This window comes from Leguminivora glycinivorella, chromosome 27 (assembly GCF_023078275.1).
Source record: "Leguminivora glycinivorella isolate SPB_JAAS2020 chromosome 27, LegGlyc_1.1, whole genome shotgun sequence".
Lineage (NCBI taxonomy): Eukaryota > Metazoa > Arthropoda > Insecta > Lepidoptera > Tortricidae > Leguminivora > Leguminivora glycinivorella.
The window spans coordinates 5,538,385-5,643,918 of NC_062997.1; the positions used below are offsets into that span (position 1 = coordinate 5,538,385).

At 39.8% G+C, this 105,534-nt stretch overlaps 2 protein-coding genes across 7 annotated transcripts; one reads left to right on the top strand and one right to left on the bottom strand.

Moving 5' to 3' along the window:
- Positions 1–710: 710 nt before the first annotated feature.
- LOC125240263 (multidrug resistance protein homolog 49-like) lies at positions 711–87,407 on the top strand. 4 transcript variants are annotated; one of them, XM_048148112.1, is made up of 27 exons: positions 711–999; positions 48,597–48,787; positions 49,881–50,025; positions 51,511–51,611; positions 53,065–53,236; positions 53,815–53,939; positions 55,324–55,519; positions 56,600–56,824; positions 58,878–59,064; positions 60,591–60,733; positions 61,552–61,701; positions 63,722–63,780; positions 65,329–65,463; positions 66,292–66,395; positions 67,533–67,633; positions 68,660–68,830; positions 69,828–70,010; positions 70,966–71,056; positions 71,623–71,735; positions 74,389–74,518; positions 74,836–75,031; positions 75,996–76,158; positions 78,291–78,485; positions 83,880–84,089; positions 84,871–85,017; positions 85,947–86,055; positions 87,090–87,407. In XM_048148112.1, the coding sequence occupies exons 1-27, from the start codon at positions 886–888 to the stop codon at positions 87,176–87,178; spliced, it is 3,945 nt and encodes a 1,314-aa protein (XP_048004069.1). In that variant the 5' UTR covers positions 711–885; the 3' UTR covers positions 87,179–87,407. The 4 variants fall into 4 exon arrangements, with proteins under 4 accessions (XP_048004069.1, XP_048004071.1, XP_048004072.1 ...); XM_048148114.1 differs by lacking the exons at positions 711–999; positions 48,597–48,787; positions 49,881–50,025 and adding an exon at positions 50,320–50,379; XM_048148115.1 differs by lacking the exons at positions 711–999; positions 48,597–48,787; positions 49,881–50,025 and adding an exon at positions 50,895–50,954.
- A 6,322-nt stretch (positions 87,408–93,729) lies between these two features.
- On the bottom strand, positions 93,730–104,571 carry LOC125240334. Of its 3 annotated transcripts, none has more exons than XM_048148228.1 (5): positions 104,113–104,571; positions 101,753–101,969; positions 97,495–97,608; positions 96,468–96,609; positions 93,730–94,173 (listed from the first exon to the last, which is right to left on the bottom strand). In XM_048148228.1, exons 2-4 carry the CDS (start codon positions 101,874–101,876, stop codon positions 96,473–96,475), a joined length of 375 nt encoding a protein of 124 aa, XP_048004185.1. In that variant the 5' UTR covers positions 101,877–101,969; positions 104,113–104,571; the 3' UTR covers positions 93,730–94,173; positions 96,468–96,472. The 3 variants fall into 3 exon arrangements, with proteins under 3 accessions (XP_048004185.1, XP_048004183.1, XP_048004184.1); XM_048148226.1 differs by having other exon boundaries at positions 103,969–104,571; XM_048148227.1 differs by lacking the exon at positions 93,730–94,173 and having other exon boundaries at positions 96,356–96,609; positions 103,969–104,571.
- Positions 104,572–105,534: the final 963 nt, after the last annotated feature.

The following is a 105,534-nucleotide window of genomic DNA, read 5'->3' on the forward strand; positions in this document are numbered from 1 at the left end:
ACATTTAGAAACTTTATACATCTCTAATTATATCAGACCTACTTTGATTTGAATAATATCTTCAGTGTTAATATTTCTATGTAATGACGTTTAAAAATGCCCCTGTGGCCTATTTGCTGAATAAATGATTTTGTATTTTTTCCCCTCACTAGCTCGGAAACACGTGTTTTGTCCTTTAATCCCAGCGGGTAAAAACGCATTTTATCCACTAGTGGGTAAAGTAATTTGACCTTGAATAAAGTCAAATTAACTGCTTTAAAATTGATAAAAGTAGGTGAATCTAGTAATAAAGATGATTTACCACCTGTGGAACTACTGGAAGCAGTGATAAACGCATTTTTTGCGTTGTAGTTTCCTCGCTATAGTGAGGGGAAAAGTTTTGTGTTACACACGGGTGCAAATGTATTTTACTTCTCGTGTGTTAAAAAACTCGCAAGTTCAGGATTCTATTCTCGAACCACTCGCTTCGCTCGTGGTTCAACTATAGAATCCTTTCACTTGCTCGTTTTTCAATTCTACACTCGGCGTTAAAATACAACTTTGCCCCCTTATAACAAATAACTATTTTGTATGCTTTCCAACCGCCAAGTGTATGCAAAGTTAGCGTCAAAGTCTTCTATTTTTTGCACCACACTTAGCCCATTCACGTTAGTCCACAATATTTACCCTAACCGAATCCACTCAAGCTTCAGTAGATGAAACGCCGCGGTCGAGAGCGCACGCCGCGATACTATAACGCGGTAAACTTTAACAAAGTTTAATCAAACTAAAACAGTTCTTCGGTAGTTTTGTTTTGTGCGGAGTGTTTTTTTGAATAACAGCACGTGTTTTAATTTAAACTGATTTTTTAGTGCGACTTTTTTTTAAGTGTTTTGAAGTTTAATAATGAAGGGCCAAGCAAAAAGATTCGTGGACCATAAGGGACAGGCGCACGAAATAGACATCAAGAAAGAGAAAAAAAAAGAAAGGGAGACTCATGAAGTGGGATTCTTACAGCTGGTAAGCTATTTTTAAATGAACTTGGCAGTATTTTTAGGTTTTAGTATTTCGGTAAAAAACGTTCGCGGAGTACGTAATACTCAAAAACTGAACTAACGTCATTGGTATAAATTTATCTGCGTACTGAGTTTTTACATTATTTCGCAAATTAGTGTTAAGTATACAGGATATCAGAAAATAGATGAATAGAATGAAACAGTTCTTTAGTTTATAAATTGACTGGTAGAGAATGCCGTTTAGTAATAAGCCCCCATTTGTATGTGTTTGTTTGTGTTAAATATTTAACTTCACGGTAGCGTCGAAAGCCATAAAAAGTAAATGATTTACAACCACAGTATTTTTTTGAATGTTTTAAAGCAAAGCGTATCTCGTATGTTTTTAAGTTCCAAATTAATGATGTATTACAAAAAATATACGTACGATTTCCGTTGACATAATTAACCGTATATTTTAGTCATACACAGTGCATTGAAAATATGATGGACAATAGGTATATTTAGACTTCATTAAACAACAATTACTTATTTTAAAAAAATAATAATAAACATTTTTTAGAGCTGGTTTTTCTTTCCTACTAGAAGGGCAAAGTGAAAGTTTTTTAAGTGGACATAGCTGAAGGGATGGAGGCTACTTTTTGTCTCTTTCAAACCCCCCACTTCCCTAAAAGGGTTGGGGGGGGGGGGGGGGTTGTATGGAGCCTTTATTTTCGAATCCGCGGACAAAAGCTAATCAGAAATAATTCGGTTAATGAGATGAAACAAGACTATTTATCATATTTAGTTTTTAATAATATCTTCGAGAAGGAATGTCGTTCATTTTATTTTTATTGTATTTTAATAGGTTTTGATACTGCTAATTGATCAGAAATCGTGCTAATTATCAACTGATATACGTCATAAATTTACAATTTCTTAACTTTTACAATACAGTAGTAAACTGAAATAAATGTCACATACAAAGAAAAAATGAAAAAGGCCCCAAGGGGATCGATGTTTGAATTTCGAACGCACGTATTCGCCGTTCGAGAGTTTGTGCAAAACGACGTAATGCTATTTTTGAAAAAGGACGGCTAGCCATTTTAAAACTAGTGGTAAACAAAAAAAACTAAATCTAAATCGGTTCATCCGTTCGGGAGCTACGATGCCACAGACAGACACACACACAGACAGACAAACAGACAGACAGACAGACGGACAGACAGACAGACAGACACGTCAAACTTATAACACCCCTTCGTTTTTGCGTCGGGGTTTAAAAACCACTTGTTTTCGATTCTGTTAGTGGAATTTAGATCGCTAGTAGTGGAGATAATGTAGAAGAATGTTCAGAAATATTCACATTTTCTTATGTTACTCCGACCATAGTTATTAAAACGTTCAGATCTTTAAATTTAAAGAAAACTGAAGATCTATGGGGCTTGTCAGTTAAAGTATTACACTCAATAGTAGAATCAATCGCACCCTATTTAGCTGAGATTTTCAACAGATGTATTGAAACTGGCATTTTTCCTGATATTATGAAACACAGCAAAATTATCCCGCTGTTTAAATCAGGAACGAAATCAGACCCGACCAACTTTAGACCTATTTCAATATTACCAGCGCTAAGTAAGGTCTTTGAGAAGCTTATTCTTAATCAACTGTTGTCTCACTTTAACAGAAATAAATTGCTTGACAATAATCAATTTGGTTTTACCAGAGGTCGTTCAACTACTGATGCCGGTGTGGTACTTCTAAAACACATCTTTGACGCCTGGGAAAGAGCTCAAGATGCTGTTGGAATTTTCTGTGATCTATCAAAGGCCTTTGATTGCGTTGATCACGAGAATTTAAAGAGAAAATTGAGCCACTATGGGGTTAAAGCTGCTGCCCTTGACCTTGTTTCATCGTACCTTTCCGACAGAACTCAGCGAGTTGTTATCAATGGGACTCAATCAGCAGGTTCACCGGTAGCACTTGGAGTGCCTCAAGGTTCAATTCTCGGTCCCTTCCTGTTCTTAGTATACATTAATGATCTACCGAAACTAGTGCAAGATAAACATGATATAGTGTTATTTGCTGACGACACTTCTCTTATATTCAAAGTTGACAGAAAGGAAAGCAGCTTCGATAACATCAACGATGCACTGTCTAGCATAACAGACTGGTTTACGGCGAATAACTTACTTCTAAACGCCAAGAAAACCAAGTGCATCAGATTTGCGCTTCCGAACGTTAAGCAGGTAAATAACAGTAAGATCCAAATGAAAGGTGAAACGCTGGAATTTGAAGATCGAACGGTTTTCCTTGGAGTCACTTTGGATTCAAAACTGCAATGGCATGCACATATAGCCACTTTAGCTGGCAAACTTAGTTCTGCAGCTTACGCAGTAAGGCGAATCAGACAACTAACAAACGTAGAGACGGCCAGGCTGGTATACTTTAGCTACTTCCACAGTGTTATGTCATATGGGATCCTGTTATGGGGAAAAGCTGCAGACATTCAGGCTATTTTTGTGCTGCAAAAACGAGCAGTCCGTTCAATCTACGGATTGGGCGGTCGAGCATCTTTAAGAGAAAAATTCAAAGAGGTGAACATTCTTACCGTTGCCTCTCAATACATATACGAAAATATTATGTATGTTCGGAAAAATATCCACGAATTCAAGCTTAACAGTGACATCCATAACTATAACACAAGGAACAAACATAAACTTGCTGTGACCGCCCACCGTCTCCGTAAGGTTGGTACTGTAAGAGGTTTCGCATTCAGAATGAAACCTTTTACAGCAGTCATGGTCGCTGACTGGCAGTCCCTGATTTAAAATTGGAACAGTATAAGAACGTCAAGGAAAACAGACACTTCAATGGGGCATTCATATAGAAGCAGCGATTGAGAGTGAACGGTTGTACTTAGCTCCTAAAATATAAAAAAATATTGATTCAAAGCGTTGTTTAAATGTTTGGATGCTCTCCACTGATAGGCCGACTCTCTTACATGGTGGAGGCACTAACGTCTGAAAGTTTCCCCTAGTTTCGGTTTCAGAGTTTTCAGACGACGAACCCCGACCTCACAGCGCGAGGAAGCGCATGCCAAGCGATAAGCTTAAGACGCTGTAAAGAGAAGGAATACATATTGACCATCATCTCCAGTACAACGAGATATTCCGGGTGATATACTTCTTATATTATGTAATACTCATTATCACCCATTCCGTAGTTAAAATATAGCTGTGCAGAATTGACGTAAAAATGGAATGCGAGACATTCAACAGAGCAACGGGCGATCAAGATTGTGTTGTTCAAGAAACTCTACGACTCCTCTTCGGTGACCATGGGCGTCGACGCAAATTGCGTGAACATCAGCTCCATCATACCTATATACTTAATCATACACATATGCAGTAAATCTTCCTAGATATGTAGGTTACATTAGATAGGCAATGTAAAGTTAGTTTCAATCTTTTAATTATACATTATATTGTAGAACTTACGGAATAATTGTGATTTGTGAACTAAAATGTACATTATTTCAAAGGAAAAACGACTTGTGACAGAAAATGTCATTTGCCTATCCCTAATATTAAAAAGGATAATTATTTGTAAATAACCACATAGAACTAATTATTTTGGCGCAATATATAACATGTAGAATACTATACATATTATTTATGCAATGTTTATATTAGAATAAAAACTATTTGATAGGCTTATTTATTCCATAATGTTTTCCTATAGCTACCAATAAGGTTAAGTTATATGAAAATATGTAAACTGTGGAATAAAACACACCCCAAACTGTAAATATTTAATAAATAGATACAATCGTTTAAAGTTATAGAGTAATATGTCACAACACCCTTATAATTTCCTGACTACAAAGAACAACGTTCATACACATTTCTTTTACATGTATCAAGACAAGGCCGACTAGATGACCAGATGATCCAGCTGCTCACGGTGTGGCGGGATGGCTGGCGGTCATATGCAACCCCCACTTCGTCGTCATCACCAACGTGCAGCACACTGCAGCTGCAGCAATCTTCATGAGCCGTTCAGGCTCCACTTCACTTCGCAACCGGCGCGGCGGGAAGATTGGCGGCCATGAGAAGCCCCCACTTCAACGCCACCGCCAACAAGAATCGGCATCTTCAAAATTTATTATGTTTTTTCATGTGAAATAAACGTTTTGCCTTGTTTTTTTACTTGAAGTTAGGTGAATTTGCTAACAGCTGTCATGTCAATGTCATCTAGTCATGGCCACAGACAATTAGCTGTCAGAAAGTTCAAAATAAAAGGGTTTAGTCGATGGGCAGGGGTTAGGTTTTTGCCATTGGTTTTCCTAACCATAGTCCATATCTGACTAATTTGCGAGGACCTTGGCTATAGTCCAACTATCCAAATTATGGCGGTCTCAACCGTGGACTAGGCAACCACGCAAAGAGCGTTAGATGTTGGCTACCTTGAATGAGGCTGTCACTATTGGGTGTTAGGAGATTTTTTTTTTTTTTTGTGTGTAGGGGGCCTGGCTTAGGTAGGGCCAACCGGTAGTTAGGGTAGAATAGGATAGGATAGGGTGTAGTATTGTGAACAATGGCTGCTTCTAACATAAGGGGAGGGATATGTAAGAGGTTTCGCATTCAGAATGAAACCTTTTACAGCAGTCATGGTCGCTGACTGGCAGTCCCTGATTTAAAATTGGAACAGTATAAGAACGTCAAGGAAAACAGACACTTCAATGGGGCATTCATATAGAAGCAGCGATTGAGAGTGAACGGTTGTACTTAGCTCCTAAAATATAAAAAAATATTGATTCAAAGCGTTGTTTAAATGTTTGGATGCTCTCCACTGATAGGCCGACTCTCTTACAGTACGTCTTTCGTCGGGACAGCTTGAACATGTCATGCACACTTAAAAGTCTTTGCTGTGGTGGCGTCGTTGATCGGGTCGCCACCTTCCCGAATAAAGGTTGAGGGAGGCGATGGCTGAGATACGCGTCATACTCGTGAACGGGTGCCGTCTGTGAAGACCGGTCTGTTTAAGCTTACTGGGGCTGTTATAACTTAGTAACTTTAATTCTAATTTTTATTAAATTAGGACACTTTGTTCGGTTGTCGTTTGTTTCCTTTCTTTTAGTGAATATTTTAAATATATGATTTTGACTCATGGAGACCATATACATCTCTAAGGAGAATTAGATTAAGTAGATATACATTTTATTTTTAGTTGTGACATTTAGAGTCATTTGCACCTCTAAAGTAATTTTAGACTTTTTTTTTTTTTTTTATTTGTACTTTTTATATTAAAATTTAGTGTAGTTCTTGGTTGTAATTCGACATTTAGAGACCTTCTACATCTCTAATTAATTGTATAGAGTTAACTTTAGTTAGAACTTAGAATTAGTATATAATAGTATCAATTGTAATTTCAACTCAATTTTAAATATTTTTTTAAATACCTATGTACATGTGACGTGTAAAAGTGCCCCTGTGGCCTATTTGCTGAATAAATTATTTTGATTTTGATTTTGATTTTGATATTATTGAACGAATTTCACGAAATCGATCGGCCGGGATTCAAAAATCGGCCCCCTGGATTCAAACCAGCGTACTCCGTTATAGCCACGGATGCCTGAACCACTTGGCCAACTGGTCACGGCGGCAAGGGTCGAAATTTTCAAGTATGGCTTATGGCGCCCCTTTTTTTTCTTTATATATGACATTTATTTCAGATTATAGTTAATAATAGTAAAGTAGTGTGTCTACTAAAAAACACAAATTAAAATATTTTCTATCAATATAATTTAATTTGTTCTTAGAAAATACTTTTTTATTTAGTATTTAACTTAGTATTTCTACATATTTTTCACCCCAGCAGTTGGAAAAATCGTACTTTGCTGCGTAAAACCAGTGAGCAAAATAGCTATTTGCTTACTGTAAATAACTATATAGAGACACATAGTTAATCCCTGGAACCCTTTCGTAACTTTTGAGTCCTTCACTACGCTCAAGATTCTATGCTAAATATTACCTACAGGAAAAATAAAATCGTGTTTGTATCTTGGAAACTTTTTTTGATTCACATAATTGCCTTGCGGATGTATATCGTACTTGAAATGAATACGAGATATTACGTAAACCATCTTCTTTCAAATAAAGTAAAAACTGTTTAAATCGGTTAACATTATAAAGAATTATCCCTGAAAAACCAACATACTATACAGGTCGAACAAATTAGTTAGCGAATTCACCGAGAGATAGCGCTATACACAATAATGCTCATTAGTACTTCTAGCTACAAGTCATTAGAGTTATATGAGAAACATGAGATGATTTTAACTAGGTAGTTGGAAATAAGTTTGTACGAAACCCTCGGTGGGCGAGTCCGACTCGCACTTGGCCGGTTTTTTTTTCAATGAAATTGCACTATCAGAAATAGAGACAAATTTAAAAAATCAGTAGGTAAAATATCGCTCTTAAATTCATGAGCGAAATATATCTAATGTACTGTCAATTGTGCGAAAAATGCCTCATTAGGTGCCATTAGAATTTTTTACGATAAAAAACTGAATGTCATATCATAATTTATACCACAAAGCTGTACAGATATCAATACTTCCGTCTCTGTTTTCCTGTTATGAAATTACTAGTGTTAGACAGAGACTATGATATAGAAACTGTGGTAATTCAACTCAAGTCTCAAAGAATTTGATTATACTCACTTTGTAGGTTTTTGTACCAGCCACAAAATTTCCATATCACCACATATCACTGTTCACATTACCTATGTGATAACCTAACCACAAAATTAAATTTTGGAAAACCCCCGACCGCGACACAGTAGACCGATTTTCATAAAACATGACTAAGAACACTCCCGATTAACTCAGCCTTCAGACAAAAAAAAACTACATCTAAATCGGTTCATCCGTTCGGGAGCTACGATGCCACAGACAGACACACACACAGACAGACAGACAGACACGTCTAACTTATAACACCCCGTCGTTTTTGCGTCGGGGGATAAAAAGGTAAAATAATAATATTATCTCGTTCGACCTGTTATTGACTTTAAATAGGTGTTATTCAGGACGCCAGATACTTTTGGTGCGTTATTTCATCCGCTACCAGGGGCGGCTCACTCCGCGATTCTATCGCCACGCTACAAGTACATGCTGGCGGCCGCGAGTTCGCGGCCTAATCAGGGGTGGCGCGCGTTCTCACGGAACGCACGTTCGCACTTTCTATTGTTACATTACGTCGCGATTTTTTTTTAGGGTTCATATGCGATGTCCACGTGTGGAATGGCTAATAATGCTTAGTTAAATAGACATTATGAATAAAATAGGACAATCTTACACAGATTTTATTGATTAAGTCCCACGGAAGAGTCCAACAAGGCTTGTGATGCTGAAGGCTTAAACAAAATATATAAATACTGTATATATACCTAGAAAGTACCCAAGACTTAAATATATAGTATAACATTTTATCTGAGAATTAATTCGTTTTAATCCATATAGGTAACCCTATCATCCGAAGCTGCGCACGTGCGGCTCGTTTCTTTGTTATAATTTTGTAGGCATTTAAAAAGGCGGCATTTCGTGAACATCAAAGCAGTGGGCCTTCTGTACTTGTACTATTATATATTCTGTGATATATGTTAGTACTGAGTAACAGTACGATTTTTTACAACTGAAATGTTTATGACATTTTAGTCTTAAAATCTGATCTGGAATACGTATACCTCTAGGTACTTACGATTTATATCGGATATGTTAGTCTTCAAAGCGTCATTAATGTTTGAAGAAACGTAATTTTAGATATTGACATATCCGATGCCATGCAGAGCTTTTAAGTCTGATACCAGTTTTCATTGCTACGATGTATTTTTTTTGTTCTCGTGTGATTAGATTGTCTGGAAGAGATCGCTTTTTAGCGATAGATCGCCTCTTGTTACCTAGTTATACTCTCACTCAACATTCTGTATAATTTTTACATGTAAAATGCTGCAATAAAGAATATTTACTTACTACGTATAGAAATGTTAGTTTTATTTGAAAAGTATGGAACATAACAGACAAAATGGTAGACGCCGATATGGTTCTAAAAATAAATGGTGCAGAGGAAATTAAAAACTGTCAATGTCACAAAGAATGACGCCATATAAATATTACTGATATGTACATACAGGGTGAACTGAGTTGTTCTTAATAGATTTTTTTTTCGATAAATCTACTTAATAACACTATTTCCATTTTAGAACTTTCGCTCCCGTAGCGTCTTCAGGTAGAGGAAATTGAGAAATCCACTAGCTAAATAAATAATAAATAAATAAATATTGGGGACACCTTACACAGATCAACTTAGCCCCAAACTAAGCAAAGCTTGTACTATGGGTGCTAAGCGACGATATACATACTTAAATAGATAAATACATACTTATATACATAGAAAACATCCATGACTCAGGAACAAATATCTATGCTCATCACACAAATAAATGCCCTTACCGGGATTCGAACCCAGGACCGCGGCTCAGCAGGCAGTGTCACTACCGACTGAGCCAGACCGGTCGTCAAAGATCGTCAAGTTAGAAAGGTAAGTTCTTATAACAACGTTTTTTATGCACCTATTTTATTATGGTAGGTACTTAATCTTTTCAGTCATTTTATATAACGTTTTAATGACTGTGTTAAATTACATTTGATATTATGTATAATAAAGTAGAAAAACAAGTCAATGTCGTAATTCAATAAATTTATGCTGTAGCGCAATTTGGGCATATTATAAAATTTTGTAAACAAAATTTTCTTTAAAATGTACAAAGTGGAGATATAGTTAATATAAAGTCTAATATTTGCTTTTAGTGACGTACACATACTATACTAGTACTCGTACCTATGTTCATTTGTTTACTCAAACATACAAAACAAAATCATATACTGATGTTTTAAAAAACGTTTCCCCTCACTAGCTCAGCTCAGGGTAAAAATGCATTTTATCCACTAGTGGGTAAAGTAATTTGACCTTGAATAAAGTCAAATTAACTGCCTTAAAATTGATAAAAGTAGGTGAATCTAGTAATAAAAATGATTTACCACCTGTGGAACTACTGGAAGCAGTGATAAACGCATTTTTTGCGTTGTAGTTTCCTCGCTATAGTGAGGGGAAAAGTTTTGTGTTACACTCGGGTGCAAATGTATTTTACTTCTCGTGTGTTAAAAAACTCGCAAGTTCAGGATTATATTCTCGAACCACTCGCTTCGCTCGTGGTTCAACTATAGAATCCTTTCGCTTGCTCGTTTTTCAATTCCACACTCGGCGTTAAAATACAACTTTGCCCCCTTGTATAACAAATAACTATTGTTTACTCAAACATACAAAACAAACTCATGTCTATTGATGTTTTAAAAAACGTTTTTCGACAGCTTATGCTACGATCGTGGTTCAATATGACATTTCATTGCACGAGCGGTTTTAAACAACTTTGATCCCTCTTAACAGGGATGAAAAGACCAATACCAGATCTTTTCCGCTATTGATTAACGTATACTATAATGTCAAAAACTGATAGATCTCAAAGACATATGTAACTCCGTATAGACCTGTGGTATAGACGAATATGGTCAAAGAAAAAAACGTACCTCAAAGCCATAGAGAAAAAGGTACGGTGGCCTAGATGGCGTTACACCTTTGGGGAACGCTCGGATAGATGGCGCTAATATTAATATTTGACATTTAAACACATATCAAGCTAACAATACGGGCCAAATTGTCAAAATTGAGGTTCAAAAGTTTTAAGCTTGTGTCGAGAGATGGCAGTCTATGCACTGTGATTACACATTTTACTTTGACAGTTTAACTCTCTATAATACTCGATCCCCTTTGTAATATCTACAGGTACATACAGACAGATAGATGTACGTCAACCAATTTGTATCTCAGGTCAGAACTCTCTCTCATTGACACGGTCCTTTATAAGTCACTTTGATGTTTACTGTGAAAAGGTTCTAGAGTGTACGTATGTGTATGTACCAAAGAGGATCGAGTATTAAAGAGAGTTACTGTCAAAGTAAAATGTGTAATCACAGTGCACAGACTGCCATCTCTCGACACAGGCTTAAAACTTTTGAACCTCAGTTTTGACAATTTGGCCCATATTCTTAGCTTGATATGTTTTAAAATGTCAAATATTAATATTAGCGCCATCTAGCCGAGCGTACCCCAAAGGTGTATCGCCATCTAGCTCACCGTACCTTTTTCTGTATGGTTTTGGGGTACGTTTTTTTTCTTAGACTTTATCGGTCTATACGAAGTTATATAGGTCTTTGGTATGTACATACATGTAGGTAATACTTGACGGATATAGCCCCGATTAAAATAATGGCAGGCCATACTATAACTAGTTCAAGGTTAATGACTCCCGAACACTTGATACGTTTAAATAGTGTAGTTATTTGGATTTATTACTTGTATAACTGTTATGTAAGGACGTTCGCACAATTTATAGTGTAATAAATAAAAGAAATTTCAAGAAAAAACACAATGAAACACTCTATCTTTGTATTTTTTTTATTAATTAGAGAAAACCAAAAATCTATTTAGTATTTTTAGACGATCTAACTGACGGACTAAACGAAATGTAGGTATTTGTTTTATGTAGGTAGTCGTCATTCCTATTTTTAAACTCCGACGCAAAAACGACGGGGTGTTATTAGTTTGACGTGTCTGTCTGTGTGTGTGTCTGTCTGTGGCATCGTAGCTCCCGAACGGGCGAACCGATTTAGATTTACTTTTTTTTGTCTGAAAGCTGAGTTAGTCGGGAGTATTCTTAGCATGAAAATCGGCCCATTATGACACGGTCGGGGTTTTTTTCAAAATTTTAATTTTGTGGTTAGGTTATTTTATAGTTTTCTTCCCTATTACAACAACACTTTAAAATTCTTCAACCCACCAAAGTGGCAGCTGACATTCAAGTTTGTCATTAACCGCTACACCAAATGTCGCGTACCGAAGTAAGTTTTACCTGGCGAATTTCCTATAATTGATCGCTTTCGAATGCGTCGGGGGAAACCCAAAGCGTCGCGTCGCGGGCTCCCCTAGTACGAACGTGCATGCAGTTTCTGCAACCTGCATAAATGCAGGCCGCGTAAGGGCAGGGCTGTCCTGCGGTCGGCTTATGGAGGGCAATGACCGGAGGGAGCGCTACTAAGTTTCGACGACCGGTCTGGCGCAGTCGGTAGTGACCCTGCCTGCTGCGCCGCGGTCCCGGGTTCGAATCCCGGTAAGGGCATTTATTAGTGTGATGAGCACAGATATTTGTTCCTGAGTCATGGATGTTTTCTATGTATATAAGTATTTATATATTATATATATCGTTGTCTGAGTACCCACAGCACAAGCCTTCTTGAGCTTACCGTGGGCCTCAGTCAATCTGTGTAAGAATGTCCTATAATATAAATAAATAAAGTTTACAATTCGCGAGCAAAGCTGCGGGTAAAAGCTAATATAATATAAATATTTCTGCTAGGCAACACTGAGCAAAAAGAAACCTACCTTAACATTAGGTACTTTACTAGTAATCAATTTTAGACAAGCCGGTGGGAATCGGCTTGTATGGATCAGCCGCTGCTGATAAATATATAAAATACTAGCAACCCGCCCCGGCTTTGCACGGGTACTATACCTACATGTAAACCTTCCTCTAGAATCACTCTATCTATTAAAATAAACCGCATCAAAATCCGTTGCGTAGTTTTAAAGACTTAAGCATACATAGGGACAGAGAAAGCGACTTTGTTTTATACTATGTAGTGATTATAGGACATTCTTACACAAGTTACACACACTGACTGAGTCCCACGGTAAGCTCAAGAAAGCTTGTGTTGTGGGTACTTAGACAACGTTATACATAATATACAAATACTTATATACCTACATAGAAAACATCCATGGCTCAGGAACAAATATCTGTGTTCATCACACAAATAATTGCCCTTACTGGGATTCGAACTCAGGGCCGAACCTTAACATGCAGGGTCACTAAGCGATAGGCCAGACCGGTCATCATTTTTACTTTGACAGCATAGAGGATCGTGTAGGTATTATAGAGAGTTACTGTCAAAGTAAAATGTGTAATCACAGCGCATAGACTGCCATCTCTCGACACAAGCTTAAAACTTTTGAACCTCAATATTGACCATTTGGCCCATATCGTTAGCTTGATATGTAAAATATGAATATTAGCGTCATCTAGCCGAGCGATCCCCAAAGGTGTAACGCCATCTAGGCCACCGTACCTTTTTCTCTAGGGCTTTGAGGTACGTTTTTTTCTTAGACTTTATCCGTCTATACGGAGTTACATATGTCTTCGTTTGACAGTAATTGTAATACATGGAGTATGTATATATTTATCTGTAATTATGCAATCATAACTTCGCATTCATTATATCTAGCAAATGCATCTAAAGCAGGAAAACATTTAAATCTAGTATTGCCACACTTAGGGAAGTATATAATCGTCTATGATTGATCGATTATAGTGTAATCCTGGGCAGGGCAGATTTGTGTCATCTATAATGATTGAATGATTAGTTAAGTACAATGTATCTGAAGATGAAAAAAAAAACTTACCTACCACAGATTTCATGTATACTGTCTATATTTTCTGATCTATTTAATTTAATTTATTGGGGATACCTTACACAGATCAACTTAGCCCCAAACTAAGCAGCGCTTGTACTATGTGTGCTAAGCGACGATATACATACTTAAATAGATAAATACATACTTATACACAATTACACATAGACAACATCCATGATTTAGGAACAAATATCTGTGCTCATCACAGAAATAAATGCTCTTACCGGGATTCGAACCCGGGACCGCGGCGCGTCGTCAAATATGGCCGGAATAGAGTGGCACACGATTTTAAATCACACGTATGAACAAACTATTTAAATTATAATACAAATATTATTAGGTAAGGTCAAATCAAAACCTACACAATACTTAAATATGAATAAGTAAAAATGTCTACTACTACTATGTATGTTTGTATGTATATCTAACTATTAACTGTGTAATCAAAGTTCTTCAAAGGTACTTCAAATACTTTGGATAAAGAATTTCAAATAGTTTAGAATAGTAAACAATGACAGGAATGTGGCAAATATTTCTATTGCTTAATATTAAGAAATTAAGAAGAATACATTAATATATTTATAAAATGCGTAATTCTCATGAATTAAAATAAATCCTGTGCTGAATTACTAAATCACATATTAAGTAAGTAAATTACAATAAATAAATTTTCATAAACTTGGTTTTTTTATTAATTCCATTCAAGATGCGAAGCGCTTCAAATCAGCCATATTTTGTCAAAATAAAAAATAATATGGATCCAAACAAGCTATAATTATTAAAAAATATATCGATCCACACGAACGAGTAATTGTTTATTCGATTTTTTTTCAAAACTCGTTTCCCAACATATATTCATTAACAAAATTTCATCTTTATAATGTAAACAAAAACGAGATTTTTTTAATGAATAATAAATAATACGTAAACGCTATAGGTCATTATCTAGCCCGTAAAACCTGTTTTAGTGTTTCAAGCCAAGTTCGATCTTATTTCTGAGACGACGGGATGCAGTGTTGCGAGACAAACTTGTGGTCAAGTTAAAGGGGTCGTTATACGACACGACCGCGGGACGACTCATCTACGTGCATGACTTGTGCTGCCCTCATTTTGTGAAATATTCCATGTTAAGTTGTGTGGTGTTATATTAGTTCCAACGTCCGGCGAGTAAAGCGACCAGAAATTTTTATTTTATTTTATTTTATTTAAACTTGGGAAACTAACAAGCAAACTATTACACCAACAAAAAAGATAATTTAGGTAATACATAGGTAAAACAATTTCCACTTATAACTGAATTTTTTGAGATGTTTTTTTGGCTTTTGCCGTAATCTGTTAAACAAAAGCCTTTGTTTCTATTATTCACAGCGGCTAGCTCCCGTTTTCACGTGCTAAAGTATCAGTGTAGTTAAAAATAAAAAGCAGTGTAGTTAACTTGTTTTGAAGATGGCAAAACGTGTTATCTCCGAAAGGGCTTTTTATGGATTTGACTGGATGGTAGTTGCTTTTTAACTACACTGAGACTTTAGCACGTGCTGTGAAAATATTAAAATTAATAACCTAAGCACAAAATTAAAATTTTGAAAAAACCCCCCGACCGCGACATAGTAAACCGATTTTCATGAAACATGACACAGAACACTCCCGATTAACTCAACTTTCAGACAAAAAAAAACTAAATCTAAATCGGTTCATCCGTTCGGGAGCTACGATGCCACAGACTGACATACACACAGACAGACAGACAGACAAACATACAGACACGTCAAACTTATCACACCCCGTCGTTTTTGCGTCGGGGGTTAAAAAAACCGCAACCGTATTGCTCCGGCCTACTCATCTGGAAATGTTGATACTAAAAGAACCTTTGAACATGAACAATTGGCAACTTGAGTTACAGAGTGCTGATTGTCAGAAATACACGTCACCTTATTATGGGCATGTCCAACTTAAAGTCTTAGCCATGTTTCATGAAAATCGGTCCACTATGTCGGGGTCGGGGGTTTTTTCAAAAAATTTTCCCTTCGCTAGCTCGGAAACACGTGTTTTGTCCTTCAATACCAGCGGGTAAAAACGCATTTTATCCACTAGTGGGTAAAGTAATTTGACCTTGAATACAGTCAAATTAACTGCTTTAAAATTGATAAAAGTAGGTGAATCTAGTAATAAAGATGATTTACCACCTGTGGAACTACTGGAAGCAGTGATAAACGCATTTTTTGCGTTGTAGTTTCCTCGCTATAATGAGGGGAAAAGTTTTGTGTTACACTCGGGTGCAAATGTATTTTACTTCTCGTGTGTTAAAAAACTCGCAAGTTCAGGATTCTATTCTCGAACCACTCGCTTCGCTCGTGGTTCAACTATAGAATCCTTTCACTTGCTCGTTTTTCAATTCCACACTCGGCGTTAAAATACAACTTTGCCCCCTTGTATAACAAATAACTATTAATTTTGTGGTTATTTAGAGTTGTGGAAAGACTTTATATAATGTTGGTTTTGAGTACTCTATTGGATGGAGAGTGACATAGGCTACTTTTTGTCTCTATCTAACGCGAGCGAAGGCGCGGGCAAAAGCTAGTAATATATAAATACTTATCATCATCATCCTCCTTGCGTTTTCCCGGCATTTGCCACGGCTCATGGGAGCCTGGGGTCCGCTTTGACAACTAATCCCAAGATTTGGCGTAGGCACTAGCTTTTACAAAAGCGACTGCCATCTGACCTTCTAACCCGATGGGTAAACTAGACCTTATTGGAATTAGTCCGGTTTCCTCACGATGTTTTTCTTCACCGAAAAGCGACTGGCAAATATCAAATGACATTTCGCACATAAATTTCGAAAAACTCATTGGTGCGAGCCGGGGTTCGAACCTGCGACCTCCGGAACGAGTCGCACGAACTTACCGCTAGGCTACCAGCGCTTATATATAAATACTTATATACATAGAAAAACATCCATGACTCAGGAAAGTCAGGAACATAATACCTGTGCTCATCACACAAATAAATGCCCTTACCGGGATTCGAAGATCTTTTTAACCCCCGACGCGAAAACGAAGGGGTGTTATAAGTTTGACGTGTCTGTCTGTCTGTTTGTCTGTCTGTCTGTGTGTGTGTCTGTCTGTGGCATCGTAGCTCCCGAACGGATGAACCGATTTAGATTTAGTTTTTTTGTCTGAAAGCTGAGTTAGTCGGGAGTGTTCATAGCCATGTTTCATGAAAATCGGTCTACTATGTCGCGGTCGGGGATTTTTTTTTAATTTTAATTTTGTGGTTAGGTTATTAAAGTACGCCACAGACGCGTCGTGTCGTCCCCGCACCGTGTAAAGACAAGTTCCCTTGAACTTGATCTCTGCGCGTAGGCAATGACTGCAACGATATGCAAGATATGCGTCATGCAAGCTGCGCATGACACCTGCTGACCGCACGATACTATACTCTAAAAATGAAAATGAAATGAATGAAAATGAAATATTTATTTTTCAAGTTTCATATTACAATGCGCATATGAACGTCAAATAAAGCTACCAAGTCTGTCAGTAAATAACACATACATACATACAATCATGCCAGTTTCCCAGAGGGGTAGGCAGAGATCACGGATTTCCATTTACTACGATCCTGACAAATCACTTTCGCTTCACACACTTTCATAACGTTTCTCATACTTACACGCTCGTCGGTTTCGAGTACTTCTGACCTGGCCTTTTTGCAATATTTCCCAGATTTGAACAAGAAAAGTTCGCCTAGGTCTTCCACTTCCAACCCTGCTGGGTGCTTTCTTTAGGGTGCTAGAGAAAAGGATACCTATAGTTTTCTTAGTTCTTATTTACTGACAGACTTGTTTGACAGAATATACAAACTATTAGGTATGACGCTACAGCGAAAATGCTGTAACCTAACCACAAAATTAAAATTTTGAAAAACCCCCGACCGCGACATAGTAGACCGATTTTACATGTAGGGGGGGGGGGGGGGGGGGGTACCCTAACAAGACATTTTTTCCACTTTTTATTTTACCACTTTGTCGGCGTATTGATATTGGTACCAAATTTCACGTGATGAAAACTGGTACTGATAATTTACGCTGGTTGACGCGTGATTGCCGCGTGGATGACGCTAGATGTCACTACAAATAACTTGCATTTACTGATGTATGGAGTGACGTACAACTCTTTCCTTATTTAAAATTGCAAACGGGACTTAATCGCGTATTTACTATGTTTTAAACACTAACCTCCGACGTTTCAAGGACGGCATTGTCCCCGTGGTCTCGGAGCAGACTGTGGGGTGTCTGAAACGTCAGAGGTTAGTGTTTAAAACATAGTGTTTAAAACATAGTAAATACGCGATTAAGTCCCGTTTGCAATTTTAAATATGTGTAAAAATCGTGAAAGTTTGAATCAACTCTTCCTTACCTATTCCTTTATGATCATACCTAGTTACAAACGAGTATCTGACATTAAACTACGCAAAATCAAGTTGGAATCTGACATCGTTTCGATTTTCCTGTTACCAGCAGGTTTTGCAGCACAGTACACATTAAACGCGGGTGAAGACCCGCGACTGACGTCACAGCTTTCGCCTTGGGATATAACTGGGTGACGCACGGGCAAGATACCAGACGCTTCCTATGAGAGCAATAAAAGCTGTGTACTTTTGATTTTTAGGGTTCCGTAGTCAACTAGGAACCCTTATAGTTCCGCCTTGTCTGTCTGTCCGTCCGTCCGCGGATAATCTCCGTAGCCGTTAGCACTAGAAAGCTGAAATTTGGTACCAATATGTATATCAATCACGCCGACAAAGTGCAAAAATAAAAAGCAGAAAAAAATGTTTTTTTAGGGTACCCCCCTACACGTAAAGTGGGGAGTGTTTTTTTTTTTCATTTCAACCCTAACGTGTGATATATTGTTGGATAGGTATTTAAAAATGAATAGGAGTTTACTGAAACTATTTTTTGATAATGCTCTTATTTTCGGAAATAATCGCTCCTAAATTTAAAAAAATGTGTCCCCCTCCTTGTAACTTTTGAACCTTAAGTTTAAAAAATATGAAAAAAATCATAAAAGTAGATCTTTATAAACACTTTCTAGGAAAATTGTTTTGAACTTGATAGGTTGAACAGTTTTTGAAAAAAAAATACCGGAAACTACGGAACCCTACGCTGAGCATGGCTCGACACGCTCTTGGCCGTTTTTTTTTTAATTTAGTATCTGTGCGTGTCATAGTTGACGATACAGATAAGAAAATTATTGCCTACAGGATTAACCTTTTAGCCTTAATTCAACAAATTAAGTATTACAAATTACCAAGGAATTTATAAAGTGATAATAATCCGCACAGCCTTAACAAGGTGCCTAGCCTAGACAAGTTGCGAATCAAATCGTCGCTCCGTAGCTTGTAAACACCTCTATCGCTCTTTCTTGGTGTGACGGAGTAGCAGAATAAGGAAGGGGGAGGAGGGAAGGGGGGGCTGTGAGTTAGTCGGGAGTGTTCTTAGCCATATTTCATGAAAATCCGTCCACTATGTAGGGGGTTTTTCAAAATTTAAATTTTGTGGTTAGTTTTGTTGTTGTAGACGTTTGACCACGATCACATCTGATGGTAAATGATGATGGAATGAAGCACGCTTGCCTATAACATGACTAAGGCCTGATTTAGACGGCGTGCGAACTCAAATGCGATTTTAGTTACATTGCGGGCTGTTGTTACATACAATTTTGCACGGCCATCAAATACCGCAATGTAATAAAACTTGTATGCGAGTTCTCGTACCGTCTACATGGGCCCTTAGACTTTTGCCTGTGGTGATTAGTCACCTTGTATACGCCGACGGTTCGCATGCGGCGGCAGACAAGACAATGCCAATTCGACGTGATCCTCGGTCATGGCGAATGCAATTAAATTGTAACTGGCAAGGCTTTCTACTGTTTCTACTTCTCATCGAGTATCTTGAAGTGTCTTAGAAAGGTATGTGTAACTTTTAACTTTCATCCATACTGGGAAAGTGTGTGTGCCTGTTTGTTTGTCCGTCTTTCGCGGCAAAACGGAGCGACGAATTAACGTGATTTTTTTAGTGGAGATAATTGAATAGATGGACCGTGACATAGGCTTAGCAATGCACGGTCGAGAAGTTTCCAAAGTTGCAGAACATTCCTCATGAGAATTTTCGGTAACTTCTGAGAATGTTCTCGAGAACGAGAATTTATCAGTATACTTAGTAACTTCGTAGTTTATACCATAATTTCGTCGAATTCAGCAAGTCAAGACGTAGTCCTGTGGTAGTGCGCTGGCTTCGTATGCCGATGTTCTCAGGTTCGATCCTGACAGCTATCTTTTTGTTTTTATTTTGTTTGTTTTTTTTTGTATATACCTACATATATTGGCATGACCAAAAACAGGCATCAAGAAATAATAGTTCGGTACCTAATTTAAAAAAGTCAGGACTAAAACTGTGAAGTCTGAAAGTCGAAATGTTCCCTGAAGTATAGTGAGAATTTAAGCAACTTATAGTGAGAATTTAGGTAACTTATCACTTATCAACAAAATAGCTAACTGTAATAGACAATATTATACCTATAATAACATATAGTTTTATATTATGCCAATTTAAACATTATTTCAAGTATATTCTCTTGTTTAAATAATAAATTGCATGTTGCGGGAATGTTCTGCGAACATTCTCAAGAATGTTTCCGCTTTTTGGGAATGTTCTGCAATTTCTACATTACTACTGATAGGCTACATTTTGTCTCTTTCTAACCTCTCCGCCATTCTCTAAAATGGGAGGGGAGGGGGGGGGGGAAGGTTGTGTGGAATATTCCGCAATTTAGCGCCAGCGAAGCCGCGGGCTAAAGCTAGTCTTTTCAAAAAATACAGGGATAAGTTTTTGATACCGACTCTGCAAGGGTTAACTTTTTCACCAAACCAACTGTTAAAGGCGTCCAAGTAACAATTTCTGGTCCTATAGTGGTCGAGAGCACCAAATTAAATCACATTAAATGGTCCTATAAATAGTCTATATTGGTACTGTAGAGCCGATTTGGCGCAATTATGCAGCCATTTAGTGATATAATAGGGCTATAGCAGTATCATCCGTGACGTTTAAGGTCTATAATGGTGATGTGATGATGACTATTGTATTGTGCTAATTTGTTGACATAGAGGACACAGTAACGCTATTATAGTATCAATCAGGGACCGGACAACCCCTTCCGCGCTACAAGCCTTTCATTGGGAATCCCTAACGTAAGGACGACCCAAACGAGAGACTCTCCCTTTCCAACTGCAAGCCCATTCATTTGACTAGCCCTCACAAAAAACTCAGCAAAACAATAAAGCTAGCCCTGTGCATTGGCTTACCGCTATCCGATACGGCTTGCAAGCCTTTAATAAGGGTTACCCTTATTTTAAGCGCTATTTATAAGGCTTTCCCTTTTGTTAAAGCGTAGTCGAGCCTTGCGTGAAAGAGACAGGATTATGAATCTAAGCTAGTGTAAGAACAGGAAGGAAAATGCGCTGTTGCCACTCCGCACTATGCGCCCCATTTTTAATTTTGCAACGAAACATGTTTTCGTTGGATAAAAGTAGAACACGGCTAGAAATTATTTTTAATGAACTGGGATACAAAGGGACTGATGGATCGTCTGATGATGGTAAATGATCATCGTCGCCCATAGATCAGTATGTATGTTCGTACGTATGAATGTATGTAGGTATGTATGAATGTATGTAGGTATGTATGTATGAATATAATTATGTAAATAAGTATGTATGCATGTAAATATACAGTGTTGGCCGAAAATCAATACAATTAACCATTAACATTACTCGTTGAAAACGTTAATTGCCAACATAAAAACAAGCCGTTTTCGTCATCGGACTTGTCTTGATGAGTACTTGTGTGAGCAGTAGCCAAGGTAGAGCTGATGCTGAACCCTGGCTTTTCCCAGGGGAACGCGGGTTTGGAGTAACATAGGGAACGCTGTTATCGTCATCGGACTTGTATTGATGAGTACTTTTGTGAGCAGTAACCAAGGTAGAGCTGATGCTGAACCCTGGCTATTCCTAGGGGAACTCGGGTTTTGTGCAACATAGGCAAACGCTGTTTTCGTCATCGGACTTGTCTTGATGAGTACTTGAGTGAGCAGTAACCAATATAGAGCTGATGCTGAACCCTGGCTATTCCTAAGGGAACTCGGGTTTCGTGCAACATAGTCAAACGCTGTTTTCGTCATCGGACTTGTCTTGATGAGTACTTGAGTGAGCAGTAACCAAGGTAGAGCTGATGCTGAACCCTGGCTTTTCCCAGCGGAACGCGGGTTTGGAGTAACATAGGCAAGCGCTCATCAGCTGGACTTTGGGTACTGCTCACTCGAGTACTCATCAAGAAAAGTCCGATGATGAAAACAGCGTTTGCCTGGGTTACACTAAACCCGAGTTCCCCTAGGTGCAGCCAGGGTTCAGCATCAACTGGACTTCGGGTACTGCTTACTCGAGTACTCATCAAGACAAGTCCGATGACGAAAACAGCGTTTGCCTGTGTTACACTAAACCCGAGTTCCCCTAGGTGCAGCCAGGGTTCAGCATTAGCTGGACTTTGGGTACTGCTCACTCGAGTACTCATCAAGACAAGTCCGATGACGAAAACAGCGTTTGCCTGGGTTACACTAAACCCGAGTTCCCCTAGGTGCAGCCAGGGTTCAGCATCAGTTGGACTTTGGGTACTGCTCACTCGAGTACTCATCAAGACAAGTCCGATGACGAAAACAGCGTTTGCCTGTGTTACACTAAACTAGAGTTCCCCTAGGTGCAGCCAGGGTTCAGCATCAGCTGGACTTTGGGTACTGCTCACTCGAGTACTCATCAAGAGAAGTCCGATGACGAAAACAGCGTTTGCCTGGGTTACACTAAACCCGAGTTCCCCTAGGTGCAGCCAGGGTTCAGGATCAGCTAGAATTCGGGTACTGCTCACTCGAGTACTCATCAAGAGAAGTCCGATGACGAAAACAGCGTTTGCCTGTGTTACACTAAACCCGAGTTCCCCTAGGTGCAGCCAGGGTTGAGCATCAGCTGGACTTCGGGTACTGCTTACTCGAGTACTCATTAAGACAAGTCCGATGACGAAAACAGCGTTTGCCTGTGTTACACTAAAGCCAAGTTCCCATAGGTGCAGCCAGGGTTCAGCATCAGCTGGACTTTGGGTACTGCTCACTCGAGTACTCATCAAGAAAAGTCCGATGATGAAAACAGCGTTTGCCTGGGTTACACTAAACCCGAGTTCCCCTAGGTGCAGCCAGGGTTCAGCATCAGCTGGACTTTGGGTACTGCTCACTCGAGTACTCATCAAGAGAAGTCCGATGACGAAAACAGCGTTTGCCTGGGTTACACTAAACCCGAGTTCCCCTAGGTGCAGCCAGGGTTCAGGATCAGCTAGAATTCGGGTACTGCTCACTCGAGTACTCATCAAGACAAGTCCGATGACGAAAACAGCGTTTGCCTGTGTTACACTAAACCCGAGCTCCCCTAGGTGCAGCCAGGGTTGAGCATCAGCTGGACTTCGGGTACTGCTTACTCGAGTACTCATTAAGACAAGTCCGATGACGAAAACAGCGTTTGCCTGTGTTACACTAAACCCAAGTTCCCATAGGTGCAGCCAGGGTTCAGCATCAGCTGGACTTTGGGTACTGCTCACTCGAGTACTCATCAAGAAAAGTCCGATGATGAAAACAGCGTTTGCCTGGGTTACACTAAACCCGAGTTCCCCTAGGTGCAGCCAGGGTTCAGCATCAGCTGGACTTTGGGTACTGCTCACTCGAGTACTCATCAAGAAAAGTCTGATGATGAAAACAGCGTTTGCCTGGGTTACACTAAATCCCAGTTCCCCTAGGTGCAGCCAGGGTTCAGCATCAGCTGGACTTTGGGTACTGCTCACTTGAGTACTCATCAAGACAAGTCCGATGACGAAAACAGCGTTTGCCTGTGTTACACTAAACCAGAGTTCCCCTAGGTGCAGCCAGGGTTCAGCATCAGCTGGACTTTGGGTACTGCTCACTCGAGTACTCATCAAGAGAAGTCCGATGACGAAAACAGCGTTTGCCTGGGTTACACTAAGCCCGAGTTCCCCTAGGTGCAGCCAGGGTTCAGCATCAGCTGGAATTCGGGTACTGCTCACTCTTGTACTCATCAAGAGAAGTCCGATGACGAAAACAGCGTTTGCCTGTGTTACACTAAACCCGAGTTCCCCTAGGTGCAGCCAGGGTTCAGCATCAGCTGGACTTCGGGTACTGCTCACCCGAGTACTCATCTAGACAAGTCCGATGACGAAAATAGCGTTTGCCTATCATAACTATAAGTATATATAGTTGGTATTTATTTGGTATTGAAAATTGAACCTTATTTTATCTACAGCCGTTTCCATCAAACAGAAACGCGCAAATATCACACACAGTGCCGCCGTAGGTAACGATCGTATGTTATTTCGTTCGGAGTAATGTGTGCTTTATGAGCGAGGTACATGATTTAAACTCGCACGATATGCTCTATAAGGGAAAGCAAATAAAACCCAATATAAGGCTTACCCTTATGGCGTTAGGCTGAGCCGATGATAAGGGTTTTGAAAGGGTATTGGGCTATTTTAGGTAAGCGCTTTCGTTAGGGCTTTAAAAGCAAAATGAAAGGGTATCGCGTCAAAAGGGTAGGGTAAGTTAAGCCTAACGAAATACCCATACAAAACCCCGTATAAGGGATAGCGGGCCGGTCCCTGGTATCAATTTATGCTATAGTAGCATTTGAGATTCCGTTATACAGGTTTTTTGTTCTGTAATAGCAGTTGCCGTCCCTTTTAATGCGAATGAATGAAATTTCTAAAATAATTTAATGTGTGTAATATTTAACAAAAACTGTTCTAGACGAGGAACTTTATGAAAAGTGGCGTGTGAACTTGTGAAGTTAAGTGTCAATCAAAATGATTTGGATTTCGTATAATTCCATCATTACTGCAAAAAGGTATGCGATGGAAATTTTACCGTTAAAAGAATATTAGTTTAATGGAGTATTTTAAGTGCGCCCTCTATTTATACCTGTTTTGAATAAAATAAATAAATATAATTTAATACAATAAAATTATTGGCACCATAGTTTCTACTATGGATCCAAGAAGTAAAACATACGCTTTTATAGTTCGACTATGTCACTTATCATACGCATTCACTGCCATAAGCCCGCCATTGTGGATTCAATTAGGGTTGCATGAGACTTTAACTATGATCCAGTTTAACTTATAAGTTCTTTATATAGAAAACAATACTTGTTTTCAATGTTTTACCATAGAAAGATCTTCTAAACAGTTTTTTTTATAAAACATATAGTAAACTCAGCTATAACGCTATTGTGTTTTAAAAGAGATACCGAAACCATTATTCCACAGTTCTGTGATATAAAAGAGTAATTGTGACGTATACGGCGATGAGATATAAAAGGCATTAGAAAACGACTATTAACGCTTTTCAAAGCTATATAAACGTATCCTGAAAACTTCATTATCAGCAAAATAGCTCTATAATGGTATTCATATCACTACAACAGTGTTAAATACTGTAGCAGTGTTTTCCAAAGCCACTATATCCCAAAATAGTGGTATAGTTAGGTTTTAATTTCTGTTAAAATACGACTACTAAAAATACTATAAGCGGCTTGTTGGGAACCTTACTAGCGCAAATTGATAGCATAACAGTGATTCCTAACACTATTATACAATAATATTGTTCTTTAGTAGGTTATTTGATCCTGTTATAGACCAGGCCTATAGCGGCTCTATAAAATGGTGATATAAACGTTTAAATCACTTCCTAATAACACCTTTTAGGTGTATAACACAACAACTATAGCGTCTTGTCGGGAACCTTAATAGCGTAAATTGATTGCATAACAGTGTTTTCTAACACCATTATATAATAATATTGTTCTATAGTAGTCATATTTGATCCTGTTATACACCAGGCCTATAGCGGCTCTATAAAATGGTGATATAAACGTTTACATCACTTCCTAATAACACCTTTTAGCTGTATAACGCAACAACTATAGCGGCTTGTCGGGAACCTTAATAGCGCAAATTGATTGCATAACAGTGATTTCTAACACCATTATATAATAATATTGTTATATAGTAGTCATATTTGATCCTGTTATAGACCAGGCCTATAGCGGTTCTATAAAATGGTGATATAAACGTTTACATCACTTACTAATAACACCTTTTAGCTGTATGATGCAACAACTATAGCGGCTTGTCGGGAACCTTAATAGCGCAAATTGATTGCATAACAGTGATTTCTAACACCATTATACAATAATATAGATCTATAGTAGTCATATTTGATCCTGTTATAGACCAGGCCTATAGCGGCTCTATAAAATGGTGATATAAACGTTTACATCACTTCCTAATAACACCTTTTAGCGTTATAAGCTTATAGAGCTAAAAGGTGTTACTGGAGGCTTTTATACGACAAGCGGTCACGCCGAAAACCTTTATACGACATCTATAGTAGCTTTTGGCGTCGAAAACCAAAATTATAGCACTAAAATGTTACTTGGGGCGCTCTCTTTGTTACTTAGCAAAATTTGCATTTTATCCACAAGAGTGCAAAGTAATTTCATATTAATTTTAACTTGATGTCTTAGTGCGTTTTCACATTATCCGATCCGATATCGGATGCAGGAAGGATTTCAAAGGAAAAAAGATCAAAGATGGCGGCGTAAATATATATGGGATATTCGTTCGACATCCGATATCGGATCGGATAATGTGTAAACGCACTTAATCTGGCTATAATTTACCTATAAATGATGATTTTCAATCATAAATATTGAATACCCCTTTCTTCCCGTGGGTGTCGTAGAAGGCGACTATGGGATAGGGGTTAAATTGTGGTGTAGGCGAGAGGCTGGCAACCTGTCACTGCAATGCCACAGTTTCGTTTTCTTTCAACCCCTTATTTGCCAAGAGTGGCCCTGAAGCTTTAGTAGTGTCATGTGCTCTGCCTACCCCTTTATGGGATACAGGCGTGATTGTATGTATGTATGTATGTAAATGTTGAATACATTGATACTCGCTACGCTCGCGGTTTAATATTGGAATCTTTCGCTTGCTCGGGTATCTTGGCACGTGCGGTTAATAACTTTGCCCCCTTGTGAAACAAAAAAAGCTCCATTGTGATTTGTGACGCAATCATCATTTCGTCTAATCAATTTACGTTGTTCTTAATTCGCAAGTTATTGAATGAATGAAAAAACCGGCCATGAGCGTGTCGGGCCACGCTCAGTGTAGGGTTCCGTAGTTTTCCGTATTTTTCTCAAAAACTACTGAACCTATCAAGTTCACAACAATTTTCCTAGAAAGTCTTTATAAAGTTCTACTTTTGTGATTTTTTTCATATTTTTTAAACCTATGGTTCAAAGTTAGAGGGGGGGGGGACACACTTTTTCCTTTAGGAGCGATTATTTCCGAAAATATTAATATTATAAAAAAACGATCTTAGTAAACCATTATTCATTTTTAAATACCTATCCAACAATATATCACACCTTGGGGTTGGAATGAAAAAAAATATCAGCCCCCACTTTACATGTAGGGGGGGGGGTACCCTAATAAAACATTTTTTTCCATTTTTTATTTTTGCACTTTGTCGGCGTGATTGATATACATATTGGTACCAAATTTCAGCTTTCTAGTGCTAACGGTTATTGATATTATCCGCGGACGGACGGACGGACGGACAGACAGACATGGCGAAACTATAAGGGTTCCTAGTTGACTACGGAACCCTAAAAATGTATGAATGAACAGATTACAATTGCAAGTGACTCGAGTTGATTGTACTAATTCTGAAAATCGTTTATTGCCTTAAGTTCAAGAAAGACATTGTCAGTAATTGGTATAATCTATCGAATAATGATGGTAATGGCTGACGAAGGTTGATTTTGACGTTAGACGGGTGTTTAGGGTTCCGTAGTCAACTAGGAACCCTTACAGTTTCGCCTTGTCTGTCCGTCCGCGGATAATCTCAGTGGCCGTTAGCACTAGAGAGCTGAAATTTGGTACCAATATGTTATATCATTCACGATGACAAAATGGTAAAATAAAAAGTGGAAAAAAATGTTTTATTAGGGTACCCCCTAAACGTAAAGAGGGGAGTGATTTTGTTTTCATTTCAACCCTAACGTGTGATATATTGTTGGATAGGTATTTAAAAATGAGTAGGGTTTTACAAATATATTTTTTTGATATTATTAACATTTTCGGAAATAATCGTTCCAAAAGTAAAAAAAATGTGTCTTCTCCCCTCTAAAAAAATCACAAAAGTAGAACTTATAAAGACTTTCTAGGAAAATTATTTTGAATTTGATAGGTTGAACAGTTTTTGAAGCAAATACGGTAAACTACGGAACCCTACACTGAGCGTCGCCCAACACGCTCTTGGCCGGTTTTTTAGTAATAAAGTAAAATTTTATACACATAAAACTTTCGTGAAACATATTCAAATGATTAATGAATCTACAAAACATCTACATTGACCGGAAAATTTTTGCAACTATAGCCATACAACCTGTTTTTATTGAATTCCGTTAACTTTATGGGAAGGTTCTTTAGATCAAATACAATTAATTTCTCTAAGAAACTAGCGTCTTAACTCTTACGCTTATCGAGTTATTAAAAAAATAAAGATAATTACTGAACACGTGTGTAACAACCTTTACCAATTCCTAATGTTATTTGTTTTGACATGTGCCGTCAAATCACTTGACACTAACTTGAATGTGATTCTTAAGGGTCTCTCACACTAATAAATTCATTTATTATGTATGAAAATTATGAAAAATGTTTTTTGCGAACTTAACTAAAAGTGATATACAGGGTGGTTCCTGATAATGAACCTGGCTACGTGTCGAATTTAACGGAAAACAAAAACAACACGGTGTATAATAACACGTTATTAATAATAACGTGAGTACAACCGTAGATTCATTAAAGTAAAATTTGTTTGAAACATGCATGTTACCATCGAGAGCCTAACCAAAATGAATCAGTACGTTGTACTTCGGCGCAGTTTAATTTATATTTACACTTGACAAAAAGTGTAATTAAATAGACACGAGGTAAAAGTGAACGCTATTCTTGGTAAACACACTTCCCTGTTTTTTGTGGTTTATTTGCAACGATTCTACTTTGTAGTTGAAGCCTGACTGTTGCGGAGTTTCATTAGGACTATTTAACCCCCGACGCAAAAACGAAGGGGTGTTATAAGTTTGACGTGTCTGTCTGTCTGTCTGTCTGTCCGTCTGTCTGTCTGTCTGTCTGTCTGTCTGTCTGTCTGTCTGTCTGTCTGTTTGTCTGTCTGTGTGTGTGTCTGTCTGTGGCATCGTAGCTCCCGAACGGATGAACCGATTTTGATTTAGTTTTTTTTTGTCTGAAAGCTGAGTTAGTCGGGAGTGTTCTTAGCCATGTTTCATGAAAATCGGTCCACTATGTCACGGTCGGGGGTTTTTTCAAAATTTTAATTTTTTTCTTTATTATACTAAACTGTCATCAAAAAACCTCCGACCGCGACATAGTTGACCGATTTTGGCGAAATGGCTAAAAACACTCCCGACTAACTCATTTTTCAGACAAAAAAAAAACGAAATCTAAATCGGTTCATCCGCTCGGGAGCTACGATGCCACAGACAGACAGACAGACACGTCAAACTTATAACATCCCGTCGTTTTTGCGTCGGGGGTTAAAAAAAAAGTATTAACTTTTTTCTTATTTTACATCTGTCTCATTACTATTTAAATTGGTTGATGCAAATTATCGTGAGTCACAAGTATCAATAAAGCCGTTGAAAATGCATATTTCAAACATCACACAAAGACAGATCAAAATCACACGCATACATTTAAATAACTATATCATTTATTATTCCGTCTTGTTCTATATACCAACGTGATTCACATACGTATTTCCTACTGCCATAATGTACAAAATTAAACTATAAAACTATACCTTAAAGTTGAAAATTTATTTGCATTGAAACAGCTTGTATTATAGGTATTTTAAAAAGGAATTCCCATAAGAATATTAGTCACAATTTAATCGATTTTAGACGTTACTTCTTCGTAATATAATCGACTAATATACATACATTTTGCTGTTAGGTTTTTAGGGTTCCGTAGTCAACTAGGAACCCATAGTTTCGCCAGGTCTGTCCGTCCGTCTGTCCGCGAATAATCTTAGTGACCGTTAAGCTGAGTTTAGACCAGCAAGTTATTGCTGCAAGTATTGAGACGCCACTATAGGTAAGAGTGAGTGGCAAATATCTGCATCTCTTTCTGGCATATACTTCTGTCTCAAAACTTGTAGCAATATTCCACGTCTAAACTCAGCTTTAGCATTAGAAAGCTGAGGTACCAATCTGTATATCAATCAGGCGGACAAAGTGGTAAAATAAAAAGTATTTTCGAGAATAACCATAAAAATTTCAAATATCACAAAAGTAGAATAACTTTGTAAAGACTTTCTAGAATAGTACATTACGATATAAGTGCGTAAAAAAGGAAGTTCGAAACGAGTGGCGATAAATTAAAACACGACCGAAGGGAGTGTTTTAAATCGACACGAGTTACGAATTTCCTTTTTGCACGTGTATCGTACGACGTTTTTCAGTACAGATGAGCCTCTGAAGTTTCGACCTGGCATATAATGAACCACTTCTCGAACTACTTAGTGCATAAAAAAACGACCATCTGTACTGAAATAGTTATTTGTTATACAAGGGGGCAAAGTTGTATTTTAACGCCGAGTGTGGAATTGAAAAACGAGCAAGTGAAAGGATTCTATAGTTGAACCACGAGCGAAGCGAGTGGTTCGAGAATAGAATCCTGAACTTGCGAGTTTTTTAACACACGAGTAGTAAAATACATTTGCACCCGAGTGTAACACAAAACTTTTCCCCTCACTATAGCGAGGAAACTACAACGCAAAAAATGCGTTTATCACTGCTTCCAGTAGTTCCACAGGTGGTAAATCATCTTTATTACTAGATTCACCTACTTTTATCCATTTTAAAGCAGTTAATTTGACTTTATTCAAGGTCAAATTACTTTACCCACTAGTGGATAAAATGCGTTTTTACCCGCTGGTATTAAAGGACAAAACACCTGTTTCTGAGCTAGTGAGGGGAAAAAAAATATTTTCATCTTGATAGGTTAAACAGTTACTGAATAAAATACGGGAAACTACGGAACCCTACACTACTAACACTACACGCTCTTAGCTGGTTTTTTATATGTAATGAATGCAAATTTGATGTAGGGCAATAGACCACACACGTGTTTGTGGTATTTTTATCGCTTACTTTACTTTAATATGTATTCTTATTTCCTGTGGTTTTGTCGATTGTGAGACCCGCAAGTAATAATTTTCAGCAACTGAAACTAACACTTTAAATTATTGCGTTTTGTATAGTACACATTAAATGACACTAAGTGCGTTTTCACATTATCCGATCCGATATCGGATGTCGGACCGATATCCCATACATTACAGGCGCCATCTTGGATTTTTTCTATTGAAATTCTTCCGACATCCGATATCGGATCGGATAATGTGAAAACGGCCTTATACGGAGTCGAAATGTCAGATAACCTAACCAAAAAATTAAAATTTTGAAAAAATCCCCGACCGCGACATAGTAGACCGATTTTCATGAAACATGGCTAAGAACACTCCCGACTAACTCAGTTTCAGACAAAAAAAAACTAAATCAAAATCGGTTCATCCGTTCGAGAGCTACGATGCCACACAGATACACACACAAACAGACAGACAAACAGACAGACAGACATACACACAGACAGACACGTCAAACTTGTTATAAGTTGCATTTGTGAATGCCATGAGGGTTTCTTTTGATTAGATCCCCTCCCCTCCCCTTTTGATTAGATCCCCTCTTTATTACGCCAAGTTGTATTCACGTAATTTCATTTTACCAATTTTGATAGTTTCTTGTGACTCAGTGCCGTTGTTAACAGCTGGTTTTTTGCCACAGTTTCCGAGTAGTACTTTGACGTGTTCTTAAATAATGTATTAGCTACTGCCGATGACTGTCCGACTTTATAGACGAAGTAAACGTCACGGAAACTGGAATTATTTGAGTAAACATCCAATACGAGGAAACGTATAAATATGCAAATTAATTTGACCGATAGGTATTTTGCCCATTGATACAAAGATTTGTTTCTGTACCTGAGCTGCAATTTCTTTTTGTATTTTTATGTGCAATAAAGTTTTTTTAATTTATTTTTTATATTAGGTATGTTAATGCCCTCAGGTATGGCAGAGGAGCCCTTTTAATCTTAGTTAATGTTTAATTTTGGAAACACATATAAAATTAAAAACAACATTAAATAACCTAACCACAAAATTAAAATTTTGAAAAAACCCCCGACCGCGACATAGTGGACCGATTTTCATGAAACATGGCTAAGAACACTCCCGACTAACTCAGCTTTCAGACAAAAAAAACTAAATCTAAATCGGCTCCCGTTCGGGAGCTCCGATGCCACAGACAGACACGTCAAACTTATAACACCCCGTCGTTTTTGCGTCGGGGGTTAAAAATAGTTCTAAATAATCGATAGGTGATAATGACAATAGAAGTTTTGTTCATTCCATTCATCGTCACTACTTTAAAAAAAACCGGCCAAGAGCGTGTCGGGCCACGCTCAGTGTAGGGTTCCGTAGTTTTCCGCATTTTTCTCAAAAACTACTGAACCTATGAAGTTCAAAACAATTTTCCTAGAAAGTCTTTATAAAGTTCTACTTTTGTGATTTTTTTCATATTTTTTAACCATATGGTTCAAAAGTTAGAGGGGGGGGGGACGCACTTTTTTTTTCCTTTAGGAGCGATTATTTCCGAAAATATTAATATTATCATAAAACGATCTTAGTAAACCCTTATTCAATTTTCAATACCTATCCAAGAATATATCACACGTTGGGGTTGGAATTTAAAAAAATATCAGCCCCCACTTTACATGTAGGGGGGGTACCCTAATAAAACATTTTTTTCTATTTTTTATTTTTGCACTTTATTGGCGTGATTGATATACATATTGGTACCAAATTTCAGCTTTCTATTGTTTACGGTTACTGAGATTATCCGCGGACGGACGGACGGACGGACGGACAGACAGACATGGCGAAACTATAAGGGTTCCTAGTTGACTACGGAACCCTAAAAAACTCGTATCTTCGTCTGTCAATGAAAAGAAAATTGTAGTTAGTATGTATGGAATGCATATAGACTTACTGCGTTTTAACTTTGAGGAGCAGCGTGAGATACGAGATTTTTTCGAAGTAGTGACGACATGTTTCTCATGAATCGACATGGAACCGCGGACGTAACAATAAATGATGATTCGTTTTTTTTTTGAAGTAAACAGGAAATTGTATTTTTTTAGAATTCCCACAACTAATCACGGTCACAACGGAGCGATTATATAATTATTAATTTAAATTAGGGCGTTAGGTTTCTGTATAAATGTTCATAGTACCTAATGTGTTTGAAATTTATGAGAAAAATTATACAGGGTATCATTTTTATAACCGGCAATATTTTTTGGGTATGATCGGCTTTTTTATGTTTTTTTTTTATGTATAAACTAAATAGTAGACTAAATAGCATATATATATCTTTCAATTCATGCGTACTAAATACAATACATTACAACGTACAGTCAACCAATTGGAACCCCAGGGCACTCTACAACCATTTCATAACCACAAAATTAAAATTTTGAAAAAAACCCCGGATCGCGAAATTTTGAGAAAGACCGATTTTCATGAAACATGGCTAAGAACACTCCCGACTTACTCAGTTTTCAGACAAAAAAAAACTAAATCCAAATCGGTTCATCCATTCGGGAGCTACGATGCCACAGACAGACACACACACACAGACAGACAGACAGACAGACGCATACACAGACAGACACGTCAAACTTATAACACCCCGTCGTTTTTGCGTCGGGGGTTAAAAAGAACCCTTATGGTGCGACTCTGTCCGTCTGTCTGTCTGTCATATTACAATTGTTTCTGTTACATTCAAGTTTTTAATAATATCAAATATTAGAAGCGCGAAAACTTGTCAATCGTGTTTTTCCGCACAAGTATTATTTCCGTAATTTTATTACTTGATTGACAAATAAATATAAAACAAATATTTGTTCTATATATAGAATAATTAATTCAAAACATGTTTTTGTTGATTCTGTTCTGGGCTATAGTTGGCGCTTTAGTTTAAGTTTTAACAATATGGGTCAAATTGTCAACACAGTTGGTTCAAAAGTTGTAATCCTGTGTCGATAGATGGCAGTCTATACTATACTATACTACACTACACTACACTACACTACAATACACTACACTACACTACACTACACTACACTACACTACACTACACTATACTATGCTATACTTACTATAATATTATAAATGGGAAAGTGTGTGTGTCTCTGTTTGTTTGTCCGTCTTTCACGGCAACAGGGAGCGACAAATTGACGTGATTTTAAAAGTGGAGATAGTTGAAGGGATAGAAAGTGACATAGGCTACTTTTTGTCTCTTTCTAACGCGAGCAAAGCCGCGGGCAAAAGCTAGTATATTATAAATGGGAAAGTGTCTGTGTCTGTTTGTTTGTCCGCCGTTCACGGCGAAACGGAGCGACGAATTGACGTGATTTTTTAAGTGGATATAGTTGAAGAAATGGAGAGTGACATAGGCTACTTTTTACGTCTTTCTACCCCCCCCCCCCACTTCTCTAAAATGGTGGGGGGGGGGGGGTCGAGCGTAGCCGCGGGAAAAGCTAGTTCTCTATGTACTCTATCTTCTTTGGCATTTGGCCACAACACAAGCCTTCTTGAGCTTACCGTGGGCTTCAGTCAATCTGTGTAAGAATGTAGGTACTATAACATTTATTATTTATTTATTATTTATTATATTCCTGTATGGTGACGGGTTAAGAATTTCACCACCCCCTTTCTTCCCGTGGGTGTCGTAGAAGGCGACTATGGGATATGGGTTAAATTGTGGCGTAGGCGAGAGGCTGGCAACCTGTCACTGCAATGTCACAGTTTCGTTTTCTTTCAACCCGTTATTTGCCAAGAGTGGCACTGAAGCTTTAGTAGTTTCATGTGTTCTGCCTTCCCCTTTGTGGGATGCAGGCGTGATTGTATGTATGTATGTATTTATTATTACTAGAGCCGTCGTCGATATACTGAGCTGACCCCTTGACTTTATTGTTTCACTTCTATTTTAGTGCCCCGTCAAATTAAACACGACATGAAACCAATTAAAACTCCCAAGATTATTAATTCATACAAAGTCAAATCACTTGAGCAATTACAGCGAACGACGCGGCTTCATCAGAGTAGAGAAAATCTAGTATAGGTACCTACACAATACATAGTGTTTTGTTATATCCATAATAGTTATTTGTTATACAAGAGTGCAAAGTTGTATTTTAACGCCGAGTGTGGAATTGAAAAACGAGCAGGCGAAAGGATTCTATAGTTGAACCACGAGCGAAGCGAGTGGTTTGAGAATAGAATCCTGAGCTTGCGAGTTTCTCAATACACGAGAAGTAAAATACATTTGCACTCGTGTGTAACACAAAACTTTTCCCCTCACTATAGCGAGGAAAGTACAACGCAAAAAACGCGTTCATCACTGCTTCTAGTAGTTCCACAGGTGGTAAAACATCTTCATCACTAGATTAACCCACTTTTATCAATTTTAAAGCAGAAAATTTGCCTCTATTCAAGGTCAAATTACTTTATCCACTAGTGGATAAAATGCGTTTTTACCCGCTGGTATTAAAGGACAAAACACGTGTTTCCGAGCTAGTGAGGGGAAAAAAATATAAATATATATCCATACATTTTGTGTTTCACTCGGTGGCAAAGTTTTGTTTAACCTACGTGCCTTGAAACCCTCGCTTCTGAATCTAAACCACTCGCTAAGCTCGCGGTTCAATAATGGAATATATATATAATTATTTATTTGTTTCACATGGGGGCAAAGATACCCGAGTATACGCGAAATATAGGTATCACGTAGATTCTGTTAATGAGCCTAAAGACGAGTCGAATTTAACGGAAATGAAAACACCACGGTTTATAGTGAATTACAGTCATATAGCAAAACGGCTTGTCATAGAGTAGACAGCTACATCTCTACAAAAAAATATATCATTTGAATCTCTGTTTTGACAATTTGACCAATATATTTTAGCAAAGACATATGTAACTCCATATAGACGGATAGTCTAAGAAAAAAACGTACCTCAAAGCCATAAAGGAAAAGGTACGGTGGTCTAGATGGCGTTATAACTTTGGGGAACGCTCGGCTAGATGGCTCTAATATTAATATTTGACATTTTAACTAAGGATGTACCGACTAGTCGCCGACTAGTCGGGAAAGCCGACTATCCGGCCACATTTGTAGTCGGCGATTAGTCGGCGACTAGTCGGCAAAAAGGGCCGATTAGTTGGCACTTCATTAGTGATAGAAAAACAGTACAAAATTAAATTACCATCTGAAAATTATGGTTGTATTATGTAACTATTCGTAATTCCTGTTTTTTGTCAAAATAACAAATATCTGTATTTATCAGAAATAAATATCCTACTCGTACCTAGGATTATCAACTTCATAGGCAGGATCACTACCCACTAAGCCAAGCCGGTTGTCAAAAATGGAAAATGTATATATATTGTCATGAACCTTTGAACTTGTAAAAAAATCATGAAAAGCGCGTTTGAAGGACCAAAAATGACATTCAAAATGTGAATTTAGTCGAAAATTATGTTTTGGCCGACTAGCCGACTAGTCGGCCGACTAATCGGCCACCCAAGCGCCGACTAGTCGGTAGTCGGCCTAGTCGGCCAAATCAATAGTCGGTACATCCCTAATTTTAACTCATGTCAAGGTAACAATATGGGCCAAATTGTCAAAACTGAGGTTCAAAAGTTTTAAGCCTGTGTCGAGAGATGCCAGTCTATGCACTGTGATTACACGTTTTACGTTGACGGTAACTCTATAATACTCGATGCTCTTTGATTTAACTAATATTAATAAGTTACTACGTAAAACTCAGAAGAATAGTAGGTATGACGACCGGTCTGGCGCAGTCGGTAGTGACCCTGCCTGCTACGCTGCGGTCCCGGGTTCGAATCCCGGTAAGGGCATTTATTTGTGTGATGAGCACAGTTCCTGAGTCATGGATGTTTTCTATGTATATAAGTATTTATATATTATGTATATCGTTGCTGAGTACCCACAACACAAGCCTTCTTGAGCTTACCGTGGGACTCAGTCAATCTGTGTAAGAATGTCCTATAATATTTATTTATTTATTTATTTATGTGCAACGCGACTACACAGGCGGGCGCGCGGCGCCTCTCGGCCACTTGTTACCTCGAGGCAACTGCTATCGGGTAGGTACTTAAGAGGATACGGTAGCCAAAATGCTAAAATGGAAAGGAGCCCCCTTTCAACTTGGAAATTTTAGTTAAATACGAGTATATGTAAGTGTTATTAAGTAGATTTATCGAAAAAAAACCGGCCAAGAGCGTGTCGGGCCACGCTCAGTGTAGGGTTCCGTAGTTTTCCGTATTTTTCTCAAAAACTACTGAACCTATCAAGTTCAAAACAATTTTCATAGAAAGTCTTTATAAAGTTCTACTTTTGTGATTTTTTTCATATTTTTTAAGCATATGGTTCAAAAGTTAGAGGGGGGGGACGCACTTTTTTTTCCTTTATCAGCGACTATTTCCGAAAATATTAATATTATCAAAAAACTATCTTAGTAAACCCTTATTCATTTTTAAATACCTATCCAACAATATATCACACGTTGGGGTCGGAATGAAAAAAAATATCAGCCCCCACTTTACATGTAGGGGGGGTACCTTAATAAAACATTTTTTTCCATTTTTTATTTTTGCACTTTGTCGGCGTGATTGATATACATATTGGTACCAAATTTCAGCTTTCTAGTGCTAACGGTTACTGAGATTATCCGCGGACGGACGAACGGACGGACGGACGGACAGACAGACATGGCGAAACTATAAGGGTTCCTAGTTGACTACGGAACCCTAAAAAATTGTCCATTAAGAACAACTCGGTCAAAAGATATTTCTTTAAAATCGAGGTTCCGCTCTCGACTCTCTCCTCCTTCAAAACTTAATCAATCGGAACGAAATTTGAGAATCTGAATAACAATGAAATAATCTATGTCGGACCGTTTAGCTTTTTTGGTTAATTGTTACCAATCTTGAGTATCACACCTTTTTTTGCGCCACAATGAAAAAGGCCGTTTTTGGAAATTTTTGATTGGCTCTAGAGTCTTTAAAAAGCAGAATATCAAAAAAATCAAAACGGTCCGACACAGATAAAAATAATAAAAATCTGTGTTGAAAAAATCATTGCTCTATCTTCAAAAACCAGGGAGGAAATAGTCAAGAGCGTTTGTATGGAGAATTGACCCCTACCGTATCGTATTAATGCGCGACCGTGAGCGAGTGACATTATGTCTGACGTTAGTTATAGCAGGGGCGGCTCACTCCGCGATTCTATTGCCGCGCTACAAGTACATGCTGGCGGCCGCGAGTTCGCGGCCTACTCAGGGGTGGCGCGCGTTCTCACGGAATGCACGTTCTCATTTTCTATTGTTACTTTTGATCCATTGAAATCGTACATTCAGCCTTGCATCAAATGAGGTAGTTCTATTTGATGTTTCATATTGTTGTATATGCAATAGTGATGCGGCATCTAAGTTTTCCACCTCGAAAGCCAATGGGGTCATTATTAAATACACGAAAAACCTTAAAAAATTTCAGCATTTGTGATTTTTTTCAACAAAGTACCCATGGTACGGCAAAAGTCACTGTACACAATTTAAAGTAGACAAAATTTGTAATTAAATGAGACTAATTTGGTCTTGGTACGCCAAATAGTTTCGAAGATTCGGCTTCTCAAAGGTTCGCAATATGAAGTAGGGTTAGTTAGTGAAATAAGCATAGTTAACGATAAATAAACTAGACTGGACCTTCGAATCCACAGCACTCCTTTAAGAGAAAGCTTACCAAGGTAGTATGTCTCTGTCAACTGATCAGGAAGGTCAAAATCGTCATCTGATGGTGGATCATCAACGAGTGGTTTATCAACATTGGTACACACCAGACCTGGTACATTACCGCAAAATTATCCAATGCAGTAGGTGCAAACAGGTGAGCTGTTGACACTTACTTTCTCGCAACCACAACTGCTGGTACAACCTTCTTTGTAAGTACAGAAAATTGTTAATTTTAAGCAGAACCTGAGGAGTTGGTGGTTCCAGCTTTGGTCGAGAAATGAAGCCTTGTGGACTCCGTAAAAATTCATCTTCAGAAAGAGATTTCTTAAAAAAGATTATACACCTCCGAACAGCTCTAACTACTTTTCCCTTTTGTCGAAATTGTGCAAAACTTTGAATGGCCGTATCTTAGTAAATATATGTCTTACCAAGACAAAATTATATTCATAATAACGATAATTTAGTAGACATCAAATTGTTCATAGCCACTTTTGCCGTTAAAAAAGTTCTTGGTGGTAAAATTTAACAAAAGTCAGAAAAAGTCATAAAATTTTACGGATTTTCATGAATTTAATTATGACCCCATGGGCTTTCGAGGTGGAAAACTTGGATTTGACATTACTATTTCATCTCTAATAATATATAATACAAATTAGAACTACCTCATTTGATGCAAGGCGACAACCCTTAATTGATAAGATTTCAATGGATCATTTATGTCGTGAGATTTTTTTAAGGTTCATGTGCGATGTCCGCGTGTGGAATGTCTAATGATGCTTAGTTGAATTAGACATCATGAATAAAATAAATACCATAGGATATTTTTACTCGTACACAGATCTACTATTGATTAAGTCCCACGGATAAGGCTTGTGAGAGTTGGAGCTTAAACAAAAATATATAAATACTGTATTTATGCCTAGAAAGTACCCAAGATTTGAATATAATAGTATAACATTTTAACACTCATTCCTTTCTCTTCTACCGTCAGGAACTTAGGCATTGTCATTGATCAGACTCTCTCGTGGGCACCCCATGTGACTGAAATTAGCAGGCGACTCTTTGCCTCTCTTCACTCGCTTCGACGTCTCCAAAGCTTCCTTCCGTTCCGTACAAAGGTTGTCCTTGCGCAGTCGCTTTTGATTCCACTTCTGGATTATGCGGATATCGCATTTTTGGACCTTACCGAGGAGCTACTTGACAAGCTCGAACGTTTGCAAAATGTGTGCATCAGATACATTTTTAACCGACTTCAAAAAAGGAGGAGGTTCTCAATTCGACTGAATGTTTTTTTTTTTTTTTTTTTTTTTTTTTTTTTTTTTTTTGTATGTTACTCGATATCTCCGAGAATCGTGGACCGATTTTCAAAATTTTTTTTTTGATCGAACCGGTATAACCCCGAGATGGTCCCATTGGCACCAAGTCAGGGTCTGATGATGGGATCCTGGAGAAATCGAGGGAACTCTTCAAATGTTATAGGCACATGTAATGTTTTTAGTCTATTTTTCAAAGGTACACCAGTATTTACGTCTGATGGTAATAATTTTATGTGGCTGAGCTGATGATGGAAGGTCAACTCCTCAATGGTTAGGAGTTTAAGGATAATTCTTTCACTACTGTACATGTATTCGGACTGATACATATAATATCACTAGGAACCACTAAAAATCAACTGAGCTGATGATGGAAGGTCAACTCCTCAATGGTTAGGAGTTAAAGGATAATTCTTTCACTACTGTACATGTATTCGGACTGATACATATAATATCACTAGGAACCACTAAAAATCAACAAATAAATAAACTTTTTAACAAAAAATAAAACCGCCTTCAAAAATAAGCGCGTTACAAAACACGGAGAAACTAAAAAGCCAAAAATAATAAACCTTTCAATTCAGATTTCTTATCGTATTGCAATAAGCTAAACATCCAAATTATAAACAAATCAATTATTTTTGGAGTCGGTACCAGCCTGTGTATGGTTGGGTGGGGCAAACAGGCAATAGCAAGGCGACGAACAGGTCTGGTACCGACTACAAAAATAATTGATTTGTTTATAATTTGGATGTTTAGCTTATTGCAATACGATAAGAAATCTGAATTGAAAGGTTTATTATTTTTGGCTTTTTAGTTTCTCCGTGTTTTGTAACGCGCTTATTTTTAATTTAAGAAAATTTGACCACATCTCTCATTTCCGCTCCCAGCTGGAGTGGCTGCCCATCCGTCGCCGCAGAGACATGCACGTGGTTTCTCTCCTGTATAATGTTTTATTTTCTCCTACTTCCCCTCCCTATCTTTCAGAACGATTTAAATACTTGGCTGACGGTAGCGGGCACCGGCTCCGTTCCAGTGTGAATCTCACTTTGAGTATCCCGCCCCACCAACATAGGTCCTATAATAAATCGTTTACAATCTACGCAGTTAAATTGTGGAACTCCTTGCCTTTATCTCTTCGACAGTGTCAGTCGGTCGCGTCGCTGAAGGCTAATCTAAAAAAGCTTTGGCTCTCTGATGAAGACTAAGGTATTGGATGTATGCGGTTTTGTAGTTGTAGCTTTTATTATGTAAATATATATTTAATTTATATATTATATATTTATGTCATTTGCTATTTGTATAGTTGTATATTTTGTATTTATTCGTATATATTGCATGTTAGTGTAAGTTATAATTTATTATTACCTAGAATCCGTTTCCTGCGCCGTTTGTACTGTATGCCTACCATCTCCAATTCTCCCTCAATTGCTCAAAGGTTAACTGGAAGAGATCCCTTAAAGGGATAAGTTCGCCTTTGTACTTATAATAAGCTCTTTTTCCTGTGTGTTGTATTATTTTCTGGTACAATAAAGTGTTTTACTACTACTACTACTACTACATTTTTTCTGAGTATTAATTACTTTTAATCCATATCCATAGGCAACCCTACAGCCGATCGCGGCGCACGTGCGGCTCGTTTCTTTGTTAGAATTTTGTACTTTTTGTAGGCATTTTAAAAGGCGGCATTTCGTGAACATCAAAGCAGTGGGCCTTCTGTACTTGTACTATTATATATATTCTGTGGTTATAGCTAGGATCCGACACCTGACTTTACATGATCCAAGGTCAAGTGCGTGTCAGAACACTATAAAGAAAGCGCGATAGCCTGAGACCGTGACTTTGCGTTGCGTGCTCATGGCCGGTTGGAAGAGATCCCCTTTTAAGATAAGCCTACCTGCCTAGCCAACGTCACAGTCACTTATGTTTAGCAAAGAGGATCGAGTAGGTATATTCACCGTTTTTTTTTGTTTTCCGTTAAATTCGATACATAGCTAGGTTCATTATCAGGAACCACCCTGTATATCACTTTTAGTTAAAATAGCAAAAAATTTTTTTTCATCATTTTCATACAATAATAAATGAATTTATTACTTTGAGACACCCTTAAGAATAACATTCAAGTTAGTGTCAAGTGATTAACGGCACATGTCAAAACAAATAATATTAGGAATTGGTAAAGTCACACACATGTTCAGTAATTATCTTTTCCCCTCACTAGCTCGGAAACACGTGTTTTGTCCTTTAATACCAGCGGGTAAAAACGCATTTTATCCACTAGTGGGTAAAGTAATTTGACCTTGAATAAAGTCAAATTAACTGCTTTAAAACTGATAAAAGTAGGTGAATCTAGTAATAAAGATTATTTACCACCTGTGGAACTACTGGATGCAGTGATAAACGCATTTTTTGCGTTGTAGTTTCCTCGCTATAGTGAGGGGAAAAGTTTTGTGTTACACTCGGGTGCAAATGTATTTTACTTCTCGTGTGTTAAAAAACTCGCAAGTTCAGGATTCTATTCTCGAACCACTCGCTTCGCTCGTGGTTCAACTATAGAATCCTTTCACTTGCTCGTCTTTCAATTCCACACTCGGCGTTAAAATACAACTTTGCCCCCTTGTATAACAAATAACTATTAGTTTTTTAACCGTAAGAGTTAAGACGCTAGTTTCTTAGAGAAATTAATTGTATTTGATCTAAAGAACCTTCCCTTAAAGTTAACGATATTCAATAAAAACAGGGTATACAGGGTGTAAACCTAATACGGGCGAACCTCTTAACGGTAGTGAGTATAGGACATAAAAAATAGAATTAGATAACTTTTACTTAAAATTGAAATATTTTTTTTATCCATACAAATTAATTCGGCCCGCAACGTAATGCAAACACACTCTCGTTAAACGCTCGTTGACAGTTGTCATTGATTGTCATCGCAACCACGTTTACAGTACATTGCAGCTTGGAATTTTTTCAAAAATTAATTATAGGGTGAAAGTTAAGAGTAACTCAAAAACACCTCTTAATTGATGATAACAATATTGAATTATATGCCTGGTTTCATTTATCGCCCTTATTAGGTTTACGCACTGTATAATGTTGTGCCTATGTATAAAATAATGACTTCTTGTGTGTTGTTTGTGTTGTGGTTAATTATAAGTATTTCAATTGTATATTTTGATGACAATTTTGGAATTTGGAAAGTAGTTCGTTTAGTTGCTCAGATCCATAATGAATCATCAAAAATCCCCCCATTAAAATGATTATTTGAAATGTGGCGCTTCATGTCTAAAGGGTCCAAATGTTTTATGCGCTATAAAGGAACCTTTATGAATGGAAAGTCACATGAAAAGTTGTCGTAACTTAATAATAGATGGCGCTGCATTCGAAAATCTTGACTGATAATTCCATGATAACTCTATACCATAGTACCATACTATTCAATATACCCGAATCTAATGGTGTAGTGTATTGCGCGTTCTTAGACTGTTTTCACATTATCCGATCCGATATCGGATGTCGGAAGGATTTCAATAGAAAAAATCCAAGATGGCGGCTGTAATGTATGGGATATCGGTCCGACATCCGATATCGGATCGGATAATGTGAAAACGCACTTAGGCGGTCGCATAGGCGGGTGTTATAAGTTTGACGTGTCTGTCTGTCTGTCTGTCTGTGTGTGTGTCTGTCTGTGGCATCGTAGCTGCCGAACGGATGAACCGATTTCGATTTAGTTTGATTGAAAGCTGAGTTAGTCGGGAGTGTTCTTAGTCATGTTTCATGAAAATCGGTCCACTATGTCGCGGTCGGGGGTTTTTCAAAATTTTAATTTTGTGGTCAGGTTATAATGTATGGAATGTAATGTATAATCTTCTTATATTTAATCTCTGGTTTCTATTGCCACTTAAAGTCAACGACTGTCACTTTGGCTAGGCCGACTGATCATACATAGCTAGAGATGGGCCGAATATTCGGTTAATATTCGGTATTCGGCAGATTCGGCAAGTTTTTCAATGTTCGTATTCGGCCGAATAGATTAGATTAGATTAGATTTCTTTATTTCATGATAAAAATTACACTATAAATTTGTTACATGCCAAAGTTATGTTTATCTTCTCATCATGATCGTCAAAAATTACATTATGAATTGAAAATAATAAAATGAATAGTTTCTCCCAATAAGGATCGTCATTTACAAAGAGAAATACACAAAGCACAATAAAATTAACAAATGAAATAAAATCAGAAATGAAATACACAAAGCACAATAAAATATATATATATAGTTCGGTTACATTGCCGAATATTTACCGAATAAACAAAATAAATAAATAGCGCAAGTTGTTTCGTAATTCATGGGATAATAACATCCTATTTCAGGATTCTAAGGACTAAAGGGGGTTAAAAATGCGTTAAATATAAGTACCTACAATAATTATGTCGAAAACTAAAAATAATGTAGCTTAAGAAACAAAAATCAAAATGTTCTTATGCACTAAATTATAGGAACATTAAGAGCCTTAATTAGTACCCATTACCAACCATTGAAAAGTTTTTAACTCTAAGCCAGGTATTAAATATAGTGGAACCGAATATTCGGCCGAATGTTCGGTTCGGTAACAGCTGAACCGAATGTTCGGCCGAATATTCGTATTCGGCAAAGTCCGTATTCGGCCCATCTCTAATACATACCGTCTTGCCCAAAAGGCTGTGTGTGATTCTCACGATTATATTCATTAAAATATAATGCTTTGAACTTTTTTGATAATAAATCTGAATTCATGTAAATTCAAGGTTACACTGTAACTGCTTATTAAAAATTTTTTTCAGGTAAATTGAATGAGGAATCATTAAAAGGAGCTAACAAAAGTGTGTAATTAAAAATCTGTTGGCACTTTTTTAATGATAAAATTATAATTAAAGTTTATTGGGTATACAGGATGTTCAAAACCGGCCAAGAGCGTGTCGGGCCACGCTCAGTGTAGGGTTCCGTAGTTTTCCGTATTTTTCTCAAAAACTACTAAACCTATCGTGTTCAAAACAATTTTCCTAGAAAGTCTTTATAAAGTTCTATTTTTGTGATTTTTTTCATATTTTTTAAACGTATGGTTCAAAAGTCAGAGGGGGGGGGACGCACTTTTTTTCCTGTAGGAGCGATTATTTCCGAAAATAGTAATATTATCAAAAAACGATCTTAGTAAACCCTTATTCATTTTTAAATACCTGTCCAATAATATATCACACGTTGGGGTTGGAATGAAAAAAAAAAATCAGCCCCCACTTTACATGTAGGGGGGGGGTACCCTAATAAAACATTTTTTTCCATTTTTTATTTTTGCACTTCGTTGGCGTGATTGATATACATGTTGGTACCAAATTTCAACTTTCTAGTGCTAACGGTTACTGAGATTATCCGCGGACGGACGGACGGACGGACGGACGGACGGACGGACGGACGGACGGACAGACAGACATGGCGAAACTATAAGGGTTCCTAGTTGACTACGGAACCCTAACAAAAAACCGGCAATATTTTACGATGTGAACTTATATAATAAAAATAATAAAAATAAACATTTATTTCAGACTCAAGGTCCATAGATGGTTAGTAGAACATTACAACTCTAAAGAACTAATATTAGTGTTAACTAGTAAGACATTTACCTAATGCTAAGACTTAAAAAACTAAAACAATTCACACTTAAAACCTACATAGCGACAGCGTGCAGCATTTGCCATCGGTTGAGCATGGGGCCATTTTCACGCTCCATAAATACGCTCAAGATGCTGTTGGGGCTGCCGCGCAGGCGACGCCTTAGTGAGGCGCACCTTTTGCGCATTATATAAGTTCTCCTGATTTTTTTTTAATTTAACGCTCGGCTAGATAGCGCTAATATTAATATTTGACATTTTAACACATATCACGCTAACAATATGGGCCAAATTGTCAACACCGAGGTTCAAAAGTTTCAAGCCTGTGTCGAGAGATGGCAGTCTATGCACTGTGATTACAGATTTTACTTTGACAGTAACTTTCTATAATACTCGATCCTCTTTGATTCTAAGCTTTAGTCGCATCTCGGACACTGGCGATCAAATATATGAAAGAGGCGCGTTCCTAGCACACAGTCTAAGCTCGTGTAGGTGAACGCGTACTATGCTTGTGTGAGTGACATATGCAACCAACCGATCGCGTCAGGTGTCAAATTGGTATAGAGATCCACCGGGCTGCCTTGGAAACGTCTCTTAGGGCATCGTTCGACTATGTGCTGGGTAGTTTGATCCTCAAGGCCGCAGTCACATAACGGACTCTCGTTCCATCCCCATTTGTATCGCATGTGATTGCATCTGCCATGACCCGTGCGAATTCTACCTGGATGTCGACTTATTAATTGTCTGCAAATATACGCCATACGCTTAAATAATAAGTGACATAGGACAGGTTGACTGTTCGCGTTTTTGACAGGCGGTAACTGTGAGGTAACCGAGAGGGGGTGGGCGGCACTTTCAGCGGGGAGTAGTGGCCATACTGTACGATAGTACTCTTTGTTATACTGTGGTTCTGTCCTTGCTACCACTGGTCCTTGTCCATGACTAGAGCCGTCACCTTTATGACAAGCTGAGAAAGGTTAAACACTGATACTCGTGAGAATCATTGTTGTATACTTGTGCGAAAATTCAAGATCGTCTATCTTTTGTTTATCTAAGGTTATTGTCACGAGTATCCGCGAATTATTATAAGAATATAATAGTAGTTACAGAAATGACACTTCCTGTGCAATTCCCGTTAAGTTTGTACATTTATACTACGTCGGTGGCAAACAAGCGTACGGCCCGCCTGATGGAAAGCGGTCACCGTAACCTATGGACGCCTGCAACTCAAAGCGTGTCACATGTGCCACCCCATTAGAAACTTGTACATTCCCTTTTGCTGTGTTAAATACACAGTAAAAAGGAGTGCACAAGTTCCAAGGAGGGTTCGGGTTGCCGACGACTCAAAGGACAATAGACGGAATAAGACATACATAACATACATACAGTTGTACATTTGGATCACGTCTCCGATTTTGATAAAAATTGGTAGGCTGATAGAGTCCATGATGCTGAGCAAGATCCACTAGATTTCCCAAAATGTCTTATGTAGTTTGTATGAAACCTTCCGTTTTTGTTACCAGATTTCTATACATTTCGGTAACAAAAAAGGGAAGTTTCATACAATCAACCTAGGATATTTTGAGAAACCTAGTGGATCTTGCTCAGCATCATGGACTCTATCAGCCTACCAATTTTTATCAAAATCGGAGACGTGATCCAAATGTACAAACTTAACGGGAATTGCTCTTCTATAAAACTGAAATTTGACAGCCGTTCAAGGTCGAATCATGTTGTCCGTTTCTAAAGCATGGCACTGTCTTTTTCGGATATTTTAATACTTAGTCATAGGTACTATAGTAAGCGTGAATCTAAATTTTAATATATGAACTGTAACTGTTGACGTGTAATGTATCTGTGCATTTACGAAATAAATGAATATGAATATGAATATGAATATGAATATCTCAAAATTCATTCGTTTCGTGTTTATTTGCTCGCGTGTATATAATCATTTCGATATACATTATTAACTACTTAAAGCATTTCTTTACTTTTTGCGTTTATTAAATAAATTTCATTTTTCAAATAACAGATTCCACATGGTCGCTTACTTAATACTTCAACTAGAGAAGAAATCAAATTATTTTGACGACCGGTCTGGCGCAGTCGGTAGTGACCCTGCCTGCTACGCCGCGGTCCCGGGTTCGAATCCCGGTAAGGGCATTTATTTGTGTGACGAGCACAGATATTTGTTCCTGAGTCATGGATGTTTTCTATGTATATAAGTATTTGTATATTATATATATCGTTGTCTGAGTACCCACAACACAAGCCTTCTTGAGCTTACCGTGGGGCTCAGTCAATCTGTGTAAGAATGTCCTTATAATATTTATTTATTTATTTATTTATTTATTAAATATTTTTTGATTTGTTAATTTCAAGTAGTCACACTATCATATATAAATTATAAATTGAAATAGATATCATACACGAAAGAAAAAACGACAAGGACCACTGGTGGCCGAGCCGGGAATCGAACCCGGGTCTTCAGCTTATGCGGATAACGTCATTATCACTAGACTAGATTTTTAACCCCCGATGCAAAAACGAAGTTTGACGTGTCTGTCTGTCTGTCTGTCTGTCTGTTTGTCTGTCTGTCTGTGTGTATCTGTCTGTGGCATCGTAGCTCCCGAACGGATGAACCGATTTAGATTTCGTTCTTTGTTTGAAAGCTGAGTTAATCGGGAGTGTTCTTAGCCATGTTTCATGAAAATCGGTCCACTATGTCGGGGTTTTTTTCAAAATTTAAATTTTGTGAGGTTATTTGTAGTTTAACCACATATTTTACTTCAACATAATCTTACTTGAATACTCTTTGTTTCAGTGGCGATACGCGACGCCTCTCGAGCGGTTAGCCACGTGCCTAGGCGTGCTGGCATCGTGGCTGTGCTCTTGCGGTCTCGTACTAGCAGTTCTCATATACGGAGAGCTGACTGCGCTCTTTGTGGCTAGACACAAAGCTACCAGGGCTTCGTCACCGGCAGTTCTGCATCTGTTCCATGGAGGGAGGGAAGTGTAAGTGCTGTCAAATAAAGAGACTTCGTGTAAGGACTGACGGGACGCTCGGAAACAATAGTTAGTTGTGTGCGTAGCCTAATGCACAAACGCTCACGCAACGCTAACTATAATATCTCTTTCGTAGCTGTCTATCTCTATCGCTCTTTCGTATTGGCGCGACAGAGCCAGACTACATTTCTGCGGCGTTTCGCATCGCAGAAATGCCACTCGGCTACGGAGATTATTGCGACTTATACATTGCTATAAGTACTTAATAGACTTACAAATACAGGAGACACTTATAGGGGCCCTTAGAGGGAGAAAATACGAAATTAAGAATAGGGATAGCAAGATAGACAGACAGTACGCGGTACTACCTATTTATAAATGTACACTGAAGTTGACTGAAGTAACCACGGTGTTTTCAGTCAAAGGAAAATAGTAAATCCGATGTACTTAGGATATGTTTAGGAAACTCAACGATAGAGGGCGTGAAAAACAATTATTGTAGTTTTTTACGGAATGTTTTTGGTGGGATTTCACTTCTTTTTGTAGAAACGTGGGCATGAAATGAAGCGGCCCACCAAGTAGAATATTTTTTTGTAAAGGCGATATGTCGATCTCTAATTAATAGTTTGGTTGGGCTCTTGTGTTTTTAGATCCGGGTCACCAGGTAGTCCGTACTCCAGATCTTCTATTATCCTAGTTTTTTTATAGTTTTTGCTCTATGTGGCCATTAAACCCTAACTCTGTATAAAATTTCAGCTCTCTGAGTTAATGGGAAGTACTAGTTCTATTTTGATGATCATGAGTGAGTGTATGAGTGTCATTAATGCGAAACTTTGCTTTCGCTTAACTCCGGAACTAAATAACCTACAGACTTGAAATTTGGATTTAAGGTATGTGATTATAGCTTACTAGATGACGAAAATTTCAGCGTTCTGGTCTTATCCAGAGCTTTTCAAATAGGGGCCTGAAAATGCGACGAAATGGTTCCTGTAGGTAAAAGATGGTACGGCAGTGTTTGCTTCGCGCTCGACTTGGCAGATACCTGTAGTGGTGACAGTTGTTTTAATAGTTTTATTATAATATATGTTGTTTTTGTTCGCAGACCGGACGGCAACCGGACACTTCACATGGACGCGTTAGTGGAGGACGCCATCGCGTTCGCGTTGGCGAGCGTCGCTGTCATGGCGGCCCAGCTTTTAGCGGCCGCAGCCGCCGTTACGCTGGCTAACTGGGCAGCTTCTAGAATGGTCAGTACAAGTCTGTGGTTACCATAGCAACGCGGTTAGCGTCGCCAAAATAGCGTCCCAGCTTTTAGCCGCTGCTGCCGCCGTTACGTTGGCTAACTGGGCAGCTGCAAGGATGGTCAGTACAAGTCTGTGGTTGCCATAGCAATGCGGTTATCGTCGCCAAAATAGCGTTCCTGCTTTTAGCCGCCGCTGCCGCCGTTACGTTGGCTAACTGGGCAGCTTCTAGAATGGTCAGTAGTGTCAGTACAAATCTGTGGTTGCCATAGCAACGCGGTTAGCGTCGCCAAAATGGCGGCCCAGCTTTTAGCCGCTGCTGCCGCCGTTACGCTGGCTAACTGGGCAGCTTCTAGAATGGTCAGTACAAGTCTGTGGTTGCCATAGCAACTCGGTTAGCGTCGCCAAAATAGCGTCCCAGCTTTTAGCCGCCGCTGCCGCCGTTACGTTGGCTAACTGGGCAGCTGCAAGGATGGTCAGTACAAGTCTGTGGTTGCCATAGCAACGCAGTCAGCGTCGCCAAAATGGCGGCCCAGCTTTTAGCCGCTGCTGCCGCCGTTACGTTGGCTAACTGGGCAGCTGCAAGGATGGTCAGTACAAGTCTGTGGTTGCCATAGCAACTCGGTTAGCGTCGCCAAAATAGCGTCCCAGCTTTTAGCCGCTGCTGCCGCCGTTACGTTGGCTAACTGGGCAGCTGCAAGGATGGTCAGTACAAGTCTGTGGTTGCCATAGCAACTCGGTTAGCGTCGCCAAAATAGCGTCCCAGCTTTTAGCCGCCGCTGCCGCCGTTACGTTGGCTAACTGGGCAGCTGCAAGGATGGTCAGTACAAGTCTGTGGTTACCATAGCAACGCGGTTAGCGTCGCCAAAATGGTGGCCCAGCTTTTAGCCGCCGCTGCCGCCGTTACGTTGGCTAACTGGGCAGCTGCAAGGATGGTCAGTACAAGTCTGTGGTTACCATAGCAACGCGGTTAGCGTCGCCAAAATGGTGGCCCAGCTTTTAGCCGCCGCTGCCGCTGTCACGTTGGCTAACTGGGCAGCTTCTAGAATGGTCAGTACAAGTCTGTGGTTGCCATAACAACGCGGTTAGCGCCGCCAAAATAGCGTCCCAGCTTTTAGCCGCTGCTGCCGCCGTCACGTTGGCTATCTGGGCAGCTTCAAGAATGGTCAGTACAAGTTTTAAGCCGCTGCTGCCGCCGTCACATGGCTAACTAGGCAGCCTCTAGGATGGTCAGTTTAGTACAGTATAATAAAAAACCTATCATACGGTATAGCCACTCCCGCTCTCGTCTCACAGTTGCCGTCTGTCAAAAACGCGGACAGTCGACCCGTCATATCTCATTCTTACAAGCATGGTACGCGTTCACCTACACGAGCTTAGACTGCGTAGGAACGCGCCTCTTTCATACATTTGATAGTCATTGTCCGAGGTGTGCTTATAGTGACCACATTGTTCTGAGACTTTTCTAAATAATATTTTATGCTATTGCAGGTGTCACGGCTACGCTACCGGTTGCTACGCTCCGTACTCCGCCAAGAGATGGCGTTCTTCGACACTAATACTACACTCAACTTCGCATCAGCACTGACAGAGTAAGTTTTCTTCGATGTAGACGGTATGGGAAATGGCATGCGATTTTAGATATGGATTATTAACATTACCTATTCAGTCAAGCAAACAAATATTAATATTAGCGCCATCTAGCCAAGAATGAAGCAAATGTGTTGCGCCATCTAGACGACGGTACATTTCTCTTAGTGAGCATTTCTTTTTTTTTGCCATTTTTTTATTTTGATTTCTTTAGGGAATTTTAGGTCAATTGTACTCAGAATCACGAGTACTTTCAATCTCACTGGCAGACAAAAAGTGTCCCAGAATTTCCATACATATTCGTTACTTTCCTCTTTTGTTACCCCATACAACATGTATGGAAAATGGTAACAAAATAAGAAAAAATCGTATGAGACAATTTTTAACTTGAAAAAGCTAGTGATTCTGAGTAGAAATACCATATTTTTTTCAAAAATATCACATTTCATCAAAGTTGCAAAAAAAAGAAATGCTCTGAGTGGCTTTCTTCTTAGACTTTATCTGTGTACACGGAGTTATATATGTCTTCGCCATGTATATTCATTATTTATTTATTTAACCGTTATTGCACAACATAAAGTACAAATGGCGAACTTAATGCCTTAAGGCATTCTCTACCAGTCAACCATTGGACCAACTTACAATTGGTGCGGAAAATAAAACAGAAATTTAAATAGATATAAGTCACTATCTAAATACTATATGCATCATCAATATACATACATAAATAAGTACAATCATATACATACATTATATCTATTATAATTGTACGTAGATGTCAGCACTGTCCCTCGTGCGCCGTCTCGCAATGAGTAATCCATTATCAATTTCTTCATGAGGAAACAGAATATGGATTATCTGGATAATGGTCGACAATAAAATTATAATTATTGATTATTCAAACAATTTATTCAGGAGATCATCATCTTGCAACTAACTATACTACTTTAAATTAAAAAAAAATGATATTATTTTTCTTCTCAAACATGCAATAGATAATTATGCTTCAAAGAATCACGCTTCGGAGCAACTTGACAGTGAAGACATTTTATGCTAAATTAAATGACAGGAAGTTTTTTTTTATTTCATTGGAATACTTATTTTTTATTAAAAAAACTTCCTGGCATTAGCGTCATGGTATTTAGCAATAAAATAACCTAACCACAAAATTAAAGTTTTGAGAAAACCCCCGACTGCGACATAGTAGAGCGATTTTCATGAAACATGGCAAAGAACAATCCCGTTTAACTCAGCTTTCAGACAAACGAAAACTACTTAAATCTAAATCAGTTCATTCGTTCGGGAGCTACGATGCCATGCCGTAGACAGACACACACATAGACAAACAGACAGACATTTTAATCTTATTTATATCACCCCGTCGTTATTGCGTCGGAGGTTACAAAATTAAACTTTACATGTTTTACCGAAAACTCATCATCTCCATTGTTTCAGGGATATGGACAAGTTCCGCGGCGGCGTGGGTGAACACGTAGTGATGACGTCATATCTCGCTGGCTCTGTCGTGGCCGCAGCTTCTCTCTCGCTCTATTATGGTTGGCAGCTGACGCTGGTTGGCTTGGCTATAGTGCCTATAGCTATATTGGTTGCTGCCACCGTTGCCAAGGTAACCGGTCATTTATCTCTCTCGCTCTATTACGGTTGGAAATTGACGCTGGTCTGGTTGGCTTGGCTATAGTGCCTATAGCTATATTGGTAACCGGTCAAATCTCTCTCTCGTTCTATTACGGCTGGAAACTGACGCTGGTCGGCCTGGCTATGGTACCTGTAGCTATATTGCTTGCAGCCACCGTTTTAAGGTACCGAACTATAACTTTAATATTGAAGACCTAAACATTACCTACCGTCAACGCCACGCCACAAACGGATTTCCATGAGCCACAACTAGCAGCAAAACGATTACCAGACATAAAGTATAAAACAGGAGACGATGACTGAATTTAAAAAAAATTACGCGTTTCCTTGGTTACCATTCTTGAACCCACCGACGGAATGGCAGCTGACAGAACAAATTTGACTTTACATGGCCCTTAATCATTAACAATTTATGACAATAGGTATCGCGTGGGACTCGATGACTGACAAAAGTTTCGCTTGGCTCGTGGTCTATGATCCGATTTTTCCTACCTAACTCAATAAATTTCACAAGAAAATGCGTTATAATATAATGTTTCAACGTTGCAGTACCAAACGCGATGCTCCGCGGAAGAGGTGGCTGCGTACGGCGCCGCAGGACGAACGGCAGAAGAGGCCCTCGCTGCCATCAGAACTGTTAGGGCTTTGGGCGGTGAAGAGGTTGAAGTTCAACGGTAAGCCTTATTTTTTTAATACTACGTCGGTTACCCGTGTGGTGACGGGTTAAGAATTTCATCACCCCCCCTCTTCCTGTGGGTGTCGTAGAAGTTGACTGTGGGATATGGGTTAAATTGTGGCGTAGGCGAGAGGCTGGCAACCTGTCACTGCAATGTCACAATTTGGATTACTTTCAACCCCTTTTTGCCAAGAGTGGCACTGAAACTTAGTAGTTCATGTGCTCTGCCTATCACTTTATGGGATACAGGCGTGATTATATTTATATATGTATGTATGTACTACGTCGGTGGCAAACAAGCATACGGTCCGTCTGATGGAAAGCGGTCACCGTAATCTATGGACGCCTGCAACTCAAGGAGTGTCATGCGCGTTGCCAACCCATTAGAAACTTGTACACTCCCATTTGTGTTAACAACACAGCAAAAAGGAGTGTACTGTTCCAAGGAGAGTTCGGGTTGCCGACGACTCAAAGGACAATAGGCGGAACAAATTAGTTCCGTAGGTCCTTTCGTCATTCGGCGAAGTAAACTGCCAAAGCAGTACGGAAGACGGGCCCGCAAGGGTAACGCTGAGGGGGTATTGGTGCCTTACAACCATGTTCCCGAAACCCCCTCACAAAAGCGCGCGGCGGAACACCCCAGGGGGTTTAGTCGCTGAGAGTCCGACATACCCACTGGCTTCTCCCGGGCCAGTGGGATCCATAACGGATTCCCCCTGGGTCAAAAAAAAAAGGTCCTTTCGTCATCAGCACACCGCACCTTCGTTGAGCTTATTCAATAGTTTTAACAATGAGTGGCAAAATCAATCAATCAATTGGCAAGTATTCGAGTTGAAGCCAGAAATAACCTAGGTAACCACAAAAAACCCCTGACATAGTTTACCGATTTCCATCAAACAAAGGTAGGAACACTTCTGACTAATTCAGCTTTCAAACAAAAAAAAAACTAAATCTAAATCGGTTCATCCGTTCAAGAGCTAAGATGCCACAGACACACAGATACCGTCACGTACACGTCGCGTACACGTCAAACTTATAACACCTCATCGTTTTTGCGTCGGGGGTTAAAAATGTGTAAAAAGTGTGTATTTAATCCCCGACGCAAAAACGACGGGGTGTTATAAGTTTGACGTGTCTGTCTGTGTGTGTGTCTGTCTGTCTGTCTGTCTGTTTCTCTGTCTGTATGTGTATGTGTCTGTCTGTGGCATCGTAGCTCCCGAACAGATGAACCGATTTCGATTTAGTTTTTTTTGTTTGAAAGCTGATTTAGTCGGGAGTGTTCTTACACATGTTTTATAAAAATCAGTCCACTATGTCGCGGTCGGGGGTTTTTTCAAAATTTTAATTTTGTGGTTAGGTTAACCCTTGTTTTCTGCTTCCAGCTACAAACGTCTCCTAGCACCAGCTAAGGCCGCCTCCTCTCGCCGTGGGCTTTGGGCCGGCGCGGGTTCAGGTCTCGGCTGGCTCCTCACTTACTCCTTAAATGCTGTAGTGTTTGCTTATGGCACGACGCTATGTGTACGCGATATGAACCTGCCTCCTGAAGAACAGGAGTATCATCCCGGGATCATGGTCACTGTGAGTACACTGTTAGTGCGTTTTCACATTATCCGATCCGATATCGGATGTCGGGGCGATATCCCCTACATTACAGGCGCCATCTTGGATTTTTTCCATTGAAATCCTTCCGACATCCGATATCGGATCGGATAATGTGAAAACGGCGTTACACTAATGAAATAGTACTAAGTAGATAGTAGATATTGACAGAGATAGACTGGCTGTCCGGAAATGTCCAGAATGTCCGGAAATGCTCTAGTCTTCGCTTGTGCAACTTTGTTTAGTTTTAGTTTAGTTTAGTTTTATTTATTTCATAATGATAAATTACATTATAAATTATGCTATGTTAACCTATGTTATAAAATTTACATTATGATCGTCAATATAATTATAATTAATTCACATGCATTCATTCAATTATATAATGTCAATAATATAACACAACAACGTTTGATATGTGTGCGTGATATACTACTAGCTCAAAGCTGTAAACCAGCCACGTTATGTTTAAATATCTTAGGTGATAGGTGCAATCTCTTAATTTCCTAGAAAGACTTCCTTTAGATCACATCCTGTACCCTTGACAAAATTTTCTTTAAAGAAATCATTATATAGAAATCATTATATCGTCCTGTATGGAAGTGAGTGCTGGGCCACCAAGACGAATGATGAAAGAAGACTGCATGTGAATGAAATGAGAATGTTGCGATGGATGTGTGGTGTGACAAGACTGGATAGGATTCGGAATGAGTATATAAGAGGAAGCCTGAAAGTAGCGCCAGTGACAGAGAAATTGAGAGGAAGCAGGTTAGCATGGTATGGGCATGTAATGCGGAGGGATGAAAGCAATGTTATAAAACGAGTGGTAAATATGAAAGTGGATGGATACAATGGTAGTGGAAGGCCTAAGAAAAGATGGATGGAATGTGTGAACAACGATATGAGAGTGAAAGGTATTAGTATGGAAATGACGGCTGATAGAGAGAAATGGAGGAAGATGATCTGCTGCGCCGACCCCAAATAATGGGAAAAGGGCAAGGGAATGATGAAATCATTATATAGGTCCTATCACCAATAAAACTTGTATTGTTTCTTTAGGTCCTCTTCTGCACATTCATGGCCTCTCAAAACATCGCCATGTGCCACCCACACTTGGAGCTGTTCGCGGCCGCGCGCGGCGCCGCGGCTTCACTCTACCGCCTGCTGGAGAGAAGATCTAAGATCGACGCCATGTTAGATAGAGGAGAGAAGATAGACAAGTTGAAGGGAGAGATCGTGTTTGAGGATGTCTACTTTAATTACCCGTCGAGGCCTGATGTTAAGGTAAAGCACCTGAATCTGTTCTTCTCTTTTTACTAGCTGCTAGCATAGATTAAATATAACAAGATCATACCACCCCATACATTAAAATGCGACCGCCTAAGACCGCGCTTACACTCCACCACACATAGATGGCGCTACAAAAAAATGTCTTGTAGTTTTCGATTATACTTGTAGATGGCGTTAAGTGTCACTTTTGACATAGATTTACGGCTCGGAATTGACACTTAATGCCAATCTACAAATAATCGGTGGCAACAAGGCATTTTTTTGTGGCGCCATCTATGTGTGGTGGAGTGTAAGCGCGTTCGTAGGCGGTCGCATTTTAATGTATGGGATGGTATGATCTTGTTATATTTAATTTATGCGGCTAGAGAAGAGATTCAAGATTGAAGCAATGGAGACCAGATGTTAAGGTAATTTAAGGACTTAAAGCTGCCTGCTGGAGATAAGGTCTAAGATCGACGCCATGTTGGATAGAGGAGAGAAGATAGACAAGTTGAAGGGAGAAATCGTGTTTGAGGATGTCTACTTTAACTATCCTTCGAGGCCTGATGTCAAGGTAAGCACCTGTTCTTTCTAGCCACAGACCAACCCCTATAGACATCCATTACAAGACGACTCGCGGTCGCCAGCCTTCCTAGTATTTGCACTGATATAAGCGCGGGCGCTCGCCGTGCCCGATCAGTAGCGACCAAGTAACAGACCCGAAAGCAGCGCGTGTTTTTCGCAGTAAAAAAATTGAAAAAGGGTATTTTGATGCCTTAAAGATGTCCACCTGTAGTGTGAAATGGTGTGGAAAGGTAACAAGAAGCTCAAATTTAAAAACAGACGGCATTACATTCCACAAATAAGTCATATTTATAATTTATTCAGAGCCGGCATAGGTCAATTTACATTGGCCAATTACGCGTCAGTAGAGGGACAGTCCCACAGAACTTAATTTAGATAGAAGAAACAAATTCATATATTTGTATAGGGGCCGAGCGTGTCAAATTTTGTACTGAAGTTGATTCTTGCCTGTAATTTTAAATATGTCTCAGGCTCTTGATTGTTCATAATTTTTGTGTTGTTGCAATTGAATATCACGTAACGAGGCATTTTTTATGTTTTGGTTGACTTCAACTTATAAAAATTGACGCCCGAAAGCTGCAAGCTGCGAGTAAAGACGGACAACTCAGTGGATTTCACTGAGTTCATTTGACACGCTAAGTAGATACGTTTGCATGATCTATGGTATATATGACATCTGTGGACAGTCCCTTTCATCTGGTGCGACTGCCCGCCGTCCTTTGAAACGGCCAATCACAGCGCGCTTAACACATTCCCCGCCCGCTCCTCGCACCCCTAGCACTGGTGACTCGTATCGCGAACAAAATATACAAGATTGCTACTCTATAGGAGGTTCTCTGTGTTTCTAGCGTATAAGGAAGTGGGTGTCTTAGATAGAATCCACGCTGGATGAGGAGAAAAGATATAAGATTAGTTATTAAATAGTTGATTATTCCTGCATGGAGCCGTCTGCTGGAAAGGTGTTAGTTACCCTATCTCTCAGGTAGTAGACCTTGAAGGAATTTATTCTGCTTTGCTTAATAATACAATTAGAAACTTACTAGGTACTTTACGATGAAGTTAATTTTGACTTGCTATTTTTTTTTCTCTTCAATAATTATTTTTGTTAATACTGACATTTTGACCTAGGTTAGCCCTAGCTAATTATACACTAGCATTTGTTTTTATTGTATAATTTTGTAAAATTTGGAAATGACGATCTTTAAGTGCAGAGCCTTTGTTTTACAATTGTAAGAAATACTGTGTCATTTTCTTTTAGAAATAAAGATATCTCTATCTACATATCTATCTATCTTTAAAAAAATTACAAACCTCTTCTTGTGTCCCAGCAATCCCAAATTCTTTGATATTTTATATTTTGTAACCACATCCAATACACATTTTAGAAACGCAGTAAATATATACAGGTACATCAATGTGCATTGCATTTTCATTGGTTAAAGCTAGCTATATTATTTACCCACGATCTCCATATTTTCACCAGGTCCTCCGCGGCTTCAATCTTCGCGTGTCTCCCGGAGAAACCGTGGCCTTAGTCGGCGGTTCTGGCTGCGGAAAGTCTACCACACTGCAGCTGCTGCAGAGACTGTATGAACCAGCTGGGGGTAACGTCAAGGTTGACGGAAGACCGTTAAATGAACTGAATATTACTCACTACAGAAGGAGTATAGGTATGTCTTTGCGAACTTCTATCGCCAGTCAATCTTCTTCCTCTTTATTTGCGTCCACTGCTGAACATAGCCTCTTTCATGGATTTCCATTCCGTTCTACACCGTGTTTCACTTAACACTAAAAACCTGAAAACAGTTTGTTCAGAATCAAGAGTAGAATCGATTGAGCTATATCTTGATGGGGGTAATATTTTTATTTAAATTAGTAGGTATTATTCGTTATTTTTTACGTGCCTATCACAGAACTTAATTTAGATAGAAGAAACAAATTCATATATTTGTATAGGGGCCGAGCGTGTCAAATTTTGTACTGAAGTTGATTCTTGCCTGTAATTTTAAATATGTCTCAGGCTCTTGATTGTTCATAATTTTTGTGTTGTTGCAATTGAATATCACGTAACGAGGCATTTTTTATGTTTTGGTTGACTTCAACTTATAAAAATTGACGCCCGAAAGCTGCAAGCTGCGAGTAAAGACGGACAACTCAGTGGATTTCACTGAGTTCATTTGACACGCTAAGTAGATACGTTTGCTTGATCTATGGTATATATGACATCTGTGGTGCCTATTCTATTGTACTCGTAATAAAACATTGTGTACATATCGCATTGCTAGAGGTTGTTTACCTTTTTCAGTATTTAGGGGTATTAATACTGGCTGGTTACTTGGACGATTATTTTTTCCGCTACGAGAGTTTGACGTTGTTTGTCAGTTTAATCTTAATGTTTATCATAAGTCATAACAAATTGAACTCGTACCTAACTACAACCTTGTCATTTTGAATATTGGGTTTAAATTTGCTTACTGCGATTACCTGGCCAATTTGAAGTTTACTGTGACAAAGCTTTAAAGTGTTTTACAGTGACATCTTAGCTGTCTATTGGTAAACCTTATGTCGTTGCAGTAACGTACACAAATAAATAGTTTTATGGTTTATGATGGAAGTTAGCAATTATTTAATTGAGTGTAGAGCTAAAAGTCAAGTGTTGGGGTGTCTGAGGTTTTGAGTGTTACCGGAAACACGTTGTATATGCGGCGGTTCTGTGCCAGGTCGGCCCTGCCTTCTTTTTGATGTCGTCCGACCATCTGGCTCGTGGTTTCCCGTTACCTCGGCTTCCCAGTCTAGGTTTCCACAGCAATAATAGCCGGCCCCATCGATCGTCACCTCTGCGACAAAATGACCCATTCAATCTTGCTCTCGCCAAATTGATTTTATGGATCGTGAGTTGGCAAGGGTACGAAAACGTACCTCAAAATCATAATGAAAAAGGTACGGTGGCCAAGATGGCGTTAGATCTTTGGGGAACGCTCGGCTAGATGGCGCTAATAAAAATATTTGACATTTTAACACATATCACGCTAAGAATATGGGCCAAATTTGTCAAAACTGAGGTTAAAAAGTTTTAAGCCTGTGTCGAGAGATGGCAGTCTATGCACTGTGATTACACATTTTACTTTGACAGTAACTCTATAATACTCGATCCTCTTTGCTATGGATTATGATGATTAACCGGTGTTTGTCCCAGGTGTGGTCGGGCAAGAGCCAGTGCTTTTCGGAGGCACTATCCGGGAGAACATCGCGCTAGGAATGGATTACGCGAGCGAGGCTGATATCATAGAGGCCGCCACCATCGCTAACGCGCACGGGTTCATCTCTAAACTTAAACACGTACGTTATTTGTGTCGAAGTCTAGTAACACCCACTTTGGCGCTTACGATACAGATTTCCTTGTATTTTTAACCCCCGACGCAAAAACGAAGGGGTGTTATAAGTTTGACGTGTCTGTCTGTCTGTCTGTTTGTCTGTCTGTCTGTCTGTGTGTGTGTCTGTCTGTAGCATCGTAGCTCTCGAACGGATGAACCGATTTTGATTTAGTTTTTTTTGTCTGAAAGCTGAGTTATTCGGGAGTGTTCTTAGCCATGTTTCATGAAAATCGGTTCAATAGGTCGCGGTCGGGGGTTTTTTCAAAATTTTTATACTTACAAATAAGCTGCAAAAGAAAAGTTTCGGCAAGCGGCAAAATTGGACGTCTGGGAAACGACATATTTTAAGATACAACTCCCAGCCAGTCTACCCGTAACAACGGGCTTAATGTCATGTCCGAAACGTCGGGTTAAATATAAACGTAAGTTTTACGCGATTAAGTCCTGTTTTTAACCCCCGACGCAAAAACGAAGGGGTGTTATAAGTTTGACGTGTCTGTCTGTCTGTCTGTCTGTTTGTCTGTCTGTCTGTCTGTGTGTGTGTCTGTCTGTGGCATCGTAGCTCCCGAACGGATGAATCGATTTAGATTTAGTTTTTTTTTGTCTGAAAGCTGAGTTAGTCGGGAGTGTTCTTAGCCATGTTTTATGAAAATCGGTTCACTATGTCACGGTTGGGGGTTTTTTCAAAATTTTAATTTTGTGGTTAGGTTATATATGAGTGAATAATATGAGTGAAGATCGTGTTAGTTTAAATCAATATGTATTGTATTGTTTCTCTGTCAGGGCTACGACACAGTGATCGGCGAGCGAGGGGCGTCTCTCTCTGGCGGACAGAAGCAACGAGTGGCCATCGCTCGCGCTGTACTTCGGAAACCTGCTATTCTGTTGTTGGACGAACCTACGTCTGCGCTGGATCCTGCTGCAGAACGCCAGGTAAATTTGTCTCCTCAGGACTGCGATGCATTCTGGTTGACAGAAGCAACGAGTAGCTTTCGCTCGCGCTGTACTTCGTAAACCTGCTATTCTGTTGCTGGACGAACCTACTTCTGCGCTGGATCCTGCTGCGGAACGCCAGGTACACTTGTCTCCTCAGGACTGCGATGGATTCTGGTTGACAGAAGCAACGAGTAGCTTTCGCTCGCGCTGTACTTCGTAAACCTGCTATTCTGTTGCTGGACGAACCTACTTCTGCATTGGATCCTGCTGAAGAACGCCAGGTAAACTTGTCTCCTCAGGACTGCGATGCATTCTGGTTGACAGAAGCAACGAGTAGCTATCGCTCGCGTTGTACTTCGGAAACCTGCTATTCTGTTGTTGGACGAGCCTACATCTGCGTTGGATTCTGCTGCAGAACGCCAGGTACACTTGTCTCCTCAGTGTTATGACGTAAACAAGACCTGTGTTACGTAGACTAGCTACTATTGCTGGACGAGCTTCCTACATCTGCGTTGGATTCTGCTGCAGAACGCCAGGTAGGCCTATTATTTTGTTGGAGTGGGAATGCAGTTACGCGCTCTGTGTGGGACTCGTCGTGTCTTTCTCTTCTCATAGAGGAGGAAACAAGCCTACCCAGTAAACCCTGGCAGACATATTGCGCATACCCTGGGGCCCGTTTCTCGAAAGGTACAAGCCTTGTATTACAAGTGCGCGAACTGTCAAAACGTATGGATTGTCATGGAAACACACTTGTAATACAAGGCTTGTACCTTTCGAGAAACGGGCCACAGGCATCCTACTGGTAGACGAAACTACACATGTGCTGGGCCCTTCTTCGGAGCGCCAGGTAAAAAAGTCTTCTCAGGGCGGGTTACCCTAGGGTTACCACTAACCTAGGGTTACCACATGCTCAACGGATAAACTACGGAAACCTGTCATACTGCTGCTGAAATGCTAAATGAACCGATTTCTGCGCTGGATCCTGTTGCAGAACGCCAGGTAGGGTACATGGTGGACTGCTCATAGTGACCCTGCAACACTCCACCCAAGGCGGAGACGGAATTCGTTGGTGGTTTTAGACGGTAGTCCTACATTGGTTAGTCTTTCTTCGCCCCTGGTCCCCGGACCGGATGGCATCGTAAATGCATTTCCCCTACGTTAAAAACCGGCCAAGAGCGTGTCGGGCCACGCTCAGTGTAGGGTTCCGTAGTTTTCCGTATTTTTCTCAAAAACTACTGAACCTATCAAGTTCAAAACAATTTTCCTAGAAAGTCTTTATAAAGTTCTACTTTTGTGATTTTTTTCATATTTTTTAAACATATGGTTCAAAAGTTAGAGGGGGGGGACGCACTTTTTTTCCTTTAGGAGCGATTATTTCCGAAAATATTAATACTATCAAAAGACGATCTTAGTAAACCCTTATTCATTTTCAAATACCTATCCAACAATATATCACACGTTGGAGTTAGAATGAAAAAAAATATCAGCCCCCACTTTACATGTAGGGGGGGGTACCCTAATAAAACATTTTTTTCCATTTTTTATTTTTGCACTTTGTTGGCGCGATTGATATACATATTGGTACCAAATTTCAGCTTTCTAGTGCTTACGGTTACTGAGATTATCCGCGGACGGACGGACGGACGGACGGACGGACAGACAGACATGGCGAAACTATAAGGGTTCCTAGTTGACTACGGAACCCTAAAAAAGGCTTGTGTTCTCAGGGCTGCGACGCACTATGGCGGATAGAAGACGTGTTGCTCTATGGGCCCAATACCACCCTTCCTGAACGTTTTTCTTACTGACTTAGCTATCGCATCGCATCGCGTAAGATAGCACCGGAAGATCAGCGCTGGAAGTCACCAGCAACACGCTGAGATGAGGTCATTTCGTGACACTTCATTCCTTTCTGTTTGTGTTGTAATGTGTAATAATCTTGAGTGTGTTCACGAATAAATTATATTCTATTCTATTCTATATTATATCCGTCTATAATGTTATCGTGTTTTTACAGGTACAAGCAGCTCTAGATGCCGCTAGCAAAGGCAGGACCACACTTGTTGTGTCACACAGGTATTTAGATATCTTATTTATTTTAACCTCATGGGAGCCTGGGGTCCGCTTTGACAACTAATCTCAAGATTTAGCGTAGGCACTAGTTTTACGATAGCGACTGCGATCTGACCTTCCAACCAGAAGGGTAAACTAGAGCTTATCGAAATTAGTCCGGTTTCCTCACGATGGTTTCCTTCACCGAAAAGCGACTGGCAAATATCAAATGACATTTCGCACATAAATTCCGAAAAACTCATTGGTTCGAACCCGCGACCTCCGGATCGAAAGTCGCACGCTCTTACCGCTGGGCCACCAGCGCTTATCCGTCTGTCTGTCTGTCGGGCGGAAATCTTGAATATATGTATGTTTGACTACAATCGACTCACTGTTAATTTAGCCTTATGTTATGTGTTGTGTTCCTGCCGGTGAGTAAGGCTGCCAGAGCTCAACGAGGGTGAGGTGTGCTAATGACGGGAGGACTTACGGAACTAACTTATTCCGTCTATTGTCCTCTGAGTCGTCGGCAACCCGAACCCTCCTTAGAACTTGTACACTCCTTTTTGCTGTGTACTTAACACAGCAAAAGGGAATGTACAAGTTTCTAATGAGGTGGCAACGCGCATGTGACACTGTTTGAGTTGCAGGCGTCCATATGTTACGGTGACCGCTTTACATCAGGCGGGCCGTATGCTTGTTTGCCACCGACGTAGTATAAAAAAAATATATTTTAAATTGTCTGTGATGGTTAATGGAAAGAAAGATGGAAAGATGTTTAGAGATGTAATTGATTGTATTGTATAGAGTTGTAGTGAGTTTAGTTAGAACTTAGAATTAGTATATAATAGTATCAATTGTAATTTCAACTCAATTTTAAATATTTTTTTCTACTCCCGTACTGATAATCGTGAGTTACAAGGTCGTGCATAGAACTTTAAAACCCTACATAAAAGATGTCAGGACAAGTCTATCTAGTCTATACCCTGAAAACATTTAGTAGCAGTAGCACGATATAGCTGTTACAGTTCAGTAAATACATTGCTACCAACTTAACAAACCAATTCGCAGAGTCGAGACTCCTTCGTTTTCTGCTGCGTTCATTGGCGACGCGTCGAATCGCATTCAAATGTATGAGAACTCGATTCAACTCGGCTCGATTCGTCTTAGTGGCCAGGCTTCAAAGAACCATACCATAGACAGTTTTATTTTCATGTTTGCACTCAAACTGCATATTCAAAATGGTAGGCGGTCCACTAGATAACTAAGATGACTGAAAGTAGGTATTTGTTGATTTATAATTTTCTTTCAAAATAAGTGCTTGGTCGTAGAAAAAGTATTGTATGCAACGGTGTTTAACTGAGTCAAAAAATGCTCGTGGCGTCTTTATTAACAATTTTCGGCTTCGCCTCAAATTGTTACCCACGCCACTCACCTTTTTTGACCTCTTTTAACCACCAGTTGCATAAAATACTATTTTAAATACGTGACGTGTAAAAGTGCCCCTGTGGCCTATTTGCTGAATAAATTATTTTGATTTTGATTTTTGATTTTGATCAATATTTGTCTCAGGTTATCAACAATAGTGAATGCAACTCGCATCGCCTACGTTGAACACGGAGCGGTACTAGAACAGGGCTCACATCGAGAGTTATTGGAGAAGAAGGGACTGTATTGGAAGCTGTTGCAGGAAGATATGAGCACAGAGTGAGTGAAACAAGAGCATTTTACAAGACACTGTTTTTAACCCCCGATGCAAAAACGACGGGGTGTTATAAGTTTAACGTGTCTATCTGGGTGTGTGTGTGTCTGTCTGTGGCATCGTAGCTGCCGAACGGGTGAACTGATTTCGATTTCGTTTTTTTTGTTTGAAAGCTGAGTTAGTCGGGAGTGTTCTTAGCCATGTTTTATGAAAATCGGTCTACTATGTCGCTGTCGGGGGTTTTTCAAAATTTTAATTCTGTGCTGGTTCGGTTATCTATTCATCACATCATTTAATAACCTAACCACAAAATTAAAATTTTGAAAAAACCCCCGACTGCGACATAGTGGACCGATTTTCATGAAACATGGCTAAGAACACTCCCGATTAACTCAGCTTACAAACAAAGAAAACTAAATCTAAATCGGTTCATCTGTTCGGGAGCTACGATGGCACAGACAGACACACAGACAGACTCGTCAAACTTATAACACCCCGTCGTTTTTGCGTCGGGGGTTAAAAATGGCCAAGATAATGCTACAATTCTTCGAATTTCGGGCTATCCATTCACCGTAATGAATTGATACTTAGACTTATATTGACCGGGATATAGACCGTGATTACCTTTTTGATTTTTGTCGAGCTCCCGATATTTCGACGCAGTTGCATGCATCATGATCACGGAAAACCAAACCGTGAAGTCCATGCAACTGCGTCGCAATATCGGGAGCTCGACAAAATCAAAAAGGTAATCACGGTCTATATCCCGGTCAATATAAGTCTAAGGAAAATAACCGTGAATCATTCAAAACTCGAATTGATACTTTCCATAGAATCATCGAGAAGACCTGTTCAGACGTGGAGTCGGAAGGAGATGATGACGTCATCCAGGAGAGCCACTTCAGAAGAGCTCCTAGCGTCCGCTCTTCGAGACGAGGTGAGTAACTAAGGGTGCGGCCTGAGCGGGGCGAAGCCTGCGGCGTGCATGTCTTTTTTCAGGGTTCCTTAGTCAACTAGGAACCCTTATAGTTTCGCCATGTCTGTCCGTCCGCGGATAATCTCAGTAACCGTTAGCACTAGAAAGCTGAAATTTGGTACCAATATGTAGGTATATCAGTCACGCCGACAAAGTGGTGAAATAAAAAGTGGAAAAAATGCCCTGTTAGGGTACCCCTCCCCCCATTTATGTAATGGCGCTGCATTCGAAAATCTTGACTGATAACTTTATGCAATACTATACAATATACTCTATGCTGAGTCTTCGCTGCATAGGATGGACTTATACATGTTTCCAAGAGGGATAGGCAAATCACGGATTTCCTTATGATATGATCTTGACAAACCACTTTCGCTTCAGTGACTTCATTTCAAACCGTCAAGCGCGGATCCAGCTTCGTGCCCAGGGGGGGGGGTCACGTGGTAAAGGCCCAGGCCCCCCCGGGGGGGTCACGTGGTCTATTTGTATGGCCAGCCTTGGCTCCAGGGGGGGGGGGGGGGGTCATGACCCCCATGACCACCCCCCCTGGATCCGCGCATGCACACCGTTCCTTATACGTGTTCGGATTCAGTCGTGTATTTTGTACATCGTGTTGCGAGTGCTTGGTATCTTTTAATACCATGTCGGTGGCAAACATGCATACGGTCCACCTGATGGAAAGCGGTTACCGTAACCTATGGACGCCTGCAACTCAAGGGGTGTCATCTTTCTGAAAACCCCCCTTTTTATAAATAAATAAATAAATATTGGGGGACACCTTACACAGATCAACTTAGCCCCAAACTAAACTAAATAGTACAAAAGCTTGTACTATGGGTGCTAAGCGACGATATACATACTTAAATAGATAAATACATACTTATATACATAGAAAACATCCATGACTCAGGAACAAATATCTGTGCTCATCGCACAAATAAATGCCCTTACCGGGATTCGAACCTGGGACCGCGGCTCAGCAGGCAGGGTCACTACCGAGTGAACCAGACCGGTCGTCAAAGTAAAATTACTGCAGCCTTAATAATGCAGAAGTGAGGAAGATGAGAAACGCTTGTTAATATAACCGTTTGGTTTCAGAATCTCTAACCCCAGAGCGTATTCTCCGCGGCAGCATGCGACTGGGTTCCGTGGCGGGAGCTCATGTCCCAAACGTGGCTGTGCCTGATCTAGACCATATTGTAAGTGACCTTGGTATCCGTAAAATGCTATAAGTAACAACTATCCACACCGGCATGCAACTGTCCTCCATTGGCACATGTGCTGTACCTAGGGTTGCAAAAAAACGGTTTTTTTTCTAGCTTGAAAAATAAAAACATGAAAAAAACCGTGAAAAAAACCAGTTTTTATTTCTGGAGTATGTTTTTTTTCTAAAGTACAAAATCTCAAAATTTGCAAAGTAGTTAATACTTTTATGCGGTTTTTTAGACTTAATGTTAACTATAAAACGAATTTAATCAAATAACTTTGTTTTCTGGTCTTATAAAAGTAACATTTACGAAATCTGTAGTTGGTAGTTATCACTATTTATTATTGGCGACACCACCGCCTCTCCACGCTGCACGCCGCGTCGGGGATTCCCCAATAAACGTTTGTATACTGAATGTTAGTCGAATTAAAATGTACGTTTTTGTTATTGAAACACGTTACAACTCACGAAAAACCGTTATTATTATCTAATTATTTGTTCATCTGAAAAACAAACCATATTTAGAAAAAAAACAATGATGCTCGGTTTTTTTTCACGTTTTTTTTTTCAAAATTCTATTTTTCTATTTGCAACCCTAGCTGTACCTGACCTGATATAAATGCCTACAGAGATTCTGGTAAACTGATTTAACCTTTATTTCGACCGTCACAAATTTGCCCTGTCACGGTCGCCACTTGTTACTGATATTTTATATTCAACTAGCTCTTACCGGCGGCGGATTTTAGGGAAATGGAAGGTTAGAAAAAGACAAAAAGTAGCCTATTTTCCACCCCTTCAACTATCGCCACTTAAAAAAATCACGTCAATCCGTCCGTTTTGCTGTAAAAGACTAACAAACAGACACACACTTTCCCATTTACAATATTAAGTTTGCTGTGCAGTTTGGCAGATACTTAAGTACAAAACTTTATTGTAACTTTTCTTTTCTTGTAACGAAAAAAAAAAGTAGGATAAAAGTGCTCATTTCACAGCACTAACCAACGATTTATATTCTCAGGAGGAAACCCTCGAGACTGAAGAGGAAGCAGCAGAAGCGCCGGTGTCCAGCTTACAACTCCTCAAGCTGAACGCGCCAGAGTGGCCACTGCTGGTGGGAGGCGGCTTCGCTTCGCTCCTCGTCGGCGCCACCATGCCTGTCTTCGCGCTGCTCTTCTCGCAAATATACGCGGTAAATATCTTATATCATAATAACATGCCTTTGCATGTAATAATAGATGATTCAAGCAGCATCCTTGCGACACTTACGTTCGTGGTGTATAGCTCAATTCGAGAGAGAATCCCTCGACCGCACATACGGCAGGTGTATGCTTATATCATATCTCTTAGTTATTTCGGTCACATTTGAAGAAGTGATAGCCTGGAGAGAATAATTATGACGGGCAAAGTTGAAGGCACGAGACCTCAGGCATCTCCCTCTACTAGATGGTGTGCTCAAATGACTGATACCCATGCGATTAAAACTGCACGAGGCCATGCGCTTGGCGAGGAACAGACGCCTATGGAGGGACCTAGTCTTCAACAGAATGACATGTTGTCACGATCAGCATTGAGGGAACGACTAAAAAAGAAGAAGATCTTATATCATTACTTCATCATCATTATAGGCAAAAAAACGTCCGCTGCTGGATATAGTATAGCGTATAACGTGTCTTAGAGAATGCCACATCGGCGCAGCTCGCATCAAGTAGATTCCCGCAACTATTGAAAGGTCATCTGTCCATCTTGTTAGAGGTCTTCCCACATTTAGGTACGATTAATCCATTAGTAATCCACCGCTGTTTCACATGCATGCATAATTCGAAAAAAAAGCGAAAGAGAAAGCGGTCGATTTCCCCCGATCTTTTGACCACCAAAGACCTCAACCTGTGACTTCAACTAATGAACTCACAGCCCAATATCAATATAGGTATTATTTACAATGCTTACGATGAAGAAAACCACACCTTCTTTGTCGTATCCTCATGGCTGAGGGACGTGACGAATGTGGACGCTCTTCACCAGTTGTCTCCACGCCACTCGATCCTGGGCCCGGTGCATGCTAGCCTGCAAAGTGGTCTTTGTCACAGACGTTATTCTGTCTGCCCAACGTGTGCCCATGCTTCCACTAACCAAAACCACACACAGATGGTTAAAGTTGTCATTGAATCCACACCAATCTTTCGCAGATGTTCGCCGAATCGGATCCCAACAAGATCCTCTCCCAGTCTCAACTATATGCTGGTTTGTTCGCCGGCGTCGCTGCTACGTGTGGTGCCGTCACGTTCCTACAGGCTTGGCTCTTCGGACGCGCTGGGACTAGACTCACTACCAGGCTCAGGGAGAATACACTTAGGAACTATCTGTACCAGGTATGTAGAGTTTGTACACAGCTGTTGGTAAGATCTATAATAAATTATATTTTAGCCCAGTTCTTTAGAGAAAACAATCCTGGACCACTGCTCAAGAAGCTCAGGAACCTACACAAGTTATTATTTATTATTACCGCTACAGGATCCTCTCAAACTTGATTATACGATTAAGGGTCCCCCCACATCTAGCGTCTCGCGAGCGTGGCGTCGGGCCATCTGTATGGCAAAGCCTGCCGCTACGTCGGCGCGACGTCGACGCGACGTCTTTTTTCATACAGTTGACTCGACGCTGCGCTCGCGAGACGCTAGATGTGGGGACCCTAAGCTGGTCTGACTACGTGTTGCGTCACATTCCTAAAAGCCTGTCTTTTAAGACTTTTTGGAACTTTCACGGAGTCTTAGAGAGACACTTAGGAATTACTGTGGTCATTCAACGGTCTCCAAAATTCAACCCGCGAACAGTTTCAAAAACAAAACGAAATCGTAAGAGCCCTTCGAAAAAGTGATAAGTAAAAGTAACCAAATTGTGGCTGTAACATACTAGCTGGATGAAATGATTGATTTTCGTTCCATGCCAAGAGTAAGATGCTCTCTTACAAGCCGGTTCGAAGATTACTCCCTTATCATCATCCTCCTCGCGTTCGCTTTGACAGCTGATTTCAAGATTTGGCGTAGGCACTAGTTTTTACGAAAGCGACTGATGCCGTCTGACCTTCCAATCTGAAGGGTAAACTAGACCTTATTGGGATTTGTCCGGTTTCCTCACGATGTTTTCCTTTACCGAAAAGCGACTGGCAAATATCAAATGACATTTCGCGCATAAATTCCGAAAAACTCATTGGTGCGAGCCGGGGTTCGAACCTGCGACCTCCGGAACGAACGTCGCACGTACTTACCGCTAGGCTACCAGCGCTTATTACTTACTTAATCGAAGATTATTCGACTTTTGTTACAGGAACAGGGCTGGTTCGACCTCGCGCAGAACTCTGTGGGCGCACTGTGTGCGCGTCTCGCTACTGACGCCGCGGCTGTTCAAGGCGCTACAGGTAACGTTCAATAGCTATTGTAATAATAGTACCTAGATTGTGCCAAGAGATTCTAAAATAGGACCCTTAGCAGCATCGTGAAAGATTCAAGCGTTAATGTCCAAGGAGGGAATTATCTGGCTGGAACTCAAATTACTTATTTGCGAATCCAGGAAGGATCATGCCATGGGGCCTGGGCTGAGAACACACATTGACCGCGTGACCCCTCCCCTGGGTACAAAGCTGGATCCACCCTTGAACCCTTCTGGTGTTTCCTTTGTCCACGGGTGGCAGTGATCGTTTACCATCAGGCGATCTGTCTGATCGTTTGCCTCAAAGCCATATCTATCTATCTTATAACATAATATATGCGAAAGACTCTTGGATATTTTTCGGTCTAGGTCATTTGTCAACCATACAGCCCGATCTATACCTATAAGTACTGCTCAAATGCAGGTTTTAGATCTTCAGGTGTCTTATCCTCTTCGGATATTGTCTACCACAGTCCAGAACTCCTTTGCTGTTTTGCTCCTAAGGTTCATCTTTTAAGTCACGAAAGTCAATAATCTTATCTTGTCTGACTCCAGGCACCCGACTGGGCACGGTGCTTCAAGGCATCAGCACGATGGTGATTGGCGTCGGTCTGGCCATGGCCTACTCTTGGAAGATGACTCTCGTGTCGCTACTAAGCGTTCCTTGTGTAAGTGTTCTATAGCAGTGTTTTTCAAAGTGTGGGTCGCGACCCCCAGGGGGGTCGCGGCACTTATCCTGGGGGGCCACGAAGTTTAGGTTTAAGAGAAACTTATGACAGGCTGATTTGATTTTCGTTGTTTTCCTTTTTGTTGTTTTTATATCTACACCGTGTCCAATAAGTCCGAATACTCACATTTTACCTCAGTTCTAAAGATATAGGGATCACAGGCCATCAAATTCTTATTTAAACTAAAGAGTATATTCCTCTTAATAAAATACAAGCACAAAGTACATGAAATTTCCGAAGTGTCTAAGAAAAACAAAGAGGTAAAGTGCCAACAAAATACTTGCTCGGCACGCAGGTGACGAGTTATTTTTTATAAGGAGAATCTGTATGTGATAAAACAGACGCCACGTGTCCAAAATTAACTATTATGGGTACCGAGGATAGATAACGTTCCGGGCAACTAGAAAAATGTGCCTAGGTTCCAGAGCTCACCATCGGCCCAGGTGTGGGATGCAGTATGTAAGCGAGGTAAACTACCTTCAGTACTTACAGATAAAAGCGTTAAAATCAACGTTTTTTTCTTTAAAACCAAGGTTTTGGAGAAAAAAATGCCTTAAAGTTAAAAAGGATGCTTGAGATTGAGTATCATGTGTCCCAACAAGACGCACCTCCAGCACATTCGGCAAATGGTATTCTAGCGTAGTTTCAGACTAATTTGGCAGTTTTTTATCCGAAACATGAGTGGCCACCCAGGCCTCCAGGTTTAGGCGTATTAGACTATTTTGTATGGTCATACATGCTTTGAAGACTAAATTTTTATAAAATCATAAACCTAGATCATTTCAAAAAGGTTATCGAGAGTATTTGGGGTGAAATGTGAAGAAAACGGTGCGTGACGCGTGTGATCCGTTTAAGAAGCGTTTGAGGCTGGTAAACAAGTTAATGCTGGAGTTATTCCAAAACATTTGTTGTGAATGTAGTAAATAAGAGTGCCATTCATAAAATATAGAATAGAATAGAATAGAATAGAAGAAACTTTATTCAAAAACGCTTAATTTAAACTTAACTAATAACACTAACATAATAAATATTATTGTATTAAAGCGTAACTGAAAAGGTCTCCACTCAGCTTCATGCCAAGGGACCCTGGAGGACCCTGACGCTGGTCTTCCGTGGAGACCCTTCCGAGAGAGCGCAGCTACAAAATATAATAATAATGTAGTAACTATTTGTTCATTTTGTTTTATTGGCTATTTGTGCTGTATTCAAACTTATTGGACACGGTGTATACCATTCTTGAAAATGTCAGCTCACATAAATATGAAGTAGCAAATGGGATCAAGCCATTATTTGAAAACCCAGAACGCACCAATTGAAATGGATACCAACTCCAATTTATTAGCAATCTATCAGGTACTAGTTCCAAAATTTGCTTCTTTCACCGAGGCGTACGCGACTTATTCAAAAAAGGATTCAAAATCCAACTTTTTGAGAAATATCTTGAGAATTGTTATTTTTAACTTTGCAAGCTCTCCACCATCACAGAAATATGGATTTCTACGTTCACGTTCATATTGTGTAAAGATGTTGTCCACAACTCTTTTTTTGCTAGAAATCCGTTAACTTTATCTGCTGTAATTATGTTTTCGTCAAAGATATCGCGGCAAGATACTCGTTTGCTACTTCCAATAGCCAAACATAATCAGAAAATAAATCTGCAAATCCAGTTTTGTTATACTTGATATAGATAATATTTAGCAAAGAAAGAGCTATGGGGGTCGCGAAAAAATTAAGGTGTCATAAAGGGCCGTGAGACCATTAAGTTTGAAAACCACTGTTCTATAGCATTCCTCAAGGCTACTGATGTGCGGAAACTTTCCTCATTTTGAATAGAGATTGAAACACCTGATATTTATCAACACTGATATTTGGGTGAATCAACTTTTTCTTGCCTGTTGTTGCCATGGTTACGGTCCCCTGGGTCACGCTGGTTTTATGCAAAATTATGCTACTTAAACTATGCAATCATGCATTTTTCTGGTGTTAACAAGCCCTTTCCTTAATTTGCCACCTACAAGCATGGACTACATGCATTCTTGCATAATTCCAGTAGCATAATTTTGCAAAAAAAAAAACACAGTGACTCAGGGAACCGTAACCATGGCAATAACAGGCAAGAAAAAGTTGATTCACCCATTTATCAACGCAGTATGCGCCGCGCTCTCAACGTGTAGAGACGGTGTCGTTACTCTTGAAAAAGCTCCTCGGAAATGGAGCGAAACATGTCGAGCGTTACATCGAATTAATACGTGAGTAACCCGATTAAAATACCTCTATTTTGAAATATAATAAAACCTTCTTCTATCTAGATAAGGGAAGTTGTACAAAATTTTACAAGTGAGTGTGAATCTAGATAGATAGATAAGATAGATACATAATTTGATTTGTATCCACAGCACAACATATAAAGGCTTAAGTACAATAAACAGGAAAAAAGAAATGTGAGTACACCGCTTAACATAACCAACCAAAGAAAAAAAGAAACAAAATTATGAAGAAACGTGTCGTGGTACAAAAGGCGCTGGCTCAGGGTTGTGATGTGGCAAGCCACATCGCTGTTATTCTGCCACCAATCTATTTGTTTTGTTTACAGGTGATCGGTGGTATCTACTTGGAAGGTTACGTGATGAAGAAAGCCGAGGTTAAGGAGAAGAAGGCTCTAGAACAAGCGTCGAGGGTCGCTACTGAGGCTGTGTCTAACGTCCGCACAGTACAGAGTCTGGGTAAGATTTAAGTATATTAAATCCACTTTTTATCCTTCTTCCCTGGACCCCAAATTTATAATATAAATGAGGAAGGAAAGAAGCGGCTCTGGGCTAAGAGCTCATTTTCTCAAGGATTAAACTTTGGGATAATGTAAAATTCGTATCGACGTTTAATGTGTGCATATTACCTAGTTCGGCCCGTCGGGCAGTTTAATATATACGATTTGAAAGATAATCAACCTTATAGCAGAATGGATTTACCCAGTTTTGAAGTTAAGCGACACAAGTGTGGACTAACACGATAATCATTTCTATATTGCTTCATATTTCCACAGGCGTAGAATCAACAATCCTGGAGAAGTACCTATCGAACTTGCAAGAAGCGAGCGCTCGCGCCGGCCCGGCCTCTCTTCTACGTGGTCCTGTCTATGGACTATGTCTTTGCGCACCTACGCTCGGATATGCTGTGTCCCTGTCTTATGGGGGATATCTGATTGCGAGAGAGGATTTGCCCTACGCTTACGCTATATTGTGAGTCCGAAAATAATTCATTAACTGCTACACAGGTGTCAAAGGACGTAGTTCGAATTCTTGAGGATCAGCAACGCTTAAATCTCCACTGATAATGTCTCGCCTGCATTACTCCGCCGTTTCCGACGAGGTGGTGGAGTACGTTCGCCGGAAGACTGGCTACACGCTGAGGGTGCAACAGCTGCAGTCGCGTCACTACGTGCACTTCAGCTCGTTCGTTGTGCGCGTGCCGCGGCCGCTGCAGGACACCATCGCGAGTGCAGACTTCTAGCCGAAAGGTGTGGTTTTTCGGCGGTTCCGGGGCAACCTGCCAAATCCCACACCGGGGCAAACGACGCAACGGAGCCACGCTGTGACGTCATCGCCCAAATCCATTGTTTAATATTATTTTTATTATTGTTCTCTTTATTTTCTCTCTTTGTTATCTAAGTTTCGTAACGCATTGGTTTTACTGTAATGTCATGTAAACATGTTTTTACTAATAAATAAATAAATAAATAAATAAATAATGGTGACTTCATCCTCAGACTGTTCAAAAGGCACAAGGAGTGTGTATCTGTTTGTAAAGATTTCTCATTGCATTCTGGCGCAAAATGTTTAGCTACTTGGTTAACTAAGACGATAACCACATGTTTATGTGACATCACAAGATACCTAAGATTTCACGTGTGTGTAGGTATGTGTAGTTTAAAACGTAACTTAACCACAAAATTAAAATTTTGAAAAATAAAACCATCGACCACGACATAAGTAGTAGACAGATTTTCATGAAACATGGCTAAGAACACTCCCGACTAATTAAGCTTTCAAACAAAAAAACTAAATCTAAATCGGTTCTTCCGTTCGGGAGTTATGATGCCACAGACAGACACACAGGTAGACAGACACGTCAATCATATAACACTCCGTCGTTTTTGCGTCGGGGGTTAAAAACAAACACTGATGACTAATCTCTAACTCCCAGGGTATCAGAAGCACTAATCTACGGCGCTTGGATGTTGGCCGAAGCCCTGTCTTTCGCGCCCAACTTCGCGGCGGCTCGGCGTTCCGGCGCTAGAATATTACGGGCTCTGCAACGCACGCCGAAAGTCATTACTGAGGGAACAGCCGCTGAAATTCCAGACTGGGTAAGACATATGTATAAATCAGACGATGCTTCCGTTCAGGGAGGGTCAGAAGTTATAAGAAGCTATACGATCAGGGTAACAGACACGCTTAATACTGAGCCCGCTGCAACGCATGCCGAAAGTCATTACTGAGCATTTCTTTTTTTTGCCACTTTTATGAAGTGTGATATTTTTGAAAAAAAAAATGCTATTTCTACTCAGAATTACTAGCCTTTTTAATCCTCGTAGTTAAAAAAATGGTCCCATACGATTTTTTCTTATTTTGTTACCATTTTCCGTACATGTTGTATTTGGTAACAAAAGAGGGAAGTAACAAAAATGTATGTATATTCTGGGACACTTTTTGTCTCCCAGTGAGATTGAAAGTACTCGTGATTCTGAGTACAACTGACCTAAAATTCCCTAAAACAATTAAAAAAAAAATATTGGCAAAAAAAAAAGAAATGCTCTACTGAGGGAACAGCCGCTGAAACTCCGGACTGGGTAAGACGTAACATAAGATTGTCAGGAGATTTTTATTTCTACTGTTTCGCATGGCACATAGTCTCCGTTGGCTTGGTCATCAAGGATGGGTGAGGATCGGGCAGTCAAGGGCCTATCTGGGTTGTCCAACTGGACGCCGTCCCGCTGTCCATCCTAAATATCGTTGGGCAGATAGAGTGGCAGATCTCCGTGAACTCGGCGTTAACGAGGGCTGGCGAGAGGTCGCTCTGGACCGCGTAAAGTGGCGTGCTCTTGTGTTGGAGGCCAAGACTCACTTTGGGTCGTCGCGGCAACAAAGTAGTAAGTAAGAGTCGCCTGCTTCATGGGAATCTCTGGATAAGCCATATAGATTCTTTAGCTACTGTTTGGAGGGCGCATTACTGAGGAAAGTGACGCTGATATACCGGACTAGGTAACAATAAATAACATAAATCAGAGGATGCTTCCTTTCTGAGGTCAGAAGTTATACAAGTTGCGCAAGATTCTCAAATTTTCCTTGAATCTATTATCAACAAATCTAAATATATAAAAGAAGAAACTGACTGATTGACTGACATATCAACGCACAGCCGAAACCGCTGGTCCTAGAGATTTAAAATTCGGCACGTAGGTTCCTTATAAAGTGTAGAGGAGCACTAAGAAAGGATTTTTCAAAACTCACTTCTTAAGGGGGTGAAATGGGGGTCCAAAGTTTGTATGGAAAAATAAGATTAGATTAGTACCTACGCGGGCGAAGCCGCGAGGAAAAGCTAGTACTATATTATAATTGACGGCAATAAATTTGCCAAGAACAATACCGAAAACTTTCCATGAGAACATTTCCAATTTCGGAAATTTATTTTCCGTGCATTGCCACCATCATCAATTCCATTGATTTCATTAAAAGTTCGCCCTATTACTGGCATAGAACTACGCCCCCGTCGACAAACTCTATTCGCTATCCCGACAGCATTAACTCATGCTCTATCACACTCTCCGCTACACCACGCATTTTAAGTAGGTAACTCTTCTATTACATAGCCTCGAGCATCGCCGTCGAGTTGCGTCCTTGTCCGTCTTCTACCGGATACATTCTGGAGAGTGTGCACAGGAACTGCATGACCTGGTTCCTCCATCCCCGTTCCATCACCAGACAACCAGGCGTGGGGAGCGGTTTCACCCTTACGTTGTCGACCTGCCTTTCATTCGCACGAAGAGGTCTGCCTCTTCTTTCCTGATGCGAACTGCTAAGGAATGGAACATGCTCTCCTCATCTGTATTCCCGGGTGAATACAATCTGGGTGTATTCAAGTCAAGAGTGAATAGGCTGTTGCTGAACCAGTGAGGTACAACCTCGGCCTTGTCGTCACTTTCCATCAGGTGCAACTAAGGTCAATCACTGGCCAGTTTATAATATAAAAAAAATACTGGCCAGTGACAGCAATCTGGACATGTTTTACAGCACGGAATCGCAATCCCTTTCGATTAGCAGCCGATACATTGAAGCTAATACGACTCCAAGTTCCATTAGCTACTGATTATTAATCAATCATAAGTTTGTACCCTATTGTATGAGTCTCTAAAACTACCCTCCTATTAACATTTATATCCTGTCCGTTAGTGTTAATTTTAAGGAATTTATAAATAAAGAAATTCCCAATTGTTTTCAGACGGCGAATGGCGACATCACGTTCAACGACGTGCACTTCACGTATCCCACCCGGCCTGGCGTGCCAGTTCTCCGCGGACTATCCTTGACGCTGCCCGCTGGCAAACGATTGGCGTTAGTCGGAACATCGGGATCCGGGAAGAGTACTATCGTGTCTTTGCTGATGAGGAGTTACGATGCTAACAGCGGGAGTGTGGTACGTCTATCTTCTTCAGACCTTAGTGTTACGATGATGAGTTGAAAAGAGACAGGCTCTATCCTTGACGCTGCCAGGTGGCAAACGATTGGCGTTAGTCGGTGCATCGGGATCCGGGAAGAGTACCATCGTGTCTTTGCTGTTGAGGAGTTACGATGCTAACAGCGGGAGTGTGGTACGTCTATCTTCTTCAGACCTTAGTGTTACGATAATGAGTTGAAAAGAGACAGGCTCTATCCTTGACGCTGCCAGCTGGCAAGAGACTGGCTTTAGTAGGAGCCTCAGGATCTGGGAAGAGTACCATCGTGTCTTTGCTGTTGAGGAGTTACGATGCTAACAGCGGGAGTGTGGTACGTCTATCTTCTTCAGACCTTAGTGTTACGATGATGAGTTGAAAAGAGACAGGCTCTATCCTTGTCGCTGCGTTGGTAAACGACTGGCTTTAGTAGGAGTCTCAGGATCTGGGAAGAGTACCATCGTGTCTTTACTGCTGAGGAGTTACGATGCTAACAGCGGGAGTGTGGTATGTCTTGTAAATAAGAAGATGTTTTATGTTGAATTATTGTTTATTTTATAGACTTATTTCACAGTAACAAGTTAACACACAAGTCGCCATCTTCAGATCTGGTGTTGCCATGTTCTATCTATGATATCCCTCTTACATCCCCTTTCTTTTCAAACAATAAAGTTATGCCCATTAGGCAGCATAGATTTGTATTACAATCAACATAGCTAACTATAACACATACATAAAATAAAACAAAAATTTAAATTGCTTCAGTATGATAATCAGAGAGATAGCCAGGCTTCTTGACAAGTCTACCCGTTCTAGTTCGTGTAACATAGTTGTTGTTTTCATTAATAATGCTTTGATCATTGTCTTTTTCTTCTGTGTTGTTTTGTACATCAACAATGTCTTTACACTGTTGTGAAACATGGCTATCATCTGTGATATCAACAATATTACTTCTATTCCCTTCTAATATTGACATAGTTTCCTCATCATTACTATACTCTATTGAGTTATCTGTTAGAGTTTTCATATCCTTCTGATTTTTACAATTTATTAAGTACCTTCTGTTTCTACACAAGTTTTGTCCAGTTTCTGTTTTAATTTGAAAAGAGTTGGGCCTACAATCATTTCTTACTACCTCAGCATAGCTGTTAGGTTTATTATTATTAATTAGTACTACCTTTTGACCAGCCTTTAGTTTTGACAAGTTTTTTGCTCCTTTATCAAAATACTGTTTTTGTTTCCACGCATTATCATACAATATTTTTTGCACATCAGAGTTTTCTTTACTAGGTTTCTCAATACTAGGTAACAAACCTTTAATGTTTCTACCCATTAACAATTCTGAAGGTGTATTATAATTAAATTCCTTTGATATTGGGGTGTTCCTATATTCTAACAAACTTAAGTATTTATCTTTGCCTTCATAGTCAGCTTTTTTAAAAAGATTCTTCGTTATTTGTATATATCTCTCAGCTAATCCATTAGACTGGGCATAGGTAGGACTACTTGTTTTATGTACAAATCCCCAACTTTTAGCAAATTCTTTAAATTTAATACTAGTATAGTTAGTAGCCCCATCACTATACAAATATTCAGGGATCCCAAATCTACTAAAAATAGCTTTTAATGCGTCTATTGTAGTTTCTGGTCTTAAATCATTCAATTCTGATACCTCAAAGTATTTACTATAATAATCTACAACAATTATAAAGTTTTTGCCTTTATAGTGAAATACATCTGTACCCAAATGCCACCATGGTTTATCTGGCATTTCCCTAATTTGCATAGGTTCTTTTGTGTTATTTTTTTTAAATCTATCACATGTATCACAATTCAAGACTTTGTTTTCAATATCTCTTGACATGAATGGCCAAAACATGCATGACCTTGCCCTAGACTTACACTTCTCTAATCCCATGTGGTTGTAATGAATACGTTCTAACATATCTGATCTCAAGGACTGTGGAACAACAATACATTTATTTTTGAAAATAAGCTCATCACACACATAAAGTTCTTCACTAAATGTAAAATACGGTCTCAAATTATTAGGAATATCTTTAATATTTGGCCATCCATTCAAAATATAATATTTTATTTGTTGTAAATCTCTGTCTTTATTTGTCTCATCCTTAAAAATTTGCAATTTCCTATCTGTTACTGGTAACATACTAACAACCATACTAACTTGAGCCTCAATTTCCTGTTCTAGAAGATTATCATTTGTTTTGAGATTATGTCTAGATAATGCATCAGCTATCAAGAGGTCTTTTCCAGGTTTGTATTTTACTATTATATCATATTTCTGCAAGTGTAAACGCATCCGTTGTAATCTTAATGGTATATCACAAATCGGTTTCTTGAAAATGGACTCTAGTGGTTTATGATCAGTCTCTACTTCAATTTGTTTACCATAAATGTATTGATGATAGCGAGAACACCCAAATAAAATAGCTAAGAGCTCTTTTTCAATTTGAGCATATAATTTTTGTGTACTGGTCATGGATTTAGAGGCATAAGCCACAGGCAAGTCATTTTGTAATAATACTGCTCCAAGGGCATCTTTTGAGGCGTCTACTGACAATTTTACTGGTTTACTTACATCATAATATTGGAGAACTGGATCAGAGACTAATATTTTTTTAAGTTCACCAAATGAATCATCATGTTGTTTTGACCACACCCATTCAACATCTTTTTTAATTAAATTTCTTAGAGGACTACAAACTTGTGACAAAGATGGTATAAACTTGGCCACATATGTGATCATGCCCAACAAGCGCTGCAATTCTTTTACATTCTGTGGTTTTTCCATTTTAATTATAGACTCTATTTTCGTCGGATCAGGTTTAATACCATCTTTGGTCAATAGGTGTCCTAAGTACTCTACTTCTGACTTTCCAAATACACATTTGCTTAAATTAAACTTTACCCCATTTTCTTTTGCCATTTGTAACACCTTTAACAGGCGTTCATCATGTTCTACTTGATTTTTACCATATACTACAAGGTCATCAACAAAGACTTCACAGCCATCTATATCATGAAAAATTTCTTTATATCTACGGTGAAAAACTTCAGGCGCTGAGCAAAGACCATACGGCAGGCGTTTAAAATAATATCTACCAAATGGTGTGGAGAATGTACATAGCTTGGCACTGTCTTGATCCAGTTTAATTTGAAAAAATGCTGTGGAAGCATCAAGCTTACTAAATATTTTCGCGCCTGCCATTCTGCTGGAGACTTCCTCAAATGTGGGCAATTTAAAATGTTCCCGCATTATTCTGCTATTTAAATTAGCCGGATCTAAGCAAATTCTAATTTTACCGTTTGGTTTTTTGACTATGACAAATTCAGTTGGGTCCGTTATTTTAGAAATAACCTGAAGTTTTTCCATTTTGTCTAATTCCCTTTTTAAGCTTTGATGCAATGATATAGGTACCTTCCTACAGGCTTCGACTTTCCCTTGAGTATTTTCTTTTAATTTTATTTTATAATCTGGACCACTTAAAGTGCCCACAATTCGGTCATCAAATAGTTCTTTATATTTTTCTGTCACATTACTACAGTCTTTTATACAATTTAGATATTTTCTTTCCATTAGTCCTTCTTTAAATATGAAATTACGACCTAGTACAGGCAAAATTGGGCGATTAGATTCGATAACATGGAACTTCAACTGTACCTGTTTATTATTCACAAATTGCCCCTTTAATTTAATTTTACCAACACAGTTCAGTGGACTTCCTTCATAATTGTACAAGTTATTATCAATTTTTTCAATATCCTTTTCTAGTCCAAGTTTTATAACATGTCTCAATGGAAGTACATTGCAGTCCGCACCAGTGTCCAACTTAAAGTCGATAATATGACCATGTATTTGAATAGCCTCATAATCTTCCTTCTTTTGTACTGTATTTTTTTGCACCATGCCTAACACAATGTCACTATCGTCTGATGACAGATCCACTACATTCACATTTTTTACATTCCTACACATTTTTCCATAATGTCCAAATTTGTTGCACTTTTTACACACTTGATTGAATGCCGGACACTTAAAACCATGCTTATAGCCGCATCTGTGGCATGGAGGTCGAGTAGTACTAGGTTGTGCCCGCTGATATCCGCTTGGACCTGCCTCCTCGGATTGATCCTTGTCATTTCTTGATGTATATTTCTTTTCTTTAGATCTATAACTATAATTTTCCTTCTTTACTACACTTACTGCTTGTTCTTCAATGTCAAATTCTTTAATTTGTTTTTCTGTGTAATCATAAGTTTTGCAAATTTTTATGCATTTTGGTAAATCTAGATCAGATTCTTTGAGTAGACGTTCTACTACATTTTTCTTCTTGATTCCTCTAATTATTTGGTCTTTTATTAGACTGTCTCTCAATGACCCAAAGTTACAATCGGCACTTAGGGTTCTTAATGTATTCACATACTCGTCCAACGTCTCTCCTTCTTGTATTTTTCTACGAAAAAATATATTTCTGTTAATGCTTTCGTTGCTTAGAGGCAAGAAATATTTTGAAAACTGCTCCACAAGCGCGTCATATGTTTTGATTTTTTCTTGATCAAAGTTGTTGTAAATTTCTATACACTCCTCGCCGATACAGTGTAGAAATAAAGCGATTTTGGCCTCTTCATCTAAGCGCTGTTTTGCTCCAGTGGCGGTATAATATAATTTAAATCTTTGTAGCCATTTTTTATAATTTTCTGATGCATCACCTTGTAAGGACAATGGCGGCGGTTGTTTTAGAGTTTCCATTTTTGCACCTCACCAAACAGTGCGCCCATGTGTACGTCTTCTAATTCAATCTTCAAATACTGATACCGACTGCGCCATGTAAATAAGAAGATGTTTTATGTTGAATTATTGTTTATTTTATAGACTTATTTCACAGTAACAAGTTAACACACAAGTCGCCATCTTCAGATCTGGTGTTGCCATGTTCTATCTATGATATCCCTCTTACATGTCTGTCTTCTTTATTCTTTACTGTTAGAATTTATTGGAAAGAAACAGGTGATGTGTCTTTGAAGCTGTCATCTGATCAGCGGCTCGCTTTAAAGGCAGCATCTGTCAGATTTGTATCTACCCAAAGCTTTTTGATTCACAAGCTGGAAAGAGATGCTTTTGAAGTACTTTCTTTTGGATACAGTAATGAACGGTCCAGTGTGCCCTTTGCTCTGTGATCTATCACTATAGCTACCAGCTGGGAAGGTACTTAAATTAATTTTCATTGTAATTATCACATTTATCACGTCTTACAGTCACATCCTTCATTAATAAAGTCTTGTCTTGTTTGTCATTTGTTTCTACTGCTATTTTTTTCATCCATTTACTTATACCAGTCTTTCTTTATCCACAGCTGTTGGACTCAGCTGACATCCGTCGAACACTGACCCTTCGTCAGCTCCGCTCGCAGCTCGGTCTGGTCCAGCAAGAACCATCACTCTTTGAGAGGAGCATCCGGGAGAATATCGCTTATGGAGACGTTAGCAGGAAGGTGTCTATGGATGAGATCATACACGCCGCTGAACAGGCCAATGTGCATAGCTTCATCGCCAGTCTGCCGCAGGTATTATTTATTAATTTAACTTTATTGCACAAATTACAAAAAAAGAGTTTGATGGCGGGCTTAACGCCTTGAGGCATTCTCTACCAGCAAATTTGGGTTAAATAGAAACATTCGTTTGATCCTATTCTAATTATATTCTGTCAAACAAGTCAGTAAATAAGAACTAAGAAAACTATAGGTAACCTTTTGTCTAGCACCCTAAAGAAAAGGATGCATATAGTTTTCTTTGTTCTTATTTACTGACAGACTTGGTTGACAGAGTATAACACAAGAGTCATAATTTTACCCAAAGATGATATAATAATATTTTTGTAAGTTGGCAACCCGAACTGCGGGCTGTCAGTTTTTTCACGTGAAGAAGTGAATTTTGTGTCTGTGACGCTTTGTACAATAATAGTACATTGTGCAACAAGGGGCGGAAGTTGAATATTACTGACGAGAGTAAGTTAAGTCGCGACGGCTTGCCGGAGCGATTTAAAGACTCGAGTTAGTAATATTCATACTCCCCGAGTTGCACACAATGTTTTTTATCACACTCGCAATGTAAAAAATATGTAAATAGATGTAAAAAAAGTTAAGTACGGTACAAGAAATTTCATTGTTCCTTTGGGAAAACGATTTTTCTGTAACTCACGCTCCGCCTGCGTGCAATAGCACATTTAAAGTGCGGGTGTGATGGAATAATAAATCGCACGAAGAACCCGCGGTGGAGTCTTAATTACTATGTCGGTAAAATATCGATGATGGCACTGCAAAGCTGATGTAATGTCTTACTCCTCAGGGTTACGAGACGCGACTGGGCCAGGGCGGGGCGTCTCTATCTGGCGGACAGAAGCAACGTATAGCGATCGCGCGTGCGCTCGTGCGGCGGCCCAGGGTTTTGTTACTAGACGAGGCTACATCTGCACTGGATACTAATAGCGAAAAGGTGAGGATGCCGACATTATGTTCCTATATTTAAGCATCTCAAAGGATCCAGCTTTGTATTTAGGGGGGGGCAGGTAAAATTTCAGGCGCAGCACAAGTCTCAGGGAGATCCTTCTAGATCCTCCGACTCCGGCGTCTCTGGCGGTAAGTAGATATATATGTAGGCACATACATAGAGCGAAAGATCATTGCTAGTAAAATAAGGCGTAAAAATTCAATATACAAAGGGAAGTCAACTTTTTCCACATCACAGGGGGGAATTTCAGGCGCAGCACAGTCTCAGAGAGATCATTCTATCATCATTCTCCTTGCGTTATCCCGGAATTTTGCCACGGCTCATGGGAGCCTGTGGTCCGCTTTTCAACTAATCCCAAGATTTTATTGTAGGCACCAGTTTTACGTAAGCGACTGCCATCTGACCTTCCAACCCGTAGGGTAAACTAGACCTTATTGGAATTAGTTCGGTTTCCTCACGATATTTTCCTTCACCGAAAAGCGACTGGCAAATATCAAATGATAGTGGCAAATATAAATATGACATTTCGCACTTATATTCCGAATAAGTCATTGGTGCGAGCCGGGGTTCGAACCCGCGACCTCCGGAACGAAAGTCACACGTACTTACCGCTAGGCTACCAGCGCTTCCAGCGGTTGTGTCCCACTTACCCTTACCAGACCTCGGACACTGGCGATCCAATATATGAAAGAGGCGCGTTCCTAGCACACAGTCTAAGCTCGTGTAGGTGAACGCGTACTATGCTTGTATGAGTGAGATATGACAGGTCGACGGTTCGCGTTTTTGACAGGCGGTAACTGTGAAGTAACCGAGAGGGGGTGGGTGGCACTTTCAGAGGGGAGCGGGAGTGGCCATACTGTACGATAGTACTCTTTATTATACTGTGCCCTTACTGAATTCAATATTTTCCACAGACGGTCCAAGCAGCGCTGGAGGCGGCGTCGGAAGGCCGGACTACCATCACTATCGCACACAGGCTCGCCACAGTCCGGAACCACGACCTCATCGCTGTTGTTGACAAAGGTACACTTTAAACATTAAATAAATGTCATATGTGTTGACCCTACTCATAGTGTTGTGTTCCTGCCGGTGAGTAAGGTTGCCAGAGCTCAACGAGGGTGCGGTGTGCTGATGACGGGAGGACTTACGGAACTAACTTGTTCCGTCTATTGTCCTTTGAGTCGTCGGCAACCCGAACCCTCCTTAGAACTTGTACACTCCTTTTAGCTGTGTATACTTAACACAGCAAAAGGGAATGTACAAGTTTCTAATGGGGTGGCAACACGCATGTGACACTGTTTGAGTTGCAGGCGTCCATAGGTATGATGACCGCTTTACATCAGGCGGGCCGTATGCTTGTTTGCCACCGACGTAGTATAAAAAAAAATATACAAAGAAAAAGTGACCAAGGCCTCCAAGTGTTCTGAGCTGGAATCGAACCAGTGTACTCCCTTAACCGGACGGATGCCTTTAAAACCACTCGGCCATCGGATCCCGAAAGCAAGGGTCGAAATTTTCAATCCCCCCCCCCCCCCTCGCTGTCAGTTTTGTCACGACAATTAAGCATAAAATCTGTACTGTACGAAAATTTACTTTTTTCACATTCTGAATGTAGATTATCGCTTAAAGTTTATGTAATTAACACAAAAACAATATTTTTATTGAAATTTCATGCTTAATTTTATTATCGTCACAAAACTGACAGTGAGTATGTTTTATTAACTACTTAAGCTAATTGGGGGTCCCAAATTCTGAAAATTCCCTTAGATCGATGTATTTTTACTAGGCCCATCTCTCACAAGGGGTTGGACACGATCAAGCGATTCCGGCTCGCTTAATCGAGCGGCCATCTTGTCTGAAAGACGCCATCTTGTGTAGCCACCATCTTGTGATTGTGTTCACTTGTTCAGAGTTCTTATAGCATTGTCTATTTTAAAACCCCGAGAGTTCTTATAGCATTGTCTATTTATGAACGTGTCCCTTTCCATCATACCAATACATCGGAAAGGGACAAACGATTATTAACCTTAGTAAACGTTTATTTTATTCACCAACAGGCGTTGTAGCTGAGATCGGCAGCCACGAGGAGCTAGCGCGCCGCCGCGGTCTCTACTGGGAGCTGTTACAACAGCAGGGGCCCTGCTGAGACGCCATTTTATTAACCCGCCATCTTGTCGAGCGGCCATTTTGTGACGCCATCTTGTGTAGCCACCATCTTGTGATTGTGTTCAACGTAATTATGTAAAGCCTGATCAGAAGTATAGTACTACGCGCCATCTTGCGGCATTTCTTTAGAACTATTTTCTTCATACTATATTGAACTGTCACCGCATACATCAGACTAACAGCGCCCTCTTGACAATAGTCATATGTTTGTGATCAGGGGGGCGATTTTTGAATCTCACTGTCACTAAAATACCGGTTGAAAACGGTGAATTGCCTATTATTTTCAGTGACAATTTTCTGAATTCGAACGCGTGAGACTCAAAAATCGGCCCGCAGGCTTTACTTCGTTTTTAGGGTTCCGTAGCCAAAATGGCAAAAACGGAACCCTTATAGTTTCGTCATGTCCGTCTGTCCGTCTGTCCGTCTGTCCGTCTGTCCGTCTGTCACAGCCGATTTACTCGGAAACTATAAGTACTACAGTGATGAAATTTGATGGGAATATGTGTTGTATGAACCGCTACAAAATTATGACACTAAATAGTAAAAAAAAGAATTGGGGGTGGGGCCCCCCATACATGTAACTGAGGGATGAAAATTTTTTTTTCGATGTACATACCCGTGTGGGGTATCAATGGAAAGGTCTTTTAAAATGATATAAAGTTTTCTAAAAAACATTTTTCTTAAAGTGAACGGTTTTTGAGATATCAGCTCTCAAAGTCGTAAAAAGTATGTCCCCCCCCTCTATTTTTATAACTACGGGGTATAAAATTCTAAAAAAAATAGAGGTGATGCATGCTAATTAACTCTTTCAACGATTTTTGGTTTGATCAAAGTATCTCTTATAGTTTTTGAGATAGGTTGATTTAACTGTAATTTTGGCAGGTGTATAAATTGACATAATAAGTTTATTATATTTGCTGCTACGGAACCCTTTGTGCGCGAGCCCGACTCGCACTTGGCCGGTTTTTTAGTATTAGAAGGTATGATTTTGAATAGTATTATTGAAAAACGCTTTATTAATTAGTAGGTAATTATTACCTATGAATATGCGTGATTAATAATCGTTACAAATTGTCGGTAACGTTGTGAATTTTTTTTTAATGATACATTTATAATGTAAACTACCTTGGTATGTACTTTTTTCTAATGAAAAAAAAAAACGAAGTACCTATCCTTAGTGATTGATTATTAGCAGAGAATCGAGTATTATAGAGAGTTACTGTCGGTAAAATGTGTAATCACAGTGCATAGACTGCCATCTCTCGACACAGGCTTTTGAACCGTAGTTTTGACAATTTGGCCCATATTCTTAGCTTGATATGTGTTAAAATGTCAAATATTAATATTAGTGCCATCTAGCCGAGCGTCCCCCAAAGGTGTAACGCCATCTAGGTCACCGTACCTTTTTCTGTATGGTACTGAGGTACGTTTTTTTCATAGACTTTATCTGTCTAGATGAAGTTATATATGTCTTTGTTATTGGTTAATTTCATTTATAAGGCAGCGTTAGACACTGGTCCCACCGCGAGCTAGTAAGCTATGAGCTATCGGCTATAAAAACGAACAAAAGATAATCACTCCCGCGTAAATAAAAGAGACACGGCGATGTTTATAGTTACTCGCCCAGCGGTGAGCTATCGATATAGCCGTGTCTCTCTTATTTACACTGGAGCGACTACTGATGTGCCGATGGAAAGTTTCCAAAATTCTGAAATTTTTACATAGGAAAGCTTCAAAAACTTTCCATACTTTGTATGGATGGAAACTTTCCATTTCATAAATTTAAATTCCCTTTATTTTTCATGAAAGTTTCGTGTAATTTTCATGAAACTTAAGATTTTTTTGGAAAGTTTCCGCAACTTGCACATCACTAGGAGCACTATCTTTTGTTCATTTTTATAGCTCATAGTTTACTTGCTTTTGGTCGGACCTCAAAAAAGGAGTGTACAAGTTTCTAATGGGTCGGCAACGCGCACGTGACACCCCTTGAGTTGCGGGCGTCCATAGGTTGCGGTGACCGCTTTCCATCAGGCGGGCCGTATACCTGTTTGCTACCGACGTGGTATTAAAAAAAAAAACCAGTGCCTAAAGGAAACATCCTGCCTGGAAAGATATCAAAAATAGGATTGTTTTTGGCATTCTCAAGCAAAAGGTTCAAAGTAAAGGCATGTGCTTGAGTATAAGGACGCTCTCAACGGTTATTCGTATAAAGATGCAAGCAAATGGCGTCTTTATCGTAAATCCTGGTGGTAGATACCTTTTACTAAAGAACGTCACATTCATAGATACGTTTTGTACTTTAATTATTTACCTACTTTCCTTTAGATGTAAGTAGAAACTTAAAGATAGTTTAGGCATCGATTATTTAATTATTAAATGACTATAGTTCAAATGTGCTTCATATTAAATATTTTGATTGTGTTAGTAATTAAAATTCCCTAAAGATATACTGCACCATAAAATATAAGATCATACCATCCCATAGGCCGGCAACAGACAATCTTAAATTTCATAATCTTAAAAAATCATAATCTTATGAAATCAGATCGAGTGCACGGATTCCCATACAATTTCGCAACTGTCCACACACAGTCTTATTTTTTAAGATTATGATTTTTTTCAGATTGATCTGACAGATTGCGAATAGGTAATTTGAATTTTAAGAATGTGTGTGGCAAGGCAGTCAATCTTATTTTATAAGATTATGATTTTTTAAGATTATGAAAATTAAGACTGTCTGTTGCCGGCCATACATTATAATACGACCGCCTAAGAACGCGCATACACTACACCACACATAGATGGCGCCACAAAAATGCCTTGTTGCCATCGATTACTTGTACATTGGCGTTAAGTGTCACTTTCGAACCATGAATCTATGTCAAAAGTGACAAGACAAGACATGCTACAGAACATTTTTTTTTGTGGCGCCATCTATGTGTGGTGTAGTGTATGCGCGTTCTTAGGCGGTCGCATTTTAATGCATGGGATAGTATGATCTGTTTATATTTAATCTATGGCTATACTTAACTATAATTTATAATAGCAAAAATGGAGCCTGAATATCAATAATAACAAATTAATTTTAAATACTGTCCATAATGTTCATGGGACATAAAAAATATGGGTCCAAAGAACTTCAGACTCTGAATTTCTGAAAAAATAATGTTTGTGAGCGAATTATATGATTGGTTTCAAGGATTTGTCAGAAAATCATTTTTTTACGATTTCAGTGAATGTTAGTTATGTATTTTTGTACGAGTTGAATGTATCTTAGATATATAAGAATTAATTTATTATTTTATTGTTTTTCGTGATTTTTGTGCCTTTATTTAGAAGACAATAACAGTCTTTTTTTTTTAAATGTTAAGAAGTGTCACAAGGCAGCAAAATTACCTACATATTTGCGGTGAATCCTAATCTATGCAATGGAATCCTGAGCGTAACGAGGGATTCTAAAATAGAATGATTTTGCTACGATATGACACCTAGATCACCTATAAGGAAATGATTCATCGTCCTCCTTGCGTTATCCCGGCATTTGCCACGGCTCATGGGAGCCTGGTGTCCGCTTTGACAACTAATCCCAAGATTTGGCGTAGGCACTAGGTTTACACTTTTCTTCCCTCTTAGCAGGGAATAAAGCGCCACTTTAATCACTCCTTGCGGAAAAGAAAAGTTCCCTTTCCGAATAGGTGATGTGGAAAATGTATTTTCCTAGAACGGTCCTAATATAGGACTTAATAGTTTAGTCTAAAATACTTAGTGTTAGTAAATTATGACTGTGATTAAGAATAACTATAAGTTATACAATAATTAAATTAGATAAATGTTACTGCCGAATCTCAACCACTGCTTATATTTATATGACATATTTTTACTTACTAATTCAGTAAACATATCGTCACTACTTTTAAAAAATCTCGTATCTCACGCTGCTCCTCAAAGTTAAAACGCAGTAAGTCTATATGCATTCCATACATACTTACTACAATTTTCTTTTCATTGACAGACGAAGATACAAGTTTTTTTAAAAGTAGTGACGATATACATAAGTACATGACCGATTTATAACTATATATACGTATATCACCATAAATATTTTTTTTAATAAGTAATAAACATATTTTGGAATAAAAAAGAAATACCTATAAAAAAATACGGGGGTCGTTCAATAAGTTTTTGGAATCAATGTATAACCCTAAATTATTTGCATCGTAAATTTTTGCACGAATCATAAGCAATGTTTAATGCATGTTAAAGTGTGCTGTACAATGAGCATTTTATAAATAGGTAATAATTGAAATCAAATACGTAATCAATACAATAATACCTTGAATTAGTTTTGTCTAATTTAATTGCAATAATGCTAATATGTAATTCCTATATTGTATGCCCTAGCAGGGTATCATGTACCTACTAAGACCTATGTAAGACCTTTGTACTGATGAACATGATAACAATGAATTTGAATATGCATATGAATAATTTATGATATAGTGGCAATAAGAAAATTCCAAAAGCTTTTTGACCGACCCTTTACAGGCAAGTGAAACATGATACTTAAATCGGTAGCGTATTTCAAAGATTTGTTAATTTAAAAATAAGAGTGAGGCTGGTAGGTTGCCTACAAGGAATTGTGATCAATATTATAATAAAACTACACTTTCGATAATAACCTGTTTTATTTTATTACGCACCAAATACCGTGGACTTCATCTAAATATAAATACAAAGTCAATCATTAAAACAGTGGCCCAACAGTGACAATAACTTTTTTAAAGTATTTCTCGGAACTTAGTACATAGATAGATAGATAGATAGAATGCTCTTTATTGGCACACCTCAGCAAAAAATACAGTGGAGACAAAAAAAATGATTATAAATAGAGGCAGACAACAGGCGGTCTTATCGCTAAAGAGCGATCTCTACCAGACAACCTTTGGGTAGCGGTAACATAGTGTAGATTCTATAGTGTATGTAATAGTGACAGTGACGTTTAAAAATAAAGCACAGTGTGCAGTGATCGGTTTTTTGGATTCGACATGGGGTGAACGACCTCAATCATAATATTAGTATGGATATGCCCCGGGAATCCGGGCTTAATGTTGTTAGAAAAGGCAAAAAAATATGTACAATGTCCACAATGCCAAATGGTTTTATTGCTCAACCAAAAATATAAAGCAACAACATTAACATTATAAACTTAAACTAAAAATAGTACATAACGTAATAGGCCTTACTAACATGCGATTTCATAACCACTATAAATCTCTCCAACAATTTAAAAATGTCTTTTTGTCTCAACTGGTTGCCATGTAAGAGTAAAAAGTTCCTTAGAGATAATTTCGTCGTATCAATATTAACTTTTCTACTTGATATCCCGCGAGGGTGAATCCAAAAAACCGATCACTGATAGTGTGAGAACTCCTCGTCCTCTTTAGGTTTTTTAATGTACAACCTTTCCATGAAAAATTGCAAACACAATTTATTAAAATTCTTATTTTCATCTTAGAATATAAATTAACCAAAGTTATGTTTCTTATCTGTTCACAACACTGAGTAAATGTATGTATTAATAAAACATGATAAATAAATACGAGATATATTATTATAACTCGTATTCACTGTTCGATCCGCAGAATGTGCTCGATAAAAACCCTTTTCCCCCTCACTAGCTCGAAAACACGTGTTTTATCCTTTAATACCAGCTGGTAAAAACGCATTTTATCCACTAGTGGGTAAAGTAATTTGACCTTGAATAGTAGTTTCCTCGCTATAGTGAGGGGAAAAGTTTTGTGTTACACTCGGGTGCAAATGTATTTTACTTCTCGTGTGTTAAAAAACTCGCAAGTTCAGGATTCTATTCTCGAACCACTCGCTTCGCTCGTGGTTTAACTATAGAATCCTTTCACTTGCTCGTTTTTCAATTCCACACTCGGCGTTAAAATTCAACTTTGCCCCTTGTATGACAAATAACTATTAACTCTAATGCTAAAAAAAACGAAGTATAGTCAATTAGTCAGGATTCTATTGTTACACATTTTTGGCATACTAATATAATGCTTACCTACTTATAAACTTTTTTTTGGTAAATATTACAGTGACGATTAATATACATAATGCAATAATAATAGTTATTTGTTATACAAGGGGGCAAAGTTGTATTTTAACGCCGAGTGTGGAATTGAACAACGAGCAAGTGAAAGGATTCTATAGTTGAACCACGAGCGAAGCGAGTGGTTCGAAAATAGAATCTTGAACTTGCGAGTTTTTTAACACACGAGAAGTAAAATACATTTGCACCCGAGTGTAACACAAAACTTTTCCCTTCACTGTAGCGAGGAAACTACAACGCAAAAAATGCGTTTATCACTGCTTCCAGTAGTTCCACAGGTGGTAAATCATCTTTATTACTAGATTCACCTACTTTTATCAATTTTAAAGCAGTTAATTTGACTTTATTCAAGGTCAAATTACTTTACCCACTAGTGGATAAAATGCGTTTTTACCCGCTGGTATTAAAGGACAAAACACGTGTTTCCGAGCTAGTGAGGGGAAAAAAATAAACACGAACCTTTTTCATAAGAAATACCACATGTGATTGAAACCGTTTTCAATGTGATTGAAACCACTTTTTATGAGCGTCAATTAATAATTATCTACATTAAAATTGAGATTAATGAGCATTTATTTAGTTGATCGAAATACCTATAACTACAAATGATTTAAAATCTTCCTAGCTACCGAAATGAGCTCAAAATCCTAAAAGGCTATGGCTAAGGCCTCAAAATTACTAAAACTTGGTCCTAAATCTCTAGTAAAAGACGTATACGTGATTAGAAGTCACACAGTGGTTTTGAATAGCATCTTCTCTTCTTTGTCGTATCCTCATGGCTGAGGGACGTGACGAATGTGGACGCTCTTCACCAGTTGTCTCCACGCCACTCGATCCTGGGCCCGGTGCATGCTAGCCTGCAGAGTGGTCTTTGTCACAGACGTTATTCTGTCTGCCCAACGCTTGCCCATGCTTCCACTTCTTCGCTTCCTTGCCATGCGTCCCGTGATTGTGAGCTTCTCTAGACTATCTGGTGCGGTCCTGCTCAGATGGCCGAAGAAACCCAGCACACGTTGGGTGCAAATAGTGGAGAGTCGCGAATAGCATCAAATGGGGTGAAAAGGAATGGCGGCGGTGAATAAGGACGAAATTGATAATGTCATATTTCTGCCAGTTTCTTCATAAAGTACTACAGAAATTGTGTCATATCCTCCCATTGAAATTGCAAACCCAATGACCGAAGATCGCAACCCAATGACCTGATTCAACAAATTTCCCTGGTTGTACAGCGAATCCTGGTTGTCAAGTGAATGCCGTGGAAATGAGAGCGTTAAGAAGCATGGGTGGTGTGAAGTTGAGTGATAGGATCAGAAATAGCGTGATAAGAGAGAAGTGTGGAGTGGATGTAGATGTGGTGACAAAGATTGAGATGGGTATGTTAAGGTGGTTCGGGGATGGATGAGAGGAGAGTAACGAAGAAAGTATATGAAAAAAGAGTGGAAGGGTCAGTTGGTAGTGGAAGACCTAGGCGAACTTTTCTTGTTCAAATCGGGGAAATATTGCAAAAAGGCCAGGTCAGAAGTACTCGAAACCGACGAGCGTGTATGAGAAACGTTATGAAAGTGTGTGAAGCGAAAGTGATTTGTCAGGATCGTAGTAAATGGAAATCCGTGATCTCTGCCTACCCCTCTGGGAAACAGGCGTGATTGTATGTATGTATGTATGTATGTACAGCGAGGTAACGCGGCCAGTGTCATGGGAACATTTGGGCCAGCTACGGTCCGGGGTGGCACCATAGGATAGTTTATAGTGTTTACACATTGGACACCGCGTACCCGACACTCGGGCACTCGTAAACTTTACTCAGATACCCGGTAGTCGGGCAAGAGCTATAAACCTTCACGCGACGCCAAAGTACCCGACAGTCGGGCAAGCTTTGCATCTTCGCTACCTCAGGGCTGCCACTGCCTGTCTTCTGATTATTATGTACTTATGTGGTCGAAAAGTTGGCACAGTTGATTATTATATTTTATTACTTCACTTTGTATTTTTATTTACTTTACCTAACGCGATTACAAAATAAAAATTCTTATTAGTTGGTTACGTTACATTGCATACACGGGTATGTATCAATAGGAGTTAGAATTTTCGTAAATCGTACAACCTAATTTGAAATGAATAAATGTTCATGATTTGGTTTTGTGTGTTTTTATTCATTTCCTGCTGCCCACTGGATGCATTGTGATAATTAATAAAACGGAAAACCTAAACACATGAGACAGCAGATTTAATTTTATGCACGTATACGAAAGTTACTTGGCACAGCCCTGAGCGTCCGCCGCTTGCCCGACTAGCGGGTTCGCGGCGTGCGGCACTGAGTTGCACGTCGTTGCCCGACTAGCGAGTACTGTCGGTTTCTGGGGTATTGTTCCAAACTTTGCCTGGTTGCGAAAGTGTTAAGTTTGACAAAGCCTGTTGCGGATTACTTAAAATAAAAATAAAATAAAATAAATATTGTGGACACCTTACACAGATCAACTTAGCCCCAAACTAAGCAAAGCTTGTACTATGGGTGCTAAGCGACGATATACATACTTAAATAGATAAATACATACTTCATTTGTTAACCCCCGACACACCTCGGACACTGGCGATCAAATACATGAAAGTGGCGCGTTCCTACGCACACAGTCTAAGCTCGTGTAGGTGAACGCGTACCATGCTTGTATGAGTGACATATGACAGGTCGACTGTTCGCGTTTTTGACAGGCGGTTACTGTAAGGTAACCGAGAGGGGGTGGGCGGCACTTTCAGCGGGGAGCGGGAGTGGCCATACTGTTCGATAGTACTCTTTATTATACTGTGCCCCCGACGCAAAAACGAAGGGGTGTTATAAGTTTGACGTGTCTGTCTGTCTGTCTGTCTGTCTGTTTGTCTGTCTGTCTGTGTGTGTGTCTGTCTGTGGCATCGTAGCTCCCGAACAGATGAACCGATTTAGATTTAGTTTTTTTGTCTGAAAGCTGAGTTAGTCGGGAGTGTTCTTAGCCATGTTTCATGAAAATCGGTCTACTATGTCGCGGTCGGGGCTTTTTTCAAAAATTTTAATTTTCTGGTTAGGTTATTGTTGGTATGGTTTTTGGGTTTGGTTATCACTTTGGCTTTTTTTTATTGTATTTTTTTTAACCCTGAATAAATTATGTAAAGTTTATACCCTTGTTAAAAAGGCAGGTCGTCCTGGTCGTCATTGTCTTGCGTGTGTAATGCAGCAAGTATCAAAGCCTGCGCGGGCGCCGCGAAAACCGCGGGCAGTTGTGCTAGCGCCGGCAACTTGCACGCCGCTGCCGCGCCCCACCCTGTATATAATAATCATATTGGTGAATCAACTTTTTTTTTGTTATTGCCATGGTTACGGTCCCCTGAGTCACGCTGGTTTTATGCAAAATTATGCTACTTAAACTATGCAAACATGCATTTTTCTGGTGTTAACAAGCCCTTTCCTTAATTTGCCACCTACAAACATGGACTACATGCATGCTTGCATAATTTCAGTAGCATAATTTTGCAAAAAAAAACCAGCGTGACTCAGTGGACCGTAACCATGGCAATAACAGGCAAGAAAAAGTTGATTCACCCATATACATAATTGGACATACTTTTGCAAACAGGAACCTAATCAACCGATGATTTTTTTTAAAACGATCTTTAAGCGATCGAGGTAAATAAAAGTATACAGTACATTAAGTAAGTATATTTCAATGACTTAATTACGGTATTTCAGATGATGTTTGTCTCCCATCTATGTATATCGTGCTATCTCTGTCACTCTCAAAAAAGCTCGTCTTCCACCTATAAAGTGATATAATCGATAACAAAATGTTTTGTAACACTAGACTGATTGCGACAGTCTAAAATTCCGGGCTATAACGGCTCAGCCACGACATTGGTCTAAGCGCGGCAGCGGTGAGCGGAGGCCATACATTGGAGCGAGACACAGCGATGGGACTTTCCATTCGCACGTATGGCTGAGGTATAGGCACAATCTATTATACAATTCAGTGAACGAGCAGGCACAACTCTATTATACAATGTATAATTCAGTGAACGAGCAGGCACAACTCTATTATACAATGTATAATTCAGTAAACAAGCAGGCACAACTCTATTATACAATGTATAAATCAGTGAACGAGCAGGCACAACTCTATTATACAATGTATAAGTAGCGGCGTGTAGCGTACCTTGGTCTAGTGCTTTAGGCACAGCCACGAGAGCTATAAGCCTGGCGCTAGCTACTCCGCACCATCGCGCGTAAGCCGCGCAAGCGCCCGCGCTGAGCGCTAGCCAGCACACCTCTGTAAACAATAATCACACACATTTATTCATAATATTCTTAAAATATTACCTGTCAACAACAGGGAATAAATTATTATGTACTAGCTTTTGCCTGCGGCTTCGCTCGCGTTAGAAAGAGACCAAAAGTAGCCTATGTCACTCTCCATCCCTTCAACTATCTCCACTTAAAAAAATCACGTCAATTCGTCACTCCGTTTTGCCGTGAAAGACGCACAAACAAACAGACACACACACTTTCCCATTTATAATATTAGTATGGATCACCAATTCATCACATTATTTACAATGGGTAATAAAATTATTAACATCTATAAAATTAAGCGTCAATATTACAATAAAAAAATTAAAACGAGACCGAGAAATATTAAAATTTTGCGCTAAAAAAATAAATAAAAACCGGCCAAGAGCGTGTCGGGCCACGCTCAGTGTAGGGTTCCGTAGTTTTCCGTATTTTTCTCAAAAACTACTGAACCTATCAAGTTCAAAACAATTTTCCTAGAAAGTCTTTATAAAGTTCTACTTTTGTTATTTTTTTTATATTTTTTAAACATATGGTTCAAAAGTTAGAGGGGGGGGGACGCACTTTTTTTTCCTTTAGGAGTGATTATTTCCGAAAATATTAATACTATCAAAAAACAATCTTAGTAAACCCTTATTCATTTTTAAATACCTATCCAACAATATATCACACATTGGGGTTGGAATGAAAAAAAATATCAGCCCCCACTTTACATGTAGGGGGGGTACCCTAATAAAACATTTTTTTCCATTTTTTATTTTTGCACTTTGTTGGCGTGATTAATATACATATTGATACCAAATTTCAGCTTTTTAGTGCTAACGGTTACTGAGATTATCCGCGGACGGACGGACGGACGGCCGGACGGACGGACGGACGGACGGACGGACGGACGGACGGACAGACAGACATGGCGAAACTATAAGGGTTCCTAGTTGACTACGGAACCCTAAAAAAGTACTTTTATTTTGGTCGCTCTACCGCGAAAACGCGCGTTGCCTCGGTCGAGGCAAGTCTTCATTAGCCGCCCTTAGATATTGCATAAGTAGGCGTTTTCTACTTTCAAATACAAAAACGCGTGTAGATATTAGGTCAGTTAACAGTCTAGTTTACGAACTGGTAATACCAGAGTTGACTCGTAATCAAGCACGGTGTGATTACGGAATGAGATCTCGCCGAGATCGGGGCCCAGGCGAGATCTCGGTAATTAATGATAACAATACTGCGAGATCTCGCCAATAGGCTACTAGATTCGTATCGAATTTAGCACATTAAGTTATTGTTTTCTGTAGTATTTGACTTAAGAAATCAATATCTATAGCTTGCGGGGATTAAAAGTGCGTGATGACTGCGTACCTATTGTCGTATGTTTTTTTTTTAATTATGAACTCCGAAAACGGTGTTGGCCATTGGAGTGACGTCACATAATTCAAATCAACTATGGAAATTAGAGGTACTAATCTAATCTCCATAGAAGCAACCTCTATTGTACCAGGGGCGGCTCACTCCGCGATCCTATCGCCGCGCTACAAGTACATCCTGGCGGCCGCGAGTTCGCGGCCTACTCAGGAGTGGCGCGCATTCTCACGGAATGCACGTTCGCACTTTCTATTGTTACTTTACGTCGCGAGGTTTTTTAAGCGATGTCCGCGAGTGGAATGGCTAATAATACTTAGTTAAATAGACATATTGAATAAAATAAATACCAAAAGACATTCTTATACAGATCTACTACTGATTAAGTCCCACGGAAAAGTTCAATAAGGCTTGTGATGTTGGAACCTTGAACAAAAATATATAAATACAGCGTATATACCTAGAAAGTACTCAAGACTTGAATATAATAGTATAACATTTAATGTGAGTATTAATTAGTTTGGATCCATTGGTAACCCTATCACCGGACGCCGCGCACGTGCGGCTCGTTTCTTTGTAAGAATGTTGTAGGTATTTAAAAAGGCGGCATTTCGGAAACATCAAAGCAGTGGGCCTTCTGTACTTGTACTATTATATATTCTGTGATTGTACTAAAATTCATAGTCTGTTTATTTTTGCAAATGATCACAAATATCACTGTCTAACGGCTCAGCCACGACATTGGTCTAAGCGCGACAGCGGTGAGCGGCGGCCATACATTGGAGCGAGACACAGCGATGGGACTTTTCATTCGCACGTATGGCTGCCGCTCACCGCTGTCGCGCTTAGACCAATGACGTGGCTGGGCCGTAAGGATAAAAAACCGCCTTCAAAAATAAGCGCGTTACAAAACACGGAGAAACTAAAAAGCCAAAAATAATAAACCTTTCAATTCAGATTTCTTATCGTATTGCAATAAGCTAAACATCCAAATTATAAACAAATCAATTATTTTTGTAGTCGGTACCAGACCTGTTCGTCGCCTTGCTATTGCCTGTTTGCCCCACCCAACCATACACAGGCTGGTACCGACTCCAAAAATAATTGATTTGTTTATAATTTGGATGTTTAGCTTATTGCAATACGATAAGAAATCTGAATTGAAAGGTTTATTATTTTTGGCTTTTTAGTTTCTCCGTGTTTTGTAACGCGCTTATTTTTGAAGGCGGTTTTATTTTTTGTTAAAAAGTTTATTTATTTGTTGATTTTTAGTGGTTCCTAGTGATATTATATGTATCAGTCCGAATACATGTACAGTAGTGAAAGAATTATCCTTTAACTCCTAACCATTGAGGAGTTGACCTTCCATCATCAGCTCAGTTGATTTTTAGTGGTTCCTAGTGATATTATATGTATCAGTCCGAATACATGTACAGTAGTGAAAGAATTATCCTTAAACTCCTAACCATTGAGGAGTTGACCTTCCATCATCAGCTCAGTTGATTTTTAGTGGTTCCTAGTGTTATTATATGTATCAGTCCGAATACATGTACAGTAGTGAAAGAATTATCCTTTAACTCCTAACCATTGAGGAGTTGACCTTCCATCATCAGCTCAGTTGATTTTTAGTGGTTCCTAGTGATATTATATGTATCAGTCCGAATACATATACAGTAGTGAAAGAATTATCCTTAAACTCCTAACCATTGAGGAGTTGACCTTCCATCATCAGCTCAGCCACATAAAATTACTACCATCAGACGTAAATACTGGTGTACCTTTGAAAAATAGACTAAAAACATTACATGTGCCTATAACATTTGAAGAGTTCCCTCGATTTCTCCAGGATTCCATCATCAGACCCTGACTTGGTGCCAATGGGACCATCTCGGGGTTATACCGGTTCGATCAAAAAAAAAATTTTGAAAATCGGTCCACGATTCTCGGAGATATCGAGTAACATACATACAAAAAAATAATAAAAAAAAAAACATTCAGTCGAATTGAGAACCTCCTCCTTTTTTGAAGTCGGTTAAAAATAGTAAGAATGATAGGCATTGTGAAACAAACATTTGTTTTCTGTGTAGTCCGTGAGAGTAACTTACCTACTAACGTAGCTAGCACATCTCCCGCCAACAACCCGCTCTCAGCCGAGTGCAACCATTCGCAACACTAAACGTACCTACACCAAAGAGGATCGAGTATTCTAGAGTTACTGTCGAAGTAAAATGTGTAATCACAGTGCATAGACTGCCATCTCTTGACACAGGCTTAAAACTTTTAAACCTCAGTTTTGACAATTTGGCCCATATTCTTAGCTTGATATGTGTTAAAATGTCAAATATTAATTTTAGCGCCATCTAGCTGAGCGTACCCCAAAGGTGTAACGCCATCTAGGTCACCGTACCTTTTTTCTGTATGGTACTGAGGTACGTTTTTTTCTTAGACTTTATCTGTCTATACGGAGTTATATATGTCTTTGGCCTACACTAACGCCAGTGCGGCCAGACGGACTGCGCACTCTTACCAGAGACAAACCTCGGACAATGGCGATCAAATATATGAAAGAGGCGCGTTCCTACGCACATAGTCTAAGCTCGTGTAGGCGACCGCGTACCATGCTTGTGTGAGTGAGATAAGACAGGTCGACTGGTCGCGTTCTTGACAGGCGGTAACTGGGCGGCACTTTCAGCGGGGAGCGGGAGTGGCCATACTGTACGATAGTACTCTTTATTATAGGTGTGTCAGAGTTGACCATAATGACTTACCTACTAGCAAAGTAGCTAGCACATCTCCCGCCAACAATCCGCCCTCTGCCGAGTGCAGCCGTTCACAGCACTCTGCGTACACTAACGCCAGTGCGGCTAATCGGACTGCGCACTCTTGCCGCATAGGGGTCGTCGCGCAGCCGAATGTGAACGGGATAAGTGTACGCAGGGTCGTGGAGAGGACCTCGCTTAGGGGGGGAATGCTGGTGCGGCCACACTAGGGGGGGTAAGTAAAAGAAAATTATTATGGGTGAATCAACTTTTTCTTGCCTATTATTGACATGGTTACGGTCCCCTGAGTCACGATGGTTTTATGCAATATTACGCTACTTAAACTATGCAAACATGCATTTTTTTTATTACTTTTTTTTTTATAAATGGGCTTACTGTTGGCCACAGACTAGCCAAAGGCAAAGACGTGGCCTACGATGGAGTGAGCTCGCCCAGAAGATGCCTGTTCACTCTTGATTTGAAGGTTGCCGGGTTATATGAGCTCGGAAATATAGCCGCCGGCAAGGAATTCCACTCCTTGGCAGTGCGCATAAGAAAACTGTGGTACAAACATGGACTACATGCATGCCTGCATAATTGCAGTAGCATAATTTTGCATAAAACCTGACCGTGACTCAGGGGACCGTAACCATGGCAACAAGAGGCAAGAAAAAGTTGATTCATCCAGATATAAAAAAGAGTGGCACTATATTATCAAGAGTTAGGATAAAAAGATGGTCTACACTACAGTTACCACACTTATGACGAAGAATTGACAAAAGTTGACTGGTAGAGAATGCCATGTAGCATTAAGTTCGCCTTTTGTAACTGTATATTTTTACTGTGCAATAAAGTTTAAATAAATAAATAATAAATAAAAGTTGAAAAAAAAAAAACTCTATTTCATTTCATTTCTCTTTTAAAATCAAGGTCCGTAAACCGCAGCTCTGCAGCTTTTTAACCCCCGACGCAAAAACGAAGGGGTGTTATAAGTTTGACGTGTCTGTCTGTGTGTATGTCTGTCTGCCTGTCTGTCTGTCTGTTTGTCTGTCTGTCTGTCTGTGTGTGTGTCTGTCTGTGGCATCGTAGCTCCCGAACGGATGAACCGATTTTGATTTAGTTTTTTTTGTCTGAAAGCTGAGTTAGTCGGGAGTGTTCTTAGCCATGTTTCATGAAAATCGGTCCACTATGTCGCGGTCGGGGGTTTTTTCAAAATTTTAATTTTGTGGTTAGGTTATAGTAACTGCAATTGGAGTCACAATTTAACTCAAAAACAATTAAGGGATTTTAGACCCCTATAATAAATATTTGCGCATTTCCAGTTTTCTTGTCGATTTCTATATCGTGTCATTCACGACGACTTTCAGTAAATAAATAACCAATAGAAATGTTTATTTGTATTGTTTTTGCGTATTAAACAAACAAACATATTACCTATCAATCTATCTATCAATAATACCAAAGAGGATCGAGTATTATAGAGAGTTACTATCAAAGTAAAATGTGTAACACAGTGCATAGACTGCCATCTCTTGACATAGGCGTAAAACTTTTGAACCTCAGTTTTGACAATTTGGCCAATATTCTTAGCTTGATATGTGTTAAAATGCCAAATATTAATATTAGCGCCATCTACCTGAGCGTACCCCAAAGGTGTAATGCCATCTAGGCCACCTTACCTTTTTCTGTATGGTACTGAGTACGTTTTTTTCTTAGATTGCATCTGTCTAATACGGAGTTATATATGTCTTTTAGGCTTGTGCCGTTTCGTTCGTTGATCGGAGCGCTCCGATCTCGTTCAATCGTGGGAGCGATTGAACGAGATTCGCTCTTTTAGGTCTTTTGCTCATTTAGTTCAGCCAGACCAGCGACCACTGCGGTCGGAAAGATCAGAACGAATGGGACCGAATAGTGTCAAAATGATACGAATAGTCCACAGATAGTAACATTCCGGGCCGAAAGGTTGTAAGTAACCGAAGTTTAATATGAAAACTTGACTTTTTTTGTTGCTCTGCTAAGTAGCTCTCGCTCTCGGTCGGCGCAGTCACACACTCGTTCTCGATCCAAACCGCTCGCGCTCGCCGATCCTATACTGAACTAAATGAGCAAAGACCGATTCTCAGACCACGGAAAGATTCAGTTCATTTCGGTCATTGATGGGATTTTATTCCTAACAGTTCATAGTTCGTGAACGACACAAGCCTAATGTCTTTGGTAATACGTACAAGAATCAAGGCACTCAGTGGCGTGGCTAGGAGAGAGGCTGTGTAGCTTGCGGCGGCAGGGAGCGCGGCCCGCGGCGCGAGGGCTAGTGACAACCATCCGCAACCGGAACCCACTGATGATAGCAGTGCGCTGATAATACGTACAAGTATCAAGGCACTCAGTGGCGTGGCTAGGAGAGAGGCTGTGTAGCTAGCGGCGGCAGGGAGCGCGGCCCGCGGCGCGAGGGCTAGCGACAACCATCCGCAACCGGACCCCACTGATGATAGCAGTGCGCTGATAATACGTACAAGTATCAAGGCACTCAGTGGCGTGGCTAGGAGAGAGGCTGTGTAGCTAGCGGCGGCAGGGAGCGCGGCCCGCGGCGCGAGGGCTAGTGACAACCATCCGCACCCGGACCCCACTGATGATAGCAGTGCGCTGATAATACGTACAAGAATCAAGGCACTCAGTGGCGTGGCTAGGAGAGAGGCTGTGTAGCTAGCGGCGGCAGGGAGCGTGGCCCGCGGCGCGAGGGCTAGTGACAACCATCCGCAACCGGACCCCACTGATGATAGCAGTGCGCTGATAATACGTACAAGAATCAAGGCACTCAGTGGCGTGGCTAGGAGAGAGGCTGTGTAGCTAGCGGCGGCAGGGAGCGCGCCCGCGGCGCGAGGGCTAGTGACAACCATCCGCACCCGGACCCCACTGATGATAGCAGTGCGCTGATAATACGTACAAGAATCAAGGCACTCAGTGGCGTGGCTAGGAGAGAGGCTGTGTAGCTAGCGGCGGCAGGGAGCGCGGCCCGCGGCGCGAGGGCTAGTGACAACCATCCGCACCCGGACCCCACTGATGATAGCAGTGCGCTGATAATACGTACAAGAATCAAGGCACTCAGTGGCGTGGCTAGGAGAGAGGCTGTGTAGCTTGCGGCGGCAGGGAGCGCGGCCCGCGGCGCGAGGGCTAGTGACAACCATCCGCACCCGGACCCCACTGATGATAGCAGTGCGCTGATAATACGTACAAGAATCAAGGCACTCAGTGGCGTGGCTAGGAGAGAGGCTGTGTAGCTAGCGGCGGCAGGGAGTGCGGCCCGCGGCGCGAGGGCTAGTGACAACCTCCCGCAACCGGACCCCACTGATGATAGCAGTGCGCTGATAATACGTACAAGAATCAAGGCACTCAGTGGCGTGGCTAGGAGAGAGGCTGTGTAGCTTGCGGCGGCAGGGAGCGCGGCCCGCGGCGCGAGGGCTAGTGACAACCATCCGCACCCGGACCCCACTGATGATAGCAGTGCGCTGATAATACGTACAAGAATCAAGGCACTCAGTGGCGTGGCTAGGAGAGAGGCTGTGTAGCTAGCGGCGGCAGGGAGCGCGGCCCGCGGCGCGAGGGCTAGTGACAACCATCCGCACCCGGACCCCACTGATGATAGCAGTGCGCTGATAATACGTACAAGAATCAAGGCACTCAGTGGCGTGGCTAGGAGAGAGGCTGTGTAGCTAGCGGCGGCAGGGAGTGCGGCCCGCGGCGCGAGGGCTAGTGACAACCACCCGCAACCGGACCCCACTGATGACAGCAGT

Coding starts and splice junctions, on each gene's coding strand:
- LOC125240263 (XM_048148112.1), top strand. CDS start 886: ATGAAGGGCCAAGCAAAAAGATTCGTGGACCATAAGGGACAGGCGCAC. Junction 78,486..83,879: donor ATGCTAACAGCGGGAGTGTG/GTACGTCTATCT, acceptor CTTTATCCACAG/CTGTTGGACTCAGCTGACAT. Junction 85,018..85,946: donor TGGATACTAATAGCGAAAAG/GTGAGGATGCCG, acceptor TATTTTCCACAG/ACGGTCCAAGCAGCGCTGGA.
- LOC125240334 (XM_048148228.1), bottom strand. CDS start 101,876: ATGCGGCAAGAGTGCGCAGTCCGATTAGCCGCACTGGCGTTAGTGTAC. Junction 97,609..101,752: donor GCTAGCTACTTTGCTAGTAG/GTAAGTCATTAT, acceptor TATTGTTTACAG/AGGTGTGCTGGCTAGCGCTC. Junction 96,610..97,494: donor GCCTAAAGCACTAGACCAAG/GTACGCTACACG, acceptor TATTATATACAG/GGTGGGGCGCGGCAGCGGCG.